We start from the raw sequence: 102,104 nt of genomic DNA, 5'->3' as shown, positions 1-102,104 counted from the left end.
GAAAGAGGCCATTAAGAGTGAAATTGATTCCATATTGCAAAACCATACTTGGGAACTAGTGGATCTTCCACCAGGTTGTAAACCTTTAAGTTCCAAGTGGATTTTCAAGAGAAAGATGAAAGTAGATGGATCAATTGACAAGTATAAAGCAAGACTTGTAATCAAAGGCTACAGACAAACTGAAGGCCTAGATTATTTTGACACTTATTCTCCTGTGACGAGAATAAATTCCATAAGGATGGTACTTGCAATTGCTGCATTGAGAAATCTTGAAATACATCAAATGGATGTAAAAACAGCCTTTCTAAATGGAGATTTAGATGAAGAAATCTATATGGAGCAACCTGAGGGTTTTTCAGCTCCAGGACAAGAAAAGAAAGTTTGTAAACTGGTGAAATCTTTGTATGGCTTAAAACAAGCACCGAAACAATGGCATGAAAAATTTGACAATGTTATGCTGTCACATGGCTTCAAAATCAATGAATGTGACAAGTGTGTTTATGTCAAGGATACAGAACATGGATATGTCATTGTATGTTTGTATGTAGATGACATGCTTATTGTTGGTAGTGATGATAAGATGATCACATCTACAAAGAACATGTTGAATTCAAGGTTTGACATGAAAGACATGGGACTTGCTGATGTTATATTGGGAATAAAAATCAAAAGAACATCAAATGAACTCATATTAAGTCAGTCACATTATGTAGACAAAATTCTTGGAAAGTTTGATAAAGATAATTCTGGAGTTGCTAGAACACCGGTGGATGTAACTCTACATTTGTCCAAGAATAAAGATGAGAGTGTTTCTCAAGTAGAATACTCTAGAATAATAGGCAGTCTAATGTACTTAATGAGTTGTACAAGACCAGACATAGCCTATGCGGTTGGTAAACTAAGTAGATATACGAGTAATCCCGGAGCCAAGCATTGGCAAGGAATTATAAGAGTACTAAAGTACTTACGGTTTACTCGTGATTATGGGCTGCACTATACGAGATATCCTGCTGTACTTGAAGGATATAGTGATGCGAATTGGATATCTAATGTTAAAGACTCAAAATCCCATAGTGGTTATGTGTTTACACTAGGAGGTGCAGCAGTGTCGTGGAAATCCTCAAAACAAACGGTTATTGCCAGATCCACAATGGAATCTGAATTTATAGCACTAGATAAATGTGGGGAAGAGGCTGAATGGTTACGCCACTTCCTAGAGGATATTCCAAGGTGGTCAAAGCCTGTGCCTCCAATTTGCATACATTGTGATAGTCAATCTGCAATTGGTAGAGCACAGAGTAATATGTATAATGGTAAGTCTAGACACATTCGTCGTAGACACAATACCATTAGACAACTACTCTCAACTGGGGTTATCTCTGTGGACTATGTGAAATCCAAAGATAACATTGCGGATCCACTAACCAAAGGGTTAAATAGAGAGTTAGTTGAAAAGTCATCAAGGGGAATGGGACTAAAGCCCATAAAAGAATAAGTCAATACAGTGGATACCCAACCTAGTTGACTGGAGATCCCGAGATCTAGGTTCAAAAGGGACAACTAAACTGTAAAGACTTTGTTAAATCACTGTGGGGATCTTCCCTAGTCCATTCCTATGATAAAATAGTGATGCCCGTAAAAGGAAAGGGTAAGCTATGCTTTTAATGATCCTTATGCTTCGGAAATCCGAACAGAGTAATGCGGGTTACTCGTGATTAAGAGATCACCTATGTAAGAGTGAAGTGGGGCCGCTTCTAAGGGAATTGAATAGGGCACAATTCTTATTAAACTCTTACAGAACCAGGCGTATGTTCATGGCCAAAATGAACATAAAAGTGAGAACTGAAATATGTTAGGAAGATTCCTGTGTGAGATATGTCATCATCTACATAAATGGCAGAACAGTTCAAGGACATCGTGTCTACTGTTTAGCTAGTAGAGTAAACATATTTCTACAAGGGAAGGTTCAAAGGGTAACACCTACCTCTCCTATGCAGGTTTCAACCGTTGTACTCTATCACAAAGTTCATCGTGTCTTAATTTCTTTCATGTGGGGAATTGTTGGAAAAAGGGGATGAATGAAATTAATAAATCCATTGAATTAAGTAAATTCATTCAATTTTCCAGAATTCTAAGAGTCTCAAGAAGCCAAATTCATTTTGGCTTTCTGAACCTGTCTGTGTTCTTCCCTCCTTGAAGTCTATAAATAGTGGTAGACTTTCTTTCAAAAAGTACAGAAAAAACTTAGGAGTATTGTCAGAGTGTTTAAGAGTTCCTTCCTTCCGTGTCCGTGATAGAGTTGAACAAATTCCAGTTCGCCGGAGTGGCTGCAGAGTGCTGTTGCTGCCATTCGAAGATCGTTTTATCCTGGGAGACAGACGCCTTGCGATTCTCAAAGCACCTGTGGAGAAGGCGAATCTGTTTTAAGGAGATTGTGTTTTCCACAAGACTCGGTCTAATCTTCTTCCTTAATTCTCTGTTTTTTTTTATTTTCAGTTTTCTTTATTTTCTTATGAACTAACCAGTGTGTGCAGTGTGGTTTTCTAACATGTCCTCCCATGGCGATCATCAAAGATGAAGATGCACTCAACGGACATCTTTACCATGCATTTATGGAAGGAGACGAGGCAAAGGTGATCAAACTCTGCGGAAAAACAGCAGAAGGCCCACTACACAAAATGACTATACATAAGGACACAGTCATTCATGTGGCCTGTGATGCCAAAAGAAGCGATCTTGTGCTTAAGCTGCTGGAAATGTTGCCCAAAGACCATGATCCCAGACAACTCACTGTTAAAAACGATGTCGAAAACACTATACTCCATGAAGCAGCCACGGATAGCTGCCTGCTGCCTGCTGCGGAAGAAATGTTGAGGAGAGCGCCGGAGTTGTTGACGAAGCGCAATGTCTATGGTGAGATTCCTCTCTTTTGCGCCGCAAGAAATGGGGAGAAGAAGATGTTCAAATTTCTAGTTGGTGAAGTTGAGAAAAGAGGCCCCAAGGAAGAAGAATGTCTAAAAGGCATTTTCCAGAGGAAAGATGAAACCACTATTCTTCATATTACAATCCTTGCTGAGCACTTCGGTGAGTTCCCATTTGCTCTCTTCCTTCTAGTGCCACTCCCTTCCCCTAGCTAGGCCTCTATGTTTTAGGGTTGGTCTTGTTTAGAAGATGAACACTTAACCTAGGTTTTCTAAAACTGATTTTTTGTTATTTGCAAAATAATAATTTTAAAAAATTGTAGTATATATATAATTGCGCATTGGTAATGAATTTAAATTTGGGCACTGGTCACCCTAATGATTTTGGTTATCTTAGAAGGTTTAGTCTATCATCATTCATGACTGAACCCAATTAGCTTGTACATAAAATTGTCAAAATCTAATTCAAGAAATTAATTAAAATTGTGAGTCTAATTATATTCTTTTTTAATTTTATTTTATTTTCCTATTTTATAAATAATTGTAAGAAGATTCAATGTGTCGATTTGACTATACACTTTTGGTACAACGAGTTTTTAAAAAAATATCAAGTGTTTTATAAAATTAAAAAATCAAGTATGATACTTTCTAAAAGATTACTTCATGAATGATTCCCTAAAAACACTTTTTATCAAGTACTTCCAATACGAATATTGTCAAACAAACTCTTACTCTTGTTGAAATTTATACTTGTAGACCTGGCTAAGTTGATCACAACAAAGTATAGCTATATAAGTAATCTAAAAGACGAAGATGGAATGACTGCTCTTCAACTTCTGGCATGCGATTCATTGGCATTTAAAGTTGGAAGAGAATATGGATTTCTAAAGCACTTCATGTCCTCTTGTACAGTATATTTTCCTTCTATGTTTTTTTTCCATTTTGTGCAAATTTCCTCTTCTTGTTTCATCATTATTTAGTAGCCAAAATTTTCTCATTTATGATCACAAGTTTGTGGAGTGAATGAAATTGTTTTTCAGGTCTGTCAAGGAAAAAAGAAGAAGATGATGAAGAGTCCCAAGCCAAAGTTTTATCTGGTACATTCTGCTAGTAATATCATATCAGATTTTCATTTAAGAGTGTGTTTGAAAGTAATTTTAGAAAATATTTTTAATCTTTTTAATTATTAAATGATAAAAATTTTAAAGTGTTAAAAAAATTAGAAACACTTTCTAAAATCACTATCAAATAAGTTCTAAATCAAGAGTTTTGATTTGAATTCTATCCGATCCTTCAATTAATTATTAACTTTGTAACAAATATTAATATGATGACATCTTTGTGATATGCTGGTTTATTTAAATTTCTTGGTCTTCTCTTAATCCTTATGTGTGAAAACAAGATAATAGAGTATGATTAGGATTTATGTTTAAAAACAGTTTTTTATTTAAAAAAAAACACATACTGATAATTTTTATCCAAAAACAGTTTTTCGGGTTGCTATTTTAAAAAGTAATTGTAAAATATAGAAAATAATTGAAAATAAAACAGTATAGAATAAATTATTTTAAAAAAAATATATTAGAAAATATGGAGCAGTTTGACCAAGTTTCTAAACACAAAAAATAGGATTATATTCAAGATGAAATAGTTCTAAAAATTAGTTTTTGAAAATAGTTTTTTAAAACTGTTATATAATGTTTTATAAAACAAAAATTGTTTAAAATTTTGAAATATTTTTAACATATTTTTTATATAATTTAAAACCAACTTTTATTTATAGTACTTTATTTTTAATCATTCTTTATATTTATATAATTATTTTTTAAACAAACCTTTTAAAAATAAGCCAAAACAACCAAAAAGATGTTTTATAGAAATACTTTAATTTTTATTTTTACAAATAAAAAATTATTTTCTATTTTCTTACTAAATTAACAAGCCTAAGTCAAATAAGCTAACTTTTGTTTTTTTAAAAATATAAGGAACTGATTTTGGAAACATTGTCCATAACTGCACATTTTCATTTGTTGCGAAGCTAAACCACATTGGAGATGGCCCATGTTGAAAGAAGTTAGGAAAAGGAGGGCTAAATATGAATCAGCCTGTGCTCTGGCAAAGTTGTTGATCCAAAAAGACACTTCATGGAAGACCACCGAAGCAGGGGAAGCTCAGAGTAAGCCTAAGCCCCACAAATACAGAAAAGAAGAGAAAGAAGATAGAGGAGCATCAAAGTTATCAACCCCTTCCTTGGATGATCAAATGAAAAAGGCCTCAAAATCTTCCTCCACTGAAAATAATGGTCATGAATTAGAAGTAGAACAGGAAGAAGCAGAAGAAGAAGAAGAGGAAGAGGAAGAGAAAGGAGATGACTACCAAGAAATATACAAAGATCCCATAACGACAGGGGAAACTCCATTATTTTTGGCAACAATGTGTGGGAATATCGAGATTGTGGAAGAAATACTGAATGTGCACCCTCAGGCACTTGAGCATATCAATAAAAAGGGGAGGAACATCCTGCATGTAGCCATCAAGTATAGCCAGAAAGAAATATTTGAACTGGTGATGAAGAAGGAAATACTGGCTAGGAGGCTCATAACCAGGACTGACAAGTTTGGGAATACGATACTGCATATGGCTGCAAGAAAGAAGAAGAGAAGTTATTTAGCAGAAAATATTCAAAGCCCAGCACTTCAACTGAGAAAGGAGTTGCTCCTATTTGAGGTACTCTCTCTCTCTCTCTCTCTCTCCCCCTCTCTCTCTCTCGGTTTCATCATTCTTGCACTATTCCATTTATTCTCGCATTGGACCAACATTATACATCAACTTAAATTGGATTGAAGTTCTAAACCCTGGCCGATGTTAGTCTTCCTTTGGCTCGTACACAAGTAATGTTTTTTGAAAAGAAAATTTTAAATCTAGATTTATTTTCTAAATATTTATTAAGGTGGTGTTTGTTTTTTTACTTAATTCTAAATAGAACCTTAATGCTTAATAGTGTTAAATATTAGGTTGTTTGTTTTTGCAGTATTTTATTTCTATTAAGTATTAAAAAGTAAAAAAAAATCAATATGTTATTTTTTCTATTTAGAAAAAGTTATATATTTTGACTTTTTTTATTTAGTAAAAAGTTTATAATAAGTCATGAAAAAGTAGAAAAATAAACAACTTAAATTTTAAAACTAAATTGCTTTTAACAAAAAACCAAAAAAACAAACACTACCTAAATTAGTGTTTTTGTACAACATCTTCTACCTTTAATGTTAAAATCACAGTCTAACCACAATTACAAACTATAATTTTTATTATACTCTTAAAACCACATCATTGTTTATGATAATAGTTAATATATGGACATAAAGATCAAACAATATTTCACTCACAAAGGATTATAAGTTTTTAATGTTCGATTAACCATATTTACGTCTACCTACGGATGAGAAATATTTTCCCTCTATTTGTATTTATCATATTTCTCACTCTCCTCGTATTTCTATTCACTTCTTATGATTTATACAAACTTTATCTCATAACTTTTTTTACTGGAAAGTACAAAGGAAAGAAAAAAAATGTTAAGGAAAATGATTTTCTCATATTTGGTTGTCCTATGAAAAATATCAAAGAAAATCAAATATAATTAAAACTAATTAAAAACTTATGTATTTTTAAATTATTTAATCTTTATATTGATGAGTTAAAATAAATAAAATGAGTTTGAAGTAATAAAAAAAATAATTTATCAACTTTTAATCTATTTTTTAATTTTCCTTCACTTTTTCTTCTCTTCTACTTTTCCTTTGTATTTTCTTTCCCTCGTATTTTCCCTCAAATTTTCCGGAACCAAACGTAGCCAAAATGTTTACGAACAGTGACAAAGTCAAGACATTAGTTTAGGGAAACAACTTTAAGACATAAACTAATGGTTATTCTTACGCATGTGATCGTGTATATACATGTATATGCAGCGGGTGAAGAAAATTTCTCCTACCTATGCCACCAAGCACCTAAACAAAAAGAAGCAAACTCCGGAGGAATTATTTGCCACCACCTATGCTCGACTCCATACCAACGGCAAAGAATGGATAAAGCGAACCTCCGAAAACTGCACCATTGTGGCTGTCCTCATCGCTACAGTTGCCTTCGCTGCAGCCTACACAATACCAGGAGGCTCCAATGAAGAAACTGGCCGTCCCATCCTTATCTACGAATCATTCTTCGTGGTTTTCACCTTGACTGACGTACTCTCCCTTACCTTCGCGTTAACGTCAGTGGTCACATTCCTTTCCATTCTCACCTCCTCCTTCCCGATACAAGCCTTCCGGCACTCTCTTCCTCAGAAGTTGATGGTGGGTCTAACGTTGTTGATACTCTCCGTCACCATGATGATGGTGGCGTTTGGTGCAACCATCATCCTCATGGTGAACAACAAGGAAAAATGGAAGCGGATTGGTCTCTACTTGGCTGCATTCTTCCCTGTTACCATCTTCGCCATCTCGTATTCGTCTCTGTACCTGTCGCTTCTGAGCACCGTACCCCACCTGCTGAAGATTGTATGGAAGGCTTGTCCGAGGTACGATTGTGCTCCTCTCCTGTCTTGGGTCCCCAAGTTGTTCCGACCGAAGAGCTCCGCATGGACTTCCAAGCCTCAAACAACTGGTGGTCATCAGGTTTGACAGATCTCTCCCTCCCTCTCTTATTGTAAAGGTAAAAATTGCTGACATGCAACTTTATTCTCTGCTAATTAGCTTTAATTTTTGAGTAAATCTAGACAGGCAGACAAACTTTAACAAAGCTTTGTTAACCTTACAAGAAACGAATTAACAGTACTAACTCATGTGTTTTTAAAGCCAAAATATTGACTCACACCATAGGAAAAATTAATCAAGTGTTCATTTTGTGTATGCTCTGAATTCTCCTCAAGGTTTTTAATTTTTTTTAGTGGAATCTACCTAACTAAAAGTTTAACATGAGTATTAGATATACATGTGGATTAATGCAACATAATTGCAGAAGTATAATAATTCTTGAAATATAATTTTTTTGGCCATGTAATCAAATTTAGAACTCGTTGGACAGTGATTGATTTTAAAAAGCGTTTTTTATTTTTCTAATACTTGAAATTTTTTATTATTCAAATATTAGAAAAAGAAAAGGCAAAAATATTTTCTAAAGTTATTATCAAATACACTCTTATTCTTTCACTATTAATAATTAATTTTGTTAACCTTAATAAAATACAGGTTGATGACTACAAATGATAGTTTTCAGATGAACTTTAATATCGTTCTTGAAATAATTCGATATTGATTATCTTTTATTAAGAAAGTATTTTTAAGGGCATCATTGTTTTTAAACTTACATTTTCATCAATTACACCTTAATCCTATTCAATTAATATTCATTAGTGCCAAAAATTATAAATTAAGAATTTTATCCTTTCCAAATTAATTTGTTGAACTTGTAAGGATTACAAAGATCGGGATCACTTGAGGAGTTTAGGAGTTGTTCTCTTGAAGTTTATATAGAGAGAGTCCTTTGGAATTATATATAATCTAAATCGATGATTAGAATCATAATTTCGTCCAAATGATGAAATATTCAATATTATAATTGTATATACACTAATTTTTCGATTATCATTTTCCTAAATATCTTTTAATATTTATATTTTTTAAGCGCTCACATGTCATCTTTTCGAAGTAAATGATAACTTTTTATAATAAAAAAGATACCCTTTGTATTGGTCGTGTTCTTGACAACATGGCATCTGGTTCATATTCTCGAGAATACGATTATAAGAGAGCCTTCGATATAAGGAATTTATGTCGTGTTGCAAGTTCATGACGGGGCCCTCCCTGAAGGCCACCACAATAATGATTCATCCAAATGATCAAAATAAATTCGTGAAGTTAATTCCTATTGTAGAACTGAAGTTTGGAAACCAAGCAATATTACTACTGTGTGAAATGCCCAGTGGATTTACCTTGCTTCTCACGATGTCAGGGGCTTCAATAACCTGAATCATTCCCTTTCACTACGTCCCACTCTGAACAACGTTTGATTAAGCTATAAATATTGAAGAAGTTAACTTCAAGTCAACTTCTCAAGAACTTTACAGATCGCATAATTCAAACAGGGTGATGCATTTCCACATGATAAGAAGGATATACTATGTAGGATGGCACGGAAGTAAAAGCAAATATAAGAATACCCTCAGGTTCCAAAGCAGTTTGGATAGAGCATATGTGCTGTAACATTCTATCCATTGCAAGACTCAACTCAAGACTTTGGGACAAAAATACCCTTTAATAATTTTTAATTCTCATGTCTCATCAAACATTTTATATATATAAAATTTAAGGATAAAAATGTCAAAATAAGATCTTATGTGTAATTTTCAATACCCAGAAGTTATTTCATTCTAATAAATTCTTACCATATTTAAGGGTTCTTAAAAAATTTTCGATTACCCAACATACAATTCAGCTTTTGAGTTTAAATGGCACAAATGAACCATGTGTTACATATCACACAATGACAACAGTCTGAATGAATCAAATGGCCACTGTAAAGATTGGATTGAAGTCCTAGCAATCAATTATCTTCAGTTGCATTGGCAAGTATAATGTAACTGCAGCACTAATGTAGCCAGGCTCACAAAGATTGAACACCTTAATGACTCAAGGACGTCCATGCAAAACATAATGTCCATGGACACCCATCATACCTAGGAAATTTTAGTATGGTGTTGTATTATTTATATCCTTTAAGCTTTTAGGACAATTGGTATATTAACAGTTATATCAATTTATTTGGACTAAAGTCCTAATGTTCCATTTCATGTGCCCAAAGAAATAGAGGATTCATGGACAGTCTTCATAAACTAAACTTACATATAAGTTAATAAACAAAAAAAGGAAATAAACGATAAGAAAATAAACGAGTGCTTTGATACTATGTTAAACTATCAATTAATCTAAAATGTAAAGTTATTTGTTAATGAGTCAACGAATTATATTGTACAAATGTACTTGAATTCAAGCATAATAATTGATAGATTAGTATGAAATCAAAGTTCTAATTAATCAAAGGTCTTGAATTTATCTTTTAATAAAGTGATTTGTAGTACGTAGTTTGTTCCATGATACATGGATTTTAAAACCAGATCCGATTGGCTAGTCGGATAGTCAATCGATCATATTACAAATTCGATTTGATTAACAAACTGTTTTAAATGTTGAACCATCCAAACGACATATTTAATTGCATAAACGAATGAAATAACCAATTTGTCAAGTCCAATTTGTTGTAATTGTTTTTTAAAATAGTTTTGAAAAATAGTTTTAAAGAACGATTTTTTAAAACTGTTCTTTAATGTTTTATAAAACGAAAATATGTTTGAAATCCTTATAATATTTTTAACATATTTTTAAATATGCTTTAAAAATCATTTTATATTTTCTACATTATTGTTAATCATTCTTTATGTTTGTATAATAATTTTTTAAAGCAATTCTTAAAAAACAAATTGAAACAACTAAAAACAACCAAAAGATATTATTTGAAAACACTTTATTTTCTATCAAATGTGTTTTTTTTTTTTTTTTAGAAAACAGAAAACTGTCCTTGACAAGGCTTAGTTATTTGGATCATTTAGATGAATCATTGTAACATAAATTATTTCAATGAGATTGGCAAACCAAGCAAGCTTACTACTGAGAAGCATTCTAAACATGGGTATTGCACAACATAAAAATGGCAATATTACACAAGACAGAAAACCAATAGTTAAAATGTTATTATGGCAAGGATTACAAGGAATACTTAACATATCAAGGCATCAGGGCTGAATTTTGACATATTTTATACAGTTTTTCTGAGTCTTTCAAAGACAAATAGAGAACCTCTGGAACCCTTCCCCAACCTGACTCTGTCATCTATATATGTTATCTCCAGCTTCACCTCACTCTCACCCCCATACTGGAATTCTAATGCACCAAGCCTCAGTTCAGGTGGCTCAAATACAACTTGAATCCATTTATCATCCAAGGCCTTCAGTTTTCCTACAAGCATATTCATATGGAAATTCAGCATTCATTGAGATGATACAGCATCCAATTCATTTTCAAGGAGAAAACAAATTCCAAATAAGAAAATACAAGTTTCCTCTACATTGGTACTCTGGATTTTCGCATTTCTATTTTTTGATTGAAATTTACAATAGATTTACCTTTCAAAGAGACCTCTACATCAAGGAAACCCAAAGCAGAAAAGTGCACTTTGTTTCTCACGATATCAGGGGCTTCAACAACCTGAATCATTTCCTTTGCTTTGAAAAATAACCGGCCGAATGCATTCCTATAGCCACCCCCAGGCGAGGTTGGATTTGAACAGTACACCACGTCCCACTCTGGACAGCATTTGATTAAACTATAAATATTAAAGAATGTAACTTGAAGTCAACTTCTCAAGAACTTTAAAAATCATATGATTCAAACGGAGTTATGCATGAAAAGTGTGTTTTAGTTGACACAGAAGGAAAGCAAATATAAGAATGCCCACTGGTTTCAAAGCACTTGGATTGTGCATATATAAAATATTTGATCCGTTGCAACACTTAACTCGAGATGGGAATTTTAATTCTTATTCTACTTGTTACGTAAACATAAAAACTTCAAAGAAAAGGTTGGTGCCAGAAACAAAAAATAACTCAATGAGCATGGAAGTCTAGGATTCAATTACAAAACTTGATGGCACTTTTTGAATTTTACCTCCAAAGATAAGAGGGCATTTTACTGGTTCTGTAACGCAGTATTTCTGCAATTCTTGAGCAACTTCAGCTACCTCTTTATGTTTGTCTTTAGTTAGCAAAACTCCTCGATCTGTTTGTGCAACCTATTGAAGATATAGAACTCAGTGTCCGCAACAATCAAATTTTAGAAAAGCAAAACATGACACCACAAAATGAAATGGCAAAGATATTACCATCCCCAACTACAAACCCCAGACAATTTGAAATTAAAAATATCACAGCATAGTCATTAATAAGCATTCATTACAAAGTCGGTGGCACCCTAGGCCAAAAGCCACCTGATGAAGGAGAGCAAATCACAGACATAGAGTCCAGGAACCTCCCCCACCCAAAAGGAAAAAGGGGTCTATGAAGACCAGAAGGAAAACCCATCAACTAACTGAATCTAGTTTACCAAGTAATCCTTGAGCCAACAGGGGACCCAAGTATACTGTAATAAATCCTTGTACTACACTCCTTCCAAATACAGATAAAGAAGAAGAAAAAAAAAAAGTGGAGCCCTCTCCCAGCTTTAGACTCAATTATTTACCACCTTAAAAGGCAACTGCTACAAAAGATCAACCACCATCTCTGGAATCACTCAACTTTACACCAAAGGCACAATAAACAAAAAACTCCAAAGCTATATGTATCCAAGCATCGTATGCATGCTTGCATTATCACATTACCTATATATGAATGGATGTATGCATGGATGTGAATGCACACATACAAATTTCACAAAGACCAATGGTATTGATTCTATTGAACTATTGAACAAATATTTACAAAAGCCAACAGCCAAAAGATACCAAACAGTAAAAGAGAAAAGAGAAAAGGGTGTTTCACCATCAACATTCAAATCCTGTGTACAATTAAAATTAGTACTTTGATTCTTGTTCTACTAATCTTATTATTGGAACTTGTAAAAGCCAAATTCCATCCCAACAAGCTTGAAAATTCCAGGGGAATTGAATGGCCCATTGTATTTTAGATAGTATTTGAAGCAACAAATCCTTCATTTGTAATGGAAGAATCAAAGAAAATTGAAGATTTCATCAATGTTGATGGAGTAGAATTAGCCTTAGAATTGGAAATGTCACAAATTCTCCTTTTGCTACCATGTTTTGAAAATGCTGCTTCCATTTTCTTCAATGGACCAGTTCACAAAGATTTATTTGCATAAAAAAATTATAAATGGAACAATAGGGCGATTCAATTTGAACAGATATCCAAACATGCCTTTACTGAATACATATCTGAGAGCTTCGCAATCCACTACTCCAATCGCTGCACACAAAAAGCCTACAGCACCAGTATCCATCTCTAGCACTCAACCTCCCAAAAACAAAGACTAAAAACAGAATCACACCAGGAATAGTAAACAAAAATCAACCCAAATCCCCGTTTGGAAATAATTAAATAATCTAATTGCTTCTCATTCCTCAAATTTCATGACTTGAAAAAGAAGACGCGATCTTCCACAATCCATTTTCTTAAAAATTAACAACATTTAAAAAATAATAATAATAATAATCCAACTCCTTTCCATTTCTTAAATTCCTTTTCTCTTTTGCAGCTTTCTCAGGAACTAAACAGGAGCAACCGAATCAGTAAACCCTAAACGTAAACCTAAACCTAACCTGACCTTGGAAAGAATTGAGGCGACGAGATCGTCCGGACCGGTCCGCACTTCCGGGCTGGTGACCGAGATCGAAGCGAAGACTCTTCCGTTCTTGTGACGCCGACGATGAAGAGGAATCGAGACGATCAATGGCGAATTCGAACGAGGGATTAGGGTTTGTGGTTTGGAGAATTCACAGGCTCTGACAGAGGAGAAGAGCACAGCTGAAGAAGCCATGGCTGAGCTCGTCGCTGCAGATAGAGCAAAATTTATTATTATTATTATTATTATTATTTGTTTTATGGTGGTGACGTGGCGCCACGTAGGTCTGGAAATCAAAAGCGGGGCCGCATGTAATTCAATGCCTGGCTTACCTGCCGCCACGTCGTCCAGCTTTTGTGTTTTTCTTTATCTCATTGAGTTAGCTTTGAATGGCCATGGTTGCCAAGAAAATATTTTTTATTTTTTATTCTTAAAATAAAATATAACATTAAGATAGTCAAACATGCTTCCATAGTTAAAATATATTTCTTTTTCTTTTTTAGGAATAAAATGTCTTTTATAAAGTAGTATAGAAATTATTAAGTACATAACTTATGTACTTTTAAAAATTTGAGAAATTTGAGAAATAAAAATTTTTACTTCCATAAATTTTTAAATTTTTTTTTAAAAAAAATAAGAATATAAGTTAAATCTTTGTTTTTGGGTATAAGAGTTTTTATTTTTTATTTTAAATAAAAAATAAAATGTTGATCCACACACCATGATAATTAAAAGTTTTTTATATCTTCTTTTTTAAAAAAAAAAATATTTCAAATGGATAAATATACTAGGTTTATCCTAATCTAACACACCCTTTTTTTTTAAGATTCAAATATATATATATATATATATAGCTAATAGCCTAATACAAAAGACAAATGTAATTAATAATTAATAATAGAAAGAAATGTGGGTCAACACACAAAATTTGTGATGATGGTTTGAGGTCAAGGTTTGACCATAATAAACCTTTTAAACCAAATCTTTGAGCTTTACACTTTCATAGAATGCTTATTATTTAGAAAAAGGATATTTCACTTTTGATATCATACCCAATACCTCTTTTAAGGATGTGACACTCGTTACACACTTCAAACTCGAATGCTTAAAATACATTAAAATATATTATGATCTTCAAAACTCAACTTAAAAAATCTAAAACAAATATAATGACATTTGATGATAATAATAATAATAATAATAAAATAAAAATTGATATGAAGGGTAATATAAATGCTTGAAAATGAAAATAACAATAATATTATTATTTTCACTTTCAACCATCGTTCAAGAGCATTACATAAATATAATTACCTTATTTGGATTTATTAAATTATTATTATTATTATTATCATTATTATTTTATTTATTATTTTGTTATTATTATTATATTTATAAATAATATTAGAGTAGATTTTTAATCCCAATATATAATTTGTTTAACCTCATAAGAGATATTTGTGTATTTAACCTCTCAATCTCATAATATATTATGTCTTTATATAAAGACGATTGTAGTATACCATATCAAATAGGGAAAATGTTTTTGACGTTATATATGTATATATCTCTTTTAACCAAAAAACTAAAGTGATGTTTGTTTTTTTATTGAATAGAAAAAGTCAAAATAGTACCTTATTGATATTAACCAAAATAACTAAAGTGAATTTGTTACCAATAAGTTTAGTTTAGTAATATTGGTCGATGTTAATAAGTTATTTTTAACTGAATGGAAAAAGTTAAATATTTAAACTTTTTCTATTTAACTAAAAAACAAACATCACCTTATCGTAAAATCGTGAAAGATCATTTGGATTCAAAGTAAATAATATTTATAAATTTAAAAGTAAAGTAATACCTCATACTCGAAAAACTTTCTTGATAACTCCAACTTAAATTCCTCTCACAATGATACAATTAACATGGGTAAAATCCTAATTACAATTCAAACTATGATGGAAAGGCGTACTAAATAATGTTTTAACAAAATTTGGAAGTCTTCTCTATGTAAAAAAATAAAAGTTGGAGTATTTAAATTGAAAGTGGAAACTCAAACGAGTCTTTAGATATAGTTGGATTTGGACCTTCCGACCAAACCGATTACTAGTCATTGGAAAATGACACGGTCAACATATGGTCGTTGGATGTGCCAGGCCGGACTAGTCATGCCCAATCAATTGATCAATCACTTCCAAATTTAAAATTATTTTTAAAAAAATGAGGTAACAAAATTCCAATCAGAGCAACCTCAATTAAAGGACTTCAATCTTGTAGTAAGGCATTTATAAAAATTAAAAACAAAAAATGATCCATGGGAGATTCATCGAGCACGGTTTGGATCGATAGAAAGCGCACTCTTAGTTTTATAAGAAATCGATTCTCCCTCCACTTTATAAAATAAGCGTTATATTCAATCAATGATACATATAAGAGAAAACAAAAAGATGAAAGGGTTCTAGAGAAAAACACGATTTCTATTACGCCTATTATTTGGTCTCTTCAAAAAAATTTATATGGATTAAAGGTATGTTTTTTTCAATAATGGAACTGTGAAAATAATATTCCAAAATTTTGACTATTATGATTTGTACAAAATTAGAATTTGATTTACATAATTAAATAATCTCTTTCAAATCCTTCTACAACCACCAAATGTACTCTAAAATTGTTATGTAGAAGTCTTTTGAGAAAAAAAAATCATTGATATAAATATGTTAATGGACCAACATAAAAAGAAAACGAGTTACACACAAAATTCCATGGGGTTTTAATGCAATTTAATCAATCATATCTACTTTCACAGATGATTTTTTTTTATTTTTATCATGTGATAGAAAATGTTACAAACAAAATAAACATATACAATTATTGGTCCCAAATATCCTTATTATATAAGAAATTTAATTACAATTACATATGAAATTAAAAAATATTCAATATAATATTTTTCCTAAAAAAAATATATTCCTATTAAAAATTTGAGACACTTCCCAATAATTATGACTACTACATTTAAAAAAGAAAAAGAAAATCCTTTTAACATCAACAATATTTTAAAAAACCAAAATATAATTTTATTATTTTATAAAATCTACAAAGTTGTGAATCAATTTTTCTAATTTTCATGGGTGTTTTTATTTAATTAAATAGAATTAAATTATTTCCAATTTGGGGTTGTACAAACTAGGAAGTTGGTGGCATTGAAGATTGTTTCATGGCACATTCTTTACGGTTTATGCTTGTGAATTAATTACTAATTAATAGCTTCCTTATTTGTACAAAATTTTAAGTACACTTATTTCAATTCTAAGCAACTATGCTTATTGTGGTGCACATGCACCCAAGTTTTTGTAAACAACTTGGTCAAAATACCCTTAATAGACTTAGGTTTTTTTAAGCAACTCGTGAAATTCAAGTAACGCTTGGGGCATTTTTGGTAACATGAAAAAAATTAAATTATTATTCATACTCTCAATTATTTCTTAAAATATTTTTATAAAAAAACACCTTAAATTTATTTTAAAAAGGAAATGTTTTCAAATTCAACGCTTTTAAAAGTTATAAAGCTATTTATTCTTCTAAAGAATAGGACATTATTTTGAATATAATTTCAAAATATATCTTCTCTATTTGTGATTTTTAATTCGTCAAAATCAAATTGATATTTTAATGATAAAAAAAATCAAATCAAAAAGATGAATTATTTTTACGAAGTTTAAAACTAAAAACTGACAACTGACAACCGAATTTACCTTTCTGGTTATTAAAAACCAAATCTTTAAGTTGTTTTTTTTTTTTTTTTTAAATGATTTGGAAACGTGGAGAGTAAGACTTGGAGACCAAGGCCTGGAGTCTTTGAGAATTCATTCTCATTGACAAAGGGATTTTTCCACTTACGGAGACCCAAGAGGAAGTTGTGCTAACAAGGGTTATTAAATTTCGAAACAATGAGCGATTCATTGACTGACCTTAAAGGCTATATTTCAAAATTTTTTTATTTAAATAAAATAAAAAAAATTTCTTATATTTGGAGATTTATAATTAACCTTGATTTCCAATCTACCATATTTCTAGATGAAACTATTCATATTTTATTCATGATTCCACGTTAAAATCGAGAAAATCTTTTTATTTTTAAGATTTACATTAAATTTTTTTCTTAAAAATGTGAATAAGTTTTCATGGTTCCGATTTTGGTAATTAAATTTGAATAACTTAAAGCTATCTGTAAATGGTAATAGAATAATTTATCATACATTTTAAATATTAAACCCTAAAAATCAAATCAAATTAAGAAAATAATAATACAATACTCATTGGAACAAAATAAGAAAATTATGATATAATAATTATGGGGTGAAGACTTGGATCTCATGGATGTACATGTTTGTCGGAGACGAAGGTGAGGGAGGCGTTACCGAAGTGATGCTTTATAAATATATTCAAAAGCCAAAAGCTTAGAATTAATATGATTTATGAGGAGTGAGACAAGGAAAACTAGAAAAGTCAAATACAAAGACGGACCACCGTATCCCCCATACACCCCTCCACACTCTGCTCCTCTCTCTATAATTCGCCGGCTGAAACTTTCTTGTTTGTAACCGAGCGAATCAACCAACCCCTAACTCTTGTCTCGGACCTTTTTTTTTTCCCCTCTGACTCTTCTCCCACAAAAACACGTACTTAATCATTTTCTCTTTCCTATTTATTTTCGTTGTCTTTTTTTTTTTTTCTTCTTTGATTTCGATTTTTTGTTCTTCCTAAATTCAAACTTCTTCGGTGGATCTCGAAGCCAGGCCACTGCCCCAATCTCAGAGAGATCTCTGTCGCTTCGTCTCAGCTGCATTTCTTCGCAGGTAATTTACTCCTCGTTCTCCTCGGGATTCGAACTTTCCAGGAGTTTCTTTGATTCAGTTTGAGCCGTTGATTAGTCGGACACTGGTTTTTTAAGGCTTCTTCCTTTTTCATTTTTTTTTTTCCTGGTTTCCGGATGAATTGCGTGCCTCTGTGTGTGTTTTAAATGGTGTTTTACTTTTGATCGACGGCTCATTCTCCTCGAGATTCGTGCCCTTTCTTGGTTTATTTCATTTAGTTTGAGCCGTTTGATTCATCCGCCACTGGTTTTTTGGAGCCTGCACCGTTTTCTGGATGAATTGTGGGTGCCCATGTGTTTTTTTTTGGCCTTTTGGTTTTGATCGATTGGAGGATTTGGTTTTGCCAGTGTGTTGTCGAACTAGGCTGCGTTTGGACGGCGAGAAAATGTTGGAAAAAGGGAGGAAATTTCGAATCTTGGATTTCTTCTTTTTTATATTTTTATTACTGTTACTACTATTATTATTATTATTGGTTGGTATGTTTAGCTGAGCTTTGATTGGATATCGTATTGCGGGAATCGAAATTTAATTTTTGTTTTCTTGTCGTTGGTGTTTTCGGAGAGGAAATGATGGTTGTATTGATTGGTGTAGGAAAGTTTAGACTTTGGATTTATGAAAGTCTGGAAATGGATATGTGAGTGGGATTTGATCATAGCGTCATTTGAGTTTTGTTGCTGAAATGGGATTATAATCGGCAGGTTGGCTGTGCTGGAAAATGGAGGAGCAGACAGAAAATTGAATTAGGAATCTTCATCCTTTACGTTGCTTTGCTATGAAAATGATGAAAACCTTGCCTCGATGAAGCCAAAAACAAGTTGTTATCTAGGGGTCCCGAATAATAAGAGTCTAAGGTTCAAATTTTCAAAATTCTCTCGTTGGCTTGTGTTCTCTAAACGAAATGGACCATAATTGATTATTCTACCCATTTTTAAATATTTATGTTTTATGGTGGTTGTGGTTTGACTTATGCATTGTCTTTAATATCTTGATGTTTTACAAAATTCAGTTCATATTTGAAGGTTTATCACCCATGCCTCTGTATTGGTCAATATATATAAGATGGACTTGTAGGCTAATGAGTGATACATAATCAATATGTAGCATTGAGAAAATGGTACTTTCTGTACCCTAATTTGTTCGTGACATATTATCTTGATCCAATTTTCCCTAAGAGTTAAGAGGAAAAAGAAATGTATGATAGGGCTTTGGGAAACTGGGAATCACATTTTTGAAATTCTATTCTCTCTTCTGAAGGTTTAGAAACAATGTAAGTAGGTTATCATGAAGCATGTTAGCTCTCTCTCCTTTGCATATTCCTGAACTAAAAAATGGAAATTAGGAGTTACAAGTATAATTTTAATAAATTCTTAAATTTTCAAATGTATTGTAGGTAATGTACCAAGTTTATACGCTTTCTCATCCTGTGAATGAAAAGCAAGATTTTTGAAGCTTTATATTCATGTACATGTCTGTACATCTATAGGCATATGTGTTATTTATGTATACGGCACCCTGTTAATTTATTCGTTTTTGTCTAACAAGTTTCAGATTCTTTTGCATATTGGGGGTAGAACTTGGCGGTTGGTAAATAGTATGCTTTTCTTTTTAAGACTTCAGTGGTCCAGGAATCTGAAGAACTAGAAAGATGTTTTGAGATATTATTTTGATGCCTTCAATCTAAATGAAGACAGCTCGTGCATGGCAGCTAGGCATAAAAGATATGCTGATAATGTCTGGGTCACGCCAGCGCCCACATTTAAAGAGGCCAATATGGATAATTGTGTTGGTTTCATTGGTGAGCATTTGTCTGATTGGAGCCTATATTTACCCACCTAGAAGCTCGGCAGCCTGCTATATCTTTTCTTCCAGGGATTGTTCCATCTACGAGCAGCCTATCCATGTTCCTTCCAGAGAATTGACCGATGATGAGACTGCAGCTCAGGTTGTAATTAGGGAAATTTTGAAGACCCCTCCTGTTCACTCAAAGAACCCAAAAATTGCTTTCATGTTTTTGACCCCAGGATCATTACCCTTCGAAAAGCTGTGGGATAGGTTCTTTCATGTAAGGCTTTGTTCTTGTTGCTCAGTTATCATGATTCTTGTAACTCTTTGCTAGTTTCTTTATTTCTCCTATTCTTTATGTCTATGCTTTTCATATAACTATGGAAAGCTATTTCTTTTCCCATTGATTTTCGCATTTCTTTAACAAAAATGACATAAATTAATCTGTTTCCACAGGGCCACGAGGACAGATTCACTGTCTATGTACATGCATCCAGTGAAAAGCCAGCACATGTGAGTCGTTATTTTATTGGGCGAGATATTCGCAGTGAGAAGGTACAAGGAATTTTTAGAATACATTTACTCCAAGCCAGCATATAAGGCTATTACTAACTGTTTTGTATGTTTATACATTTGCTGCTTGTAGAATTCAGTGGGATAAGATGAGGCTTAAATGGTCTTCATTTTAAGTGATGTGAAAATTCATTAATATGAAATTCAATTAAGGTTGTGACTCATGAAAAAATTGATTCTTGAGAAGGTGCCTTCTTTTTCAGTTGAAAAGCACCCATGTTGCAGCCAGAGCATTGAAATTGACATAGAAATAACCAGTTTACTGATGAAAATTAAAAAGGAGATATAAAAGCCTTACTAAGCACAATGATTGCCCTAGTGGGCTATGATAAGAGGAGATATGAAAAGAATACAAATACTTATACATCCATTTATGGCTGATGTTAGCCTGGCCTTAGACCCTTAACCAATTTTACCTAACCTAATAACACCAATTATATCTGAAAGCTCAGATAAATTCTTCGAAATAGCATTGTCTTGGCCCACATGGGCATGACTGGCTGAAAATTTCATAGCTAAATTATTCTCTTGAAAATTACGAATAACCTGAAGATCTGTTGTTGAATCATCCATCTGATGCTTTAAGATTGGATTACAGAAACAAGATGGAGCAAATTTAGGCATGAGGAAATCTACTACTACTTGTCTGTTCATTTCATACACAATGATATTGAAATGCAATTTTACACTCTTGGAGGAATGCTTACCTTCTTTAAAAATATAATTTGGGAAAAAGGGAGATCATTATTGAATTAATGAGTTCAATATGAAGGTTAACTATTCAAATGGTTGTGTTAATACATCTCTGGAATTCTTAGGGGCCTTCCTTTGTCCTCTGGTATCTACCCTTAATCCGGGTTCCATTTCAGCCTTAAAACATTTTTTCTCTATTTTAGCCTTTCTTTTTGTTCTATGGGACACCTTTACCTGGTGTTGTGGCAAAAATTATATCTAATTTTGATATTTTGAAGATATCAATTTTATAATACAGCATGTATCCTAGTAAAAGATGGATCATTTGAGAAAAAGTTTCTATGTCCTTGGTGACTGTTCATTTTCAAAAATCAATTGGTGATGATCTTCATTTTGGCCCTTACCTAGCTGGATCTAGATCTGGTGGATACGTCTATATTCTAGAAAAAATTCTGGTAATATATGTATGTTTATACACATTCCAGTTTTTATTCCCACAGATTGATAAAAGGGTTTAAATTTCTTCAGAAAGGGATCAGGGATGAGTTTCAATTATCACTTAGTAGAGGGGAAGTTGGTTGCTTTCCAAAGAAAGTGGCAGGTAGAGGATGTCAACTTGGATAGATCAATCTCTTTTGGTGGAATGACCTCAATCCTTGCAGTTGATAGGGAGATTTTGTTGAAGAATTAGGTGGGATAGAAGTATGGGTTAGATGGCAGGAGTGGTGAACAAACATGGGATGGGTGGAAATCAGTTAAGGAAGAATGCAAAAGTTGTCGTCTTAAGGGGTTTGGGATTTGTGTAGCATGGTTTGGAAGTTTGGATTCAAGGATATTATGGAGGGAGAAGGACAAGCTTGTATGGCTTGGTGATAAACAGGGGACTTTTTCTGCAGATCATATTTTGAAAGTTTAGTTCTTGTGGGGGAGGTCATTTTTCCAATCAAGAAAAAGTTTGAGACCCGCATTCCCCAACAAGGTGGGTTTTTATATTTGAATAGTGTTACTAGATAAATGCTTTAATAGTTAATCATTTGATAGGAAATGTTACGTCCCTCACCAGTAAGGTAAATGCAGACTCTTCTAAATTATCTTTTTTTACACTGTGGTAAGGCTTCGGAAATAGAGGCTTTTAGATTGATTCCATGGAATAAAGTGAGTGATTCTTTGTGCTAGAGATCTGATAATAAGTTGGTATGTTAAAGGTGGTGGCAAGATGAAGTGAAGGTGTAGGTAGTGTCCTTGATGCAGTGTGATGGTGCATTTGGAAGGATAATTAGAAGAATTAAGAGCAATATTTCACAAAATTGAAGTTTATCTCTGTTAAACTTCTTTTCTGCTGAATTGGGTTTCACTTCTGTTGATTTTTTTTATTTCTCCTTGCTTCTTGTATACCTCATGTGTACATGGGCTTGCCTTTTTCCTCTTTTTGTGTTTATTTGGTTGTTCAAGGAGAAATGAGAAAAGAATCATCTGCATCATATATGAATGCTTTCTAAAGATTCCAGGGTCTGCAGGTTATGCTGATTTGTCACTTGCTGTCTATACATGTGCTCACAGAAAAATTTTAATTGTATCCATCTCTTGTAGATGATATTTATTATTTGTGGTTCACAATTGGTGTTGCTATAATGTTCTAAGATTAAATTTACATGAACCTTTGCTGGTAATTTTGCGCTAAGGCTAACCTCTTTGGCCCTTTTTGTCATTTCATCCTGATTTTTTTTTTTTTTTCATTGTAGGAATGTTATTGAAAATCAACATATTAGATTATTTTACCCTTAGATTTTGTAGAATACAGCTTAGCAATAGCATAGGACTTTTATTTTCTAAGGCAAAATTTGAATATATAAACATTATAAATAAATAACTAAATATATGTGTATATATATATATATATATATATATTCCTTCAACAATATTTTGAAGGTTTTAATAAATGTATATATGGTTAAGATCTTTCCTTTCCATCATTTTAATGTATGGGAGAGTAAATGGAGGGAAATAAATTTTAAGATATCTAACTTCATGGAGGCTAATTTATATTTCTAAAAGATCAGGCAATGCTATTACATCTTACAGACCCCTCTGAGGGCTTTCTCTATTAAAATAAAAGCCTCTCATTAGGGTACAATTTTTTAAAGAATGCTCTTAGCCAAAAAAATTTCCCCACAAAAATAAAAACATCACATTTGGAATATGTGCTACTGTTGCCATATTTTCTCTTTATAAATAAAACTATCATGTGTGGCATTATTGCAGGTGATTTGGGGCAAAATTTCCATGGTTGATGCAGAGAAGAGACTTTTAGGACATGCTCTAGAAGACCCCAACAACCAGCACTTTGTCCTGCTATCTGATAGGTGATTGGGTTATCAGATTTCTCTACCACTTCCTACATGCAGAATTGCACTTGATGCTGAATCAACAAGTTTTAACTTTTTTCATTTTTCATTTTTATTTTTTTGCAGTTGTGTCCCCCTGCATAACTTTGATTATGTGTATAACTATCTGATGTTTACAAACATCAGTTATATTGACTGGTGAGCTAATGCTTTATGAATGGAACCTTTCTCTCTCCCCCCTCTTCCTCCCTTTTGCACTGATAGTGGACAAAGTTCCAAAACTGTAGACTAAACTGTTTACAGTTAATTTTTTATATTAAGACTAAAGCTTCTGTATAACATGATATGTGATAACTTACACATGCATCAGAAGATTAAATTATTTTTTTCCTTTTTATTGATACTCTCTCTCTATCTACAGTTTTGAAGATCCTGGTCCACATGGAAATGGCAGGTATTCAGATCATATGATGCCTGAAGTTGAAGTTAAGGACTTCAGGAAGGGTGCACAGGTATGTTCTTGCAATCATTTCTGCATGTAGAGCTTATCCATCTATCTTTAAAAGGTTTGGTATGTTAATTTGGAAACAAGGTTTCTGAATGGTTGCTAAAAGTTCATTCCATGCTTTATCAAACTTGTTGATTACATGGAAGCATAGCATGTAAATCCAAATACTCAACAATAGAAACTCTCTTCTCTGTCAACTTATCATTCTTTTCTCATAATATTGGCAACAGTCAATAATCTGGATCTTTTAAGTGTTAATGTTGTGCATGAATGGCTTACATTGCTTTGATAAAACCATTCTCATGATTAGAGGTTTTTATGTGTTTCAGCAAATTGATTGCCTTGAAGCAGTCATCAATCATTCTCAGAACCCACTAATCATGGTAGTTTTCTCAAAATATTAACTTTAGTTCCAATTTCGAAGTATGCATATAGTTACATGTAGCAAGGAAGCGTGCATGTCTTTCCATGGAATCTGTGAGTCAATTTTGCAAAGCAAATCTAATCTTCTTACTATCAGAAATAGTACTATATGCTTATGCAGCACAATTTTTTAGCTTTTTGGTTAGAATAGTGGGGGTTGACTTCCTGGATTGCCAACATCAAACCATGACAAGCAATTGTACTCTCACTAGTTAGAGCTTCTTCATTATAGCTGCTCAAATCAGGGCAAGAATAACTGACCCACTGAAAAACTCTAATATGTAGGTATTGTAATACTATTTAATATTGTCCACTGATGTTTGGCTGAACATCTTTATATACTTAAACGTTAATGAACATAAATGTTGCGCTATATATGACTTGGGAAACCTATTGTTGTAGTACTTGTGCATGTCGTGTTCCTTTTCTTTTCTAATCTCATTTTATAAACAGGACTATAGTGGCATTTTCAAAAGCGTGAAGTGAATTTTTGGCAAAATTCTTAATGTTCACAAAAGTTTCCTCTTATGACCACCGATAATCTTACATTTTAAATTTATCAAACTTCTTGTGCATACACCTGAATTATTTGCGCAACAGTTTTTTTTTTTTTCCATGTTGAAAACTTTCATTTTTTTCATCATTATTCATCAACTACTTTTGCAATCTACCATCTGTCATGCCATGTATCCCATGATAGTGACTTAAAAAGCTTGGATAATATGATGTATTAGGATAGTATATTTAGATAGGGTGAAAATGTCATAGGGTTACTATGGATCCTGGAAAATTTTCAAATTGGAGTTATTTATCATGGAAATTGGGTAAGTACCAAGCAGTTTGTATCAGGACACTAGAGAAGAAAAAGGAAAACAAGAAGAAAAGGAAACAGGCTCGGGGGGTCTAACCCTTAGATGTGTTAATTTTTGGGCATTAGGCATGTATGTCTAGTAAAATGTTATACACATGGGTGAATATAATGACAAGATGCATACTAAGCGCTAACACTTTTATTCTGTTCTTTTTCATTTTTACGGGTTTTAGAACTTAAGTTCTTACTTTGAAATCTGTCGAGTGAGTAATACAATTTAATAGAGTATTTTTCTATAGTTCTCTTATCCTCCATGGACTTTGGAGGTCAATGCATCAAACAGCCATAGGTACTTTGACATTTGACACCCATGCCATCATCGATGTAACATTTTGAGTCATGGTCCGAGTCTGCTATTGTGAGAAACTGTACATTTATCAATGTTTTGGTGATTATTTGTAGTAAGTGGGTTACTGGATTTGCAAGTCTAGATGGATTGATTTGCCCATGAGAGGGTATTTCCATAATCTTGTTGTCCCAATAATTAATCCTGTTATGCCTTTTAATTTCTATTGGAAAATAATTGTTCTTGTTTCATATTAAATACCAGTTTTAATATTGAGCTTCTTGGTTACAAGATTCCAGTTTGCCCTTATATTTTTGAATTATTGATAGGTGGATACTAGTCTGAATCATTTTTTACCCTATGCTCTCTCTTTCTGAATGATTTGCTATGTGTGGTATCTCCATTTTACAATATTATAAAAAGACAACATTTGACTACAACTAGGTTTTTGTCATTGAATATGGTCTTCTGATCAGAAACACAAAAAAAATAAATAAATAAATAAAATAAAATAAAAGTAGAGACCTTTTTAAATATTTCTTGCATATAACTAAGTTTGATTCAAATGTGATTTGCAGTGGTTCTCCATGAAGCGGCAGCATGCTATAATAGTTATGGCAGACAGTCTCTACTACACTAAATTCAAGCTTTACTGCAGGGTAGCTCTCTCCAACTATAATTTGTTTTTTGTTTCCTAATTGGCAGTACTTATAGATGGAAAATATAATCTACTGTGTAATCTTTCATCCGGGCATTTGTGAGCTCTATTATCAAATAATTTGCTTACAATTTTGGTATTTTGGTGCATTTGAATTCCCTTTTGTCTTAATATTATCTTTTATATTGCCTATCAATATATATATATATATATATATATTATCCTTTCACAATTCCCTTCAAATGTATTCTGGATTGGAGGTTGTGATCTGTGATACATCAGTCTCTACATTTTATTTATGTATCAATACTACGTGTAAATATGCAAAAACTTTTGAAAGATAAAAGTATATCTTGTGTGCCACTTAACTCGTGATCGAGCTCGCCAAATCACCAAAACATCTCTGAGACCAGTTCACTTGACTGCAAGTAACTTTTCTTTTCTTTTCTTTTCTTTCATTTTTTTTACTTTTTCCATAGCTGAGAGTAGCTAATAATGAAAATAGTGACTGGAGAACAATCTGTTCCCTTTTATGTTTTCACTCCATTTCAAAAAAGACTTCTCTACGCAACAATCTAGGGATGAAGCATTCTCCTTGTAGGGATCAAGAAACCATTTTGTGCACTGTTTTACTTGTTTTATTTCTTGATTAAAATCTGCCCATGTGCACACTTGCAAAAAACTTTGTGGAATTCATGGAAAACATGGATGTTTCTAGACCTAATTCTGTGAACAAGTCTTTGACAATGATGTGTTTGAATTTCACAGCCAGGTATGGATGGGCGGAATTGCTATGCAGATGAACATTACTTGCCAACCCTTTTCAATGTCAGCACATTAAACTTTGTACTCTTTTTCCCATAAAACCTTGTGTTAAACCCTCCTATTATTTCCTTGTTTCCAACATTTCTTCCCACTGCTGCTGCTTTCAGATGATCGATCCTACTGGAATTGCAAACTGGTCTGTGACACATGTAGATTGGTCAGAAGGAAAGTGGCATCCAAAAGCATACAGGGGTCAAGACGTCAGTTACGAGCTCCTTAGGAATATTACAGTACGATCCTTGTCTTATCCTTCTATTCAGTTTTATTTTTCAAGAATCACATGCAATTCTGCATTAGTCCTTGACATTGTTGTTACTATGGCAGGCTATTGATATGAGCTATCATGTCACAAGCAATGAAAAGGTACAGATATCACTCTTTCAATATTTTGACTTAGAACCATTATTCTTAGTTATATTCCCTTTTACTTGAGAAGGAACATGAAAAATATCATATGTTTGAACTGTTACTACAGAAAAAAATGATGATTCAACCTTGTTTATGGAACGGAGTGAAGCGGCCTTGTTATTTGTTCGCAAGGAAATTTTACCCAGAAGCTCAGGATAACTTGCTGCATCTCTTTTCCAATTATACAACAGTTTAAGCATTGCCCTCTCATTATTATTCTTTTGGTCGGATCAACCTCGTTCGACTGCAAGCCCTCTCACCTCATTTCTTGGTATATAGCAGTTAGAATGTTGTAAAGTAGCAGATTACAGATTCCAGTATGCCGCCGGGCAAAAATGTTTTTGGCAGTGGAAGAGTGATCAGCTGAGCAATTAGGGTTTTGCTTGAATAGGGGACTTGGAGGATGCTGCCAGCTTTGTTTCCTACTGCTGCTTCCTCCTCTTTGGGTGACTGTTTTTGGCAGTTTGTCCACTTTTATTAATTTTTTTTTTACCCCTACATTTTGGTCTATTTATCTTATTCAATGTCAAATGACTTGAATCTTATTTTACACAAAATAAAAAATAAAAAATAAAAAATAAAAACTAATGTCATATGAATATATCCAGATTTTTTTACATGCTTCTACATGATTGCATGCCAACTCTTGCAGATGGTATTTGAAGAGGCTCCACAGGAGTCTCTAGTGTTCAAGCAGATATCCTTTCAAAGTCTGAAAATGTCTAACATCAATATGGCTTCTCATTCCTGCTTTTAGCCCATAGAATTACTATTAAAAGTGCATTTTGGGAATGATTATGAGAGAATTAGAAATGCCTTATAAAGGTCTTTTATTTTATTTTTTTAACAAAAATTATTGATTAGTAAAGTTTAAAAGGTCACTTTTGAAAATCTTGATAATTACTTGAATTTTTATTTTATGAAACTTACACAATTAGCTAAGTTTTTAAAATCATTTTTTAAAATCTAGATAATTAATTAAAATTATTCTCATACTAGCATTTGATAAGCACTTATATTTTTATTTGTTTTATATATCTTTAAATATTTTTAAAAAATAATTTTAACAATTCTTAATATTTATGTGATTATTTTTTAAACATGTTTTAAAAAATAAATAAAAATTAAAAATAATTAAAATATGTTCTTAAAAAACATCGTGTTACGATTATTTTTGAGAATCATATCCAAACATAGCCTTTACTAAAAATAATTGAGAATAGTTTTTAAAAATTCTTATCTAATATTTTATAAAACAAATATCTATTTAGAAATATAAAATGTTTTTAACATATTTTAATATTTTCAAATATTTTTAAAAATAATTTTTATATCTAATACTTTATTTTTAATCATTATACATATTTATATAATTATTTTTTAAAACAATCCCAAAAATTAAATGAAAATAACTAAAAACAACTAAAAAATATTCTTTAAAAACAAGTTATTTTTTATTTTTAAGAATAAAAAACAAAAAATAATTTTTTTAAGTTATTAAACGTGTTTTTTTATTTTAAAAAACAGAAAACTATTGTCGGTGCTATAATCCCTAGACTTACTAATAATAAAAGAACAAAAATCTAAAGGGGGTGAACAACAAGATGTAAAAGAATCCTAGAGATTTTACCTTTAAATTTCAAGCAAATTGCTTCTCAGTTCTACCAAAGGAAAATAACTGCTTCAAAAATTGCTAGGACTAGAGTTCCCCCATTGATCCAATGGTTCAAAATGTACAAAAATTCCAAAACCAGAGCGCAGCCCTAGGATGATAAAAATTCGGTTCTTGGTCCAATTGATGCGATTGTTTCAAGTAGAAGTATGATCTCTGGAACCACTACTACCCAGGAAGTGACAACAGTGACAATTGTTCTTCAATGGAACAATCTACATGACAAGAGGTTCTACATGAGAATGGGATGAGAATGAGACCAAGGCAGCGTTGCTCCATTGGGGAAGGAGAGGAGCGTCGAGTGCTACGGTACTCCACTGTATCTTGGAGAATGATGTTCCCTTGCTTGTCCATACAGTGGAAGCTGCCCAGGAAAAACCGTCCATCGCTAACTCCCACCAACATTCTGCGAAACAGCAGCATCCTGACCTTGGTCACAGGATTTGAACCGTTGGGATTGGATCCCTCTGAGCTTTCGACATGAATAAAGGATTTCTCAGCATCGTGTTCCATGGCCATGTAATTGAATTTAGCACTGTAAATAAATAAATACAATGTAAATTCAGTTGTTTCTCACTACCAAAATTCATACTCTATGGAAAAGTGTAGTTTGTTGTTTTAGGTGTTCGCAACACCAAATTTCTACATCCTTCTCCCGTAAAACTCCTCTTACAAGTATCACAAGAATGAAGAGCTGAAATGTAAATCAGTAAACAGATTGAACTGAAAAAAGGAAGATGTTTGTCACGAGTAAAATCCACATTCCATTACAATCTCGTGGAAAAAGTGGCGTATAAAAGTTGAGTTAATGATGGAATAGAAAGAAAGTCTGTTCATATGATGCAGAACCCCTGGTTGTAAATCAAGGAAAGAATATTCAACCTGTGTCAGAAACCTATTGTGTGCTTTCATAAGTCAGCCATGTACATGCAAAACACGGAAGACAATTTCTTACAGTGTGCCTGTTTTAGATGAAAAATGTAGCGCACACAAATTTCTTAATTTTTATTCACGAGTGGTTAACAAAGGAATTTGGATCATATTTTGATATGGGCAAGCAAAGATATACATTAAGAGATGTCTAAGGACCATCTCAACATCAGCAACTAATTCAAATTCAAACAATATCAAGGAGCCTCCTAACACAGCCACCTAAAGGTCCCATTTTGGATTCTAGTAATACTCAGCCTACCTCTGTTGCAACTTTAGATTCAGAGCTTCATCTGAGAAATTCCCCCATCTCCCCACTAAATTACTTTATATCACCTTAATCTTGTTGTATATTTCCTTTTCCCCCAGCTCTATCCACACAACATCACCCACCTCAAAGTGAGGCTTCCTCAAAACCTCTGCAAAGGATTGTACATTTGAATAGGCCACCTCACTGCTTTCAATAGCAAGCACCTTTGGAGAAAGTTTAGAAGCTAATAGAAGAGGGAACCACCCCAAGGCTATGTAATCTGTTAGGAAAAACCACCCAACCCCCAAGAAATCCCCTACCGTCTGAGAAAACTAATGTGAACCACTTTGCCTCTATAGAGCAAGCTGAGCACAAAATATATTGCCCTACTCAATTATTATGAAGCTCCAACCTGTACCACCTACCCCTTTCCTCCTGTACATATTGATAAGGCCTCTCCCTCTTCCACTAGCAACACGACTCCACTCTCTCCAGAAAAAGTGAAAGGCTCTTCTCTCCAAACTTGATCCAACTAGAGAACCCATGACCTAAAACTATGCCTTCCACCCTTTCTTTGACAACCTCTACTGAGGCTCTAAAAGATTTGGATTCTACCCCATACCAGCCCTTTCCACTTTTCATTCCTTTGAGAATTTTTTTCTCTAATCCATTCATTATTTAGTTGCACACCAATCAACAAGGAACATGAGGTATTTAGACTCCAAGGATGCCCTTGTTCTCACCTCAATTGAAAGAGATTAGCCACTTTAATAGGTTTCCCTCGAAAAAATTTGCCCACTATCAACAAAAGAGTATTTGCAATCTTTCAACACCACTTCCACACTTATTGGAACATATAAACATAACTATATCGAACCATCATTACAAACAAATTTTATTTTATTTTTATAGGTAAATAAGAGTTTGCATTAGAAATGCCTAGAAACGGTGAAAATAGTACACACGAAGTATAGACGCCCAAAAAACTAGGCAGCAAGGAGACAAGAAAGTCATTCCCTTACTTAACAAACAACCAATCTATAAAGTCAATCATAGACAAAGTGTGATCCCCTATATACACCCTAACCCAATTCACAAAAGTATACAAAAAATAATATTTGTATTAGCATGGTAGGCCAGATGCCACTTTTATAATTAAAACTAACCTGATAAAACAAAATCAATGTTTAAAATGATAAGAACTTTAAAGAACACCATAGGTACCATTTAAGCTTCGCTAAAGAAACTATTACTATTAAAACTTCTAAGGCCATAAAACATTCAAAAGTAGAAATTGTATTCTAGAAAAAAGAAATATTTACAATTGAATACCAAATATAACTAAACAATGTTCCATGGCAAAGCTGCAAAAGTGAAAGACACAGGTTAGATGTCATTACCATTAGAAGAAAGACGGAACAAAAAAGAATTGAGAAGAATGGGGAAAAGGGAGAAGCTTCATGTGCAATGGCAAGGTCCAATTCAACAAATCAGTAATATCAACCCCTCTAAACAGATTGAAAGGGAGTACAAGGAAAAATACTGAAGCAACAACCAGACACTCCATTACTTCCACTAGGGAAACCCAAATCCTCAGATTTCCCTCCTTTCCAAAAGAGACCGGCACAACACTTCAGTAAGATCCACCACTTAACATCCTAAGTCCTTCAGAACTAAGTAATCCACAAGATCCCAACAAATGCATATGCACAAAAGCCCAAATCTACCTGAATTCCCTTACAACAAGAGAATCTGGAAAATGGTTAACCAAATTCAGAGTTCCCATTAGGAAACCAAAGCAACACCAATGGGACTCGTAATCCTAAAAATCAAGGTATCAAGGACCGAATGCCCAAATCCATTGCCAAATTTGTAATATTTGGAACCTTAACAACACCCATCAGCTCAATTTTAGCTAAATTACACCTCTAAGAATGAAAGGCATGACCCCAAAACAAAACAAACAAAAGGGAAAACCCTCCAATGAACCCCGGTTAAAGAAATGGAGGAAAAGGTATCATCCAACAGAATTCCCAAGTAGCCAAGGCACCTAACTTTTTAAACAAAGCATCCAATATCAGTCCAAAGTATAGCACAAAACAGAGACTTTGCAACCCAAGTCTACACATCATACAAAACCTTCAAATGAAAACCCATTTCAATCGTCCCAATATACACAAAGCGAGAGATTTATTTATTTAAAGGTAAATTAACCCTCAAACCAAAACCAATTTTGATCATCTCGATATATACAGAAAGAAACCCAAAAAAAAAAAAAAGGAAAACCCATTTTCTCAAAACAACATCAAACTCAGAACCATCCTTGAAAGCTTCATACTCAGATCAACATACCAAAACTTCATTGAAAAAAAAAATCATTTACAGTTAATATGAAAACATGTAATCATCAAGACTCCAATCAAACCAAAATCAAGAATTCATCACCATTACCTTTTTCAGATTCGATTTTTTCAACAACATCATCATCCTCAATTCATGGCGACTTCTTCAGCATCTTCACCTCTCAACTTTCTCTGGATTGCTCTGTGTTCCCACGCCTTTCTACCCAATTCCAAATATGCCCTTGTAATGGGCTGGGCCTGAACTTGGGCCTTGGCCCTTAACAGCATGACCCATTTTAAGCCAAGTTACACCCAATATAGAAGGTTCCAGATAAACCTAGTACCCATGGAGTCACGTGACTAGGCTTTTACTTTTTCAGGAATGTTCCACGTGTAAAGTAGATTTAGAGAACCCATAGGACCCATAAGACCCGTGAGACCCGTAAGACACATGTCAGTTAAGTACTGGCCCGTTGATGAACAGTAGCAATCCACTTCACGTGAAGCCCACCAGCTTCCCTCAGCCATGTGGGCTCCACAGAATCAAGCCCATCAGCATTTAGGCCCCCCACAGAATCAAAGCCCAATCACTATATATCATTGGATGATTCACCTCATGCCTCTAGAGAGAGTACCTCTCCAATGGAACAGAGCACACCATTTTATGATGGGGATTACTTATTTTCATGGATATTAATCAACATATCAGTGAAATACACCAAGGGCCATGATCTTGTGGAGCTCAAGTATGCTTCTCTGACCACTGCCGGCCAACCAATTTGGGTTTCCTTGGCTCCTTGCAGTGGACTCGAGCGCATGGGATCAGCATATTGAACTCTTCAAAATTTAGCAATATTTTGAGCTTCTTTTTGTTTTCCTTTCCTTTTTTTTTTTAGGGTTTTCAGCCCTCGTTTTCCAATAAATCCCTGAGAGACCAAGGTGGAGAGCAGTGCATTTGGGATTGATTAAAATGCTTGTCATCCATAGAAAGACTTGTGAGAATGGTCAAAAATCAGATACAAAGATAAAGCTCAGAAGATTGGGGAGATAAGGCTGCATTGCATGAGTGGGTTAATCGATCATCTAAGCATAAGAAGGATTTGCATGTAAATAATTATAAGCTAAAAACTCAGGGTACGTGAATCAAGATCCAATATGGGAATTTTATTAGGATAATACATATAAAATACATGAAACAAAGCCATTATTCAAGCATTACAACAGTAGAAAACTAACACGATGAAGGCACATAGTTTCTGCTTTCTTACAGTAGTACTGGACAAGTGGAGAAGAGGGAGAGTAGTCAAATAAAACCTTGGTTGGCAGCCATTACTGGAGGAGAAGCACACAAATGAAAAAAAAACAATGGTGGGGTAGCCAAACAGGGATGATGATGAGGTTAAGGAAGAGACAGCTAGCTAGGGGTTTATAGGTCTGGTAGAAAAGCTATATATGACTGGTTTTAGTCTCTAACGTGGAAGATGTTGGGGTTTTTGATAACCAGATCATACATGTAAATGGAGGTGAACTTGGAGAATTCTCTAGGGAGAGAGATGAGGTCAATGGAAGAGCTTTTATGGAATTGGAAGAGGTCTGGGTCACCTCCATAATACCTCTCCCAACCCAACCCCCTCAGAATCCTCTCTAGCGAGTTGTAGGACGATACAACCTCGCCGGTGGGCAGGTACACCAGCACCTTGCGCTGGCCGGTGCCCCCTTGCCCATTCGACTCCGCCTGAGGATTCTCCAGGTGAAACACACCGTTCTTGAACACCCAAACCCCGGACATGTTCTTTCAGGAAGTGTCTTTGGCTTGTTACTTCAATGAGTTTGATCGGTAGGAAAGAAGAACACTACTAAAGACTTATAAGGTTGATGGTTTGATGGAGGTGAGAAGGATGGAGCACAAGAGGCGGTATTTATATGGGTGTGAGGGCATATAAAACAAGAGGAAAATACTCTAGGGGATGGTGGGGCTCTTAAACCCTAAAGGAGGGTGATGATGGGGTTGTTCCTCTTTGGTATAGAATCTAGATATAGTGGGTCCAAATGGGTTTAAATATTAGGGTACAAGGATGCCACAAGGGTGAGATTTAGGGTACACATACCATCTGTGGATGTGGGTTAGGGAGAATCTTGTTGTTGATGTGTGTATAAAAAAGCCTTTCACTTTGTGGGAATATTGGCTTCGTTCTTGTTTATATATTGACTTTAGAGGAGATATATGAAGAAAGAAAAAAGATTGGAGAGTTTCCAGACACTGCCACCTTCCTCACGGCCTCTCCACGTGGACATGAGAGGTTTTTGGATATTTTTGCCTCCCAAAAGATATTTTTTATTTGGACCATTTTCTTAGATTAGTCTATTCCATTTTCGACATTGATTAATTGTTAGAATTATTAAAAATGTTTATGCAATAATATTGAAATTGATAATAAAGAAGTAAAAACAGAAATAATTATACGGTCGAGTTTGATCGATTGAATGATAATTAAATTTTATCATAAAAATAAGGATAATTTTGATAATTTAAAAAGTTTTAATTAAATAAAATACTACCAATTATAATTTGTATGTGTTCATATATATATATATATTTATGAAGACATATATAATTTAATAATGAGAACAAAATTTAAAATATCTATAAAATTAAGAGCCAAATGGCTAATAAAATGCTTTTCTTCTTGGAATATTTATATTAAGAAAAAAATATTATTTAATGTACTAGACTCAAATTCTTTTTAGATAACACCAATGTATTGTCTTTATTAAAGAATTTCTAAATCTTAAACTTTTTGTTACATAAAAGTAAGTCAACTTTTAATTTATTTTAAAGCTTCTAAACTTTCTAAATTCTTGTTAATTAAATTGTTATATATTGTAATTTTAAAACCCTTCTATGGGGAAAAAAAAATATATTTCAAAACAATAAAAAAAAAAAATTAGTCTAGCATATGATTATATTTCCTAAAATAAAAAAAAATAAAAAAAGACTAGTTTTTCCAAAATTATAATATAAAAACTTTTTTCCATTATTGCCTTGAAAATATTAATAATGCTTTACATTTTTGGGAGAAAAAAAAAGAAGAAACATTCTTTATTCTATGTAACTAGGTTTGTGAATGGGTTGTCCAAATAATATCCCTCGTTAGAATAAAAATGATTGAGATGATTGAGCTTGAAGCAAGCCTATCTAAAGGACCACCACACCAAGTGTACTTTTTTGAGTTTCCTTTCCCATTCTATTTGCTTCTCATTCACCACCTTTCCTCCCCAAAATTTGCTCCCTATGTTTGCCTAGATGTCCCCTATTTTCAAATGTAGCCCACATGATATCACATGGGTTGGTGGTCCTCTATTTTAGGACCTTGTTGCCCTTATTTTTTTTAACCCTTGTCTAGTCATAATCCACATCATTGGGATACAACCCTCTTCACCAAATGGCACCATCCAATTGGCCTAAAAATTCAGACCTCACGTGCGCCCAACATAGATGTCTAACACATTTGAACCAAATGAGATCAAACCCTCAAATTGTATAGGCTCAAGCCCATGTGACCCAACTCCCCCTACCTCTCAAATCATGGTGCACTTTAAATTGGACCATGGGTCCCCCAAAAATGACCTTGGGTTAGCTATTATTTCATATAATTTGCAACTTTTGAAAGGTAAGATGTGATTGATGGCAGCATTTCTGCCCAACATAAGAAAAAGGGCTCACGCCTTCATCCCTAGACCAAAAAGAAACCCTAGAAGATACCACTCTTGTGCATCTTCTTCTTTATTTGTTGATAGGATAAATGTACGAGTTTTTTTTCATAAACATAATAGAAAGGATTCACCCATTCAATATCATTCTTCTTCTTCTTCTTCTATTTATTAATAATAAAAATGTAAGTTTTTTTGTCACAAACATATTTATAGATGATTAGGTCGATAAATATTATCGACTACTTCCAAATAATAAAGCTTTTGGGTAATAATTAAATTACTAAAGATCGGTTGCTTAATGAATATAAGATCGTTACGATGTTAAGGAGTTTAGGTAGAGTAGGAGAGAAGAAATAAGAGTAGCAAAAGTCATGTCTAGAAAAAAATTGGAGATTTGGATCAATGGTGGTCCTAGAACTTTATACCTAAAGTTGAGATGATGCCAAGACATGGTGAAAGACAGTACAATTTTGTGCAAGCCTTTTGGTTACCAAGGATGAAGTAGGAGTACAAGCTCCGGCTGCTCAATGTTCCTCTTTATCGTATCAGTGAGGTCCTTACGGAAGAATCCTTGCAATCCCTTGATTTAAATTGAAAAAAAAAAAATCTAAAGTGATGTTTGAATCCTTTTATTTCTCACGTTTAATTTTCTTTATTCTCTATCATATTTTTTTTTCATAAAGTTGAAACTTTAGTTGGTGATGAAACACTGTGACATTGATTCATAGGCTAGTACAAAGAAACATGTGGAAAGTAGGAGATAGGCTTATGCATGAACCATTTTCTAGGAAAATATCCCCTATTTTTAATTTTCATGAGAAACAAACACAAAAACCCTCTTGAGGGTTGGTTGAAATGAAGAGGGTTTGAGGGCTAAAGCTCAAAATCCAATTCAAGCAAGCATCACAGGGATGTATTCTTAGGAGCCCCCAAAAGAAAAAAAAAAGACCACATACATCATTGATTCCAGATAGAAAATTCCTGTTGGGATATGATGATGACAGACTCTTAGTTGGCATCAAGATTCATGATCCACTCCCCATCCTCCCTTATCCATGTTTGGCTGCCAATGATTTATACACTGTCATTTGTTTGGATTTTGGAGGACCAACCCACCTCAGCATTCCCATTTTCTTCCTTTCTTTTCATTTTTTATTTTGAGAAAAAAAAAATATATTTCTATTTTTTAAAATTTTGTTTGTAATTTAAATTGTTTCCTCTAAAGTTATGTAGGAATTGGGGTAGCTTTTATCAGAATGCTTTGCTTTCATTAAAATGAGAATCAAGGGGAAAGGTGACTTCCACTAGGTTGAGTGATTCCCATCTCAACCAAACCCTAATTTTGATCTTATTTTAAGGTGATTACTGTAATCACCCACTTAATCATGTTCAAGTTTTGAAAACCCACTAGGGTTTTACATAGCGGGTTTTAATTAATAAAGTCGATTACATATTCTCATCCAAATTTAGTAAAAAAAACATCATTTATTCCTCCTCTTATGTATCAAACAAATTATTTATATAAAGTTCATCCTAAGGAATAACACTACAAGCTAATTTGACATTTGAAAGAATACTACTACTTAATGTTAAAAGGTTCTTAGATTAGGTATTTAGCCTAACTTTAATTATAAGATCGAGATTAGGTAGATGTTTAATCATTAAATTACTAAATTTTTTGAGATACCGCATTCTTAACTAAAGAGAATATTAAGCACAAAACTTTAGGAATGGAGGGATAAATTCTTTCGTAACTAACTCAATCTAATGATCAAAACATCGTTTTCAAATTATTTTATATATTTTATAAATAAACTTTGAATATGATCATGTATCAAATGAATTTGGCCAGCATGAGTGGTAAAGGAATGTACCTTAAATTAGGCCTACTTTCATTAGTATCAACTTTGGAAAAGACGCAAAAATTTATAAAAAAAAAAATTACTAATTTAAAATAAATTCCACTTACCAATTTAAGGTGGAGAACAGTTGAATGCTTATTGTATAAAAGTTTTAGGATTTTTTTTTTTAAAAAAAAATTAGTACTATAAGTTATAGGATATGCATAGTGGTTGGATGTATAATATCATAATATTTTTTATATTTTAAAAATAAAAAATAATACATGTGAGTAATTAGCAAACTATAAAAATTTATGAACAAGTACAAGAACATATGCTTGAGTTTAGTGATTTAAGTAGAAGTTTTCCCTTTTAAAATATCTTTAAAATGTTTGTTCTCTCATTTGACTCGTTATCGTAAATCTTAAATCTTTTATCAGATCTTAAGAAAAAAGTTTTAAATTAAAATAACTATGTAGATATATATGCTATTTTGTTATCCTAAAATATAAGAATGTAAAACACGGTTTTTAAAATCGGATCGATCGGTCACAGTTTTGGTTCGATTTGGTTAGTTGAGTCATCCAAGGGTTGGATCGGGATCAGACCAAATGAATCAACGATCGTACCAACAAACCGAACGGTTCAACCTAGTTTATGCCTCCCCACCCCCTAAACCCAAACCTTACCCACCGCCACTCCCCATAGCCCAGGCTATCCGTTTTATCGGACCCGCTTGTCATCATCAACGAGGACCTTTTGATGACTGTGACAGTGAGTCTTTAGTTTTTACATTTAAGTTTTTATTAGTTTAAGTTTTTATTTTTTTTACTTTAATATTTAATATTTTTACATTTAATGTTTTTATTTTTGTTGATGTTATAATTTTTATTTATTAAAATTTGTTAGCCTCACTTATTTATTGCATATTGAAATTTCAATTTATTGAAATTTTTGTTGATTTATTTGTTAAATTTTATATATTTTAATTTTATATAGATTTTTAAAACTTTTTATTTGAGTTTAAATAAATTAATAAAATCATTGAAAACTTTAGGAATTAAAAGAAACTTTTGGAAACATTAGGAATTCAAATAATTATATGACTTTCAAATAATTTTTTATTTTCAAATAAAATTCTGATTTTAAAATTTTAATAATATATAAAAATTTATATTTATAACAGTCATCAATTTGACCATCGATCTGACTAATGAATCGTAAACTAGTAATTTTTTCAATTCAATAATCGATCCAATTTTAAAAAATTGATAAAAAGAAAACAAAATAAAAATATATAAAATTATGTATTTAAAAATTATTTCATTCTTTAAACAAAAATAATAATAATAATAAAAGGGAGAATTTTTTTTTTTAAATGCATCATTTTTTTTTCTAATGTTGGAGTGGGCATGTAACATTAGAATATAAAAAGAAAAAACTTCCCAAAGTTCACATGGGACATTTTCGCCTTCTTCCCACATTTTAAATAAATCATTGTTTCTTTAATTAGATTATAAAACATGTAAATTGAACCAAATTCAACTCAAAAAAAATATATATATACAACAATTTAAAATATATATATATATATATATATATATATATATATATATATATATATATATATATATATATTTATAAATTTATAATATTTTTAAGAAATCTAATTGAAAATTGTCTTTTAAAGAATCAATTTTAATTGAATTTTGAAATTATTTTTTGAAAAAAATAACTTTCATATTTAATTAAAATTATCTTCTTAAAAAACAACTTTAATTTGGAAATAGTTTCAAAATTACCATATTTCGATAAGTAGTTGTATTGATCTCAACCCGCAAAAGCATGTCTAGGAACAAGTGACAACATGCCTTGGTATCCCGTGGCTAGACACCATGCCCTTGGTTTAAAAATGCTCACTTCAAATTTGAACCAAAGATCATTGAACCCACCGCCTAAAATTTGGATTGCTTGCTTAGTACATTCATCACCCAACTTGACAAAGCCAACTAAATTGATCCAAACCAGCCGACTTTTCAATATATTTTTTAAAAGATCCAATCCATAATTTCTCATTTTAACATTGAAAAAATCAATTTTTAAATAATCAAATCCTATGATTATTGAGTTGATTTATATGTTTCACATTAGATAAGAGCTTAAAGCCAAGCTGAATTTGATTTCTTCTGTCTTAAATCTAAATAGATCTTAATTCAATTTAACTTCAAATAAAATTAAGTTTTTTCTGTAACTTAATTCTTAAATAAATATAGAATAGTTTTCAATAAGATAAATGCATTTATTATCAATGATTTTAAACTTTGGAAAATGTTTTTTAAAACAATTCTAAAAAAAAATTGCCTTTAAGAACCTAAAATATTTTTAACTTATTTTTTATATTTAAAAATAAGTTAGGTTCATAATACTTTATTTTTAAGCATTTTTTATATTTATATAATTATTTTTTAAAATAATAAAATATTTGAAAACCACTAAATGATATTTTCTAAAAATACTATGTTTTTGTTTTTAAGAACAAAAAAATTGTTTTCTAATCGTTTTTATTTTTATTTTTTTTGTTTTGATGAACAAATAAAAAATAAAAATGACAGAAAAAAGTTGAACCTGTCGTCTCTAAACTCAGAGATCAATGCTCCACCATGTTCTTTGTACCCGCATTTCCAACTGAGCTTGAGATGGAGGAGAGATTTTCTCCCGTCCATGAAACGTAGAAAATTCAGTTAGGCTTTGTCTCTGGCTTAGAAACATCTCCCCTCTGTATATAAAGGGCCTGATGTTCCTCCTGTAATAGCGGGAGCATCAGAAAAGATGGGGCCCAAGTCCTCTTTTCCACCTCCTCTTCTCTTGTTCCTGTCTTCTTTCCTACTCTTCTCCTCGGCCGCCCAGGCCTTTAACATCACCAGACTCCTGGGCCAGTTCCCTGATTTCTCCACCTTCAATAGCTATCTATCTCAGACCAACATCAGCATCGGGATTAATAGAAGACAGACCATTACCGTCCTCGCCGTTGAGAATGGCGCCATTGCTCCAATCACCGGCAAATCGATGGATGATATTAAGAACATCCTGCGCCTGCATGTGATTCTTGATTACTATGATGTTGCCAAGCTCCATAAGTTGTCCAACAAGACAGCTCTTCTAACCACCCTGTTCCAGGCCACTGGTCAGGCTAATGGGCAACAAGGGTTCTTGAATGTAACAGAATTGAGCAGTGGACAGGTTGTTTTCGGGTCTGCAGTAGCAGGGTCAGGTCTCCAAGCCAAGCTGGTTAAGACCGTTGCTTCTCAGCCTTTTAACATTTCCGTGCTTCAGATCAGCACCCCTATACTAGCCCCTGGTATTGGAGGGGTGGTGGCCGTCCCAGTTTCTCCACCACCTTCTGGATCGCCTGCTGCTGCGCCAAAGGCAGCTGAAGGTCCAGGGGCGTCCAAAACCACCCCACCTCCTGCCAAGGCTCCATCAGCAGAAGCTCCTGCACCATCTGATGACTCTGCTGAAGCCCCATCTTTTGCTGATGTGCCAGCAGCTGATGGCCCAGGGGCTGATGCGCCAGCTGGTGATGCTCCCCTCAGCTCTCCACCTATGCCTGCAGCTGATGGACCCGTGGCTGATGGATCACATGCAGATGCACCCAGTGCCGATCGAACTTCAGGCACCACTCAAGTAGCTATTGGCACATGCCTTGCTGTTGTAATGCCATTCGTGTTGGTCTTGTTAGATCTCTAGGATTTGAATGGGAAGTAAAGGAGGCTAGGAAGGGAAAAAGAATGGTTTTCATGTCAAAAACAGAAAGAGGTCATACAGGTACTGGAATTGGACAAGAAACTTTAGAATGTACACATTTTGATACGAGCAGCATTTTCCCATTATAAAGAAACTACCATTAACTCAAGAAACATAGAAATGACTGGAACAAGAAGTAGAATACGTGGTCCTGCTCTAACCACATGCATTCAGAAATAGCCTTTGTCAAATTTTTCAATATCTGACAATTGCAAAGTTTTCCACTCTATTCAACTTTAAAAAGGAGACAAAAAAAAAAAGGGAGAGAGAAAGGTCATATGATTTCTTCCTGAAGTTTCAATGAAAGGCCAGTTACATCAAAAATGATCTCCAAACCCAAATTCCTGCAATTTATGCATATTTTAGAAAAATGGTATGAAGCACACAATATAAATGTATATATCAAAAAAGAAAAATATCCTCAAAGCGCAACTAAAACAAAATTGAACCCTTTTGAAAGCCATATGAACATGATGGAACGTTTACATTTCCATAAGACATCCAAGTTACCTATCTGCAATGCAGAGGGAACAACTGGTGCGACAATATTTCATTCAAAAAGGTTCAAGAATTCTAGAGCAATAGCAACATCACCTACCAGGAGAGGAATTTCAAATGAAATTAGCATTTTCTCAATACAGAGGTTTCAACTATTAAGCAATGATACTTGGTTTCCCACAAAAAGACATCCACAAACACTAAAAATCCATTTAACCCAAAGTGTTCATCATTTGATCTTGTCAATGATATCAGAAATGACTTTGTCCATGTCAAGTGCCTTCATTGGTGCAAATGGTCGCTTCATATCCTGCAAGTTAAAAACATGCAGATAAGAAGCAACTAAGAGGAAAAACAGAGCTTTTATAACATTGTTTGCTAGAAACTTCTTAGAAATGTAGGATAATAAACAGGTTGCACTTAAGGAATCTCTCAGAAGAAAGCCTGAGGAGCCTCAATTACAGGCTTAAGAGCTCTTCATTGTGAGATCCCTTCAAATAAGCCCACATGGGCCCTTAATCCAAGAGGAGAGCCATATTGGCAGATAGAAGTTCAACCAACAGAAAGCCTCTAAGACCTGGTGAAAAAAGGAGTCTTAAGCCAACTATAGCATATGTCAGATCCTGACATGATTCATCATGAATATGGTGATATTTGTCCCTTAAACACAATGATTCCCCCTCCCTCAGTCCTGTAGAAATGAGTTCAAAATGCATCGATGAGCCTCAAACTCTATTCACCAAGCCCAAAACCCTTGAACCAAACCCCAAGTAATAAATGGTGAGAAGATTATGCGATCCTTGGGCACCAAGGTAAACCAAGTCTATGATGTACCCATCAAACCTTGCTCCTGCATTCTCTCAAATCAGGTAGGTGGTAATAGAAAAGAGGTACTAGGTGATGCCGTATTTTAAGCCAGGATATAACTAGGATCAGGTACTGGAAAATGGCAACTGTTTCCTACTTTTCACCATCATCATAAACTAAAACATTCTACAAAGCCATATCAGCCCCACAGGGGAGCAGGGGTTGAAGGGGTTTGATATAGAAGTAGATAAGGGCAATGGAACAGTTATCCGGTTGACAGAAAGTAATCAAGATTTAAGGCTGTTTTGAGTTGAGATATAACATAATTCATGTTGAGCAACGATTGAGTTGTATCACAGTTTACAAATGAGCCAGGGTTACCTGAGTTAGGGACTCCTTCACTTGGCCTAGACTTGTCAATCTAAATGAACCAACAGTCAAACTCAATATTGGCCCAGACGTTACTTCGATCAAGCATCCATCAGTTGACATCCCAAATCATTATGTCAGTAACATGTTTAGAAGGCATGCTTCAATATAAGTTGTAGCTCACAGTATTTGGAAAGGGGACAGAAATTAGTCCCAAAGTAATTTTATCCAACCCAGAGAGTTAATTTTAGAATTCCAAAATTTGTTAAAGATGATCAGGATAGGGGTTTGTCTTAGACAAGCACTACTCATATTCCTGGGATCAGAAAACCAAAATGCTTATGGACAGCTTTAAGATTTCTAACTTGAAGAACTGAGGATTTCAGGCTACATAGTCTAAAAAAATGAACTTTTGATGGTCAAAATTTACCTCCCTATCATCTATTAACTAGAAGCAGCACTCTTTTTCCTCACCAAACTACAAGTAATTTGCTTTGTTCATTTATTTGCACAAGAAAGCAGTGTTGCAAAGGTAGTGGTAAATAGTCTTTTTTAAAATTACCTTATTTTCTATATTAAACTATCACCATACAAATTTCTTCATAGTAATCTACCCTAATGCATATTTCTTCATCATCAAAATACTTATTTTCATCCAACACAATTTCAGGGTCAGATTAAAATCTGGTGGGGCAGATTCAGTGTATGCAATTCTAGTTACTTAAGTATCACAAATGATGGTGTATAAAATTGCAAACCATTGAAGAAAAAATAAGAATATACTGCAAACGAATAAAATGATTATGGCATAAAAACATAGTGCCTTCCCATGATACTGTGAATGATGAGGCATGAGTTTTACCAGAAGACTGATGAACTTCTCGCCACCTTCCTCCCGAATTTCGAAGCATCCTCTTCTTGGCTGGGAAGAGAAAGTCATTTGAGAATGGGAAAATAGAACAAAACCAACACATGGACCCCATAAACAGAGACCTTAAACAAAGTCACTTGAAACAAAAAAAAAACATTTTTTTTTTTTTTTGATCAATATAAGATGTATTGCAAAGAGGCGCTAAAGAAGCGACCCACCAAATTACAGTATAAAGGGACTTACCCCCTTACAAAAGGGCCCAAACATCAAAGGACAAGGCAAAACAAAAAAACCTCTCCCTTAACGCATACACACCCAGTCCATAAAATCTATCAAGGTCGAAGGACCATCTTTTATCCACAATTTGGATTCCGACCACAAAAAATACACAAAAGATGTTTTCAGCCTTTGAATGGACAGTCCACAATCCTCAAATGCAATTGAATTTCTAGCCTTCCAAATAACCCAAAACAAGCATAACGGTCCCAATTGCCACGCCACCTTCCTTTTCTTTCCCACAAAAGACCCCCTCCACCCTAAAAGGGTTTCCTTGACCGAATGGGGGAAAACCCACGAAACACCAAAAAAGGAAAGGAACACCATCCATACTTCCCTCGTTTTTTCACAATGGATAAGAAGGTGGTCAATTGTCTCCTCACTCTTATGACAAAGAAAACATCTATTTGCCATAACCCAACCTCTCTTTTGCAAGCGATCCAAGGTTAGAACTCTCCCCCAAGAAGCCTCCCACGCAAAAAAGCTCAATTTGGGCTGCACACAAGAGTTCCATATAATTTTTGAAGGGAAAAAAGCAAGAGACCCCGGCTGCATGGTCCTATACAAAGATTTCACCGAGAAATCCCCATCCTTTGATGCCATCCACTTCACCTTATCCTCCTCATCCCCCCTAACCTTCTTCCCCTCCAAGCAACAAAATAGCCTTTCCACTTCTTCCAACTCCCAATCATTGAAAGGTCTATTGAAACAAGGGTTCCAACTTCCCCCCCATTCCCCCTCGGCTGTCCACACTTCATGGAGCGGAGTTACATTCTATTCATGGACTATGCATGTTGCAACAATCTGTCCTAGAAAAGCCTCTTGAGTTGGGCCTATTTATGACCCCAACATGAGGTGCATATACAGTGAAGAAACTAAAGCATCAAAGAGATTAACAGCTTGCTTGCTTTTATCAGTTATATCACCATAGCTCATACCTAATGGCCCTTTGGGTTTTAAACCACCAGAACCAGAGCCATTGTGTATGGGTGCATGCAAATGCACATATACACCCACACAAACAGGAATTAGCAAGACTGGTGGAGACAAGATTTGCCACTGTTTACCTTGCTTTTAAGGGTATATGTGATTTGGGAGAAAAAAAAAAAAAAGCAAAAAGTGGAGTTTGGGGCTATGTGTGCATCCTCAATTGATGCTAGGAGCCTCTATTAGGAGAAGAGCAAGGTCATGGAAGTTCATTGCACCTACTACTTTAAATGGTACTTCCCTTTGTTAACATGGGAACCATATCCAGGGTTATCGTACTTCTGAAACTAAGTAAAAAATAATCTGGTGCACATATACCACAAACTGTGTGGACATGTATTACCCTGAATTGTTAGCTACATAATTTATTGCAACCAAGATTAATTTATAAACATGTGAGAGGCTTGAAAGGGCTATGATTTTTTTTATAGACTAGAAGAGAGTGTATATATATACATGTAAAGAGCCTGCAAAAAGGAACAACAAAGTACACTGATATACATATTTTTCACCAAAAAAAAAAGGCAAGCAAAAGAAAGAGAGAAGAAACAAAAAAACAAATCACCTCTCTTTACTTAGCTAACCCAATCTACAAAGACTATCATGGTCATGGAATAATCATCTACATTCAACCCATTCCAAAATAGACTCCTAAAAGAAAATTTAATGGCTCGTTCTAGTAGTTCCAAATCTTCAAAGGCCTCTTCCATTTCTTTCCTCCCACAAATTCCAAGATAAACACAATGGAGTGGTCCTCCAAGCTTGGCTTTTTTCCCTTTCCTGCCCATGCAACAAAAGTTCCATGTCGTTTTAACAGAGTTTCTCTTACTTTTGACTACATCATCCATACCACACCAAACAGAGAAAATCAACTAAAACTAAAATTGAAAGGGTTTCCATCTCTTGCTGTTGAAAGGGTTTGGATATTCTACATGATTAGTTAGACTTTACCTTTATCTTCATTAATTAAAAATAAAATTGAAAACTAGTTTAACAGAACATGTACAACCTCCAAGTTTTTGTAGAATAGAATGAGTGAGATCCCAAAACATGATGTACATGCCATATTTTGTGTACACCCTCATATGATGTCACCAAATCAGAAGAAATCAAAACTAGACATTAATTTGATACTTCAACTTAAAACTTGCAAACAGACTCCCTTGCATCCTAACATACCTTTTCTGGGTTGACAACAACGGTGATACCCAACACACCCTTCTCTAATCCATCCTTTACTTGAGTAGCTCTTGTCTTGAATGAGTTGCACTGTTTGCTGTATTAAGATAAGTAACAATTGTATTGGTTATGTTTGGGTCTCAGAAAATATTATAAATGGGAAAAAATGCTAAAGAAAATGTTTTTCTCATATTTGGCTTACCATGAAAATTATGAGAGAGAAAAAAATCAAATATAATTAGAATTAGTTAGCAACTTACACATTTTTTCAGTATTTAATCTTCATATAGAAAAAAGAAGAAAAATAAGTAAGATAAGTTTAAAGATTGATGTAATTTCTTATTTTAAATCCATTTTTCATTTTCCTTTTATTTTTCTTTCCTCACAAAATCATTTTCCCTCCCATTCTCCCTCAAATTTTCTAAGAACAACCAAAACGGTATAAAGAAATGCTATAAACTGGAAAAAGATCTCTACTTATCAGTCAGAAAAATAAGGATAAAATAAGTACAAGTATCATACAACACCCAGCGAATAAAGTTTCTTATATTAGATGCTAGTATCTTGGATTACGAGAATGTTAGCAAACAAAGATTCTTGAAATCAAAAACCCAAAAAAGCTTTAAACCAAGGAAAGAAACAACTCAACAAGAATATCAGCAAAAACCCTCTGTTGCAATAAACCAAGAAGAACAGCTTCAGTATGGTAGAGATTACAAGCAAAACGAAGCCTTAGCATCCAAAGAAAAGCAGAGACATAGTCACAAAACCAACATACAAATACACTGAAACACCAAGAACACCACACAAGAGCTAGGAACCCAATCCAGAAGTCCAAGAGCCAGGCTAAAAACTTTAAACCATACTCCTTTAGTGCAAAAAGACCATTTTCGTCATATCAGAAGACCTAAAAACACTAACATGAAACCCCAAAATACAATCCTACCTCAGAGGAAATTCCACCGAAAAAAGAAAAACGAATACCTAGAAAACGAAAAACAACTGAGGATTCTACAACGCTCTTGAACATAGACAAGCTAACATGTAACAACAATCATTCACTTGTAATCCACCGCAAAACTTGAAAACTATAGCGAAATCCAAAATTGGCCTGAAGAATAATGATGATAATAATAGTGATAGAAATATGCTGTTTAGTTACCAAGAAAACCAGAACAGCTACTTCTATCACATAGTCTTTCTGACTCCGTCCTGCAAAACCAAACTACCACACAAAATTTTCATTTCTTTCCATTTTCTTCCTTTTTCCGACCATTTAATCACAGGGACAAGACAAGAAAACTCACCAATGCTCTATAACAATCGTTTTGGAACCATCGGCAACCTTCTCCGGTTCTTTCACGTCCTCGGTCTTCTTGACTTTCTTCTTCGGCCGCTCCGGCGGTGCAGGAGCAGGAGCCACTGAGTCGTTGGCTTTCGCACCGAGCCGGCGAGTCGAGCTCCGAGTCACCCTTACCGATGTCGTACTAGTGTCTACCGGAGCCTCCCCCTCTCTGCGTTTCTTGGGCGCCATCGTCCTCCTTCGGGAGCTCTGCTTGTTGCAAATGACTGTGACCAGCGGATCGGTCACTGCTCCGCTTATAGACGTGACCGTTTAGTTCCTAATTCTTACTGGTCTGTCACAGTTTTCCCGCTCTTTTACGTGTATCGGGATTGATGGATCTCGACAGACGGTCAGGATTAGCCATCGGAAAAAATTAATGCGAGCGATCGTGACCATTGATTATGATGACAATATGAAATTTGGAAAGAAAGGAGCACGTACCACGTCCACACGTTTGTAGACAGCTATTGAGACAGAGAAAAAGCGACCCCTGAAATGAGGGGATTGGCTGGGTGCTGGTCTGTTAGATATGTTTTTTAAAACTAAAAATAAATTATTTCTAAAATTTTTAAAAATGTATTTGAAACCATCTTTCAAAATTAATTTTTGAAAACAGTTATTGCCCCCACGCAGGATCGAACTACGGACCTTCAGTTTACAAGACTGACGCTCTACCACTGAGCTATAGGGGCGATTGGTCTAGGTGACTAAAGTTATTTTATCATAATACAACCTCTAAAGACGGACCTAGCTCCTCCGATCACCTTTCTGGCTTCTCCCTCATTACCTTCCCTGTCGTTTTGCTCTTTAATTGTTGTCGTTTGCTCTTCAATCGCATTCTCTCTTCCTCTCTCTCGCTTCAGTTGGTTCTTCAGATCTCAGAGAAAATGCCATCCATTAATGGAGCTCGATTAACTACATTTGAGGATTCTGAGAAAGAGAGCGAGTATGGATATGTTCGCAAGGTAACTCATTTTTTTTCTCTGGTTTTCATCATTTCATGTTTGAGATCATGTGTCACTTGGAATACTCACTTCTTACACCAGAACCCAATTTGAATTCTTTATCATGCACTTCATTTCACTTCACCACCATTGCAATTAGCATCATCTGCTTCGGCTGCTATAGTGTTTCACTCTGATGGGATTTGTGAATAAACGATCAGATTCATGGAGCAGCATTGATATGAATAATGGGATTTTCTTCTTTCTTTTTTTTAGTTTTGTTTCTGTATCTTGGTTTAGTGAGTATTTATTTTGTTTTTGTTTTTTTTTGTTTTTTTTTTTTTTTGGTGTTTTGTATTGCTTGTTTGCCTTTCGATATAGTTTGTGCATCTGGGTTTTGCCCATTTGTAGCTATTATGCAAATCACTCTTTCACAAACTGAGAAATGGAAGTGATGGTCGGATGTGCTTAATTGCACTGTGGTTGTGGAATTTGGCAGGTGTCCGGACCAGTTGTCGTTGCTGATGGAATGGCAGGAGCTGCTATGTATGAACTGGTTCGAGTTGGTTATGACAACCTTATCCTGGAAATTATTCGATTGGAAGGAGATTCAGCTACCATCCAAGGTATTTCATTCAAGTGTTTGTCTTCTAGGAGATAAAAGAATCTATCATGGAAAGAATTGATATGAAGAAAAGTGGATGAGGTTTCTTTTAGAAGAAACCACTAGAGAAGGGAAAAGAGGAGTGTAAGAATTCAACCCAAGTAATGAAACCCAATAAACGGGGATATAAATGCCCTCTAAAATCCTCAAGTGTTTGTTTCTCAACAAGTAGGCTTCCATGTTGGTGGATCTTCAAACCACTGAGAACTATCTCAGTCATTAGATGAATGATCATCTAAGAGCTTGGAATGTCGGAAAGAAACCATTCAAATAAAAATTAAAGAGTGATATTCAACCTTTTCCGTTCGACCTATTCCTGTCCCATTTAGTAGTTTCTCTTATTCCTTCAAGGAGGATTAGCATTTTGCCTTGATTGTAACCGAAACCTTTTGGCAGAGTATTTGATTTGATCTCAATAATAAATTTTTTCTACTACTGGAAAGTTGGTGTTTCTTTTTACACTTTTAGAAGTTTCTGTTACTGTTTGTCCAAATTTCTGCCATGTTTTTATATTTGATCTTAATGCTTCTTGTATTCTAAAGTTCAAGCTCTTTTATGTTAATACAAGGGGATAATTTTGTTTTTTTGGGTGTATTTCAGTTTATGAAGAAACAGCTGGTTTGATGGTGAACGACCCTGTTTTACGAACACACAAGGTGCCCTGATGTCTTCTGCATTCATTTATCTCAAGGTTTACTTTATTTTTAGCTTCAGTTTTCTCATTATCCCCTGCTATTGCAGCCCCTCTCAGTGGAGCTGGGACCTGGAATTTTAGGAAACATTTTTGATGGCATTCAGGTGGGTATATAAACTCTTGTTGCCAGCAAAATTGCCTTAGTCTTTTCAGGGTGTTAATCCATATGTAATCCAGAAAATGTTCAGATACAAGTGACAATCACAACTTGAAAAGATGGTAAAAGACTTAAAATTGGAATTAACCCCATGCATGCTCTTGTCATCTCCTACATGTCTAAAAGCTTTATTTGCACACTTTTGTTACATCTGTTATATGGATTCCCAACATTTTTGTTTATTCAAATGGGCAGCATTATAGGCTTCCACAGTAGAAATCTCTAATTTAATTGCTTTCTTTTGTATTAATGCAGAGGCCACTGAAGACTATTGCTAAGAGATCTGGTGATGTCTATATTCCTCGTGGTGTTTCTGTCCCAGCCCTTGACAAAGATACACTATGGGAGTTCCAGCCCAAGAAACTAGGTACTGCTTGAATATGCTAATACGTGATAGTTGGTTTGTGGTCTGTCCTTAACTGTATCATTGATGCTAATAAAATTGCTTTCCTCTCACTGTTGCAGGTGAAGGAGATCTTTTAACTGGTGGAGACTTGTATGCTGTAAGCTGATAACATTATTTTAGTTTGTTAGAATAGGATTGAAGTGTTGACTTGGGAAAGTATGGTGTCACTTTTCTCTCAATTTTTCTGATTTTGACTCATATTTTAATCCTATACATGCAGTCTGTTTTTGAGAATAGCTTAATGCAACACCATGTTGCACTTCCCCCTGATGCTATGGGAAAGATCACTTACATAGCACCACCTGGTCAATATTCACTAAAGGTTTGTTTCCAAATTTCTTTGTTTTGCAACTTTGATGACCATTTTCATTATGTTCCTATGGTTGAGTTGGCAATCTGTCCTAAAATCTTGTGGCTAGGATTTTTTGTTGGGATTGAAGTTGGGAAATGTATCTTCATTTTATGTTGAAGATGACATTAGTGATTTGCATTTGCATATTTATTGGTGGTAAATATATGAACAGGCTTCTAGCTTTTCCCACTACCAAAACTTACAGGAAGCACAATTTTAAATTTTAAAGAACTGCTTCCGGAACTAATATTTCCATAACAAAGAGGGAACTATTGTTTTGACAGAAGCAGCAACAAGGCAGATCCTTTAGATTTCTGATATTTTATTTTAATGCATCAAGACTTGTCTTGAAACCACCCCTTACTTTTTACACATTTAAGTCCATGTTTCTGGATTTTGTTTCTAATGTTGGCTCTTGTACCTTCTTCCTGAACTCGTAACTCGGATTAGTATGTTATGGTAAATATACAGCTTCAGTGTTATTTCTTCTTATCAATTCAAACCATTATAATGCATGCAGTTGGAAGATTAATTTTTCTTTTAAAATATATTTTTGCATTTTCTCATTTGGATGTAGGATGATTTGCATTCTTAAATAGGAAATTAGGAATTCTGTAATCATATAATGCTGCCTTAAGTAAACATAAGAAATGGACCAATTAGGTCTTTTGTAAGGCAATAATGTCTATTTTGTTTATCTTGCCTATTTATGTTTAGATTTCTACAATCAGTCATGAGTTGACTCTCATATATGTATATGCAGGACACAGTGCTAGAACTTGAGTTTCAAGGTGTCAAAAAGCAATTTACCATGCTTCAGGTTATTGGTATTTTCTATGCATTACCTTAAAGTAAAATCTGCATGGTAAGCATCTGATTAATGACTCCTTTTTTTATTTTACCTTTCTTCAGACTTGGCCTGTCCGTACACCTAGGCCTGTTGCCTCAAAGCTTGCTGCTGATACACCTCTCCTTACTGGGCAGGTAATGCATCCTGTCAAGGTTTAGCCCATACATGACTACCATTTTGAAATGGGTATTTCTGATACTTTCTTTTGTACTCTACAGCGTGTTCTCGATGCTCTCTTTCCCTCAGTCCTGGGTGGGACTTGTGCAATTCCTGGGGCATTTGGCTGTGGGAAAACAGTCATCAGTCAAGCTCTTTCCAAGGTGTATTTCTCATTTGTTTACTAGGCTTTTGTTTTTAATATGTTGGAAATAATTCTTCTATCTCAGTCTCATGCATTAGCATAACATCTACTCATTTGCAGTACTCTAATTCTGACACTGTGGTTTATGTTGGATGTGGAGAGAGAGGAAATGAAATGGCAGAGGTTTGGTTCAATCTAAAATACAATAAAATTTAGGTTCTGATGGATTTTCCTCAACTGACAATGACACTGCCTGATGGGAGAGAAGAATCTGTCATGAAGAGAACTACGCTCGTAGCTAACACTTCTAACATGCCTGTGGCTGCAAGGGAGGCTTCAATTTATACAGGTAATGCTTTGATCTTCATTGTTTTGTTATGAATTGGGATTCTTTTGTATGTGTAGTTTCTACCCTTCATTTTTTTCATAGGGCTAAACTTTGTTTGAGCAAAACATTTCAAGCCATAACTTTATCAACTATATTTACATCAGAACAGTTTAAGCATGTAGACAAATGTATGTATCCTGTTACTTTCAACATTGAGAATTTCCATTGGTAGCTTTTTTTTGGTGAAGCAACATTTTTCCAAGTTTTGTATATTTATTCAAAATTATTTTCTAAACCAATGTGATCATGGAATGTTCAGGTATCACAATTGCCGAATACTTTAGAGACATGGGTTACAATGTCAGTATGATGGCAGATTCAACATCTCGTTGGGCTGAGGCTTTGCGTGAGATATCTGGAAGACTGGTGAGATGGCCTATTTCTTTTGTCATTATTTATTTTATTTTTTTTCTTTCTATAAGTAAATCAATTGTTAATATTGAATTGAGAAGTGTGATATATGCAATTAATGAGCATGGAAGATTCTAAAAAAATTCTCCATTTAATTCTAAGAACATTAACTATATGGTTCTTCATCCTCGTCTTTCGAGTCAGAACTTTTTTCTTTCATTTTTTGTGGAATAGTTCTCGGATTTTTAGCGGGCACCATGACTCTTCTGTTGGTGCTCTTGATGATCTAGATTTGTCCTATGTTTTTCTTATCTTCCTTCATTTTCCTTTGTACTTCTTCTGTACTGCAACGTTACCCTTTTCCCTCACATGGAATATACTTAGTTCATCAAAAAGAAAAAGGAAAAGGCTCTTTAACTTTGTGATTCTGCCCTGTTTCTTTTCCCATGATTGAATTTGCTTCAAATAATGACAGGCTTTGTGGTTGCTTTCTATAGTTTGCTACTTGCTCAATTGGCATGATTTCATATAACTGCATTTTGAAATATTGATTTTGTAATCTGAAGCGTGTCTCTTTGCTTACTCTGAAAATTGACAACTATAATTTCTTAATCAGGCAGAAATGCCAGCAGACAGTGGTTACCCTGCTTATCTGGCAGCACGTTTAGCCTCTTTCTATGAGCGTGCTGGTAAAGTTAAGTGCCTTGGTGGGCCAGAACGCACAGGTAGTGTCACCATTGTGGGTGCAGTTTCTCCACCAGGTGGAGATTTTTCAGATCCAGTGACATCAGCTACACTTAGTATTGTCCAGGTAATCTCCAAATTTTCCAGCATTTTCATTTTTGCCCATTTCACGTCTCATGAGTAACAACATTTAGTTAAAGGAGACACAGGAAAAGTTTCCTAGCACTTCAGAAACTGCAGCTAATGCAGTCTCCTTTAAATGAGTTTAACACCATGTTCTACCTAGACTCATCAAATGTTTGTGTTCCAAAACACACAAAATATCATATGTTTTGGATTGTTAAGAAAAAAGCAGAAAGCATAAGGAACCTTCCCATCATTCTATTATAATTGAAGACTTGGAGTATCCATTTGACTCTTTAATTTCTCCTTTTGGCATTCAAGTTTTAGTTTTCCATAAAACCTTGTGCAGGTGTTCTGGGGTTTGGACAAAAAGCTTGCTCAGAGGAAACATTTCCCATCTGTAAACTGGCTTATTTCTTACTCTAAGTACTCAACCGTAAGTTCTTCTGTTCAAACACACCAGATGCTATTGTTTTTTCTTTAGGTGTATTATATGTTAACGCCTTCTCACCATGGATTAATTTCTTAAGCTCACTTATTGCTTTGTACATTTTCAGGCATTGGAATCTTTTTATGAACAATATGACCCTGATTTTATTAATATCAGGACAAAGGCTCGTGAGGTGCTGCAAAGAGAAGATGACCTTAATGAAATTGTCCAGGCATGTTTTTCCCCTCAAACTTCTAGAAGACTTTGTTTCTCTTCACCTGAAACCATCACCACCAACCTCCATTATGAGCATGGCTTTGGAATTCATGTAGTTGAATTCAGAAATGATTCCAATTTAGCCAGATTGTACTGTCAGTGCTGTAAATATTAAATTCTAGTGTAGTACAAATATATAGATTATACAATTATTAGTCCAGGTATATATAATTAGATCCCGGTGATTCTCAAACATGTGTTGGATTTGGAAGGGTTTGAGTTGAGGTTGAGCTTGATAGTGTTGAATTTACTTTAGGGTGCCAAAACCTGCAGTTTTTCCATGGCGGTCTGGAAATACATGGGATTCAACAAATATCAACATCATTAACCACCCAGATATGGATAGTGCATGAGGATCAGGAATTGGGAACCATTTTTGTCAGATCTCTGATTGTTTTCAAGATTCAATGAGGGGAGTTTGGGCTCATACGCCATAAAAATGCTAGATGCTCAATGGGTTCCACCTTCCTCTTAATCTTGGATTTAATTTAGGAAATCAGACTCTGCTTCAAATGCTTTGCTGCTATTGTAATTGATAAGTCTGATTATCTTCCAACATTGCAGCTTGTTGGAAAGGATGCTTTGGCAGAAACGGATAAAATTACACTGGAGACTGCAAAGCTCTTGAGGGAGGACTATCTTGCTCAAAATGCTTTCACACCGTAAGTGGAAATTGTACTTAATTTAGACCCCGTTTGGTAGTGATTCTAAAAAGCGTTTTTAATATTTCTAATACTTGATAATTTTTATCATTCAATGGTAGAAATACTAGAAGCGTTTTTTGAAATTACTCTCAAGCACACTCTTAGTCACTGTAGGACTGACATGGGTTATTTTTTGTTACTTCCAATCAAATTTTCATTATCTTCCATGATTATTGATTTTTTGGTTGGTTGACAGATATGACAAGTTTTGTCCCTTTTACAAGTCAGTTTGGATGATGAGGAACATTATTCATTTCTATAATTTGGCCAATCAGGTACTCTTATTTTTCCCTTTCTTTCCTGATATTTCCTCTCTATGTATTCTTCATTTTTTTCTGACTCAAAGGGTATCTGATTGGACAAATGAAAAGAAAAATGGTTAGATCACCATTACGATACAAGAAGTCTGCAAGTGTTACCTACAAAATAGAGCTATAGAAATCAAGTTACAAATAAATACATCCTCTTCATTAGTGTTTGGTATAAGAAAAATATTAGTTTTCTTCAGAAACAAACAAGTCTCAATCTTTTACATGGGGCAAGAAGTCTAATATATTTTGATGGGACCTGTATATGCAGGCAGTAGAACGAGGAGCTGGTATGGACGGGCAGAAAATAACATACAGCCTCATCAAGCATCGTCTTGGAGATCTTTTCTACCGTCTTGTGTAAGTTTTACATTACCAAGGCTGTGACTTGGGTGAGCTGGTCCGACCCAACCCAACATTTGGACGGGTTGGGCCAAGGCTTGGACAACTCAAGCTTAACTTGAATTTATGATTATGATCCAATTGGGTTAGACTTAGGGTTGCAACTTGGGTGACATTGGGCATGAACCTCCTTTGTATTTATTGTATGATAATCCGAACATTTTTTTACTTCCAACAGATCTCAGAAATTTGAAGATCCAGCAGAAGGCGAGGAAGCTCTGGTAGCAAAGTTCACCAAACTAAATGAAGATCTCACCATGGGCTTCCACAACCTTGAGGATGAAGGCCGGTGATGATGCAAACCACATGAAGATCTCACCATGGGTTTCTGCAACCTTGAGGATGAAACTCAATGATGATGACAGATTGAAGCCACTCGATTTATATTTGTGTGATCACTACAAACATCAGTGACAATGCAGACTGGTTTTTCATTAACATTAATTGTATTAGTTTTTTATACTATTCAATTAATAATAGCAAGAAGAAACTACATTCTTAATTTTATGTACTACATTGGATTGCACTACATTAATGTTTTGATGAATCCTCCAAACAGATTCAGTCAAAAGCAGAAGGAAGAAATTATAACAGACATAGCTGAGTTAGGTTTCCAACACCAGGCCTTTTTGTTTAAAATCCTTGAGCATCATCCACTCGTGGTTGACTTGTAGTGAAATTCATCAATTGTGGAGTAGATCAACCCTTCCTCTTCAAGAGTTCTGATGGATTCCCTGGCACAGGCAATGGGAAAAAGTTTGATAAATACTTTCCCTGCAAACTAAATACAGAAAGGAGGGGGAGACAGAAAGTACATGATCTTTTCAGTAGAAATTTTCAGCTGCTGGGAAAGTTCATCCCTGTGTATGCCCTTTTCTCGATCACTGCAAACATGAATTGCACCCAAAGGTTCAGCATTCAAGCAAAAAAATGAACAATATATTTCCAACAAGCCAAAAAGAAAAAGGGATGGATATAAAACAAAGCATGTTATGTAGCTCAATGCTTACTGTTGTCACTAGGTATTACTTATTTGTTGTATACAATTGAGAATTTATCACTCACTAGTTTGAAGGTTGCTGCAGGTAGTCAAGAACCATTTGGTCGAGTCCTTTGACTCCATCAACACTTTGGGCAGATAACTACAAAAAGGAAGAATGGGATTTCATGCCAAATCCACACATCAATGAGAAAGTTTAGAAGGAAGAAAATTTCCATGTGTTCAATCAATCTTTACCTGACTTGATGGGGTTTGATATCCAGTTGATTCGGTCTTCACAGAGGCACTCAAAGGCTGAGTCAGGGCATCACTTGGCAGCTGCAAAGTGAATAAATACAAAATCAACCATCACAAAACACAACTAAATACACATGTGCTAGTCACAAACACATTCACTCTATAAATCAATTACCCGTGTTTTGGAATTCTTCAGATGGAGATGTATGACCTCAATAAAGTGGAAGGCAATCTCATCAAAATTTGTCACAGGCCTGCAAAACAACCAAATCCAGGGCACTGTAACACACCATCAACTGGTTTACTAAACACACAAGCATATAATACACTGTAGCTAATTGTTTCCCATAATCTGCCCCACCCCAACTATTTTATCAGTTGGGAGCTCACATCTATTAATTTCAGGAACTCATTATCCAACATGAGAAAAAGCACAACATATACAACCTTGTATTTCTAGTGCACTCCTCTGCTGTCTCCCAATATCAAGTAGTGCTGAATATATCAACATTGTCCCAAATTTTTTGACAAAATGAATCAATAAGCCAACTGGAAATTCACATCATATAATTTCCACTATTTTTTAGGTTTTTGCCTCTTCAATTCACTTTTCTGGGGTTTAAACCGATACCAGTATCCACAACAACCACAATACATAAATGCATCATGCAGGGCTTAATGCAGTTAAGCATTAATTTTTCTAATAAGTTTATCTAGCCAAGCATTTCAAATGTTCAGAATAAACAAAAATTTAACAAACGTAAAAATTCAGGTTCTGTTAGACCAAACAAAATGAAGAAAACAAATATTAAGAACTAGTATACTAATTTAACAAGTCAAAAGTGTTGAACACATACCTCACTGAAAAGGCAACCAATTGCCTGTTGCCTCCAGAACTTCTTAGGTGTCCATTAAGACGAACATAAATTCCATCACTATTTGGAACAATATTAAAGAAAAGTATAAGCACTTCTCTAAGCCATAATACACCCAGAAGTATACAAAGATCAAAGTACATTTATTATCTAACATTCCTATGAGATGAAAGCTTACCTTATGTTCTCCATTTCCCTTGTGTCAAAAGCTTCATTCACCCTTCAAGAAAAAAACCCATAAACATGCATCAAAATAAACTCTGAATTTCATTACTAAAGAAGAATTCATAGAACATAAACTAATCCCTCGTCTTGAATCTAAATCCCACTACATTTCCCTTTCATGTCAAAACAAAATAATTTGATATCATCAGTTCCATGGGCATTGTTTTGATCATTTGCTTTATGAAGAACACCATGTTTCATGTTTAGTATAATCACAAACATTAAATCAAACAACGAGAAAAGAAAATGTTACCATCTTTTACACTCTATTCGGCCTGTACCATCATCGAGAGCGAAAGAAACATCAGTAACCCTTTCAGATTTATCGAACACCATTCCAACCAATGTAATCTAAGCAGACCAGAAACAGGAATTCCTCAGTTAGAAAAAGGAAAAGACAGAATAGAAATTCAGTTTGTTTTGACAGAAAATAGATCCAGATGAAGGATCTTCGTGGAAAAAGTGTTTCCCATCAAAGAATCTTGATCTGCATAATTTTTAAAAAATACATCACTTTTCTTTAGGTTTCTTTTTGGTTCCCAATAGATGAAAGGGAACCAGATTTTAGAATTTTCAATATTCTACAGCCGAAATCAATTTTCTCAGAGATAAACTATAGTGAAAACTTTTCTTGGGAAAATGTTCTCCGCTAAAACAAATGGAATCAAAGCGAGAGACGAGGGGGTTTTATAATTATACATTGGTAACATCCACACCGTCGATTTGGAAATTGGATTTATCATCACCGGAATGAGAAGCTTCACTGATCTGCTTCACTGTCACTGGGATCAATCCTTGAGTTTCACGACTCTGCAATAAATACAAATTTTAAAATAACCATATATATATATATATATATATATATATATATATATATATATATATATATATATATAAACCTAAGCTTAACAAAACACTACCTCTCTGTTTGGTTACAGAGAAAATAAAAATAAAAAGAAACTAAAACAGTGAGCCCCGGTTCTTATAATTATTTAGGGGCTGACGGGATCAAAAAAGGATAAAGAAGAAAATGAAGAAGGATGTTTAAACACTCACTTTGGCCGACGAAACGCCGGAATCAGTTGACTGAGATGACGAGAATCCACCGGAGAAGGGATCGAACTGGCTGGAGAACATCTGCATTTTGAAACCCTAGATTGAGAGAGGAAAATTTGAAAATGGATTTGAATAATTGAACTTTATTTATTTATCATGATAATATTTATAGTTGCGGGAGATCACTTTCCCGCCAATTTGCTTTAATTTTCGCGCTTTTACGACCACGACCAGTTTCATTTTCTGGGCCGAACCTGGGCCCAAAGGTTTCAGGCTTCAGCTGGAACTCTTGGGCCTTCTGTCCTGCCTATCGGCCCAGGTTCCGTCCATACTAAAATGGCTGTGGTTTTGTAGCCTACCGAAGCTTCACCTGAAATTAGGACGCAACTTGAGAGGGTCCAACCTATGTCGAACCCGATGTTCAAGTTGGCATGGACAAAGTTTGAACAGCTTAGCGTCAGGGTTGTGTTAGCAAAATATCAATATGAAAATATCAGGGTTGGCGTAGGTTGAAGGTCTAAGCAACCTATGAAAACTCTATTTTATCGGAATTTTTTAAGGTTACGTTTTATTCTTGAAAAATATAAGAGAAAATGCAAGAGAAAAAAAATAAAAAATAAAAGTAAAAATAAAAGTTACATTTATAATTAATAAATTGTTTTATATGTTATTTCAAACTCATTTAATTTATTTTTTATTATAAATATTAAATAGTTTAAAAATGTATAAATTTTTAATTAATTCTAATTATATTTTATTTTCTTTTGTATTTTACCAAATATGAGAAAACCATTTTTCTAAATATTTTTTTTATTTCCTTAATATTTTATGAGAAATAAAGGCTAAGAGTTTGATGCATCATTTATATATATTTTTTTTAATATTGTACTTTTATGATAAGTCATGAAAAAAAATCTATAAATTATTAAATATATTTTCAAATTTAGAAAAAAAAAACTTAAAAATGTTTAAAAAAACAATTACAAACAAACACTTAATTAGATCATTTTTTGGGAATGATTTTTTAATTCAATTTTTTATCCATCCAAAAAAAGGAGTACAAGTTTGATAATAAGTGAGTGTTTTATCAAACTTAATATTTATTATTTAATGATTTACGTTGAATTTAAGTTAAATTGTTAACTTAAAATTAATTATTTAATTTTTTTCTTTAAGTATTAAGATTATTTTATAAAATTAACTTAAGATACATTTTAAATCATCAAATTGATATTTATCTTCACATATTATAATTACGGCAGATTATGTTGAGTAATAGTGGATGTGGTGGAATAGTAAAGAAGATCCAGTAAGTAATTAAATTAAATAAAGGTAAAAATGTAAATTAAATATATGAACTTAATAATAAGTTAAACGGTTTTACTTACTACTTAAAATTATTTTTTATTTTAAATCATATTATTAAATTATTTTATCAAATATACTTAATTAACTTAATAATTTAAATTAAGTTATAAATTCACTTTAAGTTATTAAGTTGGTTTACAAAAAGCCAGTTAAATAAATAAATAAAAATAGAATTGTAAAATAATATCTTTTGGTTATTTTTGTTGTTTTTAATTATTTTTTGATAAATATTTTAATAGATAGTGATATAAATATAATAAATGATTAAAAATGAAATACTGCAAATAAAAACTATTTTCTTTTTTAAATTAAAAATATAAACAACAAGTTAAAGAATATTTAAAGTTTGCGAACAAATTTTTTTGGTTTTACGAAACATTAAATACTTCAAAAAGGAGACATAGGATTGTATTTTATGTTTCTAAAGTGAATGTTTTGGTTGAAAATAATCAGTTATTTTGAAAACGTTATCACATGCATAGAGAATTCAGTAATGGTTGGAAGCCAAAGCCATTTTGTTTTGGTATAACTCGTATGTCAGCTTCATCGAGAGATTCCTTTGTGTCTTCATATTTCAATGTGACACGTTAGCTCTTTTTGGACCATACGTGTCAAAATACTTCTTAAATCGATATTGACGTGGCACCTTGTTTTCTTGTCCACGCATTGAAGGGTCTCCACCTTTTAGAAATACCTTCTTCATAATTTTTTATTTTTTATTTTCATATTTATATTTTTTAAGTTTTTATATTCAACTTATTTTTTCAAACCATGAATTCACTCTTTTTATATGGATTTATTTTTTCAAAAGATTAATTCTTATCTTTAATTATATTTTACAGTCTTTTAAAAATTATTTTTAAAAATGACGAAAAGACGTACTTCATCTAGTGCATTATTTTAAACACTTTCCTATCATCTTTATCTTTAATCAAATTTGATTAAGTCGATCTTTTATATATTCACATCTTCTATATTATAAATTAATAAGAGAACAATTGATCCCACCTTTAGTTAAAATTTATTTTCGTCATTATCTCGTGTGTTTTGTCATCAATAATTATTTCATAAATATTATTGTATTGATAGAAACTTTAATACTAATTTGTTTGTCGATAAAAGTTTTTATACTGATTTATTGTATCAAGTTAGTTACGCGAAATTTTAATCAATCATATTTACATCAACGACAAAGAGATAATTATTACATTATATTATAGATAATATTACATAAAATCAAAATTAAATACAACTACTGGGTTTTTGAAACGTATCTCTTATTATTCCTTACATCTCTATTCATCTTGTGTAATTTTTATAAATTCATTTTCATTTCATAACATTTTTTTCTTATAACTTATTTTATAAGAAACTCTAATATTATAGGAATATATCATAAAATATTTTATATAATATTATTTTAAAAAATCTATATTAATTATAAAATTTTAAATAAAATTAAGAGTATTTTATATATATTTTTTAAAATTAAGAGTAGTGGAATAAATTTTATTTTGAAAAAATGTTTTACAAAATTACTAAATATTTCTAGAGATCATTTTATATTATCGAATAAAAGAATTTGTTTTTGACATTTTTTTTTCTATCATATTCCCACTAAATTTGAATAGGCGAAAATCTTAAATAAAATTAAAAGGTAGGTTGTTGATAGTGACCGATGACACCGCCTGGCCATGCTGCAATTGTCATTAATTGTTCAGCGGGCATGTCGTACGAAGTCAATGTCGTCAGCTTTCTTCGCTACCACTGTTGGTTTTGCCCCCTCCACTTGTTTTTATGCCCAAAAAAAAAAAAAGGATAAAATAAAATATTGAGGATATAATGGGCTGAGTATTTAATAATAATAAAATTTAAAAGTAAAATGACTTAAAAAAATTAAATTAAAATTTTTAATAAAGTGAATGGTTGATTAGCTACGGTCCGTCATACACATTCTTTGGCACCACACAATATAATTAGCCTATGGACTTATAGATTGTGTCAGACCATCTATTTGATTTGTATAGATCGACCTAACATGATTTTTAAGCAGGGTGTGCTTGCTTAGCACATTGACCCGTAATGGTCCGATAAATATTAGGTCGTGTCTTGGACACTTCTTAGAGGAATTGGAAGATAAGAGATTGAGGAAAAAATAATAATAATAATAATAATGGAATTAGGGTTTAGAATGATGATGGAATAAAGGATACATTTTAAATTCAACCATCTCATGCATAATATTTATTTCGTTTGTGTGGGGTCATTTAATGATAATTTACTATGAATAATTGAATTTTTATTTATTTTGCTTATTCATTTTGAGAGAGGAGTTGTTATTTTTTTTTTGGGATGAAGCAAAATTTTGTATTTAAGTTATATTTGATATTTGAAAAAGTATTAAAGAAAAAAATATTATAAAAAATAATTTTCTTATATTTAGATTTATTATGAAAAATATAAAAACAAATTAAATATAATTAAAATTTGTCAAAATTTTATATATTTTAAAATTATTTTAATTTTATATAATAGAAAAAAATAAGTAAAATAATTAAAAAAAACATATACAAATAATTTATTATGTTTAATTTTATTTTTTTCTCTTCTAAATGCCTTCAATTATGTCTCGATGAAAATCCAATTCTCGCTTTTTTTTTGGTTTTTAAAACATAAATTAAATATATATATATATATATATATATATATATGTTGTAAAACAAGGACAAATATAATGCAAATCAAAGTAATAGAGATAAAATATATCTTACTTTGATATATAATATGGAAGAAGGAATCAAATAAGAGAATTGAGAAAGTGAAAGAGAGAGAGAGAGAATGAGAGGAAGAGCTTTCTTTCTTTCTCGGGATGCTTTTACATGGGAGGGTAAGAAGCCTTTTATAGGCTTCATAATATGAACTCCCATTACTCATCTTAAAGATGAGTAAATGGAGTTCATAATGACCATCAATGTGGTCATTCATTTCCCTTAATTTACAACACTCCCCCTTGGATGACCACCATATTAAAAGAATATGCCTCATTAAAACCTTGCTAGTAAAAAACCCTATAGGAAAAACCTAGCGAAGGAAAAAGAGTACAATATTCTTTTCTTGGTATATTAGGACTGCCTCGTTAAAAACCTTGCCAGTAAAACCCAGTAGGACAAAACCTGGACGAAGGAAAAAAAGAGTACAGTACACTAACACCCTTTTACAAGCATACTCCCCCTCATGTCGATATCCTTGAGTTGACGCATTCCAATCCTGTGTATTAACTTCTTGAATGTTGAGGTTGGCAATGATTTTGTGAATAAATCTGCTAGATTATCACTTGAGCGTATTTGTTGCACATCAATTTCACCACTCTTCTGGAGTTCATGTGTATAAAAGAATTTTGGTGAAATGTGTTTAGTTCTATCTCCTTTAATATAACCCCCTGTTATTTGTGCAATGCATGCAGCATTATCTTCAAATAATGTTGTCGGGCCACCTTTGATAGAGGAGAGTCCACATGATTCCCGAATATGCTGGATCATAGATCTTAGCCATATACATTCACGACTTGCTTCATGAATTGCCAGTATTTCTGAATGATTTGATGATGTGGCTACCATTGTTTGTTTGACAGATCTCCATGAAATAGCAGTACCATTGCAATTAAACACATACCCTGTTTGTGACCTGCCTTTATGTGGATCTGAAAGATATCCTGCATCTGCATATCCAAGCAATTGTTGCTTTGATTCCCTTGAGTAAAATAAACCCATATCAGTAGTTCCGCGAAGATAACGCAATATATGTTTGATACCATTCCAATGTCTTCGAGTTGGAGCGGAACTGTATCTTGCCAATAAATTGACAGAAAAAGCAATGTCTGGACGTGTACAATTGGCAAGATACATAAGTGCACCAATAGCATTAAGATATGGTACTTCAGGACCAAGTAACTCTTCATCCTTTTCGTAAGGACGAAATGGGTCATTTTTCACATCAAGTGATCGGACAACCATTGGAGAACTTAAAGGATGCGCTTTATCCATATAAAAACGCTTCAAAACTTTCTTAATGTATGTTGATTGATGTACTAAAACTCCATTTGGAAAATGCTCGATCTGCAGGCCGAGACAAAATTTTGTTTTTCCAAGATCTTTCATCTCAAATTCCTTTTTCAAGTAATTTGTTGTTCTTGTGAGCTCTTCAGGAGTTCCAACAAGATTTAAGTCATCAACATACACTGCAATAATTGCAAATCCGATTTCTGATTTCTTAATGAAAATGCATGGGCATATAGGGTTATTCACATACCCTTCTTTTAGCAAGTATTCGCTAAGGCGATTGTACCACATGCGTCCAGATTGCTTTAATCCATACAAGGATCGTTGTAACTTGATTGAGTACATGCTACGAGGCTTTGTATTATTTGCATCAGGCAATTTAAATCCTTCGGGGATTTTCATGTATATATCATTATCCATGGATCCGTATAAATATGCTGTAATAACATCCATGAGACGCATATCCAGTCCTTCTGAGACTGCCAAACTAATTAAGAAACGAAATGTGATTGCGTCCATGACGGGAGAATATGTTTCCTCGTAGTCAATACCAGGTCTCTGCGAGAAACCTTGTGCTACTAATCGCGCTTTATATCTTATGATCTCATTATTCTCATTGCGCTTTCGTACAAATACCCATTTGTACCCAACAGGCTTTACATCTTCAGGTGTTTGAACTACAGGTCCAAAAACTTCTCGTTTTGTTAATGAGTTTAATTCTGCCTGTATAGCTTCTTTCCATTTTGGCCAATCATTTCTATGTCGACATTCTTCCACATTTCGTGGTTCGGGATCTTCATCATTTCTTATGATATCAGAGGCCACTTGGAAAGCAAAAATATTGTTAATAACAATATTATTTCGATCCCATTTTTCTCCCGTTTGTACATAACTTACTGAGATCTCACAATTTTCAGGTACCTGTGCCTCTTCAGGGGCTTCTCATTCAATATGTGGATCTTCAGGGGTTTCTTGTTCAATATGTACCTCTTCAGGGGCTTTCTGCATTATTTGTGCCTCTTCTAGGGCTATAGATTTATCAATTTTAAACTGATCAGTCATTTTGATGGCCTCTTCTAGAGTGCTAAGTTTTTCTTGGGTTCTCCTCTTCCGGGGAGTTACATCCTTTGAGCCGACAGGTCTACCACGCTTCAGGCGTATCTTAGATTCATTTGTTAACTGTCCTACAGGGACATCAATCCGTGCTGGAGTATTTGCAGCCGGGATATGTGACTTTGTCACTTTCTTTGTATCAATGAATGCATCTGGTAATTGATTTTCAAGATTTTGCAAATGAATGATCCTTTGAACTTCTAGTTCACATTGATTTGTACAAGGATCAAGATGGGTCATAGTAGATGTCTTCCAACTAATTTCTCGTCGTTCTTCAGGAATCGACTTTTCTCTCCCTAATGATGGGAAAACACTCTCATTAAAATGACAATCCGCAAAGCGGGCTGTAAAAACATCGCCTGTCAAAGGTTCAAGATATCTTATGATAGATGGAGAATCAAAACCTACATAAACCCCAAGTCTTCGTTGGGGACCCATTTTAGTGCGTTGTGTAGGTGCAATTGGTACATATACTGCACAACCAAAGATTCGTAAGTGAGAGATATTTGGTTGTTTTCCAAGCACAAGTTGTGAAAGGGAGTATTCATGGTAAGTTGTAGGTCGGATACGGACTAAAGCTGCAGCATGCATAATAGCATGTCCCCAGGCGGAAGTAGGTAATTTGGTTTTCATTAGTAATGGTCGAGCTATTAATTGGAGACGTTTGATGAAGGATTCTGCTAAACCATTCTGGGTATGGGTATGAGCAACAGGATGCTCAATATTTATCCCTACTGACATGCAATAGTCAATGAATGTTTGAGAAGTAAATTCACCAGCATTATCAAGACGTATTGTCTTAATTGGATAATCTGGAAATTGTGCTCGTAATCTGATTATTTGTGTAAGGAGTCTAGCAAAGGCTACGTTACGTGTAGAAAGGAGACAAACATGTGACCACCTAGTAGAAGCATCTATTAAGATCATAAAATAACGGAATGGTCCACATGGTGGATGGATAGGCCCACATATGTCCCCATGTATTCTTTCTAAAAAGATTGGTGACTCAGATATGACTTTAGTAAAAGATGGTCTGATTATCAATTTACCTTGTGAGCAGGCAGCACATGAGTATTCATTGGGCGAAAGAATCTTCTGGTTCTTTAGTGGATGCCCATGTGAGTGTTCGATTATTCGACGCATCATTGAAGACCCTGGGTGACCTAGCCTGTCATGCCAAAGGACAAAAACTTTTGGGTCGTTGAACTTCTGGTTCACGACAACATATGATTCAATATGCTTTATAGTTGTATGATACAACCCAGAGGAAAAAGCCGGGAGTTTTTCCATTATAAGCTTCTGGCCAGATATAATGGAAGTAATATAAAGATATTCTACATTATCTTCATTCATAGTTTCAATATGATATCCATTTCTGCGGATATCTTTAAAACTGAGCAAATTTCTTCTGGATTTGCTAGAATATAACGCGTCATTTATATGGAATCTAGTACCATTTGGCAATGTTATGTTTGCTCTTCCAGAGCCTTCAACTAAGTTTGTAGTACCAGATATGGTACTTACATTAGCTTTTATTAATGTCAATTCGAGGAAATATCTTTTATCTCGAAGAATTGTGTGCGTGGTCGCACAGTCTGCGAGACATACATCATCCTCATTCATCTTGAGACCAAATAACACATGGATTTCAGATATAACAAAAAAAACAAGGCATAATGTAAATAACAAAGTAAATAAGATGTAAATATAAGACATAATAATATATTATTTTATATATCGAGTAACATCAATCAATGCTAATTTTTTCATCATTTATCAAATGGTCTATTTTTTCATTGGGACCTCCAAAGAAATCAATGTCATAGTAGGTTAGGTCCAATCCATCACCATCGGTAAAGTTCATCTCTATCTCTTTTCCTTTAGCTTTTATTGATGCTTGGTAAAGGTCGACCAAATGTTTGGGTGTACGACAGGTACGCGACCAATGTCCCTTCATACCACATCTATAACAATTATTCTCATGGTTCTTAGGAGGTTTATCTTGTAAACGCTTCCCATTTTCTTGTATTGTCTCAGTATTGTTCCACTTCTGGTGGTGCAATGAGGCTTTCATTTTCTGAGAATTATTACTATAAGAACCATGGTATCGGGGATTTCTTCCACGACCACGACCACGTCCTCGTCCTCGTCCACGTCCACGAGTTTGGGACGATATTGCATTCACTTCAGGGAATGGTTCAGATCCAGTTGGACGAGACTGGTGATTTCTCATCAAAAGCTCATTATTTTGTTCAGCAACAAGAAGACATGATATTAATTCAGAATATTTTGTAAATCTATGCTCTCGATATTGCTGCTGCAGGAGCACATTCGAGGCATGAAACGTAGTAAAAGTTTTCTCTAACATGTCTTCCTCTATGATTTTTTTCTCCACACAGCTTTAATTGAGAGCTAATTTTGAAAAGTGCAGAGTTGTATTCACTAACAGTTTTAAAATCTTGCAACCTTAGGTGCATCCAATCATATCGAGCTTTTGGGAGAATCACAGTTTTCTGGTGGTCATATCTTTCCTTCAAATTACTCCATAGAGTAAAAGGGTCCTTTACCGTAAGATACTCATTTTTTAAACCTTCATGGAGGTGATGACGAAGGAAAATCAATGCTTTTGCGCGATCCTGCAGGGATGCTTGATTTCCTTGTTTGATCGTAGCTCCAAGGTTCATTGCATCAAGATGTAATTCAGCATCAAGGATCCAAGATAGATAGTTCTTTCCCGAAATGTCAAGTGCCACAAATTCGAGTTTTGTGATATTCGACATTGTCAAATAACTTCATATATATGACAAAACAATATTATTAAAATCAGTTATAATAACTTGATAGCATTGGTATAACTTTGATTATAAACAAAATCAAATAATTTGTTTACAACTTTTAACAATATGTAACAAAACAAATCAACAATAATATAAATATGTAAAATTTTATTCTATATAAATAACTTTAAGTGAAGATATGAGAATTACCTTCAGAGCAATTCGTGCTGATAACGTGTTATAAAACAAGGACAAATATAATGCAAATCAAAGTAATAGAGATAAAATATATCTTACTTTGATATATAATATGGAAGAAGGAATCAAATAAGAGAATTGAGAAAGTGAAAGAGAGAGAGAGAGAGAATGAGAGGAAGAGCTTTCTTTCTTTCTCGGGATGCTTTTACATGGGAGGGTAAGAAGCCTTTTATAGGCTTCATAATATGAACTCCCATTACTCATCTTAAAGATGAGTAAATGGAGTTCATAATGACCATCAATGTGGTCATTCATTTCCCTTAATTTACAACATATATATATATATATATATATATATATATATATATATATATATATATATATATATATATTTCATAATTTAATACCGTACACATACAAGTCTTCCAGTGAGAGACTTCCAATACTCAACCCTCGACACGATTTGTGTGGTTGTATAAAGATCTAACCGTTTTTCAAAACCCCGCATTTCCAATTTTGCATAACCACTCTCCTCCAACCTTCCACTACGGTACTACCCCGCACTCTCCCCAAAATTTATAGGGCTCGATCTTCTCCAATCCATCCATGGCTTCCATCTCCACCATTTCCACCTCCAATTTCTTCTGCAACAACCACTACACTGCAAAATTTTCTTCCACATCTTCGGTTCTTCAACCAAGACTCAGAATTTCAGCAGCAAATGCCGCCGTTTCAACTTCCTCCAATTATACAAGTAGGAGAACGAGTAGCGAGAGGGCGAATTTGGAGGTAGGCAGCTCGAGTAGTGCGATGGAGCAGCTGGACATCGAGCGCGGAGTTTGCTTTCCGTTCCGCAAGTACACTCCCGAGACAGTAGGGTTTTTTTGGGTGGAAGTGTTTTGATTCGTTTGTTTGTTTGTTTTTGTGTTGAATTTGGTGTGGATTTGAATTTTTGTTGTTTACGGTTAGGTGAGGAATAAGGTGTTGGAATCTAGAGGGCAGATTCTGTCTCTGGTTGGGCGCGGTGTGGAGATAGTTTGGAATTTGGGGCTGTACTGGTCGACTTTGATGTATGATTGCTTGGTGGGGCGGGACGAAGAGGTTGTTCCTTATCGAGCTCGGCAGCTGAGGAATCTGCTGTGTGATTTAGGGCCTTCCTTTATCAAAGCCGGACAGGTTTGTCAAATTTTAGCCCTAAACTCTTACTTTGTCGTTTTTTGAATCCATCGCGTTTCTATCATGGTGAGTTTTTGTTATGGTTTGAATTTGTGAATTGCTTGGCTGAATGTGGACATTCTATTTCAAAGCAATGATTTATGGTGGACTTTTTGACAAATTAAGATTTCCGATCTTCTTAATATTTGGGGATTTTTTGCTGGATTTTCACCTTTTATGATTTATGGATTGTTTTTTCATAGCTTGCTCCAAAATTAATGACTCATTTTAACTTAAATTTCCTAAAGAATCTAGAGTCCCTTGAACGGCCTTCCATTATCAAAGTAATTAGTTCACTGTTCTCTGCAACATTTTTCAAACTTTCAATTTCTCACCAAAAATTATACTTCTCGTGCAATCCTTTTTTGTGCTTTAACTGAAGATGTGTTGACAAAGGAAGATTGCTTTCTCAGTTTGGAACACCAGAAGTTATGTGTTGGGTTTTAAATTTCATTATAGAGTTAAGGCCCCAGTCAATTCACTGGTGGTAAAATGTATGTACCCTAATAGAAAGGAATGAAGTGTCTTATCTATTTTTTTTTTTTTTTGATAAGTAATGAAGTGTCTATCTATTAAACATCTTTTAACCGAGTTGCCATTCTGCCTGAGTTTTATCCCAAGTGAATTCAGGTTGTCTTTCTGAAATCAAATTTAGAAGAGTGGTTGGGAGTTTCTCGACTAGCTAACAAATTTAAAGACAATCACGTTGTCTAGCTAAGCATTTGGTCTTTTCTTTTTTAATCAGAAACACTTGGTTGTATTGATTGTACACTTACTTTATGTTAACAGGTTCTTGCTAACAGACCGGATATTATTAGGGAAGACTATATGAATGAACTCTGCATTCTTCAAGATGATGTTCCCCCTTTTCCTAATCAGGTAAAACAGCTCTAAATGGAAGCCTAGCACTTTTACAGTGGGCCATTTTTCTTTTGCCATGCTGAAACTGAACTCCTTTCACCTAGACAGCGAATGTTTTGACAATGATGTAGGTTGCTTTCGCCATTATTGAAGAGGAATTAGGCCAACCCCTTGAAGCAATTTTCAGCAAAATTTCTTCTCAGACTATAGCAGCTGCAAGTTTGGGTCAGGTTTACCGAGCTACTTTGCGTGACTCAGGGGAGGATGTCGCTATTAAGGTTGTACAAGATTCATCTGGTGATCAATTTCTTTTATCATCCTTGTGGTGGGGTGTCACTCCCACAAAAGTTGTGAACTTTTTCCATTTGCTTAATACTGCTGCTCTCCATTGCTAGATTGACTTGCTTTTCTTAAAGTTCTCAATTTTCTTGTTGCCTTATGTTCCCATGGGAATCATATGATTAAGTTTTTTGGCTATGATCTATAGATACAGTGCAAGCACAATGTTGCTGAAACACAGTATGTTGGAAATGCAACTTCCAGATCAAGACAAAGGGACATGGCTATACACATGCATGCGTATTTATCATATGAAATATGTGTTATCTTTGTTTGAATTTTTCCAAGAACCTAATAGGACAAAATAGTAAAGAGTAGAGTAATGTTTTTGAATAGATATGACAATAAAAAGGCATATTTTCTTGTTCTTCTGCACATTTTTGAAGTAAAGGTGTAGTTGGGAAAAGTGTCTAAACAAAGGTCAATCAAGAGTGTCCCAACATGCAAGTTGTTTACTGTGATTGACATTTTAAATATCTTAGCCATTTGGATATTGAATCTTTAGAGATAAAAATATGATCATAACATCCGTCCAATGTTTGTCTTATTTTCTTGTAAACACTTTTATGGAATCCATTTAGGCGTAAATGCACAAAATTGTTGCCAAGTTTTGATGTCATGGCATCACCAGTATATATCAAAGAGAAGAAGCATGAAATGTGGCAAAGTAGTTTAATTTTTTGAAGTATTCGGTCTTGTTATACAATGTCTTTGTCAAAATATCAGTCTTTGTAAAAACTGGTTTTTCCCAATGCTCCTATTTGTCTTACAACCACCATTTTCTATCAACAGCAAAGGTATTGGTGGGGAAAAAGAGCAGGTATCTCAGACTGTCCAATGATTGACGGTCCTTGGCTGTCTAGTTCAATGCAAAATAAAATAACATACTTAACCTAATTTTCCTTTTGTGTTCTGAACTGGAATGCTTTGTGTTTGTTCTGTTCTAGTCCTTTTCTAGTTAACTAGTTATTAATGGTGAAACGTTCTTTTGCTTATCAAAGCACTATTTCTGGCTCCTCTTTTATATTTAAGCATATCTATATATGTTTGTTTTTTTAATTTAACTTTGAGCTTTATAGAAGTTGCTTTTGCAACTCCAAAAAATAAAATAAAATAATTCAAACACCATAATCTATACAATAATTTTAATGCCTACAGGTGCAAAGGCCAAGGATAGAGCCTATAATCTATCGGGATCTCTTTCTCTTCCGTACTCTCGCTTCATTCTTGAATGGCATCAGTCTGCAGAAACTGGGATGCAATGCTGAACTGATCGTGGATGAATTTGGTGAGAAGCTTTTGGAGGAGCTTGATTACACCTTGGTACTTTCTGAAACTGCCTCCTCTACCTTGCAAATAGTAAAAAAAATTGTGTGTAGAGAATAGGAAAAAAAAAATGAATGTGTCTGCATCAGATAGGAGATTTGGATTTGATGCTTTTTAGCTGTATGACACTGACGTCCATTAACTTATTTGTGACCTCCATGGAAATTAAATTACCTTGCAGTTGTTGTGGTACTTTTTTGTAGTTTTGGTTTTTACTCCATTTCTTTCCTTTACCAGGAAGCTCGTAATCTTGAAGATTTTCTGGAGAACTTTAAAAATGATCCTACTGTCAAAATCCCCCGGGTTTACAAAAAGCTTTCTGGTTCACGTGTTTTAGTCATGGAATGGATTGATGGTATTCGGTGCACTGATCCACAGGTTTGGATGTCGGGATAGATGATGACCATTAGTATGGTGTTATATTAATTTCCTATTGCAACATTGCGAGAGATAGCTCACTTTTTTTTTTCTTCCATTCTATTCAGGCTATTAAGGAAGCGGGTATTGATGTAAATGGATTTTTGACAGTTGGAGTGAGTGCTGCTTTGCGACAATTGCTAGAATTTGGGTTATTCCATGGAGACCCACATCCTGGAAATATTTTTGCTATGCGTGATGGACGTATTGCGTATGTGGACTTTGGTAATGTTGCTGTGCTCAGTCAGGTGAATCTTATGTGCTTCAAAGATATTCAATGGGAATTATCCTATAAGTAGATATGTCCTGATTAGCTCTTAGCTTTGATATAGAATGAATCATCTCCTCCTTTCTGGATATTTTCTTAAGGAACAGTAAAACTGGATTTACTTGGCAGTACATCTAGATTGTCTCTTTTCCCATCTGCTTATGCACACAAGTCTACATGAGGGGGCTATGTTTGATGAGACTGCACAGGAAAAGTTCAATGTCAAACATGTATCTAGCTTAAAGGAAGATAAACCAAATGACTGGATTTTCAATACTAAGGAAAATCTGCCTGTGTTGCAAAATTGGAACTTTTTCTCAAACAGGTCTTTTTTTACTGCACTCATCACTTTGATGATTTCTCTCTTTCTCTCTCTCTCTCCCTGATTTTAATGGATAATAAAGTTGTCAGAATAATCGAGTGGTCAACATAAGCAATATTAACAAAGGATGAGAAGGAGATTAGAAGATGAAGAGGGAATAAAACCATATTTATGTCTCGAACTCTCTCCCCAGAAAGTGTGCAAACAAGAAGGTAAATAATTGAACATAACAAAATGTGAAATAAAGGGAACTGCCCCTCTGCCCGACATTGATTCTCATTAGCAATAATATTTTCATGTAGATATAACCCTAAAGGGTAAGTAGGAGTAAGAATTGTCTGTCCATCCAAAAAGTTTGAAGGAAGAAAATAGATGGATGGAAGGTAAACTAGTCACCCTTGAAGGTGGAACAAACTTGTAAATAATATAAGGAGTACAAATCTAACTAATTGGTATATTTTCCCCGGTGAAAAGTGAAAACGAATCTATGTTCATAGTCATACTGTTCAAGGGTATGACTTCTACTAATGGCTGATTTTTTTAACAAAATGAGTTCATAGGACATCCTTGATGCCTAGTTCAAGTAGCAAGGAGTTGGGTTGGAAATATGGGAGATTCCAGGGTTGAATTCTAGTAAAGACAAAAAAAGAAGGATACCTATCAGAAAAAACAAGAACAATTTTGAGCCAATAATTTCATAAAGTCAAGAATGATTATGACCAAGGGTGTTGAAGGAAATGTTTGAAAAAATAACAAGTATTAAACAGGCAAGAAATCTTGGAACTTAAAAGGGGAAAAAACTTTACAAAGCATGTACAAAAACCCCATAGAATGAAGAAGAATGTTTACCCAATAACTTATACCTTCGTATTCCTTTTTTTTTTTTTCCAGCAAAATAAACAGATTTTGATAGATGCGGTTGTCCATGCTGTAAATGAGGACTATGTTGAGATGGCAAATGATTTTACTAGGCTTGGTTTCCTTGCTAGTGGGACTGATGTTGCCCCCATTATTCCAGCACTAGAAGCAATTTGGCAGAACTCATCTGGAAAAGGACTCTCTGACTTTAATTTCCGAAGTGTTACTGGTGCATTTCATATCCTATTCTTGTTTATGTTCTATTTCATGGTCTATTCATTTAGGGTGCTTATCTAGGTATGTTCCTTAAGTTGTCTAACAAAATGCTGTGTTGTAGGTATAAATTAGCAATGGACCCAAAAAAAAAAAAAAACAAAAACACAAGTTAAATCAAGTTAAGAGTTAATTCTACTGTATATTGTGGATCCAGTTAAGAGTTAAGACTTGTGCTGTACATGCTGCAGGGAAGTTCAATCAATTGGTTTACCAATATCCCATTCGTATACCAGAGAGGTTTTCTCTCGTCATCCGTTCTTTGTTGACTCAAGAGGGCATCTGTTTTACACTGAAACCAGATTTCAAATTTCTTGAGGTGAACAGTTTTTGTTTCTTGTTTTTTCATTATGATATTGTATTTTATTTTGGATTTTTTTATTTATGGTAATTGCATGATGAAACTTCTGAACTACTAGGAAGGGGCCAAGGGTATCAGTAGTGGTATAATCTGTAATCCTCTCAAGCACTGTGGTTGGAACTGATTAGTTTTCCTTCTAGTTTGAATTTGATTGTCATTCTGCTGGTTATGCACAGCATATGGGCACCAAAACAGCGGGTTAAAAATCATATCACCTAACTCGTTTTGTCTGCACATAATTCTTTTTTCCCCTCTTTTTTCAGTAAGCTTGGGCTCTCAACTATGTTTAAGGTTTGAGACAGTCTCAGCCTGTCAAGATTTTCTGTAGCTCAAACTTTGTTCAACTGCAGTCAGGCTGCAATCCCTGTAGTGATTCTGAGGCCACTGGCTGAGCAAAAATTCATCCTCCAGAGGATGCAGCTACCTAAAGCTTATGGAAAACCTTAGGATAGTTTCCATGCTCTCTTATTTCATATACATCAGAAGATGAAAAGAAGAAAACGTAAAAGACAGAAGAAATCATTTTTTCCTTCTATTGAACAAATGACTATAATTATCTGATTACTTAGGGCTCATCTTAGTTTGGTTCTTGGTGATGCATGCTAATTCACATTTCTTAAAGATACTTCTTTTTGGATAAATATATCATAGAAAAACGCCAAAGTGGAGTAGACCTAGTACATCATAAAGATTTTTAAACCTTCTTGTCAATGCGTGCTTGGACAGAGCTGTACAAGTCAATATGACTCTGTTTATGAATTACAAACAACGGCTTCCTTGTTACCCTTGAAATTGAACTGTTTCAACAGCTGAATGCCTTTTCCTTTTAATATTTATATATCATCTCGTTTTCTTTACAACACATTCATTGATAACAAGCAGTCTTCTAGGTTGCCTATCCATATGTGGCAAAGCGCCTTTTAACAGACCCAAATCCTGCTCTACGTGAACGCCTCATACAGGTATGTCCAAAACCATTCTTAATGACTCCATTTGTCACATGACTTGCCCTGGTAACAAGGCAAAGGATATTCTTTCAAACCATTTCCTTTCCCAATGATCTGATTCGGGTTTCAGGTTCTTTTCAAAGATGGTGTTTTCCAGTGGAAACGCCTTGAAAACCTTATTGTTCTAGCAAAGGAAAATGTGGCCAAGATGAGCAGCAACCCTGCATTAAAAGTGAAGCACACGTCTGTATCTTGTCATGTCTCTCTCATCTTGTTTCCCATCCTGCTTGTGAGTAATATCGACCGATATTTACATCCGTTCCCTTTTTCCAGAAAAAGCTCCAGAGACCTGCAAGTTGAAAGGAAACTGGACCTCACAGATACGATCAAGGATGGAGCTCGCCTTTTCCTGATCGACGAAGGAATCCGCCGCCAGCTTCTCCTTGCCTTGACTGAAGATTCCAAGCTTCACATCCAAGAGGTTAATAATTTCTGAAAACTCTTCTTCTTTATCCATCGTTGTAAGTTCATAATACCATTCATCACATGATTGCTGAAACATCAATCCTTCTTCCATAGCTTGTTGATGTGTATAGATTGGTGGAAGGAGACATAGACATACCCTCAGTTGCTCTGGAAGTAGCAAGAGGTAAACTTTCATTGAACCTCTAAACCTCACATCTTCACTCATAGATTGATCCGATCTAATCCTCAATCTTCCATCCTTGGTTTTACAGACTTGCCTGCTGTTGCCCGCGATGTCATGCTTTCATGGAGTGCATCAGTCTTATCAGACAGATGATTATTGTCTTCTGGGTTCCTGCTAACATGAGAGCTTCATCATCTCAATTGGATGGATGCTGTCAGCCTCTACAATTTCTAGTAAGAAAATGTTAAATGCTGAAACATTAAAGCTATATCCTCTGTATAGAAACTGTTTTTATATAAAATGCTGATAAAATCTTCCGGGATTCAAACAGATACAGAAAAACTTTGAGATGTCAAAAAAAAAAATTATAGCTTCAGCTTCCCTTTAGGTTTTTCCAGATTAGTCTATTCTTCGCCTTCTTTTCCCCTTTTGAGCTTTTGGACAGCTAACAGTTCAGCCATTAGTGGAGCTTCTGTATTCCTTAATTGTCCATGAAACTGCATCGCTGTGTCTTATGTTTCAGGTACTCCAAACAGGTCTCTAGGGGGAGGAAAATTTATTGTCCTCCTACAAACTTGGGTCTTGACAATATTTTAATAACTATTTTTTAAAAACATTTTACGAACAAATTTTTTGTCTGAAACTCTGAAGATAATTTATAATCTATTCTTTATATTTTTCATTACTTTTTTTACAACATTCTCCTTTTTTTTTAAAAAAAAATTCTTAAAATATTTCAATTTGAATATCATATCCAAATAAAATGATATTATAAGCATTATATTGGAATGGATATGTTATTTCATCTTATATTTAGATTGTAAAAAGAGTAAAAAAATAGGATGAAAACAAATTTATGATTAAAATATTTAAATTCATAAATAAAAAATATTGCTATATGTAGAAAATATATATCGAATATTATATTAAATAATAACGTATATTAGTATTATTTTATAATATTATATATAGTTAATTTCTTGTAAGTTTAACCTTTTTTTTTTAATCAACAAAATGAATAATATACACAAATAAATAAAAATTGATACTTACACAAACGATGTTGAATATAAAATATGATAATTGTTAGGATAAAATATATCGTCTCACTTTTTATTCTAGTTTATATTATATATAGAAACGAAGATAACCTTTAAAAAAATAAATATATAAAACACGATAAAAAGCAAAGACTTAAAATTTCAAAATTTTTTATAGCAAACAATATTTCTAAAAACCTCGATTATTATGCTTCTCATTCTAATCAATGATAATCAACAAAAATATTAAATTATTGTCAAGAAACTTTAAATTTCAACACAAATATTGAATTATTCTCAATAAACTGTCTTTGGTTTTGTGTTTATATATTTATTTAATTTTTTAATTGAATATTAAGTCCATATCTTTTTTTTTTTTTTCATTTTTTTCTCTAATAAATATTTTGTAAGTTATTTTAGATTTTTAATCAATTGGTTCAACCATATAAAAGAATACCCACATGTAAAAAGGAAAAAAAAATCTATTGATATATATTTATATTTTTTTAAATATTTATTTTTGTAGGCATATTTATTCCAATTTTATTGAATATCTTTTATCATGTAAGAAGACTATTTTTGACTGTTTATTTTTATAGATTTCTGAATAAAAATTAGAGACCTAAAATTATTATTATTATTATTATTATTATTATATTTTTTTTTATAGAAAGCAACATCCCTCGTAACGACGAAACCATGGTTGTTATAATCCTAATTCTAATTGATGACAATGACAAAAATTAATGTCTTGTCAAACAAAATTTCAACGCAAAATATCCAATTTTGTCAAGAAATTTGTTTTTTTTTTAATGTTTCATTTTTTAATTGATTGATAATAATGACAAAATCCACGCGGTGCAAAGCAAGATTTCAACATAAATATTGAATTATCTTAGTTTCTTAGTATGTTCATATGAAAAAAAATCATAAAATTTAAATTCAAATTTATAAAATATAAATTTTAAATAGTTATTTAAAAATAATTAATATTTCACACATTTTTTATCCATCATATTAGGTATTACTTTTGAGTTAACATTTGATTGATAAGCGTATAAAATTTAGTTTTTTTGTAGGCCCATATGAAAAAAAAATTATAAAATTTAAATTCAAATTCAAATTTATAAAATATAAATTTTAAGTAGTTATTTAAAATTAATTAATATTTTATACATTTTGTGATCGATCATATTAGGTATTATTTTTGAGTTAATATTTGATAGATAAAGTGCATAAAATTTAGAATTATTTTTAAAAGGTTTTTATTTTATAATTATTTTTAGATGAGCGTGTAGAAATATATTTTATTTTTATCTTTTCTAATAAATATTTTGAGAGTCATTTTATATTTTTATGAAAAGGAAAGAATATATATATATAATATTCTTATTAAACATTTATTTTTTAAACATATTTATTCCAATTTTACTGTTAGACCCTTTATCAAGTATGAAGACTATTTTAGTATTTTTATCTAATGTCCATTTTTATAGATTTGTGACCAATTATGTATCTTTCCTTTTTTTTTTCTTTTAAGTCTATTATATGTCATTAAAAAGCTCTAAAATATAATTTTTCCCTTTTTATAACTTTATTTATTCAGGGAAGATAAAAATTTTAATTATTTTAATTCTATATAAATTTATTTATTCATAAAAAATAAAAAATAAAAAAATGGAAGTGACTGTATGAAAAGGGCATTTAGGTCATTAAAGGATGGGGATCGCTCTTTCCTTTTACCTTTTTATCCTTCTTTTGGAAAAGAGAGACTCAGAGACATGGTACAGACCCTACCTACTCCCAAACAGACCTCATCTCTCTCTCTCCTCTCTTCTCTCTTCCCAATCACCCACCGTACTCTCTTCATCCTCCCCAGAACCCACCACTCTCTCTCCCTCTGAAGGTAAAAGTCAAAACCCCTCCTTTCCATTTTCATCTGTTTTTGATCTGATTTCTCTTCAACTTCTGTTACAGTAATCATTTTGCTTGTTTCATTCATCTTTTGATTTGTTGTTGGGAGCCCTTGTACTCTGACCTCTCTCTGATTGCCGATTGGTGTTGTCACGATTTTATCGATCTTTGCCTGTTTGATTGGATGATTTGTTGATTGATATGTAGTGGGTGTTGACTAATTCTTCTTTAGCGAAAACCGTTTGGTCAATTTCATTTTTGCTTTTGCCATCCAAACCGCTTGCTACTGGGGATCAAGATTGATTTCTTTGCATGCTGAATTTCGATAATCCCAAAATTTTAGCACAATTTCACTGAATTTCCAATTTACTGTAGGATTTTCGGCCAATTTTTGGAATTATAAAGCTGCCAATTTTTCTTTTTGTTGAATTGGGAGCATCTGATTTGTGGTTTAGATGAACTTTATGGTAATTCATTTCAGGGGTTTTCCTATTATTGGGAAAGTTATCAAGAGTCTCATTCTCCAATTTAAGCTCTATCTAGGGTTCGTTCTTCCATTAAATAACGGGTGTCTTGGTCTTCTTCTCTCTATGTTGACCCACTTCCTTTTTGTGATGCTTTCTACTTTATCAAACCACGCTTTCTCACTGAGCCGAGAATCATCCAAGACAAATTTTCCTTGGGTTATCCTCAGTCGGTGCTATCTCAATCTTCCCACCGATGCATTTTTTATTTATTTTTATGTTTTAGTTTTTATTCTATTTTGTTGGCATGTCCTCTTTTCTGTTAGACTGTCTATCTGCTCAATTGAATGTGGGTTAATTCAAATCAAGTTTTAGCAATGGTTCATCTGTGGCTTGTTGCCTACTGTAATTTATCTATGTGGAAAATATTGTATGCATTTTGTTTTGTTTTCTTCTATTTTAGAAAATCAAAGAGATTGCATGCAGTTAAGCTTGATTTTGTGGGTATGGTATTTCAGCCTATTTGAGGCATTAATAGCTGTGGAGAATCGGTTCTTGAGTCTTTTCTCAGATTGGTATCACTTCTTGCCTGCGGCTTACCAATTAGAGGTTTTTGTTTTCTCTTTATTTGGAATTTCATTGAGGTGTGGGGGCTATTACTTCTCTGATCTCAGTGTTTTCTTTGAGCTGATTTGCTGCTCTATTGATAAAATAAGAGTGAACAGCCATAAAAAAGATCAAGATCGGACCTTCAGCTGCTATAAAAAGAGTTGATTGGAAGTTTGACATTGTTGCCCTCTTTTCTATTACGGTTGTCTGTCTAAAATGTAGAAATATTGCTATTTTTTGGCATGGTCTCATTCCTTCATCTACTTGTGATTTCTATTAATGGTCCTTTTTCTTTTTACAGGTGCAGCTATGTATGATGGGATGATATGAATAGATCAAGAGCTTGTTCTATTTGATTTTAATGAACATGCTTAGTTGGTTTGTACTTTGTATTTTCTCCTAGTGTTCTTTGGTTTATTCTGCATTTCTGACCCAGAGAGGAAGGTGGATACTGTGTGCTTGTGGATTTTATTGTGAATATTTTCTTAATGGCTTTTGAATATTTTTTTGGAACGCTGGATCACCCCAAAACTTTCAACATGGACAATGTTCAGTTGGACACCAATTGGGAAGATGTGACTTGTCCTATATGTTTGGATTTCCCTCATAATGGTGTACTTCTCCAATGCTCATCTTATGAGAAAGGATGCCGTCCTTTTGTTTGTGACACAGACCACTTGCACTCGAATTGTCTTGAACGATTCAAAAGTGCATATGGGATGTCATCTGAGTTGAAATCCCCTTCAACATCTGATGCTGATGCTGATGCTGCTGCTGCTGCTTCCGCAGAAAACATCCAACAGTTGTCTGAAGACAGCTGCAGACCAACTTGCCCCTTGTGTAGAGGGGAAGTTACTGGGTGGATTGTTGTTGATAAGGCCCGGGAACAACTGGATGAGAAAAAGCGTTGTTGTGCAGAGGAACGATGTGCATTTATGGGAACTTATTTGGAACTTCGGAACCATGCTCAATTGGAGCATCCTCATGCTCGTCCATCAAAAATTGATCCTGCAAGGCAGCTTGACTGGGAGAATTTCCAGCAATCCTCTGAAATCATAGATGTTTTGAGCACCATTCATTCAGAAGTCCCTCGTGGTGTGGTTTTGGGAGACTATGTGATTGAATATGGGGATGATGAAACTGGAGATGAATTTGAGGACTTTCCTGGGGATGAAGGCAACTGGTGGACATCCTGTATTTTGTATCAGGTATTTGATAATTTTAGGGCTTCTAGAAACAGAAGAAGGGCAAGAGTCAGTGATGCCAGAAGAGGGAGTCGGCGTTCAAGTTATGACACTTCAAATTCTGATGAGGGTTCTGTGACATCTGTTGAATTTCCAGAGTATAGAGCCGATGAGACCGATGATGAGTTAGTGAGTACAAGTAGTGGATCGAGGGGCAGCACTGGACATCGCAGGTCGGTATAAATTTTTTATTCTGCTCCCTTTCTTTTCCATGAGATGCCTCTCCATGTTTAGTTGATCACGAATTTCAGACCTTAGTTCTATGACATGTGGTTCATGATTTTGGCAAGTTTGTTATTTCCCATGTATAAGGTTCCCACTACATCATGAGTCTTCTAGCCCATTGATGTCTGGTGTGCTTTGCTGTTCTATACTCTCATGCAAGGTTGAGAGTTCAAGACCAATGAATATATTAGTAGCGTTTTTCTTGGTGGGACTGGGAAGGGTGTTAGGTAGTCATTTTATGTGAATATGCTTGTTCAGAAGTTTTTACATGAATAACAAGAAACATAAAAGGTTTGTCTGCAATTCCATTTATGCATCTATTTGAAATGTTATGGGATGAAGCCATGGCTCCCTCCACTCCAACATTCCAAATTTGTCTTTTCTCCATATGTTCTTTCGCAGACCTCAGCCTGTTCTACCCTTTCTGAAACATCTCCTCAATTTCCATTGTCTTAATATCTCTTCAATTAATATTCCGTGTAGTAGATGATGAATGGAGCTATTTAAGTTACCGCATGAGAAAATATAGTGCTGAAACTGTCATGGTTTTTCATCTGAATTTTTTTAAAGGCTGTATTCTTTTGATTTATTCAATGCAAAATCACTTAGGTCTGGCTACTGTTTGTATTTCACAGTTCTCGAAGACGCCGTTCTCGCTTCTATGACAATTAGGTATGCACTAGCATGGATATATAGCTTTTGTATTCTCTTTCATTCTGGCTTTATTTTAGTGTACAAAGAACCAAATCATATCTTTTTTCAAATCCAATTACAAATAACTGTACAAGGCAGGAGTTGTGAGAGGGGTTTGCCCCCATGTCATAAAGCTTTGGTTATATAACTCCTCAAGTCTGCTCTGTGTTTTAATAGAAATGGAGTGAAACAGCAGACAGAAAGAAAGGCTTTTAAGGCGATGATCCACTGCAAATGGAAATCATCTTTCATGCTTTCTCCAGCTCGAGTTACTGTTTAGGTCATTGAAGCATGTAAGAGCTACATCCCGATGGAATTTCCTTGCTTTGTAATTAGGTTTGCCAGTTAGAAATGACTTCCAAACTCACCTTCACTATGCAGTGTGATTATGCTGTGACCGGTTTGGTTGTCTAAGTTTGTCTTTCATCAAGTACATTAAGTAGGCTCTTTTTTGCCCCTTTTTTCAATAGAAGCTTGAAGAGATGAAACTCTCACTAACCTGGATAGTCCTGCTGGTTTCAACTGATGACTGACATATTTTGTTTTACTGCATTACTGATATCTGGGTATGAATGTATTCGGATCAATCAGTAATGTGCTGTTTATTCTATTTTACCTTGCGGTTGCTGCTGTTTACAAAAGAATGGATTGTGCTTAGATTCTTCTGTATGGTCTCTTCCATCTGCCATTGTTCTGGGGGGTTGAGGAGAGGAAACCCACAAGTATGTTTACACAAGTTTGGTTTGGAAATGGTCACAACACCATCATCTGACGTCCCTGTGGGGCTCAAAAGAGGCTGTACCCACCCAATCCTAATACATTGCTAGGGTATTTTCTTATGGATTAGTTGCTCAGTTAGTATGCTTTTATGGCAGTGTAAAATTGTACCACATTGGCCTCCTGTTTCATGAAGTGAGCATCTATTTCCAATTGGAAACACAGCAGAGTCCTGTTTGGAATAGTGTTTTAATTTAATGCGTTTAGTGACAGAAGTAAACGCTTGATTATTTTACAAATTTTCATTCAATAAAAATTTGTTTTTCAAAGCAGGGGCCTTTTTGTTTGTTTAAGATATGGATGAGTCATGTTACGTAATGTGACTATGTGAGGCTTATGAAATGAGAGTTTTATTCAAACGTTATCATGGTTGAGAAAGTAAAAGGATCTAGTGGGGAATATTTTCAAAAAACTGGTTTTGACAACAAATAACAAAGAGGCATCTAAGCTTTTAACATTCAAGGAGCTCTCTCACCAAGGCTTTTCAGCTTCTGGGTCAGAGAACTCTTCTCATGTTATTCTCTCATAATTTGAGGTTGGTGATCTTCACTTCTAACATAGGGAAGAAAGAAAAATAAGATAAGCCTTCAAAAAGGGAAAAGTCTCGAGAGGATCCCAAATAATATGAAAATGATATTTTTCACTTCACCATTCGAGGGAGGGAAAGACAACCAAACTTCGATCCACTTTGGGTGAAGGAGAAGGGTTGAATAAATCTTATAGGTGTATAGTTTCCAAACTTGACTTTTGGTGAGGGTTGAATATTTCAAGCCCACTTTGAAGAGTACAAGCATCAAAAAGCCATATCCACACACACACATACACCATATCCATATCTCCCCACAACACATACTGTATACCCCAAACACGCATATATATATATATATATATATATATATATATATATATATATATATATATATATATATATGTATGTATGTATGTATGTATGTACGTACTAATATTTAAATAGAAAGGGTTTCATTGAGGTTGCCCTAGTCTAATGACAAAGTGCTTTAGCCAACCTTACCAAACCAACCAATTAAAAGGAAAAGAAAGAATATATTAAAATTTTATCAAACCATTAAGATTTAGCATTATCAAGTACTTCGGGGAAAATCCATAAACAAATGATAGCAGTGCTTTAAAATCATTCTGAGAAGCAATAATTTTAACTCGAGGAGAAAATAAATAGCTCTTCATGTTCTTCAGGAAGGTCAGTATAAAACTAATATGGGACATTATTGGGGAGGTTTCGGATGACATTACTCTTCATACCAATCTTAGAGCGCATGGCTTCTACCCCGGATTTATTCATCTGCTTCATCACCTTCATCCTCACTATCTGCTCTCTTGACTGCACTGTTGCCAGCCCCATGCTTCTATACCTGAAAATTATAAGCAAGGGTTTAGGTTTGTGAGTCCTCATAACCAACCAACCATAGACAAACAGCTGAAACAGGGGAAATGAAAACAAACCTAGAGGCCAATGCAGCAGTAATGGCAGCACCATTCATAGGCGAGGGGCGAGGCTTCTGGCGATAATAGCGCAGAAATTCACGGGATCCAAGTGATTTGGTTGATATTCCACCATCAGTTCTTCTAGTTATGATGAGTTCTGATCCACCACATCCAAGTTCAACAGTGTTGTTCATGTCACCAGATGCAACGAGCTGTTTCTCATCGACATCCACATAACTATACCAAGAGAGGGATAGTGAATATAAAATCTATCAACATATTGACAGAAGAATATAATTGTATTTTTTGGCAGTTTGAATAATGAAATAAGCAAGTCAAGGTCATTGAGCAGGATCAGACCTGCTACTATAATCATAGAACTCTTCCAGTTCTGCTTCCTCATCATCACCACCATCACCATAATGCACTTTGCAGTGACTTTTTGCCACCATGTGCTTCCTAACCGCTTCCAAGCTGTTGAAAGGATGGCATCCGTCATTGCAATACAGACACATAAAATCCCTTGTCACCTGAAAAATTATAGAGAAGACAGAAAGTTTAAATAACATTTGTATGGAAGTTTTAAAGGGGTAACTGGCCCAAAACTGAGAAATTGAAAAAACAAATGAAGGAAAAAAATGGAGCACAAGCTTATAACTCGTTACCTTAAGGCCAAGATAAGTAAGAAGTCCTTTTGGATCCTTCAGATACTCAACATCAGGAATGAAGAACCCATGCTGCTTGTGCATGTGAACGATACAACGTTCTATAGTGTTCTGCTCTTGGTCACACATGAAGCAACAGGTTGGATCCAATTTTATCTCAAAATCATCGTCATCATCACTTTCATCCATGTCATCATTTGATGCATGCTCATTCACATTCATTTGAGTAATGGATTCAGTGGCCTCACCAACCAAATCTTCATCTGGGTTGACTTCCTCCCACTCATCTTCACTTTCTTCATTGACTGGCTCTCTTTGTGGGGGAGGCTTATTTGCAGTGCGGTGAGTTAGTGGCTTGATTATTGTAGTTTCTTCATCTTGATGACTTGCTCTTTGGGAAGCCCGCAAGATGTGACTTCGTGATTTAAGATGCTGACCAAGAGCCTTGGAACTTCTGTATCCCTTGCCGCAAAGGCTGCAACTATATAGCATGGGGGTCTCATTTAACCGATTTTTCTCTTCAGCAAGGGAAGACTGTCTAGCTAGATATAACGCTTCAGTCACCCCTGGAACCCCAGCAATCTGATGAAAAAGGTACAGAATAAATAAATAAAAACTCTCAGTATTGGATATTTTATTAAAAAAAAATTTCCCAATTTTTGGGCAGTGCTAATTTCAGCTTCTAGTTGGGGAGGGAAGCTGGATACACAAGAACATTAGGCACCCAAAACAACTTCTGTTTTCAATCTATTCTGGTCAAGTTTCTTGTTTTGAGCAATGACAATGGAAATATTGAGACATGCCAGAATGATGGTTTTAACTAACAAAAGATATCTGCACACATCAGAATTATTGACAAGAGAAGCAAAAGTATGCATCATCCTTCCAATTTTCACTTTTTTCATATGTTGTCAAAACCAAATTGAATACAGCTTATCGATTGTTAAGGCTGATGCTTAATACCACAACACAATCATCTAAAACTAAAGGTGCAAGTCTAATGAGTTTTTTAAAAATAAGAAACAAAAAATTCAACTCAATCCGTCAATCACATGCAAAATGAACAAAATGCAAAATCCTATATTTGTTCAACAAGATCATTAATAAGTCTTATTGTTATATAGTCATCAGATCTCCTTTTTAATGGTCACTAGCATGAGGATGGAGTCTGTTCATACTTAATTCTCAGTACTTCCTTTCCCTCAATGGTCACTAGCATGAGGATGGAATCTGTTCATACTTAATTCTCAGTAATTCCTTTCCCTCATTCTCAGAGGGATTCAGAGAAAGCCACAAGGATCTCTTTGTGGGAAGATTAGCCGCTATTTCTTCAATTTGCTTTAAGAAAAATTTATCTCATTGTCTACAATAGTTTGTTCCCCCAAGAAAAACAAGGAACCTTATACTTCACTTGGTTGTTTAGGAAACAACAGGAGTAAATAACAAAGAATGGAAACCTCCCCTAAGGGCCTCATTCGAGCTCAATCCAACTATTTTCTATAATTCATGTGCATTTTCTTCCTTCATCTTCCTCCTTTTGCTGGGTTGGGGTGGGGGTAGTTGGTAACCCGGACTATATACAACCTTAAAATTTCCTAGTTTTATCAGAAAGCAAACAGTATAAACAAAAGAAGTATACTTGACAATTTATAGACATGCCTGCAGGCTGTAGTAATTCTTCCTTTAGAAAGAACAAATAAGAAATATCATGCAGACCAATAAACAAAGAAGCAAAATAAATGAAAAAGACAAAAGGTAAACAATAATATTCCAGAACAACAGAAGTTTAAACAACTACTAAAAATTCCCCCATCCATCATATGAAATCTTAAATCTTGATTCTTGGATTTCTTGATTACCAGGAGCTGATAAACCTTAATAGTAGGAGCCAAAAAAAATAAAATAATATAAAATGAAAAATAAAAATTTTTGTACAGAATTCTCCATCAAACCAAGATTTTCAATAAGTAAAGCTAGCACGTTCAAACCCCAAAACTAATCATCCAAAAATTTCAAAAAAATATCGAAAACTAAATCTGCTCCTCCAATTTCCTGATCTACGCAGGTTACCAATCGAACTACATAAAAACAGAACAAAATTTCAAATATGTCCTTGAACAAGTCCAGGTCTATGTTCTCTCGGGTTCAGAATACCCAAAAAATCAATATCCATAATCTAAAATTTCTAATCTTTCCCGAGCTTTTCCCAGCCGCCGAACCGAAACCCTAAACACCTAAACACCCAGTATCCATGCAATCCCAAAACATATTCCTCGCTTTCAACAGCAATTCGATGCTCGAGTACTCAAAAATAAAAAAATTTAGTTTCCACCTAAGGCTACAGAATGAGCCCCAAAATTCAAATTATATCGAAAGAAAAAGAAAAAAAACCCTAGAAAGCAGAGAATAGAAGAGAGACACCTTGCGTTTGAGATTGTAGCGGTGCCAATCGGATTTGTAATGGAGCTTCTGGTCTGATTCGCCGATGAACTCCTTATTGCATGCGTTGCAAGTTAGGGTTGCCATCCTTCACTTTCTCCGTATCGAGTTTTCGAAGGTATAGACAACGGCGCCTATAGAAAAAGCAAATTCGGAGACAGCGATGACGGCGGCTTAAGTCGGTGATCTCAGACGATGTTTTAATTCTGATTTTTCCAACCTCTGTAAATACGAGATTACGAAAAAAGAAACTTAAAAATATTGATATTTTAATTTTGTACAACCCGATACCATACACAAAATTTCTTATAGGAAGGATTTAAGAAAAATTTCTATTAATACTTACTTCATAATATAACCTAGAGAATAGATCATTGCTTAATGGCATGCAAAAATTTTATTTTATTATAATAAAATTATTCGTGGGCGGAAGTGACGAACAAATTTATTCTTTCATTTTTATTATTTAGTAGATGTTGTTTATTTATTATATTAGTTTCTTGAGTTTATAATAATTGTTTTACTTTATGATATTATAAAAATATTGTTTATCACGATGAACCGAGCCTAGAGAAAATATATATATATATATATATATTTCTATATATTTTTATAATTAGAAGTTATAGAATAATTATTTTGGTGGTTTGAAGTTGTATGAAAAATAATTTGTATATTATTATAACTTAAAATTATGTAAAATAATTAATTTACATATTTTTATAGTTCAAAGCTATGTAAAATAAAAAAAATTCTTACATACTCTTGTAATTTGAAAAAAAAAAAAACATGTAAAATACTTTCATAACCTGAAACCTTTTGACAACAAATATATCTTATCATATCTTTATTATAAACAAAAATGTGATAAAAGAGGAAGAATGTGAAAAAAAAATATAAAACATACGAGGACATGTACAAAGAATGTGAGAAAATATATGATATGGTACAACAAATCTACGAGCTCATATATATATATATATATATATATATATATATATATATATATATCTTATTTTGTATCCTAATCTAAAAAGAATTAATGGGTTAAAAATAATGAAATAATCTTTATATTTGTGAATTTAACCCTTATGTTTTTATTTGAAGAATAACCCATTTTTGACATAAATGCTCTTGATAATTTCAAACATTTACATGCATGTTTTAAAAGAACGAGTTATTTTCATTAAAAAAAAAAATTGAGGGTATTTTTGATAAAATTAGGCCAAAAAGTGATGAGGGGTTAGATTTTCAAAATTGGGTTTTCAATAATTCTTTTAATCAAATAACCCATTTAAAAAAGCTTTTAAAGAGATTAGATGTGAAATTCAAAAGCTCACTTGTCATATGCTAAACAATTTTGCCTATATTTTTAATTTCTTTCCTATGATTTTCATATGTTAAAAATAAATAATTTGAATAATATTTTATAATCCCATGTACAAAAATATGATAAAATGATATAAAAATATCAAATTCTTTTAAAGACATATTGATAGCAAATATCACTAAGTAATGTAATATTTTGATTGCTCTTTTATTAATATTTCAATTGCATCATAATAAGAGGGATGAAAGGAAAGAAAAAGAATTCATAAGGAGAAATGAAATATTTTATTATCAATATGATCACAATCTAAAAATTGAGTCTTACGAATAGTCCATGCAAGGTCAAAGTTTGGTCAACTCAAGTTTAACTTGACTAATACAAATTTCGAAAAAAAAAAAAGAGATTTAGTTAGATTAGACTTGAGTTAGCTATGGATCCAACCAACTCACCCAACTAGAAGTTCCACATAAAGTTACTAAATACACTTAACAATAAAGACTTGATTAACTACTTATAATAAAATATGATCAATGAATTACAAATTTCTATAATTTTTTTTATTCAATTTAAAACTTTTTTATTTTTATTTTATAAAACACTATTTATATTATTGAACGAGTCTTATAATAAATACAAATTTAAAAAAAATTAAAACACTTATTTTAAATTAAATTCTTTTATTATTAAATCCTTTTGTTATTAAATCCTTAATACAATAAAATCAAAATTATAAAATATTTGATTTATAAATTTCACATTTAATAAATTTATTTTAAAATTTTCATAACTTTTTTTCCCATATTTATCCATTTTATAAAATAGAGAGTCTTGTTATTAAATAATTTTATTGTAAAATTTATCTTTTTTAAATTAAATTTTTGTATTCTTAGTAGTGTCATGTAAAAAAATAAATATTTAAATGAAAATTCTATTTTAATTTATTTATGAGAATTACATTAAATTAAAATCCATTTTTAATTGATTTATATTGAAATTGATTTTTTTTAGTTATCTAATATTGTAAAATTAAAATTCAAAATAAACTCAACTTACTTAGTTCATGATAATTCATTTTTTATTAAATGATTGATTAAAAAAATAAAATTATTATTATATATATATATTTTTAAATTAAAAAAAAAAAAGATAATGTTGTAAAACAAGGAAAAATACAATGCAAATCAAAGTAGTAGAGATGAAATATATCTTACTTTGATATATAATAGGAAAGAAGAAATCAGATAAGAAAGTTGAGAAAATTGAGAGAATGAAAAACAGAGAAAATGAGAGAAAGTAAAAAATTTCTTTCTTACTTAAGGATACATATTACAGGGGATGGGAAACCCTTTTATAGGTTTTCCAAATGACTTCCATTAATATTCCCATTAATGAATATTAATGGAACTCATAAATAACACTTAATTAACATTTATTATAATTAATGTGGTGACATTCATTACTTCAGTTATAACACTCCTCATTGGATGTCCACCACATTGAAGAATATGCCTCATTAAAACCTTGCTAGTAAAAAACCCTATGGGAAAAACCTAGCGAAGGAAAAAGAATGCAACATTCTTATAATTCTTTAAGTTGCTCTTGGTATGTTAGGACTGCTTCATTAAAAACCTTGCCAGTAAAACCCAGTAGGATAAAACCTGGACGAAGGAAAAAAGAGTACAGTACACTAACACCCTTTTACAAGCTTACTCCCCCTCATGTCGATATCCTTGAGTTGACGCATTCCAATCCTGTGTATTAACTTCTTGAATGTTGAGGTTGACAATGATTTTGTGAATAAATTTGCTAGATTATCACTTGAGCGTATTTGTTGCACATCAATTTCACCACTCTTTCAGAGTTCATGAGTATAAAAGAATTTTGGTAAAATGTGTTTAGTTCTATCTCCTTTAATATAACCCCCTGTTATTTGTGCAATGCATGCAACATTATCTTCAAATAATATTGTCGGGTCACCTTTGATAGAGGAGAGTCCACATGATTCTTGAATATGTTGGATCATAGATCTTAGCCATATACATTCATGACTTGCTTCATGAAGCCAATATTTATGAATGATTTGATGATGTGACCACCATTGTTTGTTTGACAGATCTCCATGAAATAGCAGTACCATTGCAATTAAACACATACCCTGTTTGTGACCTACCTTTATGTGGATATGAAATATATCTTGCATCTGCATATTCAAGCAATTGTTGCTTTGATTCCCTTGAGTAAAATAAACTCATATCAGTAGTTCCGCGAAGATAACGCAATATATGTTTAATACCATTCCAATGTCTTCAAGTTGGAGCGGAACTGTATCTTGCTAATAAATTGACAGAAAAAGTAATGTCTGGACGTGTACAATTGGCAAGATACATAAGTGCACCAATAGCACTAAGATATGGTACTTCAGGACCAAATAACTCTTCATATTTTTCACAAGGACGAAATGGGTATTTTTTCACATCAAGTGATAGGACAACCATTGGAGAACTTAAATGATGCGCTTTATCCATATAAAAACGCTTCAAAACTTTCTTAATGTATGTTGATTGATGTACTAAAACTCCATTTGGAAAATACTCGATTTGCAGGTCGAGACAAAATTTTGTTTTTCCAAGATATTTCATCTCAAATTCATTTTTCAAGTAATTTGTTGTTCTTGTGAGCCCTTCAGGAGTTCCAACAAGATTTAAGTCATCAGCATGCACTGCAATAATTGCAAATCTGATTTCTGATTTCTTAATGAAGATGCATGGGCATATAGGGTTATTCACATACCCTTCTTTTAGTAAGTATTCACTAAGGCAATTGTACCACATGCGTCCAGATTGCTTTAATCCATACAAGGATTGCTGTAACTTGATTGAGTACATGCTACGAGGCTTTATACTATTTGCTCTAGGCAATTTAAATTCTTCAGAGATTTTCATGTATATATCATTATCCATGGATCCGTATAAATATGTTGTAATAACATCCATGAGACGCATATCCAGTCCTTTTAAGACTGCCAAACTAATTAAGAAACGAAATGTGATTACGTCCATGACGGGAGAATATGTTTTCTCGTAGTCAATACCAGGTCTCTGCGAGAAACCTTGTGCTACTAATCGCGCTTTATATCTTATGATATCATTTTTCTCATTGCGCTTTCGTACAAATGCCCATTTGTACCCAACAGGCTTTACATCTTCAGGTGTTTGGACTACAGGTCCAAAAATTTGTCGTTTTTTTAATGAATTTAACTCTGCCTATATACCTTCTTTCCATTTTGGCCAATCATTTCTACATCGACATTCTTCCATATTTTGTGGTTCGAGATCTTCGTCATTTCTTATGACTTTAGAGGCCACTTGGAAAGCAAAAATATTGTTAATAACAATATTATTTCGATCCTATTTTTCTCCCGTGTGTACATAACTTACCGAGATCTCACAATTTTCAGGTACCTGTGCCTCTTCAGGGGCTTCTCGTTCAATATGTGGCTCAACATGGGCTTCTTGTTCAATATGTGCCTTTTCGAGGGCTTTCTGCATTATTTGCGCATCTTCTAGGGCTATAGATTTATCAATTTTAAACTGATCAGTCATTTTGATGGTCTCTTTTAGAGTGCCAAGTTTTTCTTGGGTTCTTCTCTTCAGAGGAGTTACATCATTTGAGCCGACAGGTCTACCACGCTTCAAGCGTATCTTAGAATCATTTGTTAACTGTCCTACAGGGACATCAATCCGTGCTGGAGTATTTGCAGCCGGGATATGTGACTTTGTCACTTTCTTTGTATCAATGAATGCATCTGGTAATTTATTTGCAAGATTTTGAAAATGAATGATCCTTTGAACTTCTAGTTCACATTGATTTGTATGAGGATCAAGATGGGTCATAGTAGATGATTCTAACTAATTTCTCGTTGTTCTTCAAGAATCGACTTTTCTCCCCCTAATGATGGGAAAATACTCTCATTAAAATGACAATCCGCAAAGCGGGACTGTAAAAACATCGTCTGTCAAAGGTTCAAGATATCTTATGATAGATGGAAAATCAAAACCTACATAATCCCAAGTCTTCGTTGAGGACCCATTTTAGTGCGTTGTGTAGGTGCAATTGGTACATATACTGCACAACCAAAGATTCATAAGTGAGAGATATTTGGTTGTTTTCCAAGCACAAGTTGTGAAGGGGAGTATTCATGGTAAGTTCTAGGTCGAATACGGGCTAAAGCTGCAGCATGCATAATAGCATGTCCCCAAGTGGAAGTAGGCAATTTGGTTTTCATTAGTAATGGCCGAGCTATTAATTGGAGACGTTTGATAAAGGATTCTGCTAAATCATTTTGGGTATGAGTATGAGCAATAGGATGCTCAAAATTTATCCATACTGACATGCAATAGTCAATGAATGTTTGAGAAGTAAATTCGCCAGCATTATCAAGACGTATTGTCTTAATTGGATAATCTGGAAATTGTGCTTGTAATCTGATTATTTGTGCAAGGAGTCTAGCAAAGGCAACGTTATGTGTAGAAAGGAGACAAACATGTGACCACCTAGTAGAAGCATCTATTAAGATCATAAAATAATGGAATGGTCCACATGGTGGATGGATAGACCCACATATGTCCCCATGTATTCTTTCTAGAAAGACTGGTGACTCAGATATGACTTTAGTAAAAGATGGTCTGATTATCAATTTACCTTGTGAGCAGGCATCACATGAGTATTCATTGGGCGAAAGAATCTTCAGGTTCTTTAGGGGGTGCCCATGTGAGTGTTCGATTATTCGACGCATCATTGAAGACTCTGGGTGACCTAGCCTGTCATGCCAAAGGATAAAAACTTTTAGGTCGTTGAACTTTTGGTTCACGACAACATATGATTCAATAGGCTTTATAGTTGTATGATACAACCTAGAAAAGAAAGCCGTGATTTTTTCCATTATAAGCTTCTGGCCAGATATAATGGAAGTAATGTAAAGATATTCTACATTATCTTCATTCATAGTTTCAATATGATATCCATTTTTGCGAATATCTTTAAAACTGAGCAAATTTCTTCTAGATTTTCTAAAATATAAAGCGTCATTTATATGGAATCTAGTTCCATTTGACAACGTTATGTTTGCTCTTCCAGAGCCTTCAACTAAGTTTGTAGTACCAGATATGGTACTTACATTAGCTTTTATTAATGTCAATTTGAGGAAATATATTTTATCTCGAAGAATTGTGTGCGTGGTCACACAGTCTACGAGACATACATCATCCTCATTCATCTTGAGACCAAATAACACATGGATTTCAGATATAACAAAAAAAACAAGGCATAATGTAAATAACAAAGAAAATTAGATGTAAATATAAGACAAAATAATATATTATTTCATATATAAAGTAACATCAATCAATGTTAATTTTCTCATCATTTATCAAATGATCTGTTTTTTCATTGGGACCTCCAAAGAAATCAATATCATAGTAGGTTAGGTTAAATCCATCACCATTGGTAAAGTTCATCTCTATCTCTTTTCCTTTTGTTTTTATTGATGCTTGGTAAAGGTCGACCAAATGTTTGGGTGTACGGTAGGTACGCAACCAATGCCCCTTCATACCACATCTATAACAGTTATTCTCATGGTTCTTAGGAGGTTTATCTTGTAAATGCTTCCCATTTTCTTGTTTTGTCTCAGTATTGTTCCATTTCTGGTGGTCCAATGGGGCTTTCATTTTCTGAGAATTATTACTATAAGAACCATGGTATCGGGGATTTCTTCCACGACCATGACCACGTCCTCGTTCTTGTCCACATCCACGAGTTTGGGACGATATTGCATTCACTTTAGGGAATGGTTTAGATCCAATTAGACGAGACTGGTGATTTCTCATCAAAAGCTCATTATTTTGTTCAACAACAAGAAGACATGATATTAATTTAGAATATTTTGTAAATCTACGTTCTCGATATTGCTACTGTAGGAGCACATTCAAGGCATGAAACGTAGTAAAAGTTTTCTCTAACATGTCTTCTTCTGTGATTTTTTCTCCACACAGTTTTAATTGAGAGCTGATTTTGAAAAGTACGGAGTTGTATTCACTAACAGTTTTAAAATCTTGCAACCTTAGGTGCATCCAATCATATCGAGCTTTTGGGAGAATCACAGTTTTATGGTGGTCATATCTTTCCTTCAAATTACTCCATGGAGTAAAAGGGTCCTTTACCGTAAGATACTCATTTTTTAAACCTTCATTGAGGTGATGGCGAAGGAAAATCAATGCTTTTGTGCGATCCTGTAGGGATGTTTGATTTCCTTGTTTGATCGTAGCTCTAAGGTTCATTGCATCAAGATGTAATTCAGCATCAAGGATCCAAGATAGATAGTTATTTTCCGAAATGTCAAGTGCCACAAATTCGAGTTTTGTGATATTCGACATTGTCAAATAACTTCATATATATGACAAAACAATATTATTAGAATCAATTATAATAACTTGATAACATTAGTATAACTTTGATTATAAACAAAATCAAATAATTTGTTTATAACTTTTAACAATATGTAACAAAACAAATTAACAATAATATAAATATGTAAAATTTTATTCTATAAAAATAACTTCAAGTTTAAGATACAAGAATTACCTTCAGAGCAATTCGTGCTGATAACGTGTTATAAAATAAGGACAAATACAATGCAAATCAAAGCAGTAGAGATGAAATATATCTTACTTTGATATATAATAAGGAAGAAGAAATCAGATAAGAAAGTTGAAAGAATGAAAAACAGAGAGAATGAGAGAAAGTAAGAAATTTCTTTCTTCCTTAAGGATACATATTACAAGGGATGGGAAGCCCTTTTATAGGCTTTCCAAATGGCTTCCATTAATATTCCTATTAATGAATATTAATGGAACTTATAAATAACATTAATGGTTTCCATTAATGAGTATTAATGGAAATCATAAATAACACTTAATTAACATTTATTATAATTAATGTGGTGACATTCATTACTTAAATAACAGATAATATATTATATTTATTTATTATAAATTATATATTTAATAATATAAAATATCATTACTTAATTATCATTAGATCATCATTTTAAATAATACACTTACCAACCTTGAGAATTCACTTAACAAGAAACTAATTACACGCAAGTTTTTCCCTTTTCATATGTACAATCTAGATCAACGGTCAAAAATCTAACTTTGGTCATGGGTACCATAGAATTTTGATCAAGTTAGTCGGCAAAGATGTGACATAAATTTCCCAAAAACTTCTTCCCTTCACACCCATTGCAGAATTATGATTCAAGAGTGAAGAAACTTTGGTGAATTTTCAGGTCAAGGCAGTGGGGGGAAGCAAAGAGCGAAGAGAAGTTGTGGTGCATTGGTGGTGAAAAGCAAGGAGTGATCTTCCAAAGAGGGTGAGTTCAATAACCTGATTGTTCTTAGTATGTTGAAGGTTCATGTATGATATAACAAGCCTGCAATGCACAAAACCTTGAACCAATGAAGAAAATTTCTGTTAATTAACACGCTCACTAAGGCAAGTTGCCCAGGGGATTTGTAAGCAAAATCCATATAAACACTTACTGAATAGCGAATTCTAGTCTTATCTGACCTAGTCCAGTTTGCTGTCTTTGTAGATGTCTTCCAATAACAACTCTCCTTCAACAGGCAACCACTCTAGGCTTTCAGCAGGAGGAGGTAAGTTCTTTATGTGAGAAACGTATGAAGGAATTATATATTGACAGACAACATATTGAAGTTGGGATCTTACTGGTTCAAACGCCCATGACCTGCAGCCTTTGTGTTGAGCTTGGCGATCGTTGGAATAATCGTTGTTATCTCTATCGTATGTGCAAGGAAAGCAAAGAATGCGATTGTGCAAGAATTGCAAGTGGTAGTGGCTCCCCCACCTGCTAATATGATACAGGTTTGGGAGGTTGATGCACCAACAATGGAGAAGTTCTTCCAAGAATTAGCGAGGGAGAAGCCGGTCAGGTTCACTGCTCTGTAGCTATGCAGCTTCACTGCTAACTACACCACGACACTGGGTTCTGGAGGGTTTGGAATGGTTTACAAGGGGCAGTTCCCCAATGGGGTCAAGATTGCAGTGAAGGTCCTGAATAGGAATTCGGACAGACAAACTGAAGAACAGTTCATGGCAGAGGTGGGAACCATAGGCAGAACTTACCATATCAATCTAGTCAGGCTCTATGGTTTCTGCTATGATCAGTTCATGAGCGCACTTGTCTACAAATACCTGGAAAACGAATCCCTAGACAAGTACTTATTCAGCGAGGCAAGAGAAATCGAGTGGGAGAAGCTGCATCATATAACAGTTAGGACAACAAAGGGCATAGCTTACTTATATGAAGAATGTGTACAAAGAATCACTCACTATGACATAAAACCCGGTAACGTTCTCCTTGATGCTAACTTCTTTCCTAAGGTTGCAGACTTTGGGCTTGCTAAGCTTTGTAACAGGGACAACACTCACCTGACAGTCTCGGGATATAGAGGGACTCCAGGCTACTCAGCACCAGAATTTTTACTGAAAAACCTTCCCATAACCAATAAATGTGATGTTTTTAGCTTTGGGATGTTGTTGTTTGAGATAGTTGGGAGAAGAAGGAATGCCAAAGTCGGTTCTAATGATAGCATGGATTGGTTCTTCAAACATGTTTGGGAAGAGTATGAGAAAGGGAATTTAGCAGCAATGACTGTGGCCTGTGGAATTGAAGAGAAGAACAGGGAGAAAACAGAGAGAATGTCTATGGTGGCTCTATAGTGTGTCCAGGACTCACCCGACTCGAGGCCTCCGATGAGTACTATGGTAAAGATGTTGGAGGAAGGAGTAGAAGTCATGCCCCCGCCAAAACCATTTCATTATCTGTACTCAATAGGGATGAACATGTTCTAGCAGGCAAATGAAACCGGTACAAGTTCAAGCTATGCAACAAGTGAAGAACCCAATTCAATTTGGTACAAGGAAACCACACCAATCATGGCCAAGTATGAGATACAAGTAGCTAGTTCTTAACCATGGAAACACTCAAGGGAGAGAGGTTCAAATTGAAGTAGATTTTGTTAAAAATTTGTTGTATAATATTATTGTAGTTGCCTTTGTGTGTTTATGTCAGGCTTTGTGGAGCCTAGTTTTGTTTGATCCGGTTTGGCGACCCGACTCGAATAATATTACGTGGTTTTTTAATGGGAGATTTACTGAGTCTTAGTCCATGGAGCGAAGGCTTGGGCTTTTGGGCCCGCTTAGCCCATTGTGGAACCATCTTTTGTAATTAGGGTTTTTTAGTGTGGTGTAGTTGTTGTGTTATATATAGAGAGAAAATATTGTAGCCGCAATTGTTGTACTCTGGATTTTTCCCTGATAATAGTGATATCCCTGCAACTTCATGGACGTAGACTTTCTTGTGCGTTGATTGTTTTTCTTTGGCGTGTGTTTTCTCTATTTTTTTTTGTTTCTCACAGGTTGGGAATTCGGCTTAATTCCCTTCAACTGGTATCAGAGCCTAGGATTAGGTTTGAGTGGGAGCAATGGCAGAGGAAGCAGGAAAGACATCTAGAATAGAAAAGTTTGATGGCACAGACTTTGCGTATTAGAGGATGCAGATTGAAGATTATCTCTATGAGAAGAAATTGCATCTGCCTCTTTTGGGGACAAAACCTGAGAGTATGAAGGTTAAGGAATGGGTGCTTCTTGACATATAGGTTCTAGGAGTTATTAGGTTAACTTTGTCTAGGTCTGTTGCACACAATGTTGTAAAAGAGAAGACCACAACAGATCTGATGAAGGCTTTGTCCGGTATGTATGAAAAGCCGTCCGAAAACAATAAGGTGCATCTGATGAAGAAATTGTTCAATTTGAAGATGACAGAAAATGCATCAATAGCACAACATCTGAATGAATTTAATACAATTACAAATCAATTGTCGTATGTAGAAATTGATTTTGATGATGAGATTCGTGCTCTGATCGTCTTAGCTTCTTTGCCAAATAGTTGGGAGACAATGAGGATGACAGTAAGCAATTCTATGGGAAAGGAAAAGCTCAAGTACAATGATATACGAGATTTAATTCTGGCTGAGGAGATTCGCCGAAGAGATGCAGGCGAAACCTCAGGATTTGGTTCTGCCCTAAACCTTGAGACAAGAAGCAGAGGTAATGACAGAAATTCAAACTGGGGTAGATCAAAATCCAGAAATTCTAATCAGAACAGAAGCAAATCTAAATCAGGCCAACAAGTATAATGCTGGAACTGTGGGAAAACAGGTTGAGAATTCGACTTAATTCCCTTCAACTGGTATCAGAGCTTGGGTTGAGATTTCTGGAAGAGTAAAAGATCACAAAGCACACAAGATGAAAACAAAAGGAATTTTCACTGAAGGTGGAGTCGATTGCTCTTTCGTGGTGATACGATACAAAAAGATTTGTGTCATGGAGAGATTGGAGATTAACTTCATGGAATTTGGTCCAAGGTGGAGATTGTTAGGACGTGTCCCAAATTCCTAATTAGTATAGATTCTTTTTTTATAAAGAATATTATATAGAATACTTCTAGGTTGATATATTATTGTAATATAGACTTCCTTATAGAATAAGGAAGGTTGTTGGAAATATCTCTATAAATATTCTAGGTCATGAGGGGGAAAAGTTATGAGATGGAAATGGGCTTATAAAAACTATACGAGGTGGATAGAGATGTGAGGAAGAATGGGAGGTACTCTGTGGAGCGAGATGGCTCGTAGTAGGGTATAGATACAAAGAGTGGGGAAATATGTGATGTTTCGGGAACCCAATAGTTGTATTTGATTATGTCCTCTGTAATATTCTCTATTGTATAGTGGAATTATTCTCTCTTATCTGTGGACGTAGGCATAGTTGGCTGAACCACGTTAAAACCTCGTGTACCGTATGTGTGATTGTTTTATCTTTGTGTTCTTGAACTAACATTGTTGGCATCAAAGCTTTCATTGGCATAACAAACTATATATCCTATAAGTCGATCATGTTTTAGGGCAACATGCTTATATATCATCACTTCTTCTAATATTCAGTCAACATAGACCTATATAAGAGTCCCAGTCAACATTCAATAAGTTGGCTGGTTAGTAGCCGACCTATTAAATATCATTAGACCACTTTCTTTTGCTTGACCGAATATGCAGTGGCCATGCATGGTTCCATATAAGAGTCTCAATCAGCATTCAATGAGTTGGGTGGTTAGTAGCCGACCTATTAAATATCATTAGACCACGTACTTTTGCTTGTTCTGACATGCAGTGGCCATGGTTCCACTGGTGTCCAGATGCCCAATGGACATCTGGGCAAAATTCAATGTAATGGTTATATAACATAGCTTAAATAATTTCATATTCAGTGAAAATAATGAACATAATTTCATGCAGAAAGCAAATATTACTATTAACAAAAATAAGGTGATTAATAAAACTGGAAAATGATTCAAAAGAAGTTCTTTATGAGATGGGGAGGTCGATCACTCTTCTAACAGTTCCTAAACAAGAGGTTAGACAGACAAGCTAAAGAACATGGTGACACTTTTTAATCAAATCATGTACACATTAACAGAAAATAAATAAAAACATAAATTTTTTAATGTGGTTCGATGATCAATGTGATTCTTAAGTCCATAAAATATATTAACATTTAAGAATCCACTAATCAAAAGAAAAGAAAGATTATAATGGTAAAACTCTCAAAAAAATTTCTTAATTATGATCACGCTCTCTAAAAAATCCTAATTCATAAGAAGTTTAAATATATAATGAGGCTAAATTCGTCATTTATCACATAAAAAAATTCTTTAGAACGTTAACACTCCTTTAACCCTAAGAGTTGATTCGATAGCTTAACCCGTAACATCCTAAGTAAAGAATCACTACTACAAAAATAATTTATGGTGT

General features: G+C 33.9%; 12 protein-coding genes, 1 non-coding gene and 1 pseudogene across 30 annotated transcripts; 7 read left to right on the top strand and 7 right to left on the bottom strand.

The window, feature by feature from the left end:
- Positions 1–2,555: 2,555 nt before the first annotated feature.
- LOC100853529 (uncharacterized) lies at positions 2,556–7,825 on the top strand. Its single transcript, XM_003631728.3, has 5 exons — positions 2,556–3,084; positions 3,678–3,827; positions 3,962–4,018; positions 4,960–5,648; positions 6,890–7,825. The coding sequence occupies exons 1-5, from the start codon at positions 2,559–2,561 to the stop codon at positions 7,595–7,597; spliced, it is 2,130 nt and encodes a 709-aa protein (XP_003631776.2). The 5' UTR covers positions 2,556–2,558; the 3' UTR covers positions 7,598–7,825.
- A 2,875-nt stretch (positions 7,826–10,700) lies between these two features.
- Positions 10,701–13,612, bottom strand: LOC100250934 (probable plastid-lipid-associated protein 8, chloroplastic). Its single transcript, XM_002282843.5, has 4 exons — positions 13,364–13,612; positions 11,696–11,819; positions 11,155–11,334; positions 10,701–10,987 (listed from the first exon to the last, which is right to left on the bottom strand). The coding sequence occupies exons 1-4, from the start codon at positions 13,574–13,576 to the stop codon at positions 10,788–10,790; spliced, it is 717 nt and encodes a 238-aa protein (XP_002282879.1). The 5' UTR covers positions 13,577–13,612; the 3' UTR covers positions 10,701–10,787.
- Positions 13,613–17,744: 4,132 nt separating this feature from the next.
- LOC100257774 (glycosyltransferase BC10) lies at positions 17,745–28,226 on the top strand. Of its 13 annotated transcripts, none has more exons than XM_059736169.1 (13): positions 17,854–18,060; positions 18,178–18,237; positions 19,961–20,317; positions 20,494–20,592; positions 23,566–23,666; positions 23,775–23,846; positions 24,070–24,160; positions 24,486–24,539; positions 26,315–26,395; positions 27,163–27,222; positions 27,327–27,449; positions 27,544–27,582; positions 27,695–28,226. In XM_059736169.1, exons 3-13 carry the CDS (start codon positions 19,976–19,978, stop codon positions 27,821–27,823), a joined length of 1,191 nt encoding a protein of 396 aa, XP_059592152.1. In that variant the 5' UTR covers positions 17,854–18,060; positions 18,178–18,237; positions 19,961–19,975; the 3' UTR covers positions 27,824–28,226. The 13 variants fall into 13 exon arrangements, with proteins under 13 accessions (XP_002282865.1, XP_059592152.1, XP_059592148.1 ...); XM_059736165.1 differs by having other exon boundaries at positions 19,804–20,317; XM_059736166.1 differs by having other exon boundaries at positions 18,954–20,317.
- A 1,008-nt stretch (positions 28,227–29,234) lies between these two features.
- On the bottom strand, positions 29,235–33,079 carry LOC100262900 (uncharacterized). Its single transcript, XM_002282822.4, has 2 exons — positions 32,931–33,079; positions 29,235–29,834 (listed from the first exon to the last, which is right to left on the bottom strand). The coding sequence occupies exon 2, from the start codon at positions 29,816–29,818 to the stop codon at positions 29,468–29,470; it is 351 nt and encodes a 116-aa protein (XP_002282858.1). The 5' UTR covers positions 29,819–29,834; positions 32,931–33,079; the 3' UTR covers positions 29,235–29,467.
- Positions 33,080–34,191: 1,112 nt separating this feature from the next.
- On the bottom strand, positions 34,192–34,810 carry LOC100268047 (flowering-promoting factor 1-like protein 2). The gene has a single exon (XM_003631770.4). The coding sequence runs from the start codon at positions 34,608–34,610 to the stop codon at positions 34,284–34,286; it is 327 nt and encodes a 108-aa protein (XP_003631818.1). The 5' UTR covers positions 34,611–34,810; the 3' UTR covers positions 34,192–34,283.
- A 6,012-nt stretch (positions 34,811–40,822) lies between these two features.
- On the top strand, positions 40,823–42,246 carry LOC100256080 (fasciclin-like arabinogalactan protein 14). Its single transcript, XM_002282810.4, has one exon. The coding sequence runs from the start codon at positions 41,206–41,208 to the stop codon at positions 42,121–42,123; it is 918 nt and encodes a 305-aa protein (XP_002282846.1). The 5' UTR covers positions 40,823–41,205; the 3' UTR covers positions 42,124–42,246.
- A 367-nt stretch (positions 42,247–42,613) lies between these two features.
- LOC100261165 (uncharacterized) lies at positions 42,614–49,009 on the bottom strand. Of its 2 annotated transcripts, XM_002282775.5 has the most exons (4): positions 48,475–48,804; positions 47,168–47,264; positions 44,717–44,776; positions 42,614–42,988 (listed from the first exon to the last, which is right to left on the bottom strand). In XM_002282775.5, the coding sequence occupies exons 1-4, from the start codon at positions 48,699–48,701 to the stop codon at positions 42,908–42,910; spliced, it is 465 nt and encodes a 154-aa protein (XP_002282811.1). In that variant the 5' UTR covers positions 48,702–48,804; the 3' UTR covers positions 42,614–42,907. The 2 variants fall into 2 exon arrangements, with proteins under 2 accessions (XP_002282811.1, XP_059592145.1); XM_059736162.1 differs by lacking the exon at positions 42,614–42,988 and having other exon boundaries at positions 44,450–44,776; positions 48,475–49,009.
- Positions 49,010–49,132: 123 nt separating this feature from the next.
- On the bottom strand, positions 49,133–49,204 carry TRNAT-UGU (transfer RNA threonine (anticodon UGU)). Its single transcript has one exon. It is a non-coding gene; the product is annotated as a tRNA-Thr (tRNA).
- A 107-nt stretch (positions 49,205–49,311) lies between these two features.
- On the top strand, positions 49,312–57,048 carry LOC100266369 (V-type proton ATPase catalytic subunit A). Of its 2 annotated transcripts, XM_002280659.4 has the most exons (20): positions 49,312–49,477; positions 49,956–50,082; positions 50,721–50,776; positions 50,862–50,918; positions 51,227–51,338; positions 51,437–51,474; positions 51,598–51,699; positions 52,493–52,549; positions 52,642–52,713; positions 52,798–52,899; positions 53,001–53,063; positions 53,097–53,229; positions 53,528–53,634; positions 54,236–54,430; positions 54,776–54,862; positions 54,984–55,088; positions 55,697–55,794; positions 56,033–56,111; positions 56,416–56,504; positions 56,725–57,048. In XM_002280659.4, exons 1-20 carry the CDS (start codon positions 49,400–49,402, stop codon positions 56,837–56,839), a joined length of 1,872 nt encoding a protein of 623 aa, XP_002280695.1. In that variant the 5' UTR covers positions 49,312–49,399; the 3' UTR covers positions 56,840–57,048. The 2 variants fall into 2 exon arrangements, with proteins under 2 accessions (XP_002280695.1, XP_059592144.1); XM_059736161.1 differs by lacking the exons at positions 49,312–49,477; positions 49,956–50,082; positions 50,862–50,918 and having other exon boundaries at positions 50,721–50,811.
- LOC100245725 (replication protein A 32 kDa subunit A) lies at positions 57,017–60,080 on the bottom strand. Its single transcript, XM_002282760.3, has 10 exons — positions 59,940–60,080; positions 59,583–59,693; positions 59,137–59,234; positions 58,837–58,878; positions 58,641–58,718; positions 57,959–58,037; positions 57,784–57,864; positions 57,612–57,688; positions 57,362–57,430; positions 57,017–57,280 (listed from the first exon to the last, which is right to left on the bottom strand). Exons 1-10 carry the CDS (start codon positions 60,024–60,026, stop codon positions 57,196–57,198), a joined length of 807 nt encoding a protein of 268 aa, XP_002282796.1. The 5' UTR covers positions 60,027–60,080; the 3' UTR covers positions 57,017–57,195.
- A 9,859-nt stretch (positions 60,081–69,939) lies between these two features.
- Positions 69,940–77,686, top strand: LOC100244035 (protein ACTIVITY OF BC1 COMPLEX KINASE 1, chloroplastic). The gene is made up of 14 exons (XM_002280645.5): positions 69,940–70,326; positions 70,423–70,629; positions 71,458–71,547; positions 71,661–71,807; positions 73,027–73,191; positions 73,432–73,572; positions 73,680–73,859; positions 75,093–75,288; positions 75,524–75,651; positions 76,584–76,655; positions 76,771–76,883; positions 76,974–77,121; positions 77,220–77,289; positions 77,378–77,686. Exons 1-14 carry the CDS (start codon positions 70,060–70,062, stop codon positions 77,440–77,442), a joined length of 1,989 nt encoding a protein of 662 aa, XP_002280681.2. The 5' UTR covers positions 69,940–70,059; the 3' UTR covers positions 77,443–77,686.
- A 2,379-nt stretch (positions 77,687–80,065) lies between these two features.
- Positions 80,066–83,984, top strand: LOC100250872 (uncharacterized). Of its 4 annotated transcripts, XM_059736160.1 has the most exons (5): positions 80,097–80,235; positions 81,226–81,316; positions 81,618–82,733; positions 83,421–83,457; positions 83,656–83,984. In XM_059736160.1, exons 3-4 carry the CDS (start codon positions 81,805–81,807, stop codon positions 83,455–83,457), a joined length of 966 nt encoding a protein of 321 aa, XP_059592143.1. In that variant the 5' UTR covers positions 80,097–80,235; positions 81,226–81,316; positions 81,618–81,804; the 3' UTR covers positions 83,656–83,984. The 4 variants fall into 4 exon arrangements, with proteins under 4 accessions (XP_002282756.1, XP_010648424.1, XP_059592143.1 ...); XM_010650122.3 differs by lacking the exon at positions 81,226–81,316 and having other exon boundaries at positions 80,076–80,235; XM_010650123.3 differs by having other exon boundaries at positions 83,421–83,984.
- A 1,334-nt stretch (positions 83,985–85,318) lies between these two features.
- On the bottom strand, positions 85,319–89,182 carry LOC100256015 (cytoplasmic 60S subunit biogenesis factor REI1 homolog 1). The gene is made up of 5 exons (XM_002282710.5): positions 88,803–89,182; positions 86,382–86,963; positions 86,077–86,246; positions 85,735–85,953; positions 85,319–85,643 (listed from the first exon to the last, which is right to left on the bottom strand). Exons 1-5 carry the CDS (start codon positions 88,905–88,907, stop codon positions 85,484–85,486), a joined length of 1,236 nt encoding a protein of 411 aa, XP_002282746.1. The 5' UTR covers positions 88,908–89,182; the 3' UTR covers positions 85,319–85,483.
- Positions 89,183–97,935: 8,753 nt separating this feature from the next.
- On the top strand, positions 97,936–99,232 carry LOC100249207 (rust resistance kinase Lr10-like; annotated as a pseudogene).
- The last annotated feature ends 2,872 nt before the right edge of the window (positions 99,233–102,104 follow it).

Source organism: Vitis vinifera, chromosome 4 (genome assembly GCF_030704535.1).
Source record: "Vitis vinifera cultivar Pinot Noir 40024 chromosome 4, ASM3070453v1".
Lineage (NCBI taxonomy): Eukaryota > Viridiplantae > Streptophyta > Magnoliopsida > Vitales > Vitaceae > Vitis > Vitis vinifera.
Note: the sequence above shows the minus strand (reverse complement) of the source record. Positions and strands in the feature narration are given on the sequence as shown.

Bases quoted from the DNA above. Each gene is read 5' to 3' on its own strand.
- LOC100256080 (XM_002282810.4), top strand. From the start codon at position 41,206: ATGGGGCCCAAGTCCTCTTTTCCACCTCCTCTTCTCTTGTTCCTGTCT.
- LOC100266369 (XM_002280659.4), top strand. From the start codon at position 49,400: ATGCCATCCATTAATGGAGCTCGATTAACTACATTTGAGGATTCTGAG. The intron at 50,083-50,720 runs GTATTTCATTCA...GGTGTATTTCAG, and splicing joins AGATTCAGCTACCATCCAAG to TTTATGAAGAAACAGCTGGT. The intron at 54,431-54,775 runs GTAATCTCCAAA...AACCTTGTGCAG, and splicing joins CTACACTTAGTATTGTCCAG to GTGTTCTGGGGTTTGGACAA.
- LOC100853529 (XM_003631728.3), top strand. From the start codon at position 2,559: ATGGCGATCATCAAAGATGAAGATGCACTCAACGGACATCTTTACCAT. The intron at 4,019-4,959 runs GTACATTCTGCT...TTTGTTGCGAAG, and splicing joins CCAAGCCAAAGTTTTATCTG to CTAAACCACATTGGAGATGG. The intron at 5,649-6,889 runs GTACTCTCTCTC...ATGTATATGCAG, and splicing joins AGGAGTTGCTCCTATTTGAG to CGGGTGAAGAAAATTTCTCC.
- LOC100244035 (XM_002280645.5), top strand. From the start codon at position 70,060: ATGGCTTCCATCTCCACCATTTCCACCTCCAATTTCTTCTGCAACAAC. The intron at 71,808-73,026 runs GTTGTACAAGAT...TAATGCCTACAG, and splicing joins GGGAGGATGTCGCTATTAAG to GTGCAAAGGCCAAGGATAGA. The intron at 73,860-75,092 runs GTGAATCTTATG...TTTTTTTTCCAG, and splicing joins ATGTTGCTGTGCTCAGTCAG to CAAAATAAACAGATTTTGAT.
- LOC100245725 (XM_002282760.3), bottom strand. From the start codon at position 60,026: ATGCAGATGTTCTCCAGCCAGTTCGATCCCTTCTCCGGTGGATTCTCG. The intron at 59,694-59,939 runs GTGAGTGTTTAA...TATTTATTGCAG, and splicing joins CCGGCGTTTCGTCGGCCAAA to AGTCGTGAAACTCAAGGATT. The intron at 57,431-57,611 runs GTGAGTGATAAA...TCATGTTTGCAG, and splicing joins CTGCAGCAACCTTCAAACTA to TGATCGAGAAAAGGGCATAC.
- LOC100250872 (XM_002282720.5), top strand. From the start codon at position 81,805: ATGGCTTTTGAATATTTTTTTGGAACGCTGGATCACCCCAAAACTTTC. The intron at 82,734-83,420 runs GTCGGTATAAAT...TGTATTTCACAG, and splicing joins GGCAGCACTGGACATCGCAG to TTCTCGAAGACGCCGTTCTC.
- LOC100261165 (XM_059736162.1), bottom strand. From the start codon at position 48,701: ATGGCGCCCAAGAAACGCAGAGAGGGGGAGGCTCCGGTAGACACTAGT. The intron at 47,265-48,474 runs GTGAGTTTTCTT...ATCTTAATACAG, and splicing joins ACGATTGTTATAGAGCATTG to CAAACAGTGCAACTCATTCA. The intron at 44,777-47,167 runs GTATGTTAGGAT...TTCTCTTCCCAG, and splicing joins TTGTTGTCAACCCAGAAAAG to CCAAGAAGAGGATGCTTCGA.
- LOC100256015 (XM_002282710.5), bottom strand. From the start codon at position 88,907: ATGGCAACCCTAACTTGCAACGCATGCAATAAGGAGTTCATCGGCGAA. The intron at 86,247-86,381 runs GTAACGAGTTAT...ATAATTTTTCAG, and splicing joins TTACTTATCTTGGCCTTAAG to GTGACAAGGGATTTTATGTG. The intron at 85,954-86,076 runs GTCTGATCCTGC...CTCTTGGTATAG, and splicing joins TTCTATGATTATAGTAGCAG to TTATGTGGATGTCGATGAGA.
- LOC100268047 (XM_003631770.4), bottom strand. From the start codon at position 34,610: ATGTCCGGGGTTTGGGTGTTCAAGAACGGTGTGTTTCACCTGGAGAAT.
- LOC100257774 (XM_059736165.1), top strand. From the start codon at position 19,937: ATGAAGACAGCTCGTGCATGGCAGCTAGGCATAAAAGATATGCTGATA. The intron at 27,450-27,543 runs GTACGATCCTTG...TTACTATGGCAG, and splicing joins AGCTCCTTAGGAATATTACA to GCTATTGATATGAGCTATCA. The intron at 27,583-27,694 runs GTACAGATATCA...CTGTTACTACAG, and splicing joins ATGTCACAAGCAATGAAAAG to AAAAAAATGATGATTCAACC.
- LOC100262900 (XM_002282822.4), bottom strand. From the start codon at position 29,818: ATGGCCATGGAACACGATGCTGAGAAATCCTTTATTCATGTCGAAAGC.
- LOC100250934 (XM_002282843.5), bottom strand. From the start codon at position 13,576: ATGGCTTCTTCAGCTGTGCTCTTCTCCTCTGTCAGAGCCTGTGAATTC. The intron at 11,820-13,363 runs GTCAGGTTAGGT...TATCTTCAATAG, and splicing joins TCGCCTCAATTCTTTCCAAG to GTTGCACAAACAGATCGAGG. The intron at 11,335-11,695 runs GTAAAATTCAAA...AATGCTGTCCAG, and splicing joins ATGCCCTCTTATCTTTGGAG to AGTGGGACGTGGTGTACTGT.